The sequence below is a fragment of the Varanus komodoensis genome, unplaced genomic scaffold (genome assembly GCF_004798865.1).
Source record: "Varanus komodoensis strain SLA01 unplaced genomic scaffold, ASM479886v1 scaffold5, whole genome shotgun sequence".
Lineage (NCBI taxonomy): Eukaryota > Metazoa > Chordata > Lepidosauria > Squamata > Varanidae > Varanus > Varanus komodoensis.
This window is the reverse complement of record NW_025336087.1, coordinates 9,871,946-9,997,613: the sequence shown is the minus strand read 5'-3', so window position 1 is coordinate 9,997,613 and position 125,668 is coordinate 9,871,946. Positions and strand designations below refer to the sequence as shown.

At 40.8% G+C, this 125,668-nt stretch overlaps 1 protein-coding gene, 1 long non-coding RNA gene and 2 other non-coding genes across 7 annotated transcripts; all 4 read right to left on the bottom strand.

Annotated features, from left to right (window-relative positions):
* Nucleotides 1–4,100: 4,100 nt before the first annotated feature.
* On the bottom strand, nt 4,101–67,692 carry PIK3R1 (phosphoinositide-3-kinase regulatory subunit 1). Of its 4 annotated transcripts, none has more exons than XM_044445833.1 (16): nt 67,515–67,692; nt 59,452–60,186; nt 31,070–31,162; nt 29,525–29,599; nt 26,887–27,018; nt 25,697–25,898; nt 25,520–25,599; nt 15,144–15,246; nt 14,478–14,576; nt 14,201–14,381; nt 13,358–13,483; nt 11,908–12,050; nt 11,620–11,796; nt 11,448–11,516; nt 9,620–9,790; nt 4,101–8,425 (listed from the first exon to the last, which is right to left on the bottom strand). In XM_044445833.1, exons 2-16 carry the CDS (start codon nt 59,783–59,785, stop codon nt 8,236–8,238), a joined length of 2,175 nt encoding a protein of 724 aa, XP_044301768.1. In that variant the 5' UTR covers nt 59,786–60,186; nt 67,515–67,692; the 3' UTR covers nt 4,101–8,235. The 4 variants fall into 4 exon arrangements, with proteins under 4 accessions (XP_044301768.1, XP_044301767.1, XP_044301769.1 ...); XM_044445832.1 differs by lacking the exon at nt 67,515–67,692 and adding an exon at nt 66,860–67,060; XM_044445834.1 differs by lacking the exons at nt 25,520–25,599; nt 25,697–25,898; nt 26,887–27,018; ... (2 more) ...; nt 59,452–60,186; nt 67,515–67,692 and adding an exon at nt 18,718–18,852.
* LOC123031689 lies at nt 38,919–39,042 on the bottom strand. The gene has a single exon (XR_006416371.1). It is a non-coding gene; the product is annotated as a U6atac minor spliceosomal RNA (small nuclear RNA).
* On the bottom strand, nt 44,534–56,667 carry LOC123031203. Its single transcript, XR_006416239.1, has 3 exons — nt 56,642–56,667; nt 52,734–52,781; nt 44,534–45,167 (listed from the first exon to the last, which is right to left on the bottom strand). It is a non-coding gene; the product is annotated as an uncharacterized LOC123031203 (long non-coding RNA).
* Nucleotides 67,693–72,335: 4,643 nt separating the features above from the next.
* On the bottom strand, nt 72,336–72,438 carry LOC123031683. Its single transcript, XR_006416365.1, has one exon. It is a non-coding gene; the product is annotated as a U6 spliceosomal RNA (small nuclear RNA).
* Nucleotides 72,439–125,668: the final 53,230 nt, after the last annotated feature.

Below are 125,668 nucleotides of genomic sequence, written 5' to 3'. Positions count from 1 at the left end.
TGCTCACCCCCACCGCCTGGGAAGACCTGCCACGGAGGAGGAGGAGCCGCGGGCTTTAACCTGCCAGCCACACAGAGAGACGGACTGCTCACCCCCACCGCCCGGGAAGACCTGCCATGGAGGAGGAGGAGCCGCGAGCTTTAACCTGCCAGCCACACGGAGAGACGGACTGCTCACCCCCACCGCCCGGGAAGACCTGCCGCCGCTGCACCACCCGGAAGACCACCGCCGGCACGCTGCCGGCCCGGCTGCACCACACCTGGCTGGCACGCGCTCGGCGTGCCCTGCTCCGCCCCCCTCCTCCGGCGCAGGTGAGAGCTGTTAATCACAGGTCGGTGTGTGTTTTCAAATGGCAACCCGTCTTTTAATGAAGCCCACGGGGAAGTTATGGGGAATGTGCCTGTGATTATCAGGAAGCTTTCCATGGATCCCTCCTCTAAAAACTAGGTGCGTCTTATGGTCAGGTGCGTCTTACAGAGCGAAAAATACGGTACCTCCAGAGCACTGAGTTGGGGAAGGCTAGTTTAGAATGTCCCAGGTGTTCCTCCTTTAAGTCACAGATGGGCTCTACGTCTTGAAAAGATGGGCGGGGGGGGGTTGCATGTGACAACAAGCAATCATGGCTTTTTTCCTTTGTGGGCTTGTTGTCCACAGCAATGGCCTAGTCATGGCATCTCACCATGGCTTGTTTCAGGCAGGAAAAGCATGATAAGAAACAACGGCCTGTTGTGTGGTTTCTACTTACCATGATGGTCTGTCGAAATGACCAGGCATGAGAGCTCTTTTTTCTGTTCATGGTGAAAAAATCATAGAGTCCTGTGGAAGGAATGGCAACAAACAGGCCACTCCAAGCACTTGATCTCTGCTGTCCACAGCACCCTAGCAAGACACGTCATCCTTTGCTTTGTTCCTGTTGGCTAGGTGCTGGAGCTAACATCCTGTTTTCTACACAATGTAGAAAGCAGGTAAATGCATGGAGGGAGAAGGGGGGAAACCACAGCGAAAGTGATTGTTTTAGTGTAAGAGAGAAAGCACTTTGGAGGTTGGGTTGGCTAGGAAGCATTAAAGAGATGAAGATACAATCAGGAAGGGGGAGAAGGAAAACCCACAACCCAATCAGGAAGAGTCAGGTGAGATAGCTAGAGAGCAATGTAGTAAAGAAGGGGATGCTGCTTGTGGGGGATGCTGGGATATGTGGTGAGTGGGAGGATGAGGGAGGGGAGCAGGCAACAATGGAAGCTGCTGAGCTTTGTGATCACCAGTTTGGGAAAATTTGGTAAGTTCCCACCCTTGCTTGTCATGATGTGCAAACCTATCCAGAGAAAAGTTACTGATTCTAATGCAATATTACATGGGGTTTTAAAAATCGCTTTATTACCGGGTGCCTATTGAATTAACAAAAACACACAGGCTGCTTTTTGTAGTACAAAGTGTAGGAGAATTCCCAGTGCTGTCAGTGGGACAGCAAGGGAGCTTATGCTGCAAGGAGCAGAAAGGAAGGGTGAGGCTTAATCTGGGAAACGAGAGGGGGGAATAGGAACAGCGTTGCTGAGTCATCAAGGTTATAATCCAGGGGTGGCCAAACCGAGGCTCAGGAGCCGCATGCCGCTGTTGGGGTTTATTTGGCAGCTCACCACTTGCTGCAGTGGGTGCCCAGGGGCACCTGCTTGCCTTCTGCTGCCTCCACCACCCTTGGTGCCCGTCTGTGGCTCTCAAGCATCAAACGTTTACCGTATGTGGCTCTTCCGTTTAGCAAGTCTGGCCACCCCTGGCATATTCTCAGATTATCCTGCATGACAGAGCTGCAAGGAAGCAATGACAATTCCCCTATGACTTGTTCTGACCTCTTAAGAGCAGGAGAGACATATCTGTGAAATGGTCACAATACTGGGGGGGAGGAGGAGGTGGAATGAAATGTGAAGGAACAGTGGCTGCCTATCCTTTAAGCTAGGATGGGAAACTTCCCCCTCTCCACCCCACGCCCGGTTGCTCCTTAAGGCTTGCCTTGCTAATTTGTTACAGGCCTGCACTTGGAACATGCTTGTTTTCATTGCAGTATTTAACCTATTCCCTATTTGAAGTCATATCCAAGAAGAAATATTAATGAATGTGTTTTCAAAGGATTAGCAACAACTCATAAGAAACATTCAATAATCATTTAAAAATATATTAAATATTTTTATTGTTTTTTCTGTGCATTTATACTAATTTCTTATATAAATTTCAAGGTAAGGAAAATAAAAATTAAATGTGAACAGACTGCATTTTTTTCTCATTTTTATGCCAGCATTCTCTAGCTATAAAGCCTGCTTCTTCTGTTACTGTTTCTCTAATAACCCTTAGATTGTTTAAAATTATATTGCTTCTCTGGACTTAACATGAGCTATTACTGTTTTGGTAATCTTGGTGTCTATTCACCTGCATGTATAGCTATTTACATTTCAGTGTGACTTTTCACTGTTAAATGTTTTCCGGTGTAGGGCACTCCCTCTAAGCCACTTGGAGCACGGTTTGGGCACTGCAGAATGGCATACAGATGATGATGAAATGGGAACACCCACTACTTCCATCTCCACCCTTCATTATCAAAGCTTGGCTAAAGGTGCAGGTCTACCTGGAAGGAATGTACTTTTGTCCCTCTTGCAGAGATGTGTGAGGAGTCTGTTTTGGAGGTGGGAATCCATTGGAATCCCTGGACTTGGCTCCCTGGATTCTGGTCCACTCTGACAAGGCTGAGTTCGTGCGCTGTTGAGTGCGCCCAGTGCTTGTGCGGTGCTCACTAAGACTCTCGCCCCGTGTGCTGTGCAAGCAGCATCTGTCTTCCACACCGCATGCAGCAGCCTTTGTGCTGTTGCACATGGAGCAGGAGGTTGTTTGCACAGCGCTTGCTAGGAATGGAGGTCCATGCGAATGCTGCACAGCATTCCTCCTCCATGCTGTGTGCAGTAGCCTGTGCAAAATGGCAGCACTCAGTGGTGCGCTATTGTTAGGGGTGATGGGCAATGGGCCGCTCTTGCCAAGCAGCTCTATGGTCCTTGGTAGTTGTGAAAGAAACCATGGAACAGACGGTTGTTTATGTTTGTGGCTTCTCAAACCAAACACTGAAATACCATGACAGAGTTTGAATGACATGACAGACCAAAAAAAGGTAACAAAACCCCTGTTGCTTGTCATGTTGTGTGAGCACATACATTGTCTCATAAGCTGCTTTCAGAAGTCCTTTGATTTGCCATAGTGATTTGCCATTTGGTAAAGGGTTAGAGAAATGCAATCCTGCATTGCCTGTTAGTTCCCCACTGTGATTCTGGATCATGGTTTCACTGGATAAGAGTCTGCAATCAGTAATCTCATGTTTTCTTCAACAGCCACTTGGGTGACAGCAGATGTACAGCAATGCCACCTAGTACACAGGTAAGCAACATGAAGTCTTCAGAGGTTTTGGGCTACAAGTCCCATAAGCCCCCACCATGGCCAGTGGTAAGGAATCATGAGGGTTCCATCACATTTGGAGGGCACCATGTTGCCTAATCCAATACAGCAGGTGGTATTCTATCCATAGTATCAATAAAGGCGAGTATACCCATGCCATAAACTGGAAATACTGAAACTACCATGGTATTAAGCAAGCACAGCAACTCAAAGCGGCTGGTTAGGCTGAGAATTCGTGGAGAAGGAAGAGCTCCGGGGCTGATATGATCCATCCTGGGTGGTGTAAAGATAATGGGTGGGCTTTGAATTCAGCTGGTACGGACAAAACATCCTCGATTCTCTCATGTTGTGTCCCCTCTTTGCTGGTACAACTGTCAGAGTGGCAAGGAGGAAATGTGCAATGGTGGGTTTCCTCTCCATGTCCACATCTGCCTTTTCATGGTGGTGGTGGGATAGGAGAACAGCAGCATGAACTTATCCCACCCCCACTCCCCCCAGTGCCTAGGAACACAATCTCAGTGAGTTAATTCACGTTCATATCTGGGATTTATTTCGGGGGTGGAACTAAACCTTAGCACCATCTACTTTCTTTTGACTACCAGCTATACATCAGAAAAACAGACATGTAAGAGATTCAGTTAATGCTCTCACTGAGGAATCAAAGCATAAAGTGCAGTTTCAAAACAACCTTTATTCTGGTTGAAGACCCAGTACATTTTTAAAAGCAACTTAAAAACAGGACACAGCTCCATCAATTTCAGAAAGCCCACAACATTTTTTAAGGAGGCGCATTGGTTATTATTGCCTTTTAAAGGCAATGTACAGCTAATCCATTTAGTCTCTGCCTCCCTAAAAAAACATTAAAAACAAAGAAATTTCAATGTTGTAAAGACATTTAACAAAAGAGAGCTTAATTTTTTTTAGGGGAGGGGATCTAAGAATAAAAATAGCAGCATCTTGGGCAGCTAATGCAGTCTCATAGGGACACATGGCAATGTAACTTTTCCCATTTTTTGTATCTGGCCCATTTTACACAAATATTTTAAAACCAGGATATTGCATTTTGAACCATGTCCCATGGGAGGCATTGTGCTTAGAAGTGCCCGTTCTGAAAGCGAACCTGAACAAAAGCCACCTTAGGAATCGCTTTCCCAAACAAATACCATGCATAGCAAAAGCACTGTGTTAAATCTTACCAATGTTCTCCCCACTGAAAAACATTGGAATGATATCCCCCTCCCCCCAGCATCATAGCTCATTTTAAAGTACAAGACAAAGCCACTTTTCTATATAACAGCAGACACTGAAACATAAGATTTGGCTTCACACATTAAAACATTTTTTTTTTTTAAAAAGTGACCTTTCCAAGCTCCCTATGCCTTTCAAACAGGTTACTTGAATTTAAAGTCAGATGCACCTATGTCATTCACTCTTCACTAGTGAAGATCTAGTTTGGGAAAAAACACTTGTTTATTCCTTTCAAATACAGGTTAGAGATGTTAAAATGTGCTAACTTTAGTATAGCAACTGCATGGACAGCAGCCTTACTCCATATAAAAGAAAACCCAACTTATCTGAATTGAATTTGTCTCCATGTGAAGAGCACTCCATTAATACAAACTTCCAATAACCAGACTTCGATTATATGTGATTCTTATAAAGCATCACCTGTCAAATGGTTTAGAGAGCCCCCAGGGCAGCTAACGGCACATAAAATGACAATAAAATCCAAACACTAGATTACAATTAAGAACACTGCCCAGCCCAGCCTGTCCAGGATGTTTAGAGAAATGGGAATTTTGAAGAAAAGTTTCACCACATGCCTAGATTCACTGAAAACTGCAGTTAGAGCATGGCACATTCACTTTCTCTCTTTTAAACACACAGATATATATAGAAGTACACTAGAGACCACAAATCTAAGCCTCAAGTTAAGGAACCCATAACTTGTTTTGTCTGTAGTAGCTGTATTCATGAAATAAACATGGGAGCTCATATTCCAGAAGCCCTGTTAACTTTGTAGCTCAAGAGTTTTGGTTCTCTCTCTCTGCATCCAGAATCAGAGAGATCCATGCACAGAAGTAGCTTTTTTACATATGTGTACATCTCAACAGGAAACCAAACACAATCCAAAAGGGAGTTTCCAAGGCTCAACCATTGTATCCAACCCAGCAAATGTGGTTCCCAGAATAGGATTGGTAATGCTGCAAAGCACCAAGCAGAAAGGGTAAAACTGAAGTATTGATCAGTTGGAGTGAGAGGCCTCATCTTTCCCTCTCCAAAGGAACCTACATTCAGGTTCTTTTCCCTGCCAAACAGGTGAGCTGAACAGACAGTGCTCTGTCTGACTTGGCAGGTGTGGGAACTCAGTGATGCACATTCATCTCTCCCTGTCAAAGTGCATTTGGTCATATTACAACAGTAAATTATTTTCCATTTAGTGACCTGTCATGATTTGCCCTTCAGGAACAATAATCAGAACATGTGCATGTCTTTTCTTACTCTTGAGAAGTCTAGTGGGGAAGAATAAATGAATGGATTAGAACTAGAGTAAGTTTTTGAGTTGATCTTTGCTCCTTGAGATGAAATGAAATTTTCAGTCCACTTCCTCCTGGGTATTCCTGGAGTAGTACCATTGACTCTAGTCAGACTATTCCAGTACAAGAGGATTTCCTGCAGCTGCAAACCTGACTCCTATCAAAGCTTCACTTAAAGCTGGCAAAATCTACACTGGCATTCAAAGAGGGTTTGAACTCAGTCCTGAAGTATGCTGAAATAAACTGCATTCCTCAGGAAAGCAAAGTCAACACGTTATAAACAAACTCCTCATGCACCATCAGATATAAATGATACTGGTAAATAAAAACAGAGGGAACCAAACTAATTTATTCATAATGTTATCGAACAATAAAAAATATCTACAAGTAGTTGTTAAATGCCTCATTTTAAGAAGCACAGATTGCCTAAATCATAAGGAGCTCCACATCTCTATTTTCTTTTTGCTATTAATTGATGAAAAATGAAAAAAATATTCCAGAATTCCTTAATATCAATCTGCAAAAGATAAAATGCAAGCATGTTTTTATTGTGTTATTCAAGAAATCCAGAATTTGGTGCAATACTAACACTGAGGTTTTATGTTTTTTCATTACCTTTACTACAATGGTATTTAATATTTTTTGCCCTTTCAGATGACAACTTCTGTTTTTTACTTAATAGATATAAAAGTAACAAAATAGTAATTGTGGGAAATAAATGTCACAGAAACAGGACTTCTTAAAATTATCATTTCATTATTCAGAACAATATGAAATATAGAAGCCAAATGCACACGTACTTAAAGATGAAAAACCAAAAAAAAAAAAATCCAAAAATGGTCTCCCATGTGATATAGAAAGTACCTTGATTCAGTGTCTAGAACAATTCATTAAAAAATCACATGATTTAGGTTGAAGAGTTAAATTTAACTACTCTAGTAGTCATTTTTTCCATCTGTTCATTTACAGCTTTCAAAATAAGATGGAAACGTTTTCCAAATACAAACACAACTGGGACAGAAATCTAAAACTGAATCAAATGTAATGGGAAACCATAATTGGAAGGTATTTTTCAAACAATATTGTTGGACTCAGTGATACTTTGCAAAGTTCATATATTTTTATTGAATAAAGCAGCTTTGAAGCTTATCAGGCACTGCCCAACAAAAATTTAGTAAAAAAAAAGAAAAAGAAAAAAAAAAGAAATCTTGAATTTTAACCTTGAGCTAACAGCCCAATGCTCTATACAAAGGGGAAAAACCCTGTTAAAGTAGTTCATAGTTTTAATTTTCAAGCCAACTTTAACTGATGTCCTGTACATTTGTTTCTAAAATAAAAAGGGGTGGGGAGAGAATGAACAAAATGAAAATTACCACAAAAATATTAGTTAAGGGAACGTTTCGAGATGAGAAAAAGGAAAAAAAAAAAAAGAAAAAAGCTTATCCTCTAGTTACACTTGAGACAAATACACCCTATAGAAAATGAAGTATTGCATAGCAGTGTAAGGGTTCAGCTTTTGGTAAAACAAATAATGAACAGAATGAGCTTGGTATTGACAGTATCCATCTATGATAGTTAGTCATCCAGAACTATGTACATATTATACTGTATATCATAATAGTCCATTTATTCAGTCTTAAATATCTTCTTAAAACAGGATTTTAAATGTCTAAACAAAACACTTCCTGGCACTTCTATTTCCACGTCCATTACTCCGATGAACACACTGTCAAAGTCTTTTAAAGTGTCCCTTAAAAATGAAAGTGCCATTCTGCTACATATCATTCACCAGAAAACCAGCAATCCACAACGCTGGGCATCTGCATCCACTGCACACGGCTGCATCACCCAAGTCACGACTGAGAAATTCTGCTGCCATTTACACAGCTCCTGCTGCAACTTTGCGGTCTTCAGAGTCCCAACATTTGAGCTCTTAAAGCTTCAAAGGGATGGTCAGCAAGCACCATGGTTAAAGGCCTCTATGTCCCTGCAGGGAGACAGGTATAGCACTTCGCTCTTGGATTTTCTTTTTGCCTCTGCTTAGTTTTTTAATTAAAAAAGCACTTTAGACTAGAAATGTATGTTCACAGCTCTCTCCTGCGATCTCTCCCACTGCGGTTGTGAAGAAAGCTTCAGTCCCATCTGAAGACAGATGGCTTTGATGCCTTAGCCCAACTCAAGAGCCTTCCCTACCCATAGGCCTCAGGATTCTTGAATTTTCTTTGTGGGTGTTTCATTAAAAGAGACAAAACCCAGCGTATTAACATCTTCATCGCCTCTGCTGTGCATATACTGGATAGGCTAGTGTGACATTGAGAGAGTCATTGTGCTGCACTAGCGATGTGTGTTGATAATGTAGCACCAGTTCTTTCAGGGAGTTGTACAAATTATATGGCTCTGCAAATCCATACCCGGTAGGCGTTTTGTTGATAACACAGTGCTTCACTTCACCATCCACACTGGAAAGAGGGAGAAAAGAAACTCTTTTAATGTTTTTCCAAGGAAATTACATTTTTTCTTATTCAACTTGCTTTTTCAACAGGATGTTAAAAATCCTTTTATCCATTATTTCTGCATAGCCTAAAATTAGTTCCATTATTTTATTTGTGTTAAATTAATAATACTTGTTATTCCATATTTCCAACACAGGTAAATAAAGCTACATCTTTAAGTGTAAGAGAGTAACATCTTTCAGATTGTTCCTTACTGGTACTGGACTGTAATCCTATACACACTTACATGGAAGTCTCACTGAACTTAGTAGGTTACATCCAACTGGCATCCCTCCAGCAGGAGAGGACTTTGATCCAATGGAAATGCTTGCCAATGGACAGGGATTGGGCAGCAAGATACTACTGCTCCCCTTGTCCTTGCAGCCCCCAATACTTCAGAGAAGGAAGGGGGTGATACAAGAGGCTTTGGAAAGTGGAGCCACTGAAAATCACAATCCTCGCCCCTCCAGTTGTGCTGGCAGAAGCTTCTCCCCTGATCCAAGAGTCTTCTGTCAGCAGAGGAATACCAACTGGATATAGCCCATGGGTACTTACAGGACTGTATTGTTCAACTTACATAACATTTTGTACAACCGAGTCATCCACTTACAACTGAGTCATCCACTTAACAAGATAAAGAACACACACAATTTAATGTCTGCACCCAGGAATAAAGTTAGGCACTGTAGCACAAATCATCAGCCATGTTTGCAGAAAACTTCAGAAAGCATTTAAAAACAACTCAAGCCAACAAATTCTGAATAATAAGGAAACAGTATAAAGCACTGATGCGCACAGAGTCTTCCTTCAGCATGGTGAATAAACAGATCAATAACTAAGATCTGGTGATGGGACCAATAAATTGGTACCACTGCAAAATTTGGTAAGTACAAAGATAAATAAATTTTAACTAGATTTATACCTTGCTGCACCCTGAAGACTCAAGGTGCATGTGGGCAAATGTTTTTCAAGTCATCAAAATTACATTAAAATAACCACTTGAAAGACAATCCAAACAAACAAGGGTTTGGACATGAAGTCTAGATGATCACCAAAAGAGGGGGATTAAATCGCAGCAGATATGGGATGAGAAATAGGTGGGATTAAGTGCACGCTGTATTCAATGCTTCATAAATAGGGCAAAAACATTTGAATACATACACAACTGAGCAGGCATAGCAACCCTGTTTGCTACTTTCCCGAACAAGGAATGTTCCATCTCGTTTTCCACGTAGTAAATTTTCAGCTTGGCTTCTGTTGATATTTCCCACATTCCATGTTTGCTCATCATGATGAGGCAAATCCTCGTCATCTTCTACCATAGAGTATTGGCTAATTAAAAACAACACATAATAATCAATAAACCAGTAACTAATTGGTTTTTATTTATTTCTCTCAACCAATTTCAGGACTTAAAAGATAGCTCTTTGAGCTTTGTTAAGTAGAACCCCTTAGTGAGAACAAGATTCAAACTCTTTATCTTCTTACAAGCTGTCTTACAAGCACAAATGCAGACTTGTTTGACTCTAGAAAGCAAAGAACGGCTGCTTACAACTTTTTAATGCAACAAGTTAATGAGATTTTTGTCAAATTCATATTATGTTTTTTAAATGTAATATTCTTACATAGTTTCCATTCAGCTCTTCCAGTATTGCCACCACTCATGGCAATATTGGCAATATTGTAGATCATGGCAATATTGTAGATCATGAGACATCTACAATCATCAAATTGCTTTCCAAACCAGTTGGGCCAGACCACAAGCAATCTAGATTGTTCATGATAACCAGGAGTAAAGCAGCACAGGATGTTTTCCCCTAGGTATTATCGAATAAATAATTAATTATTGTGAATTTTGCTATTTGCCTTGTTTTTCTGGTTAACTGCGTCATACGTTTTGCAATACTCAGCAGTGATGTGGTACAACACTGGACAGAGTAGCAAAGGAAGCTGCCTCATCATGAATAATGCCATTGGCCCATCTAGCTCAGTGCTGTCAAGACTGACAGGCAGCAGTTCTCCTGGTTCCAGACAAGATCTTTTGCTAGCTCCACTTAGCTGTCATGTCTCGACTCTCCCTTTCCCTTAGGCTCCAAAACACCAGACGGTCTCTTGCAATGCAGATCTTTATTGGCACTTTGCAGCTATAAGACAAAGTAACTCCAAAAGCCCTCTAGGAAGATAAGTCTCTGCTCATGTGAAGAGTGCTGAAGCCAAACTGGGGACTTCTCCCCAAAATCCTTCCCTTTCAGTAACTGTGGGCTCCACCCTCAGCATGGCTTCTGCTGGTGAAGGGCCAGCCAGCAAGACTTAAGCAAGCCCTCTAACTTGGCAGCTCATCCCTCCCAATGCCTTATCATGGGGTCAGGGACCAGCCCAGGCTAAGGCTAAGGAATGACTCTCTCTCCTCTCCTACTTTGACCCCTCCTGTTCTTTCCAAAACATTCCTACCCTCCTGGTCAGCCTGTGAACCTGTGGGCAGTGACCCTGATGGCACTTCAAGGGCCTGCTGCCTCTTCCTGGGCTCCCAAAACTCCCATCTCTACTTCCTCAAGGTCTCTTCCTCCTCCCTCAGAATCCCAGCCATGAAGACCCTGCGATACCTGCCAAGAGTGGTGGATGGCATCACTACTTGCTACTTCAGAGATGCCACAGCTGGGCCCAGAGGCTTCTGTATGCAAAGCAGGTCCTCTGCCCTTGAGTTACTGTCCCTTTCCTTGAACACCCTTCAAACACTAGCACTCAAATATTGTTTTAAGGTTCTTTCATTCATACTTTAGTAAGCTTGTGATAAGTGAGAGAATTAGAAACCTCAGTTATTGATACATTTCTTTTTTCATCTTAAACCACTAGACTCCCATTGGCAGAAATGCCCAAGCTGGTTTTCCAGGTGAAACAAGGTATTACAATTCTTAACGTACAGCGTTAGATGCTTTATATTCCACCAGTGAAAATCTAAGTGAGGTAACAGAAATGCTCAAAGACTTACTCTTCTGTATTTTCATTGCCAAGCCATTCATTCAATTTCTTTTGCCGAACACCCTTCTGAGTCAGCCACCTGGAAAGCAGTTTTGAAGACAGGGTTAGTCATGGTAAAATTCATAAAAATTGGACTCTATAGAAGAAGTTCACTTAAAGTCTGGCAACGTATTAGTACATACATCAAGTACTGATCTCTAGTTTTTCTGAGCTGTATGAGGTCTGGTTTAATGCTGTTCATGCGTTTGTCAATTTCTCTGTATTCAGCAGCTTGCTTCTTTAAATCCTCTTCCAGTCTATGCCGACTGTCCACAATTTCACTGATTCGAGATTTGAGCTTTTCATAGTTGTGCATAATTCTGGAGAATATGATTTTGCATGTTAGAGTCTGTTCATTTTCTTAGGCATTGCTCAGCATTGAAATTTCTACGGAAAATGTTTGCATTTTAAAATATTAAACAACTACCAACCTTTGTATTTCTTTCTCATTTCCTTCTCTTTTGAACTTTTCAATATACTCTTTGCTGTATCTCTCCTGTGTTTGGCACTGTTCTTCAAATATTTTTATGGTTTCATTAAATGCTTCGATAGCAGTTCTTTTCATTTGAATTTCCTGAAGGGAAGAAAAATCTAAAGGTGATTGGCTATTCTCTTATTGAAGCACATATGTGGCAGATTTTTTTCTTCAAATATCAGTAAAGCAGCAGAAGTAGCTATCTGTACATCCTTCTAATGCATGGACTTTGGCCATAGAACAAAGAAAGCTGCCTTATATTGAATTAGGCCTCTCCTACATTTTTCTTAGTACAACCTCCAATGGCTTCCCAGGCTTTCAGAGAACAGTCTTTCCCAGTGGGGAATTGAACCTCAGACCTTGTGCATGCACAGCACGTACTGTACCCCTAAGCAGTACCTCCCCTTCAGCTGACTTGTACTTCTTGACCAGTAGCCCCAGCACCCTCCCCAGGGCAACCTGCTTTTGAAATGTGTTGGGATATTCAAAAGCAGTCTCTGTGGACATCAAATGTTCAAAGAGAAAAAATAAATGAGAAAACACTCTGAGGCATGTATTAGCCCTTGGGTATGCTTCAAGTAATAGTTCTAACATGTACTGTATTTATGCAAGTTTACAGGAAAGGGAATGAATTTTATGGATAGGTACAGCGTTACAATATTTACACTCAGCATTTGCTCTACTTTTAATTGTACACACAGTTTATTCCAGCGTTAAGATCATCTGAGTAACTGGTTAAATTTCCTACGGTTCTACCCTTCTCTACTGCTTTACTGCTGAAAATATCATAAAAAGACTCCCCACGTATCACACCAGAGGCTGGGCACAAAATCCCATCTCTAGGTAAACCCTTGAAACCCTCTACAAGTAAGAGAGTTCTCTTGTACCTATAAAGCAGTTCTATCAGCCTGGTATTTCCCTGCCAAATCACAGTTACATGTGGATAATGTTAATTTTCCTGCTGTCCTGTATAAAGAGTGTACCATCATTATGAAAGTTGCTAATTAATTATTGTGGTAAAGCACCTAGTTCTGATTGGAAAACAACCCCTGCCAAGCAAATGGGTATTTCGCACACCAAATGCCCATAAGAGCATTTAGCTGCTCCCATATCACTAAATTAGACCAATAGTTTAGAAGTGAAACTGACATTCAAATCTTTTCAGCTATTTAGACTGTGTAGATTTTTTTCCCAAACATGAACCAAAAGCTCGCTTTGCATTCAATTTTCTGAAAAATTGAGAAGTAGGGCAAAATCCTATGCAAGTATAGACAGAAAAAATTCATACAGATCCCAGCTTTCTCAAGACGGTCATGCTGAAGGTATTGATTGTGCCCTTAACCTTCAAATAAAGCTGCCACGAGCCTTATTTAAGGTCCTTATGGTTGCTACTGAACACTGTTTACCTGAGATGTTCTTGTGTAGTCTTCATAGAGTCTGTCATACTCTCTATTCTTCTCTTGGAACTGGATATTATATTCATGTAATTTCTTTCCAACAGCTTCAATGCTATCTTCTTTAACCATTTGATCCTGGGAAGATAAATAAATTAAATAATACCCAACGAAGACACAGCTTCTTACAGTATCAATGTTTTTCATAAAACAGTAATTAAAGGGTGCCATTTGTAAAAGAATGTGCATCCTTGTGTTAATCTTTCTATAGCAAGATTAAGGGATTCAGCATATGACTGGACACTTTGTTTATAATGTTGCCACCAAAGGCAGGCATATTCCATACATGTTTTTTTGTATGGAGTGAGCGTACCTATTCATCAAGGGCAACCATAGGTAACCAAGCTTCAAGAAAAAGCTTATGCTGAGATTTACTCACAGAATTCCTAGCACAGCTTCTCCAGGAGTTTGCACATTATATAAATAAAGAAATTCTAATGATCAGCAAGAAGGTTATTTGGATAATAATGCACATTCCAGGAGTGGAGCTGTATTATTTCTCTGGCAGCAAAGACAAATGCGGCATCCTGTGGCATCATAAGATGAATAGGCTTATTGTAGCATGAAGTTTTCCTCGTAGGCCAGAGCCTCCTGCTGCACCTGATACTGACCAGTTAATTTCTAGTGGAAATTATCCACAGCACTGAAATGCTTTTTGGGAAGCAACAGTATTTATAGAGGCCTTACATTCCTATACCTCATGAAGTAATTTAAGGCATATTTGCTAGAAAATGACCTTAAGAGTATATTCAAGCAGATGAACAAAAGGGTTGGGGGAGAAGAACAATTTTTTACCTGTTGGTACTTGGATACTGGGTAAAGCAATTTAACATCCAGTTTGGGATTATATTGCGCTAAAGACTCGTTCCGGTAGTGGTTTATTAGTTCAACCACAGAATTGAACGTTAATGGATCCGAAAAGCCATATTTCCCATCTCGGTGAAATATTTTGATTAATTTATTATTTCCTCCTTTCCTGTAGGTTAAATTTGGAAAAAAATCAATCATCATATTTATGCCAAAAACTTTTCTTAAATTGAGTCAATGAATAATCTGATACAAGTGTCTTTACCTTAGTGTAAGTGTATAGTCCCCATGCATTTTGGTGGAGGCATCTCGTACCAGGAATGTACCATCAGCAGTATCACGAAGTTTCTCATTGACTTCTTCCCTGTGATAAATCAAAAACAACATGCAATTTAGCTTCTTATTTTTTAAAATACTAACATTTTACTAGGAACATAGGTCCTGCTATTTACTTTTTTCATATGGTATAAGCATTTAGAAGCTCCCTATGAACTCTTACTTTATCCATTACTGTTAATCAAATGGAATAGTTCTTTTCTTCCTTGTTAAAAGAAGTTTATACCAAGGAAGGATTTGATGGTAGCCTACTTTCTTCTCTATACAAATAACACTGAAAAGTGCTAGAGAAGCATTGCACTTCTCGATCTTCCATCATCAAGTGTTTTAGATGTTAAAAGTATATATCGATACTACTGATATGTTTGCAAGTGCAGTATATTAAATATTAAATACATTAGAGAAATATTTAGAATATCTGTGGTTTATTTTACATTTGTAATTAGTGGACATACTTTTTAAAGCTTTAACAGTGTACAAACTAAGCCTTGCACTGCAACTGTTTCAAAAGGACCACCAATTACCTTTCTAAACAGACTATGTGGGAAGAAGCCCTATGCAATCACCAAGATAAAAGGCATCCTCTTGCTCTTACCTTGAGATATCTCCCCAGTACCATTCAGCATCTTGCAGAGACATGTTGTTATTCATACCGTTGCTTGTTACAGTATTGGGCTTTGGAGGCTTAGGAGGCAGTGCTGCAAATGAAAGGGGAAAAATCTTTAGCTTACCTGTATACAACAAACAGCATTAGTTCTGAAAAGGTTAATTACACTATTATCAATTTAAATTTATTTAGAGGCAACACATTATTACAGCTTGGATTATTTATTTTTTATTAACTGAGTTTTCATTTTTTCCCACTAACCTCCATATATAACTTGTCAACACAATTCCTAAACTAGCAGATCTGACACAAATACATATATAGATAAGCAAACCCTATTGTCTTCATTGTGGCTTTCCCTGGCATAAAATTGCAGCCTCAGTTACCTCAAAGTCTTCTCCACTAAGGAAGAACAGCTCTTCCCCCATTTCATCTAGAACAAACTGAAACGTAGGTTTCAGAAGATATAAACTGAAGTTTTTATCAACCCCATTTCCCATCCTGCATATTATATCATTTTATGTGATAAAATTATTGTGCACTCTTCTCCACTCCCTTCCCTCTGCATTTAATCATCCAAGAGGAATTATTTTTTGCTTTTGAGCTCCAGTAGTGCTGTAGCTAAGAACAAATCGGCAAATCCACAACACTGCTGTATATTTTAGGAAAAGAACTGGGTTTCTCTGATCCTTCTGCATTTTGTATAATAATCTGCCAAAAAGAGCACTTTAAGGAACCCATCTGTGACCCAGATAGTCACTGATGTTAATCTTAGCATTCTATATGATAAAGCTGTTCTAAATGGCAAAACTGATTTTAAAAAATCACATCCTTTTGCTCAATGTCAGAGCTGCATACGTATACCAGTAATGCCAGAGAAGATACTGCAGCATTCCTAGCTTATTAGCTAAAGGGGGAACAACACTGGAAACAGGGTTAAAAAAACAAAAAATAAACCAGCTTTTTAGTTCAATGGTAAGTTCAATCCTGCTTATGTTCAACAATGCATGTATTAAAGAGAGAAAGCAACAAGAATGATTTATTTTTGGTGGTTTAAGACAAGTTACTGATCTTCTAATCCTGTACTAAATGATTTCAAGTAATAATGGTCAGATTTAACAATTGTAACTTCCTAATTCAAAATGTCCAACTCCCACCCCCAAAGCATTTTGTGTTTGTTATGTTACTGAAAGCACGATTAGCTTTACTGTATTACAAGCCGACCTACAGGTGAGAGAAGAAACTAAAACAGACATCACATGACAATTATAGTTTCATTAAGCTGGCCAAAATAATTTTGTGCAAAACCCCTTCCTAATTCCTTTTCCATGCAATGAACACAATTCAACAGTACAATAAGTTAACCCTGAGCACCTGATTTAGCTCTCAGCATAGGTACTGTAACATCCAGAATAAGCCAGCCTTCAACAATAATGCTGCAGTATTACCTGGTGGGTCCATTTCTATGTAAAACATCAAGTCCGTGCCACAATTTATATCTGTCCTAGGATAGTCTATATCCAGTTCTTCCATGTTCCAGACAGTGCTGTGCATTTGTATGAGTTCAGCGAGAAAGCTCAGTTATAAGGAAACAGTCAGGATCTCTTTGTAATGGTGTCTTGGAATTCATTTTAAAACCTATAAGGGGCTGCACTGTAACCTATTACATCATAATCCCCAGCCAATCATGTCAAAAATAATGTCACTGGACCACTCCTGTTTCATCATTGTCATTATTCATTGTTAATCTTATAACAATTGTCATTTCAGAAAGAAAAGATACTTATGATCGGCACCTGATCTTATTTATGAAGACTGAACATGTTTTCAGTTTACACTGATTTTTGCCCACCCCCTTAATCTTTTCTGTCTGCTACTTGGTACATTCCACTGCTGGCAGGTTGACAAAAGGCTGATAGGCTGCAGCAGGAAGCATTTTCTTTCAATACTGTAGATTTCTTAGTCTTCAGAGAGCTGGATCACCTCTCTGTTACAGTATCCTACTATCAAGTAGCCCATTAAGGCACACTTTGAATCTATTGTGATGCTTTTTCAAGACAGATGTGGAGAAAAGCCTGCAAGTGTTCATTTTGCATAATGTTGTGCTCCAGATGTTTAAAAGAGCGACAATATCTTGTACTAATAAAATGTCCCCCAGATATGCCTCTTTTAGTATGGTTGACAAATACAATGATCTAATCATTGATGAAGTATGCTGAAATTATATTCTGCTTTCCTGTTTTAAGTTTCGATCTAGCTTATTAACCTAAATAGCAAATCCCCTCAAAAGTATGCACTGCAATGAGTGAAAGTCAAACAACTTCCTTTAGAATGAATACGAACCTCTCAACCATTAAATGCCTAGCAAATTCAGAGAAATATTTCACTACACCTGAGTCATGCATCTTCTTTTGACCTGCTTTCATCAGGGCATTTGCCATTTTGGTAATTTCTAAAAAGTAAGAATTCTTCAGCAGTTTTCTCTGTAATAAACTTGATATTCCCAAGAACCCTCCTACAGACTGTTTCTGAATAAAAGTGAACTAAAAAAACCTTCCTTTTTGTGGTCATTTCTTGCCCACCCTCTTAAGAAAAAAAAATCCTACTTATTATAGAACTTATCAAACAGATGTATTCTAAATATTTATTACAGTAAAAGAAAGCCAGACATGGAAAGTATTTAACTCATTAGTACTACTGCTGCCATTCAAATATAGGATGCATATTGCAAAAAGCCATAAATAAATGCTAATTTGCTTCTGCAAAAGCATAGCACATATGAAAAACCTCTTGCCCAATGTTATGCTTCCAGATAAGCCAATATATATAGACATGGTTACAGCACCAACAGTAGCCAGAAAAGGCATACATTTGTTGCCCTGCAACAGCCTCACTAAACTCATCCTGAAGTAGCCTCCCACTCCTATCCATTGAGGTGGGCATCCTTCTGAGATTCCTTCCATTTGCCTCTCGTAACAGGACACTCAGCCAGTCCCAGACACAAGTCCAAACATTGAACTTGAGGGTTTAGCCCACCTGCTATCCAAATAGCTTTGTTGCCAAGGTACATTGCTGAAATTAGGTTATGAAAGACTCAAAGCACACATAGCTAGTGTTGTCTGTAGTCTGATGATGCCGTTACTGTACTTTTTATTGACATTTTCTTCAAATAGCATTAAAAAGAAAAACAGAGGTAAGGAGGAAAGAGGGCTTGCTCACCAAGGTTCCCCTACAGAATAAATCCTAGACAGTCACACTTGCCTGATCAGGTTACTGCTTATACCCAAACTAGTCTAGCTTGCTGTGACACCATGTGGCAAACCAGAACAGGTGAGACACTGATGAACAGGTGATTTTCCACTGTTCTCACATACTGTGAGTAGGTATCACCTTTCACTCGATCACATTTTTAACTATGCACATTTCATTTGCTATTCAGTTTTACTGTAGCGTACAACAAATACAGATACATACAGACATGTATGCACATGCACTCCCCGACAAACTTGATTCCTTTAACTATATGTATATGAGAATAACATCAAATCAAGAAGTCACTTACTTTGTATACTGCGCATGGCACCCCGTCACCCTTTTAAGAACTTGTATGCAACAATATGAACATTCCAGATTGTAAGTGGTCTCTGCCCAGTTCCACAGAATTAAAAGTAAATAAATCAAAAACCAAGAACAGATTATCCTTAAATCCAAAAGTTCTCTTGAAACAATCAGGAAGAGGTATATTCAAAAGTGTAGCCTATTCTCCTGGGTCCATTAATCCAGAAGAAAAAGTTGCATTGTGCAGAATTCAAAACCTCCAAGTTCTTTTACCTTTGGAAAGAAACAACTTCAGTGCTCTAGGAAGACTATCTGCTCATTTCTATTTCATCACTGATTTTAGTACAGTTTTTTAAAAAGAAGTCCTCTGTAGCTTGCACGTCTCTCTGAGATAAAGATCTCAGTTTCATGATTAACTCGGGCAGGTTCAAATATTTGCTGAGCAAGGGATTTCAGGTGGGGGAGGGGGGCCGGAGTCAAAGTCAGAGTTGTCATCAGCTAACAAGTGGCCAAGGCAAGACTAACCGGTCTTGTTTCAGCCAAGGAAATGAGAAGACCATTGTAAGTGGCCTTAAAATAGACTCTCTAGCTGGCTGCTGCATGCAGTATTGAAGTAGATGCCTGTCAAGAAAAGCATTATGTGCAGCCAAATACAGGAAGTGGCTGAACTCGCGGGGGGGGGGGGGCACACACAGAACAGAATGAAAGCCGTCATTGTAAAGTTCTGTGCCTCTGAGAGCCTACAAGCGCAGAAGAGGCTTGTTAGCATTCACTGCACCACCTTCTACACACTTTCACGGGACCACAACGACAGGTGTTGTTTGAAGACCCATAAAATGAAGTCCCACACTGTCAAGTCAAACTGAAATCAACTTAAAGCCAAACCCCTCCCCAGATGCCCGTTAGTTTCAGCTTGATAGATTGCTACAGAGCTTTCCAATGACACACAGCACAATTTTGTGCATGCTTACTCAGAAGCAAGTCTCACTCTTTCTAATGGAGCTTACTCTTTAGTAAGTGTGTGAGGATTGCAGCCTTAAGTGCAAGCGTTATTTTGGTCAAATGTGGTCAAGCTGCACAGTGCAAGGTAAGGACTCCGGCATGAAGTGATTGCATCAAATGAATTATGCTGCATGTGATGTGCAAATGTGAAATAAAGAACAGTCTCTTAGTAATCCTTGTATTAAATTACTAGCCTGTCAAGAATTATATAAATGCAAAGAATAAAGCCACAGACTTTCAATCAAAGGCAAAAAGGTGTTGAGATAACCTCTCCCATTTATGTTCCATCAACATACTCAAGAAAAAAAGGACACTTCTAGGGACCCCCACTAGGGACCAGTCAAATAATGCAAAGTACTTTAGCACATACAAATGTGTCAGCTACTGGATCTTTAAAAATATTCTAGTATATGGAATGCCCAAATACGCTGGGCATTCCTGCTCTTACCTTTCAACTGGGACATTGTTGTATCTGGCAGGAGTGGCTACAGTTGTAGGAGGTACTGGGGAACTCAAGTGGCAAGAAGCATACTGGTTGGCTGCTTTCGCTTTCTAATGGCAGCCCAATCCCTTGCTGAGGTGACGCCATGCTACTGGCTTGAGGGTGAACGGGGACACAGGGAACAGGCAGAATTGAACCAATCTGTTCTCAGCATATTTAAAAGAGGAGCAGTTGGGAGAGTGACTCCTACAAATGTTTAAAGGAGCCTGCTTAGGGAGTTTGGGAAGTGGACGGCTACTCATGATCAAGATATTCCTGAAATTGGCAGTGTTTAATACAATCCCTCTGGTGCTGGATGCTTATGGACTGTACTCATCGGTTGGCATGAACCCTGCCTTCAGTCATTCTCCTGGGTGTTAGAGTCATGATGCTTGGGGCCCTGCCCTCTAGCCAAACTGCTTGTATACCCAAAGAGCCAATAAAAGCTGTGCAGTGCTTCTTCCCTAGAGCAGCAGGTTTGCTTTCCTCTCTCCTCCCTCCTCTTACTGCAGCCACAATGGAACTACTTTCCATACTTAGTGTTCTGCAAACTTAATTTGGTGTATTAGACAAAGGCACAAAGGCATCAGAAATTTTTGATACTGAACAAGCTTCCCACTCCTCTTTTGGTTAAAATACAATACCCTGAACCTCACCCTGTTTTCTTTTTGTACTGGCTTATAACCATACATCTTTGGTGACGTGATGCTTGTGTAGTAACTGGTGTTGCTTATCTTAAGCACATACTCACTGGATCACAATGTAAGCAAGTTGAAGAAAGAAAGAACTTAAAGAAAAGTCCAGAATTTAGGCAGAAATGGGGTGAGGGTGGGGGTTAGATATGTTACTTGCACACACATTTCATATTTTTTTGCCTTTTGCTACACATTGGCTTAAAATTAGATGGCCACACAAGAATCTAGTTTTCATTCATTAGGAAAAGTAACTGGAGACACATTTGTATCTTCCACTTGGATGTGATTTAAGTGTCATGATGAAAAACGGAATGAATTGCTAAGTTCTTAACATTTCAAGGAAGAGTCCACTGCTGCCATAGAATGCACAGGCACCTTCAGGAGTCAGTACATAGACTTACAGCTGCTCCAGGTACTTGTCCGGGCCCAATTTAGCCCTTTCCCTATAGGCAGCAATGCACACATATGACTCTGCACATGTATAAAGGACGATGCATTAATGGAATTCATTTATATGTGCATGGCTCTGCATGCAGGAAGCAACAATTGCAGAAAGGGGCTGGATTGTGACTTATGCCTGCAGCAAACTTTATTCTTTTATACAGTGTTATATGCAGCAAGATATTACCACCTCTTGTAGCATTTGCTTGGATAATTGGTAGATGGTGCTTGGGAGACTGAATCTACAAGGCCTCTGAAGCAGAGACTAAGTGAAGTACATTTAACTCAGTATCCAACTGCCACGACTGCCTATGTAGTTACACATACAATAAAAAACAAAGAAATATCTGGTGTCTATTTCAGAAATAAGAATTACTGACAAAATTTGGGAGATACTTTACTCACTAAAAATTACAGGAATCCTGGTTATTATTAGCTTAGAAGGAGAGCCCTCTGCTGGAAAAACAGCAGAATACAAACTGACTTAAAGCTAAGAATGAAGGGGAGGGGAGAAACAATGGTGCTTTCCATGTCAGATCACTCAGTCATTAATTTCCTCCTGGAGATTTATGACTGATGTTTATACTGAAATCTATACAGAACTCAATAAAGGTACTGCTTAAATGTATTATCAATTAACAGTATATGCCAAATGCTCTAATATAATACATGCTATGGTCCTATACAATCAGAAAAGCATCATTTTCCATTTACTGCTCAACTAAATTCATTTGACATGCAGCAAGTATCAGTTACATTCTACATAATTTAAAATAATATTTGTTTGGAAGTCTCTCAACACTGCTACAGAGTATGGTAGAACAATTCTATACATGTTCACTCTGAAATCAGCATGCCCGTGTTCAAATGGTGTTTGCTCTCAGGTAAGTATGCATACTGGAGAAGACCCTAATGCTGGGAACAATTGATGGCAAAAGAAGGGGACGGCAGAGAATGAGGTGGCAAGATGGAGTCACTGAAGCAGTTGGTGTGAGCTTAAGTGGACTCCAGGGGACGGTGGAAGGCAGGAAGGCCTGGAGGAATGTTGTCCATGGGGTTGTGATGGGTTGGATGTGACTTCGCGACTAGCAACAACAAAGTATGCATACCAGTGCAGCTAAAAAGTACTTTACTTCAACTTTTTCTATCAATCTGTTTTTTAATAGCCAAAGAGGTTTAAGAGTGGATAGAACATTTGTGCACAATTCATATGTTCTTGTCCCTGATCTGACTCAAGATACTCATTTCAGTGGTGAGCCAGTGTTGGATTGGGAATGAGAAAGTGGACTATCTAGCACTCTCTCCTCTTCAGAAGAGCTCTCTACAGTCACAGATTAAAGGAGACTGAGCATGTTGGCAGCACTACCTGCTATTTTTTTCTGGCAGGTCCAACTCCTGCCATTGCTCTACTGTGGGAAGGGCTGCAGATCAGAGGCGGGGCACATATTTTGCATGCAGAGGGTCCCATGTTCAAACCCCAGTATCTCCCAGTAGCTCGGGGAAGGACTCCTGTCTTAAACCTGAGAAAGCCAATGCCAATCACTGTAGGCAACAGCAAGCTAAACAGGCCAACCGTTTGGCTTGGCATAAAAGACCACTTCCTATGTTCCTTTGCTTTGATAACTCTGCACATATGGCAATCATATCTTTGGTATCTGTAGAAAAAAAGTATACAGGAAAGCTCTGCAACTTGTGTATTAAAAGTAAGCTACTGTGCATGTCACCTCAACACAATTAGGGTTCCAACCCTCATAAAGGACAATGTGATAGGCATAGAAAATAATGGGAAAGTCGCTAAACAAATGGAGCTCTGAATAAGAACTGTTAGCCAGTGTCCGCTTCATTTTAGTTCATGTATTTCTGATCTACTGTTAATCTGTGACATTTGATTACAACATTCAAATATTCCTAGCTTTTCACACTGAAGTTATCAACTGACTAAGCTGCATAAGGAATAAAACAGTTTTGCAGAAAAGTACATGCTTCAAATTATAAAAATAGATGGCACTATCTTAGAATAATTTCATGATGCTAATAAGCAAAGGAGGGGTCTCCCTTCTAAGATGCCAAGTGGGCAGTCTAATTAGCCCAGAACCTTCTTCTAGCAGATCAAATGTTTTTAATCTTTCTGCTTAATGCTGCAGTTCTACTTCACACATATTATCTAAGTAACCCCGTAACACCTCTGCAATGTCGACAGCTCCTCTCATCCCCAACCGTGAATTGACATGCAGTGTTCAAAATTCCATGGTTCTCTAGAAACCAATCATGAACCAAAGTTGAAACTGTACAACTTAACATCCTTCTGAAGAAAGTACTCTCCTTTCAGATTAACAAAAAGGCCGTAACATACTCAGTTGATATGTCTGTGTTTGTTGCCAAGAAAATTCAAACAAAAATAGAGGTAGTGAAATATGGCATCTTCTTTTTGAGGTAATACATTTTGAATTGAATACATTTGGATACTGGATGCTCTTTCCTACACTGTGTTGAATACATTTGGATACATTTGGTCTAATAATACATATTCCTTAAATCACCTCTGGTATTAAGCATCTAAGTAATGATAACAAGTGAAGGGATCCTATACTGAACTCTCTCCTTTCCATTAGGACTTCCTCCCACTAAGTTTTCTGTTGCCAACAAACATGATCAACCCTTATAGGAATGTTGGGTTTTATCCCTTACTAAATATTTTCTTTCTAAAGATTTTTGTATTTCTACAAGGCTTGGGGTTTCCTTGAGTCGGCTAACAATTTTACCTTGTTTGTAAGTGGTATAATTTTGGTTATACAGGGACTGGTGCTCAAAGAAAGATTGCTATGGGTATATACAATTATTAACTCCACCTGACTGTAGCTGACAAATTAACTGTTTAGTAAGTTCACTGCAAACATAAAATATGAATCCACAATAGGTAGTATTGTGATAAGCTGTATGTGTCCTCCAGGGGTTATTGTAGTCCTAATGTCACAAGGTATGAATGCCTTGTGCATTGTTGAGGGAATTCACTGTATTTCATAAGAGTGCTATTCTGTACGCTGACCATAAGTACCAAGTCATTAGCTATATATGAAACAGATTTAAGTACAAAAACATGTTCTCAGAACTGGGTCAATGAAGCTTGCCACAGATAGGTTGGTTCATTCCTGAAAGTGAAAAGCTCATCACTGCATGAAGAGCCTCTGAAGTTAGCTGTAAGCCTGGATGCACTACAGAGAAAACTTTGAAAATCACATGTAGGAAGACTTGGTCCAAAACACCATGGTGCACAGTAGTATGTTTAAGATAAATTATGAAAAGCTATTGCTAGGCAGAATGCAATAAAATTAAAAGGTTCACATGGTGGCCAGAGCAAGCCTGAGGAATGGAAGCCTATTAAATATGAGCATCTCAGTTCTGCCAACCATGCCTTCCAGATAGGTACCACAAGATCACAGTGGTAACTGCCGAGAGAGGAACACAACTTTAATTTTACCAAGAAATATGCTACCTGCTAAATAACCAAACTGGTTGGATGAATTGGAATGGTTCTGTCACCTCACTAATAAGTATGGATTCTGAAATATACGTAAGGAAATGAAAACCATATCTGAAAAAGTACAGTGGGACTTTTTCTTTTGGCAGGACAGCTAATAGAGGCTTTGCCCTTGACTTTATCTTAGCTTTGGATAAATCAACTCAAAAGCTTCTCTTATTCTTAGTTTAGTGCTTAATCATAAAATCAGACAAACAGGAAGATACGATCTTTGCATATCAGCCTAAACACTTCGCTACTTTGCACAATTCTAGATTCCCCAGAGCTATCTTGGGGCCAGTTTTTATTATCACCATAGCTTGCGGCAGTAGCATGTTAGACTCCCGAAAACCTTCTGATGCACTTACTGCCAACATTTTAAGGCTAAAAAGTTTCAACAAATCACTTGGTTTTTCATTTGTATATATTCTAACTGGCCAACAAGAGAAGGCAAACATATTTTGCTCCATCAAGCTTCCATTTCAAAAAGAATCACTAAAAGGGTAAGAATTGGCAAAATCTCATTCTGAAAAGGAAATGTGCATACTTTAACACAAAGTTTCTATATTGCTAACAAAAAACAGAAAATGCTACATTTATTGGCTCCAGAACAAAATTATATCAACAAAATTGTATCAAAAAAAGTTTCCAATATACAGATTTTTCTTACCTGGTGCAGGTTGTCTCTCATTACATTCGCTTGTAATTAACACTTCTAGGATTTTTATGTGGTGTTCGGTACTGTCGGTGCTGTAACAATAATTACCATATATTAGAACAATAAAGTGTATGCTGAACAAATTAAATATTTTGCACAGTCAACAGATACACATATGTACATCTTTACCTTGCTACTGGAGACCTGAACAGAAGAAGGCTGAAAATTTCAGCTAGGGATCTTGCATTCAAAAGGTTTTTGGCAGAGGTCTGACAAAGTCTGGAGAAATGTTTGAGTAGATACTGGAGTGTGAGCCAATACTGTTGAGGTATATTAGGTGATCTGATGAACCGTTTCAGCACTTGAGCATATTCCTCTGAGTTCTGGACTTCTGCAAAGAAATAAATGTCTCTCAATCAGCTTGGCTTCATTGAACAATTGTTTTAAAACCTACTCTGAAAAGGATAAATTTTCGAGGAAGACATTAATTCCTACTCTAAAACACAAGCTCTGTTTTCTTTGAAATAATAACAGCTTAATAAGTACGAATGAGAAAAAGAACCTGCAGTACTAGAGTCAAAGTGAAACAGAAGTATCTTTTGGTAAAAACCACAGATTGTTCAGTATGTGCTAGTAGAAGTCTGTCTTCTGTTTAGTATCATACATGATTGGGTAATTTTGAGATGTAGCAGATAAGCCTCAGAGCTGCTGTTCCAACTTTGAAGGTTATACCACCAATAATATCCTGTCCCTAGAATTTGCAAGTGAATATGAAGCCTTCCAGTGAAAAGTTTGAGTTCCACGACCTGAATTCACTGTTAAAAGAGATGAGACTTCTTTGTATGTTCTGACTGCACAGTAGCTCAGAACTGCCAACAGGCTTCAGAATCTTGTCTACTCTAATACATTTACCTTGTGAGGACTGATAAAAAGTTAACAATTAGCCCTTTCTACATACAGACAAATCCTTGATTTGTCAACCTGTGTTTGTACAAAAATTGTACACTCCAAGACACAGTGAGTTCTTAACACAAAGATCTGCTTTGTACATTATGTTTTTAAGCTGTACCAGTAAGGTATTTAAATAAAAATATAAGGTAAGCACATTGCATATAGGCATTTTCTATAACAATGTGCTAGGAAACCAGGTTAGCTGCAGATTATCCCCACTATGACTTTACTGTACTAAACAAATCTCAAAGGCCCCGGGGTCCGGTGTTTGTGCCATCTCCAAGTAATTTATGCAAGTCTTGTTTAAGGACCTTTTCCTATGTTAAGCCTCCTGCAACCTGACCATTCTGGAACCAGAAAAAAATCTTTGGCACTGTTAGGGATTCCACAATCCTAATCCTGTGCTGAAAAAACTTTTGGGTACATACCTTGTGCTATGGAAATCATTTCATTGTAAACAGATGCTGGAATGACTGGATTTGGCAAGTCAAGAAAGTACCTCTTCAAAGCATCTGATAAAATCTGCAGATCAATGGCATCAAAATCCACTGCAGAAATATCTGAGACAGAGACACACAGAGAGAACCCATCACACTTCGGACAATTCAGTTTTTTCTTCAGTACTTTTACTTCAGACAGACACACACAAAACTTAAAATTTCAGTTCAATTTTATCATGAATTATCTGTAGCAAGCAATACACCCAAATATGTATTTTTGCTTATTAGTTCATTTGTCTTTATTTTGGCTTTTGAACCAGGAGGATCCCTAAAGAGGCTTGCATAAAATGACATGCAACATTTAGGCTGTTTCTACCCACTCCACCATATGGCATAGTACAGTTTCTTTTTACTCTAGAATTATAGATCTTATACTATCCAAGGGCAGAGCGGAAGAGCTAGGTGTTTCTTTTAGGTGAGCTGTTGGACCTTCTGTTACTTGGCTGTGTGCTTCTCACTCATTCTCCTTAGGATTAAAGATTTTTTGTGTCTAGCCCCAAAATTAAATGGAACTTCACCTAAAATACAGTCCATACCAGCATACATCTAAAAGACTGACTATAGTGTAAAAATTGGCTTCTTAATATAAAAGCTTTAACAATTGTCTATGCTTCCACTTGTAATGGTAACTTAACACACAGATAGTTGAATTCAATTAAGCCGTCCCACTGTGGAAATGGTTTTTGTAACTGGCGCACACATGTGTGTTTATTCTTTGTCCCCACCCTGCATTCCCCTCCAGGTCTGCTCTGAAGGCTTGAACTCTTTGGAGATGGTGAGGCAGCCTGCAGGCCTGCAAGAGGAAGGAGGGGGAAGTCCCTTTTCATGAACACATGACACAGGATTTCCCTCACGAAGTAGAAAGTCATGTGGTGATACTTGTTGAAAGTTCAGACAATCCCCACACTGGCAAAATGGACATAAGGTGCAGCACAATAAGAACATATCAGTGTTACCTTGAATACATGCTTACGTCTATTTCACGTGGCAATATGTGTGGAATATTATAGGCCTTCTAAAGAATCCAAGGTATTTTTAACTGAGCTATGTTTTACATACTAATATTTTGTGTAAACAGTAGTGTAGTAAAGTACTACAACAAATGCTAAGGCCAGTATGAAAAAAAGAAGTATATTTTTGGCACTGAAAGCAGTAACTTTTAAGATTTCTAAAATATCAAGTACATAGTGCTATAAAGAAGGCACATTTATGCAGGTAATCTGTGGGTGCATGATACAAACATTAAACAGACATACATATATTTGTAGTCCTTATTTTATTTAACAAAAATCTTATGAATAGAAAGACAATCTCAAAATGCCTTTGTTTTCTAAATCTATTATTTTAAAAGTGCTATTATTTTGTGATATTATTTTAAAAAATATTTTAGTTTCAAGAGTTTAAGCATTGAAAGCCACCTGTGAAGAAATTTTAGTTGAATCAGCAAACTAGTTGAGTAGGAATATTCTTAACTCTCTTCAGCTCTACTGACTAAACCAGCTTAAAAATCAAACACTCAGACGTAAAATGTCATTTTTACATCATTTTTTTCTTAGCCAATCACACAGAAACATGAAGATAAAAAACGTCAATAAAAATGGAGGTCTGTCTTATTTTTCTGCAGTTTTCGTACTTTTCACTTATGTGATCCTCTCTCTCCCCTCCCAGCCTGAACCTACTCTGGATCTGGCCATTGTTTCACTAGTGGATATGGCAGCTGTTCCATTGGCACAGCAGCAGTGTATCTTTTGACCAGGCATAATATGAGTATAGGATTGCTCCGTCTGTCTCAAAGATTCTATTTAAAGGTAGCCTTGTTGTATCATTTTCAACATTCCTTTTGTTCAGCTGAAAAGAAATAACTACAAAGATATTTGAATGTACCACATTTTGGTTTCACTACGGAAATTAACCAACAAGATGCAGTTACAGACCTACTGATCAGGATCCAAAGAACCACTCAACTAATTCTTTATTCCCAAAGGGGTTTTGAACTTATTTTTCTGGAACAATTCCCCATGCAAAATAGAAAAACCATTTTTGAAAGGAGAAGACTTCAAAGTAAGTTTGTGAAAGGCCCAATGTCTGAGGTTTCAAGGAGATTTTTTGTTTAGTTCACATGGCTGTGCATGCCCAAACCCTTGGGCTGAGCCTAAAGGAGCTCTTTGGATATCAGCCTTTATGAACAAGTTGTCATTTGCAAATAGGTTTTGTTGTTCAACTTATTTTCAAAGTATGCAAAGGATCCAACACAAGTTATTTTTACATTCTCACAGTTATTTACCCAATCTAATGTCTTTAAAGTGCATACTGTCCAAAGTACTTCCCGGAATGCCTAATGCCTCCTAATACTATAACTGAGTTAGAATGCTAATAAATACGAATAAAACATGTACTAACCTCAATATTTACAGTTTCATTTTAATATTAATGTATCCTGTATATGGAATTCCAATAGAGTAGCAAGCATAATAGATACATCAAGCATACTTACTTGGAAGCAAATTACACTGAAATCTATCAGCTTACAACCCAATCTATTTGAAAGAAAAATAGCTGTACCTACCACACTCAGTAATTTGTCTTAATTCACCAGTGCTGCTTGTCCCTTGTGACCTATACAATGTTGAACATTCCAGACCTTAAAAACAGAACAGATTGGTTTTGTAGAGCCAAACTTTTTCTGTGGGTTTGCACATTTTAAGATCCTCAGCCAGATGCTACTGAGCTAGCATATACCTGTGTGAATGTATTTTCAATCACTCACATGCAACTGCATCCCCATACCAAGGTATGCGTATCATGTATATTTACAAATTTACTGGATGAGCAACACTAGACATCTAATTTATACTACTTAAAATATTGACACTGAGGCCAAACCAAACATGAACTACGAGATGTGTCATTAGATCTCCTGATTAGAAACCACCACTGCCACCTTAAAAGCAGTTTATGGGGAGACTGATAGACTGCAGCTTTACTGGGGATGGGGTGGAGTGAGGTTAACCCGTTCTTCATGCAATGTTTCATCCATTAAAATCCCTCTCCCAGCTGTCAATAAGCCCAATTATGGGGAGGGGTGTTGGACAAACACATAATGCTTCCTATAACACTGTTTTTCTGAACACCTCTTCAACTGGTAAGTTTTGCTAAAAAAAATGTCCTTGGTGTAAGAAACAACATTTATTTATTGCCAACCTTCATTGCCTTTTCTCTCAGAAATAACTGATTTAAAATTTCTGACTAGTTGCACACACATTTTATGCTGCCTCTTTTCTGTACAGCGCAGCAGGAGACTGAGAAAACGAAGTTTGTGTTGGAGGTTAATACCTTTAGGTAAGGCTCCATAACAGAATATGGTATATTGATATCAGTGCTATCAATACATTTTGAATCAGCTATTTTAGGTAGAGGTGCTACTTCCTATCCATTTGAAGTATTAGATGTGGCTGACATTTAACATTGGCTCTATTTAAAAGAGGCTAGCCAGGACAGCAAGAACAGCACGCAGGGATTACAACCCCCACCCCTTGCTCTAAATCCTTGTTTTCAATTCTTCACCAATGGCCAATCCAGTTTTAACCTCAAAACTAATGGCAAACTCATAAGAACAGCCCTTCAGATCAAGAAAAGAACTCCATTTTTTTTCCTCAAGAACTCCATTTTTTTCCTTCATCAGGCAGACAAGTTGCTTTGTTTGCCTGCTTGCTTTGTTTTATTCGGGTAGAGGTACAACTTTTCTTCTGAATAAAACACAGAGATTTAGCAAAAGCCCCCAAGAGGCTTGACATGAAACAGGACAAAATAATGGTTCCAAGGTATTAAAATTAAAAACAGCAAGACAGCTCTGCACCCAGCAGTTGAGGTGGCAAACTGTACAAGCTGAATTACTATGTTAATAAAACAAGCAGGTATAGGGAAAACTGAAAAAATCTTTTCAGTAAGGGAAATCTGGAAAAGATCTGTGTGAAAATTCAGAGTTTTTTTAAAGGAAACCTATGGAATCTGGATGCAATTTGGACATGTACTGTTGAAATGCAAAAGGTGGCATTTGAATCATTAGGTATTCAGCAAACTAATATTGTAGCCCCATTCGTTATCTACATACCTTTTCTTTCAATGGCTTCCACTAACTTGGCAAGGAGGGGAGGGGCATTTTCAGGTGGTGAAAACTGTTCTGAAAGATCTGGAAGTGCAAACACTAAAAACAAAAGAATATATAAAAATGCATTAAATAGAGCGGCTGAGCTACAGTTAGAGTTTATGAAAATCATGAGATGTAATGCAGCTGGTTAAATTTTAAACACTGAACAAATTCTCTTTATCAGCTGTCAAAGTCTATGCAAACAATTTGTTCATCAGTCTTTGCTCACATATTAGAACTCTATATAATCACTTTGTTTAAAACAAATTCAGGTTTGACTATCAAATATCAATGTTTATATTGCAACTAAATGATAAAAATTCAAGACAGATTTAGCATCGACTTGGTTGATATTTTTCTGCCATAATTACAGTTCCACTTAAAAACAAAACAAAAACACCATACTACTTCAGAAGCACACACATCAATTTCAGATATTTTTGTTCACCCTTAGATAATTTAAATCAATTGGCACTAGAATCAGAAGTTCTCAGTCAATTATGACGTTTCACTGCAAAGACTTCAAGTCATATTACAAAAATGTATGCTACTCTTGGAAAAATGTAAATAAAATAACAGCCACAAATCTGATCTGGCTTTTGTGCATGTATAATGGTCATGCATAAGTGTTACAACAGAGTGAAATAATCACCATGTCACAGGGATGCTTTATGGTTGGTGTGGCTCTATCAATTTCTTGTTTAAAAAAAGTGAGTGTTATCCTGTAAGCTTGGGACTTTCCTTGGCAATCTAATGCAGTTTATGAGAGCAAGTCTTGGCCCATGTGTGTCCACAGAAGCAATGGTTCCTCTTGGAGTAAAGATGGTATCATATTTTTACTCCTGACTGTCACGAGTACTGACCACCTCTACCAAATATGCAAAGGATCTTATGGAATAGAGTTGTCATACCGTGGTTCTCAAAAAGTGCACACCGGCATGGGACTGGCATGCAATTTCTGCTCAAAGGCTGATTTATATGAGGTCTAGAAGCTGAAGCATCTTTTGGGATTCTTGCCTTGCCTTTCCCAGGTATGATGATGCCTAGTCTAAGTCTAAGCCTAGATTCTGTACAAGCTTCTAAGAAAAACAAAAAACTCTTCCCCCTCTAGCTATCAGGGTTAATATCTAGCACCACCCAAAGAAGTTATACACATTTATTTGGAAAGCAGCGGGTACAATTATGAGAATGCATGTGCTTTCTTACAAACCTCATTAACATATCACATTTTTAAAACAACATTTATTCCAGCTTCCAGAAAAAACTCTTGAAAGTATTTTCTGACAAGAGAGCAATCTAATTCACAGAATACAACTCTGAAAGCATTGTATGTGGTAAGGATTTGAAGTTTCTCCAGAAAAAGAATGAACCAAAGTGGATGGGGTGATGAACTAAGATCCAGGAGGTTTGGGTTCTAGTTCCCTCTCAGCCAAAAAGATCACTTTGGTCACTGACTCTCCTAAGCCATCCCTCAGGGTTGTTGTAAGAATAAGATTGAGAGGAAGAATATTTATTTATTTTGCATTTATATACCGCCCCCTACTCTTAATGGAATATTGTTATATAAGGTGGAATATAAATATAACAACCTAGGATATCCTTCCCTATTCTAGAATACTGAAGCCAGAAGTAATAATATGAACACCAGAAAAGCTATGCTAGATCAGACCAAAAGTCCATCTAGCCTAGCACTCCATGCACACAGTGGCAAGCCAGCTGCCCACAGGGTCTCTCAAGCTGGATGGGTAGAAGGCCTACTCCTGCCAAGCTCCTCAGCAACTGGTGTAATAAGGAGGCAGCACGAAGTCAGCAAGGTTATCAGCCATTGGCAGCCTCCTTCTTCCTTCAATCTGTCCAACCCCCACCCCCCTTCAAAGCCTAGTGGGCAACACCACTTCCTGTGCCAGTGAATTCCATAGTTTAAGTACACATTAAGTGAAGAAGGACTTCCTTTTATCACACTAAATATACAATTTCACAACAAGGGATGATTTTATTTAAGTTTTTAAAAGTATTGCCTAACCTAGAAAAAAAACATTCATTTTGAAATAACCATGCCAGAAATATCTTGCCTTATTTGTATATACATTCACAATATATAAGTCAGTGTTAAATCAATGTATGTATGACCAACTGCCCCTTTCTTATGCATACCTGACTGTATACATGTAGTTTATCTACAAGGAACTGTGAAGCAGTTCAACTGTCTGTGAAGCAGTTCTGAGAAGGACAAAGATAGAACAAAAGATACAACTGAAAGTATTGATGCACTATCTTGTTTCTCCTACTCCCTCTAGTGTTTTCAATAAGTAAATCAAACTAAAGCATTTTCTGTATTCCTTTGTGCACAGCTTTGCTGCTTTATATCAGAAACAAGCCAGGGATGGTGAACTGTGACTAGCAATCTGCTATGTAGAATCCCATGTCTCCTTTGCAACTAAAGCCATTTCAATGGCATTTCCCTTCAGATATCTGTTCCTTTTCCAGAACTTCAAGATTGAGTTATCTGAATTATCACTGAAAATGAAAGTGTCCTAAAAAGATAATATCTGACCACACAATTAAAAATGAACAGACTCAAGGCAGTGGCCACCTCTGCCAACTGTGCCTAGGTGACTTCTCTGGCTTTCAGCCATGGGTTTTACATATACATGTACAGGTGGACCTAATTTTAACTGCTAAATATCTGGGCAAGCCCAGTTTGGGAAAAGCACAGCAGCAATGGACTAATATGATGTTTTATATAAAAAAGAATATTTCCACAAATATATACAACTGCACTGCAGTTCTGGAACGCTTATAAGAATTCAGCTATTTTAAAAGAGCAGCTTCTCTCTTCTTTCCAAATATTCTCTGGTTAAGAAAACAAGGCAAATTAGTTAGAAATAGTCCTACAATCAATTGGGTTTGCTATATAAAAATAACTCTGAAAGCTTCAGTGTATTGCTATCTTATGCACATTTACTCAGAAGTAAATCCAATTTTCAATGAGACTTCCTTCCAAGTAAAAGCACACAGCATTGCATCCTTAATCTGTTAGAAAAAATGGTTCAGATCATTTTGATTATCTAAATTATCCTTCCCTGGTTAATTATGAAAAAAAAATTAAATTTGTTAATAAAAGTTCTTACAAAATCTGCAAATTACAACCTTAGATCAAGCATTCTCTTCTCTCACAGAAAGTTGGGTGTACCTCTTCAGCAAAGATGCTAATTCCTATATTTCTATCCATCATCTAAAATCATAAGATGGATACTTTTTGTTCCAGAACTTTTTTACCTAGATGCAAAATTAACACATTAACTTAATTAATTTAACTCAAGTTGTATAATTAACTGAATTTAAAAAACAAAAACCTGAATGGCAACCCTGATTATTTCACTTTTTGAAATCATACTTCTATCTCACGGAATTTAACATTCAGATTAACTTTGTGATTTTTTATTTAAATGGAAAACTTAACAATTCTAGTTAAATTCTTTAACTGATGAAAATTAAAAGCACTTAAAATGCAATGTGAAAAAATGATGAATGAACAAACATCAAACTGACACAACCTCACAGAACGTCATTCTAAAATACTATTTTAACAGTAGGTGTCTTTTTTAAATAGAACTTTTCCAGCAGCTAGTTGTCCTGTCATGCTACATTCTTATATTAAATCCCCATACCATTATACTGCACTTGGTATTTTCAGCAATAAACTTTCCACCTTTGGCACAAAACTGAAAATTACAGTCATCTAAAGTAAAAAAAGGGCCTTAGGAAACATTTGTCTGCCAAACTAAACACTTTCTAATGTTCTTAGAACTAAATGCCATTTTACAAGTCTTATATAGAAAGAGGCCAGGTTTGTTCATTGTGCTTTTAATTTTTAAAACAATGATATGCTACAGCAACAGAGTGGAATAAAATTCAGTATTCCAGCTACCAAAGCCAAGATAAGCTCTGAATATGGATTAGATGTAACAGAATAGAACATGGAACACATCAGAAGGATTACAACCTGAAATGACCCCCCCCCCAGCATGCAATTTTTAACAAATGCACAGAAATAATGAAACATGATAAGCAACCAGTACCTGACTTTAAAATGATCTTCTGCTTTGAAGTGTGTTGTAAAACAGCATAGATGTTTGAAAACCCAAGTCCGTTTTTAAGAATCCGGGCAACTTTGCAGATGCCTTTGCTACAATCCAGTATCAGCCTTTCTCTTAAAGCAATCATTTTACTTTTCACATAAAACCAAATGTATTATTCAGGTTTTATTTTATATTCCACTCTCTCCAAAATTTACAAGCTACTGGAAGTATCTTAAAGATATTTCACTAGTCATTAAGCATTTCTGCCAGGTTAAAGTAGGCTTCTGATGACATGTCAGAAATCTTGGATTTTCCACTGGTTCTATTTTTACCTTGCTACTGTGATAACCAATCAGATGGAACACAAGTTGGGATTCCCTCCAATCCAAGTGCTCTTCCCTTTCACTAATACAGACAGGCCTGAACAGCATTTAGCAACAGCAACGTGTGGGAGCTGACAACATACCTTGCAACTAAGTACTGCCAACATAGCTACAAACTGCAAGATGAAACCGGCACACAGCTGCACCTTTTGGAGGAGTTCTCAGTAAAAAGAGATTTTCAGAGTTATTACCTGGCACAGGCCTATGGAAAGTTAAAGCTGGAAGATTAGCCCTGAAGTGTCTGAGCCAAACCTTTCATTACTGCTAGAGGAAGCATGAAAGTGGATAGAACAAAAATTATAACCTAACCTGCCCTTTAAAATGTAATATGATACACTATGAAAAAGGGACTAATTTACTAGACGATATATAGAAGGTGACTATGGTCTAATATTACGATTTAAATTCTAACTTTTCTCCTAGGTTTTAAGAGACCCTCTCTCGCATAACAAGTGTATTGAGACCTTGGTGTATGGGTAATAATTATCCCGTATCTGCTTTGCAGGAATAGCGTTCCATCACAGTTGCTTTCATACCAAAACGTAAAAATGCATCAAGTGCCGCTAGTTGTAACCTGTCTGTAGCCAGCAGGGCTTGCATTGCCAAAGTGTCTCACAGAGCAAGGTACTTTTCGATTGGAGAGGGCTTACAGTGTTTTACTCTTTCAGAGCGAAGGAGAGAGACCGTGTGCAAGAAACCAATGAAAGCTTGCTGGGACTCCAAGAGATCTCAGCGGATATGGCCAGAATTCCAATGGGGATTTCTCTGGGACTGCTTTCTCTGGGACAAAAGTATGTGGCTTGCATGACACAACTGTGGGTAACCAGTCATGGTGGGTGGTTGTGACATTTGGAACCAAGTGTGGCTTCTGCTGGTTCTTTTTTTTTAATGAACAGACCACCCCTGGGAACCCATGGCTTAGTCTTGTTTTATCTGAAATCAGCAGGGCCACTTTGTCATGGACTGTGGGCAACAGTTGCAGAACCACTCAGCAAAGAAGCAAAAAACCCCAAAGCTGCTTGCTTGTTGCAATTTCACCATTAACTATTCATTCAACAGTGCTGAAATAGCACTTTGGCAGGACCATCATCCATTCCCCAGCATTTTTTTCTTGGGACAATTGGGATCATATTTTTAAAATTATTGCATCAGTAGTTTACATGTGCTAGCATGTTCTTCCAGCTATCCAGTATGTGTATTCTTGCTTTGTTAATTTCCTTGTCTGTTTCAGCTTTCAAAGGGAGCAGTTCTGGTAAGTAGTAAGTAAATGGTATTTCCAGAAGAAACTGTTACTCAGGTTTCAAAATATTTTAACCAGTGATATACAAAGAAATATCCCTTAAAATACATCTCCAATACAACAAAGCAAGAAAATCTAATACAAATCAAAATACTGGCAAGGTGGAAAATGAACCTGACCTCAGGGACAGAACCAATCCTTTGTAAAATGCATCTCCCCAGTAGTGAGTTGCTAGCTCTAAGTCAGCAATTTGCAATAATGAGGCACTGGAATTCTTTATTAAATTTTAATTATTATAACAAGTGCTGCAAATTGCATGTCAACTCTCAAGTCAACATATAGCAAACCGTGCTGTCCTCTCTTAGAAAGAAGCAATATTGTCTGTGAGGTAGGGAGGAGTTTTGTACATGATGTTCTATCAGATTAAGCTTTAGTAACTTTATAAATTATGAGCTGTCAACCACTTTTTCATCTGCTATAGAATATACTTCTTGGAAATGGGAGCTATAAATAAAACAACAGATGTTTTTTATTGGCTCCAATTGGAACTTTTTTTTAAAAAAAAGCATGCCTGCCGTTAAAGTGGCTGTTATATTCTATTTCCCCTATGGGTTGCTGTTAAAGTAAATCTTATATAAAAAATGGACACTTTTTTCAAGCAACCTTCTTTTTTTTAAAGAACACGTTCATTATAAAGTTAATATTCTTAATGATACAATCTGAGTAATCTGGGTAGGTGAGGCGGTGGAGTAATAATTCAAAGAACCTTTGGGTTATGGGGCTGCATAGAAGTATTATGAAATAATAAATAAATAAATGGGATTGTAAGCTCTTCAGGACAGAAAACTCTTGTTTTTGTTTAAGTTGCTGTGTAGAACACCATGTATATGATTTTCAGAAAAGAATAGCCATGCTAGTTAGCTGCAGCAAGAGTTACACGGGATGGGACTTGACTTGCACATTTATTGGTAATTAGATGCCTGAAGTGTTAACCTCAAATTTGCATATTTAAATACCAATGCTGTAGCCTGGAAGAAAGATGAAAGCTACAGTTATAGGTGGGGACTGAAATGCAAAAAGTACAGACAGTGCTGATCACTGCAACAGATGCCATCCATAAAATGCTGTTGGGTGATAATGCAGAGATAATTGCACTGATGAGACAATTTGCATATGATAATTCAAACCAGAGGAAATAAATGTTAAATTGCTTGATGAAGTGCACTTCAGCAATTTCATACTGATCTCTCTTTGAAATTCTTTTGTTCTGCCATGGCCATCTTGGGGAGCAATCCTATTGCCTATTTTATCTCAGTACTTGGATTCTGAAGGCCAAGCCTCCCCAGAAGGACAAAAGAACTGTGTTGGAGACCTCTTCAGAAAAAGCAGGGGCAGCCACAGGAGGCAGCTGAGGCCAACCACTTCTGCTGATCCCTTTCAACATTTCAGCTCCTCCCCGCTTTACCTACACAGCCAAAAATGTCCATCTAGATGAAAGTGAGGGCACAGACCCCAGCAGAAATTGCTACTGCCACTCCTCAGTCAGGGCACAGGATGCAGGTAAGCCTTCAGGTTTGGAAGTCTATGTTCATCAAGGGTATGAGTGATAGGAACATGCCCTTCAGGTTACAAAGTGTCTTTGGAGTTTGAAATGCTCCCCTGCTGCTTTCTAAACATTTCCATTCCTCCCAAATTCATTTTTTTAAATTCTTCTAAGTATCTCACACAGGAACATAAGCAGGTGTATGAACCTATGATGTTGTGTGTGGCATTATGAGGTTCCATAATAGTGTTCCAGACAATTTTGTTTCCCCTTTCTCTGCACCCCAAAAATGTGTATATATCGGCCACTTCATGCAGGCAAAAATATGTTTTCTACTCAGACGCTCAGTTGTGCATGGGTACAACAGCACTCTAAAGAAGAATAGGACATTGTAAAAAATGTTAACATTATTCATTCTTGTTTGATTGGCAAATATATGAACACACAATATTAGCTATCATGGCAGGGTGCATGACCTATGGCTTGCAAAAGCCAAAATCAGCATATTGTCCTAGCACGGAAATCGTTGCCCGAAACATTGTGTACTACAAGGAGAATAATTTTTAAAAATCAGTAACTTCATATTGTACCAATGTGCACATAGTACTATATGTGGCCATGTAGTACTATCGCCTTTTTCTCTCCCCCTAACAAGGGGGATGCTCAAATTCTCTGATTTCTTACAAAAAGTCCTTCCACATTTAATTTTCACCGTAATCTTGAAATAGATTTATTTCCTTAATTTATATCCTTTCTTGCTTCCAAGAAGCTCTCATTCGCACTGTTATTTTCATTTTATCCTCACAACTGTATTGTAAGGTAGGTTAGGTTAAAACAGGGATGCAGAACTGCAGGCGTAGGAGTGAAATCCTGAGGGCTCCAGCCCATTTTCCGCTGTCTGCCCTATTTTTTCCAACCACCAATTGCTTGGTAGTTTCCCAGTTTTCGTGCAGTTTTTTCCCATTCTAAATTGCTGCAATTCCAGCAATTGCTCCTTTTGCTTTTTAATATCTAACACCAATTGAGCATAAAATGAGCTCTGCATCTGAAACTCTATGAAGACTAACCTGTTATTATTTTTTGTATATTGTCAGGAAAGAGCAAGTTCCAGGTAACATTGGTAAGTCTTTGTTATTAAGCGGAAAAATATTTTTTCTAAGAATGGATAGCACTAACAACAGGATTTTAGAAAACTCATTAGAGATTGTCAGTGCCAAAATTAAAGTTCAAAAAGTACTTAGTGGTATACTTTGATGGTATACCACTAAGGAAAAATTGTAAGCAGCAACACCTATGAGAAAAAAAGAAATACAGGAGTCTAGTTATCTCATGACTGTGCAGATTGCTTTGAGGCTACTCCACGCCTTGGGGCGTCAGAATTTTCCACCAGTGCCTCCTGAATGAATCACCTACTCAGCAGTAGGTCATTATGTTATGTGAAGTGCAATGCTTCAGAGATCTCCTTTAAGCTTCTACTTATTCCTTAATTATAATGAAGAATTTTGGTATTGACTTTAAGATTACTATCCCAACTTTTTGACCTTGCCTAGTCCTGTGGGAGAATCATATATAGTCCCTGACTATTCATTATTTTGAGCAGAAATGAAAAGCATTTTGACTTCTCTGGTGACTGTGCAAGCATAAAATATTTCTCCTCTACAAGAAAAGAGACTGAGAAGTAACATTTTGCCTTTTAAATCTGAGGAGTTGGTTTGGAAGTAGACTATTTGCTCCATCAGTATTCTCTGGAGAATATATAGATACAAATGGTTTGATTGAATAAAGTGGGAACTCATTAGTCATGTTGTGCAACAAATGTAAATTAGGGAGAAAATCCCACAATTACATTTCAATACTTTATTCAGAAAATCAAACTACTAGTATAAATACCTTCTCCACTTCCTTGCATAAGAAACCCATGACTCTTCATGTGGAAATCCTGAAATTTGACAGTGTAAATCCATAGCTCCTCTGGATGTAACAAAGGCAGCTTATTCATGTGCAAATTCACTCACAAATTGTAATGGATGGACATTGTATTATATCTGAACAATGCAGTGTCAAGTGTTAATGCTGTTAAGGAGAATAAAATAAATCTATGTAAATGCATCAGTGGGTTAATTAAAACATGAGTATCTGGAACATACTTTATAAGCAATTAACATCCAATTTCTCATAACAACCCACAGATTTGTAGGTTTTCTGTGGCATCCAAACTTGGGCTGGTTCATAGGTTAAGATACTCAATTAACACTATATTTGTTGGCCTAGAGTGGCCCACTCCATCCTTCTTACCCTCCCTTTTTCAATCAGTCTGCTAAAGGCCAAGTAATCTGGTTGCTGGCATGACTATGCAGATGACCTGGCTTTGGTCATCTTGAGGCCAAGTGTCTCCACCTAGTAGACCTAGTAAATAGTAAACTACCAGGGCTGAAACTTCTAGAATTCATCTCATAGTTAGCAATGCATGATCATGAGACAGCCAGCAGACAAAAAAAATAAAATAAAATAAAAAATAAAACAGAGTCTTCTGAAACCCCCACTTAGGCAAGTACCCAGAGGAGGGCTTTCTCTGCGGTGGTGCCCCGCCTATGGAATGTGCTCCCCAGAGAGGTTCGCCTGGTGCCGTTGCTATATGTTTCTTGGCGCCAGGTTAAGACCTTTTTATTTCAGCAATATTTCAATAAGTTTTAATATCATGACTTATATGTTTTATTGCAGCCAGTGTGGGTTTATAATTTTATCTATGTTATATTTTATTGTATTTTATCTATGTGAGCCATCCTGAGGCTTTCGCAACAGGATGGCATATAAATACTTTAAATAAATTCATCTGATTAACAGGAAGTGATTTTTAAAGTGTTGTTTCCCAGCTAAGTTTTGTGGCTCTCCCCTTCTAAAAGCCCAATGCATTGTTTTTGAGGATAACTGAAGGGAGTACCACTTCCAGGACCCAGAAGTATACTCTGTACATGATTTTTGTCTGTTAATCAGATAAATTATCATACTGAGTTTGTGTATGCATTTACAACAAGCTGTATGCAGAGCATGTACTGCCACTATTTTGAGTATGCAATCTCCACATGGTGGCAGTTGTGTCATGGAACCTGGAGAGCATGGCTAAACATTCCTTGCATGACCCTAAAACAGACCTATGGATCATTCCCTTCTGAAGGTGCCCCCTCCTCAGGAAACAAGAAGGGTGGAGACAAGAAGGGCCTTTTCAAGAGCGGCACCCTAACTTTGGAATGAGCTCTTCAGAGAAGTTCACCTGGCACCCTCTTTATATTCTTTTCAGTGCTGGGCAAATACCTTTTAATTTTTCTGGTATATTTATTCATTTAAAACATTTTTATGCCGCCCCCATCGCAACAAAGCCTCGGGGTGGCTCACAATAGAAACAAAATACATAAATAAATAACAATATAACAATAAAAAAATATTTAAAAACCTCCGGTGCATCTTGGCTAAGAATTTAAAATCCTATAAATGCAAATAATTTAACAATTAAAATAAGTTTTAAATAAGAAGGTCTTAGCCTGGCGCCGAAAAACAAATAACGACGGCGCCAGGTGGACCTCTCCGGGGAGCACATTCCATAGATGGGGCGCCACTGCAGAGAAAGCCCTCCTCCGGGTACTCACCCTCCTAATATCATTCACAGAGGGTTCCTGGAGAAGGGCATCTGTTGCTGATCTCAATTAACAATTTTAATTGTTAATCTGGTTTTAACGTTCTGTATAATATAGAATGTGGTATGCCTTTTATGTAATCCTTGATTTTGTTAAGATGTGTGTGCTTTTTATTGTTATTTATTGTTTATTAAGTGTCTGGTATTGTGTTTTAAAAATGTTTCATAGTTTTTTACATGCTGTTATTGTCTGTAACCTGGCCAGGGAGCCATGTGGATAATGGGGTGGGCTAAAAATCAAATGAAGAGGATGCAGGGATTTAGCCCCACATAAGCTATATTCGCTCTGTTTGCATGGCACCACATCAGTGGTGAGTGGGGATAGCAACTCAAAATGGTGGTAGCATGTGTCTTTCATGTACTGCAGCTTCGCCACTCAGTCATGTCATGCAAGCAGTCCATTTTTCTGAAGGAACTTCTCCTCCCATATGTACCTTCTTGTAGCCTTAGGTTACCTTCAAGAAGGTGAGTGTCCTCACTTGTGGCATTCTCTTGGAACCCCAGGAGGTTCACCTGGTGTCTGTGCTGTTATGTTTTATGGCTGTCGCATTTTTGATACTTATTTTCTCTACTTGCTGTTTCTACGGTTTGCTGTTAGTTTTATGGAATCAACTGGATAGACTAAAATCTAATGACTAATAATACTAATCCTATTAAGAACAAAATTTCCAGTCTTTTCAGAAGAGCTAAGTCAGGTATTTTTTTAAAAGGTGATCCAGAAATTTGTTTTATAAAGCATATTATTCCCAAGTTCTGAAAGACTTCGGACCAATACAATAAATTAGAACCACATTTAATCCAACTTTTCTCTAGTAACTATCTAGTTTCTTTACACAGTAACACTCCATATTTCAGTATTCCCCCTGTCCCCAATCCCATTAGGCTGTAATCTTACCAGCAGACAAGCTTTGGTTTTAGTAAGCTCTGCTGCCAACTAAAACAACAGTCTCCTGAGACAATTCAATTATGAAGCATATGCGTGTACTTGCACAAGCTTGCTCAACCCAATACAAATGGTTCCCCAATATTAACTGTTATGCAAATATACATTCACAACTATTAGGTATTAAAAATCCATTTACTGTGTTCCAGCCATCTCTCATTTGCCCTCTTCTTCTATGCTTCCTTAAATTTCATGATTTACCAAAGCAAGCAAGAAAAGTCAAGTTATACAAACTGTATTTTAGCTTTACCTGACCTGGTGCTCTCCAGATGTTTTAAACTACAGAATTCTTGGCTGTTGCCATGCTGACTGGGGCTGATATCCTGCCCTGCTAGTTGAAGTCCAAAGCTTCTGGAGGTACCACATTTGGGGAAGTCTGCTGTACACAGAGTAAGACCCAGGGAAAAGGACCACACATCCAGCCCAAGTCAGTCTTTTATTTTTTCTAAATATACTGTATGTTTTCAGCTGCTTGTATATTGCTTTAATAGAAAATACAGAAATGTTATTTTGAAAAAAAAAGTTGCAAAAGCTTCATCTGTTGTTTTTCTGGCAGTAGTTCCCAATGCTGAAGAGACATTCAACTTGAAAAGAAGCAGCATTGTACTTTCACAGTGGGAATACTGCAGTAAACACACCAAATAAAGATGTGACTGTGCACAGCGGCAACTGCAAATTTAAAATGCATACCAGTCCCAAGACTGCTTTATATGCTATACAGTGACAAATGTGAATGAGACTACAATTCATTTTGATTGTTTATTGTATATATGTGGCATAATTCTGTGGAAAGGTGCTGGAGCATGGGCTAGTTCTACAACTAACAGCTTCCAGTGGCATTGGTTCGGACTGAATATTACTCAACAGGTTTCAGGGCCAATTAAGGGACAAAACCAGCCTTTGTCACTCTAGTAGATGACCCACAGGGAACGAATGGGGGGAATGCAACCCTATTGGTTTTGAATGGACCTCTCAGTGGCTCTCAACACTGAGACCATAGTATCCTTCTAGAGCATTAACCTGAACTGGGTTTGAGAGACATAGTCTGAAAGTGGTTCCAGTCCTTCCTTGGGAGCTCCCAAAAGACAGTGCAGCAAAACTATTGTTCCTCCTCTGCTCATGATCATGGGTTTCCATCTGATCCCTCACCCATATGCAACCACCAGAGGAAGTCAGCAGGAGGTTTGAGCTCAGCCACTGAGAACTCCTCTGAGGCTGCATGTACTAACTCCAGGATGGTCATTTACTTTAGAGAGGACCCTTTTCTATTTGAAAGGCTACCTCAGTCAATTTCAGTTTAAAGATAAAGAACCATAAGAAAGAAGAGCAGAATTCTCATAGTTGCTCATCAACAGTTAGCATCTGGACCACAGAATATGGAGGCATACAAGTCACCTTGTCATTGTTTGGCATGTTGATTGTATTTCTGTTTAAACTGTTTAAACTACAGACCCTCCCTCCCTCCCTCCCTCCCTCTCTCTCTCTCTCTCTCACACACACACACACAGCATTGAAAGTATGAGTAAGTATGGATTATCACTGTTTCATGGGCTATTGCTGTAATGTGGGTTTTAGTGTGGTTTTGTGAACCACACTAACAAACTGTGGCTTGTTAACCATGAACAATTCATAAAGAGAATCCATGGTTTGCTGTTAGGTAGGATAGTTTTGGTTAACAAATCACAGTCTGTTAGTGTGGTTAGTTTCACACAACGGCTCACATAACTGCATACTTCACACCTGATTTATTTTGAATTCAATATTCATGTTGAACTACAGATTATCAAGTGAAAAGCAGTTATTAGGATAAGTAAAATACAGGAAGGAAAATGGGACATGTATATGAGTGAGTTAATATTGTAATGAATAGTATTGAATGGTTAACTGATAAAGCCAACTGTACTACATGTTACACAGTATTAACAGAAGAGACAAGTGGTATCTAATGGTGGAAGGAGTAAGTATTGATACTTGGATTTCTTTTCAAAGCCTACTAAAAATATATGGCTAATACAGTTGCAGACCACTAAGATACTCTGTTTTCAGACAAGGTTCCTAATAAACAGGTTAAAGAGCCAATCCCAGATCATCTTTATAGGTCCAGTCTTTTTTTTTTCCATTCAAGTCAGTGATGGATTTAGCTGATGGCTTTGGTAGGCAGAAGATAAGTTAGTTCCTTCCTATGCTACAAATAAATACTCAAAAACAGCAACATACAGTTTAAAACTTCTTTCGATTTCTATTATTGTTGTTAAAGTATTTTGATGGTTATCATTTAGGTGAGGGAGGTTGTTTCTCTCTCCATATTTTTTTTAAAAAAGGACAATATGTTTTGTTTAAACCTCTCGATACAGACATTCAATGACAAACCCTGCACAGAAGACAAATAAGAATACTTTTAATGTCTGTTCTATTTGGTTCCTTCTTTTACCTAAATATAATAAAAATGGTACATGTGTGTCTTGGAGGAAACATCTGGAGAGAAAAAACAAAAACAGTCTATAACAGTCTTCCCCTTTTCATGTTGGTAAGACAACTTGGAGTGATGTCTGTTGATGAAAATTCTGACGATTCAGAGTTATTTGCAGAATCATTTAAGATTTTTTAAATTGTGTAACCATGAACAAAACAGCCACTTAAATATATGCCTGGTTTCATTTGTCTGGGTAACTCAGGATCCAGGATTTTTAAAAATGGGCAAATTCAACATATTTAGCATTTTTTCACAGCAAGGAGTATGATGCAAAACATAGTGCAAGTGCACAGTCTTGATTCAGAATCAGGAAAAATATGATAATGTTTACATTTATAGTAAGCAAGTTTCAGTAAAGCTTAAAAACAGCAGTACAAATAGGGTAAGAATGTTCTGCCATCATGCTAGAAAATTTTTACACAAGATGGTTCTCTTTTAGAACTTCTAAAATGAAGTGAGACAGATAACTGAGTAAACAAAATTTGTGGACTGTAGCTTTTATGAACTATTTAAAATAGAGTTCCAATGTGTTCAAGCACACAAAAGCTGCCAGTCTGCCTCCCACCACGCACCTAATTTCTCAGGGGGCAAAAAGAGCACCATCTCCTTCAAACTGTAGTGGTTCCCTGCCTGCTCATGTAGAGGCTATTTTTAGACAGCAGGGGCAAACAGGCAAGCGAGCATCCTCAAGCCTCAGACCAGCTGTGAGGTGCTCAGAAGCTAAGTGGGGAGCATGTCTTTCTAGGCACTGTCAGGAAGCAGCAGCAGAGGCAGGGGCTGTCTGTGGCAACAATGAGAAAGCACATGCATGCAGACTACACAGCACCCCCACAGATGTCAGCAGTGCATATTTGAAGTCACTAGCCAGTCAGCAACTGCATGCATGCTTGGAAGTTGCAGAGCATAAGCAGTCTTGCTCCCTCAAACGGCCCTGCAGAGATGACCACAGTTCCCACTAGCAGACTGTCTTACTGGTCAACACTGACCTGTTGAAAAGTGTCCTGTGTTGTCAAATAAATCTTAAAAAAGAAAGATTGCAACATCTTCAGCAACACTGCACTAACTGAAAGGCACATTTCCCTGTGAACTCTGTAGAGTGAATATAGATAGGTGCCAGCTTATTACAAACAGGAATCTTAAAAAGCTCTGTGGCACATGGTGTGATCATCACCAACACACTTGCTGTATATCCCAATGTGAGATACTTGGTTATGAAAACCTGACAGTGCATGTTGGAGCTGCAAATTATTCAGATTAAAGTGGCCTGTGACTGTCAGAAAAAAAATCTGCCCTAAAGAAGCACCTGCAAAAAAAGAGAACTGGTGGCTATTACACATTTAAAAAAAGAAAGAAAATACAGCTTTTACTTTGTAAAAAGTATCACTATGCAGGATCACTGTACTTGAGGAGACCCCTTTTTGGATGCACAAAGGCCCTTCAAATAAAGGTTAGATTTTATTTTTTAAGTCAACAAGCAATTTACCATTGTGTTACTGAATATGCATTCCTCAACACTTTCTCCTACTAACAGACAAGGCTCTGCAGCCCCCAGAGAGGTCAAGTCTTAGAACAGGCTTATGCCAGGAAAAACCCTCAATAATGCTTTTCATTAAAAATGCTTATGTAGGCCAAATATTATTCTGGGTCTGGAACAGCTGACTAGATCTGAATTGGCAAGAATTCCATTGCAATGTACATTCAATCTACCAGCCACCATTTCTGAACTTCTTCTCAAAGGAAAAAAAATGAACCTATAAAGCAAGGAAAAAGAACAAGGAACATGTTCTACTCCTGTTGCTGCATCTTTCAGGAATGAATCCCATCATTCTGTGCATATCATTGAATAAAGCATTACTTTTTTTCATTTGCCCAAGCTCTACGACCAATCATTTCCTGAAGAGAAAATTTACTGTCAAAATATTTTTTTAAATGATAGCTATCTTTTTCCTGAACTAAGTAACTCAAACTTCTTAAGCAATGCTTGATAACGCTTGCTATATACCAGTAATGGAGAACCTTTGAGAGACCGAGTGCCCAAACTGCAACTCAGAATCCACTTATTTATCGCAAAGTGCCAACACTGCAATAAAACCTGAGTTTGCTGACCACCAGCACAAGGGAGCAATGTTCCACTGACCACCAGCTTTTCGCCAGCCCTGAAAAAGGAGTCTGAGTGTATTTCCTACCTTTTGCTAAAATCACAACGGGTTGTGCAGACTCGAACCGGTGACCTTTCCATCAACCGGTCCAGTAGCACAGCAGTTTAAACCACTGCACCACCTGCATCCTGCTAAAATTACAGTCCATGCAAATCCCTGGCAGCTCACTGACCGGCCATGCAAAAGCTTGGTGAGTTGCGGCTAATGAGTGCTGGAGTTGCCTGGTGCCCTTAATTTTTCCGAATATGCGCATGGCTGCTGGTGTGGTCCCATGCCAACAGAGGGCTCTGCCTGCCCCTTTGGGCACACATGCCATAGGTTTGCCATCACTGCTATATACCCTTTCACGTCTTCTCTTTTGCCTTCTCCCTTGTTTTCTCACTGCCACAGTCCAATAAAGAGGTGACGCCAACAAGCTTTACTACAGCACCAGAATCTCCTTTCATCAGCCGTTTCAACCAATCAGGACACTTGTCACGATGTATGTGAAACAGGGAATGCTTGTCTTTGTGAGCATCATTTTAAATTTGCTCAAGCTGAGTTCGATCTGCTGTTACATTGTATCATAATAAAATCTGGAAGGATCCTTTCATAGTTCTTTGGTTTAAATAAAAACATGGGCAAAATGTTTCAGCTTAAAGACTGATTAAGATACAAACCTGCTGAGTGGCTTTAAGCACTAGTCTCTCATCAGTAATAGAGTAATAACAATACTGGCCTGCCCTATAAGATTTTGCTAAGGATTGTGAAGATGGAAAGGTGTAGCTAAGTCCCACTGACTGCAGTAAATCTTATTCATAGGTAATAGCACACAGGACAGCAGTCTTTGTATTTCTACAATATTTCTTTCCTTCCCAGCACTTCCCAAAAATGATCCAAAATTAAATGCTTTCAGATATCATTATTTTCAATTGTGAACTTAAGACCTCCTTAGATCCTTTTCACTGAAAATAACTGGACTCAGAACTGCCTAACTACCAGGAATAAAGTACAATGTACTGTCATGAACATCTTGGTGTCGTAAACGTACATTTTACTAACAGTAATTTTAATGGCATTTAAGTTTGTAAGTGTACAGTGATAACAAAGAGTTATGAAAATGGAGTGAGAATAAAGGAGATGCACAACTATACTGAACACTCAGGAAATAAAGCATTGGAGAACATAAGAAAAGCATGTCGGATCAGATCAAAGTTCCATCTAGTCCAGCACTCAGTATTCATGGTGGCAAATCAACTGCCCACAGGGGTGCCCATGGGTGCAAGACCTCCTCCTGCCCAAGCTCCTAAGCAAATGATGCATGCAGGCATGCCACTTCTGGTAGGGAGGCAGCACATGGCCCGCAAGGCCAGTAGCCAATGATAGCCTCCTCCTTAATAAATCTGTCCAATCCCTTTTAAATCCATCCAGATGGGTGGCTATCACCACTTCCTCTGGCAGCAAGAAGTGGAGCACAAAAGTGAGTCTATATTCTCACTCTATGTGGCCATACTCTATGTGAAGAAAGCATAATAAAAAATAACCTGTCCAGTTGAAGCAGATCTCTTCCTACAGAACAGGTCCTCAAACTTTATGAATAGGGGGCCAGTTGAAAGGTGTCAGTGATGGGCGCGGGATGCCAAGGCGGTGTGGGCTGGGGTGGGGGGTGCGCACATGCGCACACAGAAAGGTAGGGGCATGCATGCGCAGAGATCATTTTCTCCCGAGTCCAAAACGATCTCCCTGCGAGCAAGCCGGCGCCTTGCTGGGAGATCCTTTTCTCCGAGCGAGTCCAAAACGATCTCCTTGCGAGCAAGCTGGCACCTCGCTGCACGCGTGACGAGCTATGGTGGGCCGGATGAATGGGCATGGCGGGCTAGATCCAGCCCGTGGGCCCTAGTCTGAGGACCCATGCTATAGAACAATCCACACATACACAGTATGTTAAAAAAAAGACTGACTTGCAACAGGTCATTTTCTAAAGCTCTGACAGATGATGTGTTAGGACAAGGTTTGTGGCTGTAAAAATGCTTTGTGTGAAAATGCAAGATTATTGCATAAGGATGGATATAGAAGGACTGAAACAGAATTTGTGTTCTATCCACAGAGGAATACTTACCAAATATTTTCTAGACCTAGATATTAAAATGCCTGTTTTCTAAAAACAAGCCATTACTATTTATTGTAATGATACAGCTGTCCCAAATGGAGTCAATAAAAACAAACTATAATTTCTGCAGGTCTGTTTCACTTTAAAAAAAAAAAAACCATTTTCCTAAGTATTGTTGCTTAAACAATTACTGGCTTGAAATCATTAACACAATGATGTCAATATCACAGATTTAGAGAATTCTGAGAACTGATGAGCTATGTGTTTTGCTTTTTCAGATGCTGGATCTTATCCTTCAGTCATTTTCTGAACACTCTGGAGTAACTTCAAAGAGATAAGTGGCTATCAGAAATAAAATAGGCACCAATATTATACAACATTCATAGAAATATGAAATATCAGTAGCATTGATAAGACTACAAAGATTTTTACAGACTTTTAAATTACACTAATTTGTGGTGGGATTTTTAAAGGAATTTAATGAATTTCTTAAAGAAGAAAAATTCCAGTATACTCATTATCAAACTATACATGGCATTAAATGCATAGCATAGACTGACCCTGTCCTCCTTTCTCTAGGGATACTAACCTAGATCATGACCACCATGTGCAAGGAAGACAGGCTGCTCAAGACAAGAGATATTTTGGGAGACAAACTCCTGCACAGGCAATCGTCTGGACAATTCTCAACAATGCCTGGCTCAGAATAAGGAGCCAATCAAAGCCAGGCATCTGGTGGTGCCAGTAGCTAGAGAAGGGCGCAAACAGCTGTGGAAGGCATAAGGAGTGGCAGGCAGATGGATGATGCAGTGGGGATGAAGTGAGGGACAAGCAATGACAGGGAGGGCAAAGAGAGGAAGAGGGGGGCCTTTAACACCTTATGCCTTATTACTCCCAGTTCCTCAAGTGACTGCATATTAAACTGCAGATTTATAGGTTAATACACAACACTGACAGAGGAGTCCCTTAATCCATTACTGGCCATACCACTGCCCCACATGCTGGCACTGCTAGATCACTGTTTGAGACAAGAACCCAAACAATGCTTTTCTGAATATCAGCTTCTCTTTGGCAAATGTACAATCCCTTGCATTACTATAGATCTGAGCTGTAGCATTCCTCTTGTAAGCAACCTGACTTTTTACACAAGGGAAGAGCAGTCTTTCATAGGAGGCCTTTACTTCTGGATACAGATCAGCACAAGTTCTCCCTGCACCAGCAACATTTGAATCGGATTATTAGTTTCCAAGTACTATCAGATTTCTACTCTTAAAGGTATCCTTTGAGATAGTTATAACAAAGGCCAGTTCTGACTTTGAATAATAGGAAACACATGGAAGATAATGGGTTGGGTGGCTTAGAAATGTTGACTGTAGAAGTGAATGCAATTTTGACTATGTTACTGTTTGCAACAAAAAGCAAATCTGGTGGTGCTGTTCACCTGCTTGCTATTCATCCTGAGACTTCAGATGAAGTTCAGTTAACAGCTAAGCAGCTTTTGTATTAACCGCAGCAGTAATTACTTTTGTATTCAGAAACTGAAGACAGACTCACATTTTGAGACAATAGTACCTTGGGATTTGCCACTGGAAATTCAGGTTTGGGGTTTACAGCTAAACTAGAAGTACCTTGGGAAAGGCACACTCCCAAACTCTACTGACAGTACTGAATACATGGGAGTCATTTGTGGGTGATGACCTGTAAGTTGAATGAGAATCTTAAACTACATTTAGCCGTGCATACTTTTCCAGAAACAAATCCCATTGAAATAAATAGGGCTTACTTTTGACTTGGTTCGTATAGAATTATGCTGAAAATGTGCTTTACAAACTTTTCAGCAATCCCTCACATATCACCTACTGAAAAACATTAGAAAGATTTGTGTAGCACATAAAATTAATATGGGTCACTTTTTGTTTTGTTCACTATAAGTAAATCAAACAACATGGCAATCAATGTGAATTAATGCAGGGCTTCAGAAAGCTTCCTGGAACCCATATCACTGGCTATATTCAAACAATAAAAAGTAGAGAAAGTTCACAGCCTTCTCAGTAGTGGTGCCTCGATTGTGGAATATGCTCCCCAGAGAGGTTCATCTGGTGCCCACTCTTTATTCTTTCTGGCACTAGACCATATAGATCTAGATTTAATTAAATTTTAATCAAGTACTGAAAATTGTTTTGATGTTTTTATTATTTGCAAACCTTCTAGATATTTTCTATGGAAATATAGATTGCACAGAATTTTTAAATAAATAAATTATCCTTCCATTTTTTAAAATAAAAGTCTGGATTATAGATGTACAGAAATGCTGCAAACCCAGTAGCTCCTTCAAGTTAACATCACAATAAATTCCTCAGAATACATAAGCTATAACTATTCTTAAATCACAGCATAACTGTCCCTTCATTCCATGCTATTAAATTAATCTAATTCCTCAGCATTCAGCTTTCAGACTGATTTCATGGTACTTCATCATGGACAGAAGACTTTAAGCAAGATACACATGCAAAGCGTTTAACGGCCAGCTGCACTACAGACATCTGTGTTCTTTCACAAGGAAGTGGGTATCTCCAAAGGCATTAATCAAAGATTTAAGAGGGCATACTGGTACAGAATTTTCATTTTTTTCACAAGGACTTAGTAGCTGCAAACAGCCAGAAAAAATGTATTCCCTTATAAACCCAAATGGAATTCTAGCTTTTGCAAAGTAATAACAACTATTACTGCCAATTGAACATATATTCTGACTTTGTTTAGAAGATTATTTGGGGAAAAATACATATGATATGCAACATGCAATATGAATACAAGTAAGGGGTCCTAAATTATACAAGCTAACCAGTTTCTTTTAGTTTCTACAGGAGTTACCATGAATTAACTGGGCAGGATCCACTGGATACTAAAGCATTCATATGTACCAGTTTAAATCATGTTCCTTTCTAATCAAACTTTCATTCCATTTTATTATTTTTCAACCCATCCAATTGAGGTCTCAGATATTTCCAGTACTATGAGCATTTACCAGCAGGTGGAGTCAAACAACAGCTAGAGGAGCTCACCAGCATCACTACTGTAATAGAGAAAATAGTAGTATTTCTCATTATGGTAGTTGGAAAAGGCAATAGATTCCTTTCAAAAGTGTGTGTCTGTGTGTGTGCGGAGAGAGAGAGAAAGAGGGAGAAAGAGAGAGCGCTAGTTATCAGAGTTCCTAATGCAATGTTAAATATTAAAGAAATACCAAAATAAACTGAAAATTTAGACCTGTTTAGTACATATTACTTTGGATAAATAATGAGAAACCACATGTTCTCTGTACAGTGCGTTTTAGGTATCCCCATCCTATCTCTCTTTACCCAGATTTTCACAATAAAAAAATGTAGTATATGTTTTATCTGATGCATCTAAGCAAGGAATGCAGTTCTGTGAAGCGCTAACCATACAGATAGTATTTCAAAGAAACTACTTAACACAGCAACAGAGTAAATTTCCATAACAGGCAAGGCATTTGAACATTGCTTCAATTATGTACTTAATTTCATCAATTAATTTCTTAGCTGCCTTTCAAGATCAACATTTTCACAAGGTAGCTTACAATGCAAAAATATTCAGTTAGGTGTAAGTTTAAAAACAACAAACCAGATGAAGCAGCAGCAAGTACAATACAACTGGTGTGAACTGCAGCAGCTGGTCTGCTAACTGGTGCACAGTACTGTGACCACGTCAGTTCTATATGGAAAAAGTGCACTGGTTATCATTTGTTTTCTGCATTTAGTTTAAGATGCTTGTCTTAACCTTTAAAGTAAGAGGGTACTCCCTCCAAGGTCTCAATATGGTTCCTCAACAGTGCTCTGGCCCTCCCACTACCTCTAAATTCCCCCTGCCTATAATCTTTAGTTCTTCTCCTCAGAGATCTTTATACAGATCAATGTTTCCCCTTCCATGCTAGCAGTAATGAAAAAGCAATCTATATCAGAATAATGCATGTGCAAACACATGTGTGCAGCTACTTCCTAAACTAGCACTGCATGTTTACCTTAGGGCCAAAAAGGTTATGCACACCTGCTTCAAGCAGCTTAGAACCTGGCTAGTTGAGGGATTAACTGTATTGTTATGAACCTATCTGGTTATTAAGAACTTCAGGAGAATCCCTTTTCAGGATACACCTGCTTACAGGAGTGCATTTGTTGAGTAGACATGAAAGGACTTCCAAACTGTGGGATGCGCCCCATTCAGAGCAAAGATTAGTCCCTGCTCTCAGCTTTCCAAAAAGAAGTTAAGAAAGATCTCTTTAATTTGGTCCTTTAAATAGCGGTAAACAAACTGGCACTTTCCAGATGCTTAAGGTAAACGCTCTCATAAATCCTGGACAATGCGGCCAATAGTTGAGGATGATGGGATTTGTCCAGTACATCCAGAGGGCATCAGGCTGCATTACAAGGTGGAAGATGAAGACACCAATGCATTTCTTTCAACAATACTGTATTTAAGAGCTTGTGGTTGTACCTCTTCAGTTTCCTCATGAGGAATAATGGCAGGAAAAGAAGGTTTCTGTGTATCTTTGCTGCCCTGTGGACTAGACACCTTCATATAAACATTATGAGGAATCCTTGTTCTCAAAAGACAGGTTCCAAGTTTTAAGATTTTCTCTAGTTTCACTAAACAGCACATTAAAAAAAATCAATGAACATGTTCTTTATATTTATTCATCAAGTTATACAGTAATATTAAAAAAGTATTCTATGGCCAATGTGTCACACCTTCACATTAACTTATCCTGTGAACTTTCTTCAGATATTAAGTTACAGGCAGTCCCTGAATTATGAATGTCAAAGTTACAAACAACCTGTATTTACAAACTGCTATAAAGCCTTTTAATTTAAAAAATGACTGCAGAAAATCATCATCACCATAGATAGAGAGGAAGCAAAAGGGCAGAGAGGGAGGCCTCCAAAGCATGCCTTCCTGGCAGCCTGTCTGAACAGGGAAATCTCTCTGGCATTTCCTTGCTGCAAAGAGGAGGCACTGGTAAGTTTGGGGGGTGGGGTGTCTAGAGATATTTGCAGTTTTCCTATTTTTACAAGGGTCCTGCACACCTAACCCTCCTGAATGTGGAGTGCCAACTATACGTGATCGCATACAAATTCAACTTACAAGATGAATTTCCATTTCCTCAGGAAGGCTAGTTGTTTGTAGCCCAGGGACTGCCTGTATTCACACAGTAATACAAGAGAAAATAATAGAGCTGAAGAGTAAACAAATTTGGTTAATCAAGAGCTTGGATGTTTCTATAGGTCTTAAAGAACAGCACACAATTCCCAGGTGCAAAGTTTCTTACAAATATGCTACAGAATGTGTTGCTGCTCCACTGTGGATGTTCTGTGCTTTACTTTCACTGACCACTCCTGTTATTATTTATACAGTTAGCCTTTTTCTCTTGAGGAATAAATCCCAGGGATGATTTGACCCTTTCGGCAGCAAGTTCCCAAATGCATTTTCCCTTCTGTACAAGGCAGAACATAAATGGGAAAAGGCCATGCACCATAGCTTTCATCTATGTTATCAAATGGAGCTAGGCTAAACCTTTTCAAATAATTATTTTAGAAATCCACACACAAAGTTGTTAGCTTATGGGAATACATTTAATGCCCACTGGATATCTTAGCAGTTATACTACGATATTTATGTGAAGAACAACAGAAGTGTCCTCTTTCTCAACCATTTGGCCTTACCAGCCCAGATATATGCATACAAGTTAATATCATACCAGTGAAAATAAGTACTGGAGGGGGCAACATATTCTTTTCTACCCCTGCAAAAAGCTGTTGAAATTGGAAGTGTACAAAGAACACTTGGTAAATACAAAATAGCAGTCACAATTTTCAGGAAATGTTTGTATTTTATTCAACAAGACCTTGTCCTGACTAATACATTATCAGAGCTCCTACTTCCTGCTGACTGCATCCCACATGGATCTGATAATGTCCAAGGTGGGCATCATCATGGATTGAGCAACTAATCTAGTTATTCCCAGCATAATCACCAGTGGAAGAAGTGATGTTGGAATTTGAAGCAATCACATGATTTCCCCAACTAAACCACTGCCAGGTTACTTACTTTGATCACACAGTCTATTTTTCTAGCTATGGCCAAAGCAGAAAGGATTCCAATAGTGCAGCATCATCACCAATCAGATAAAATAAAGCTATGTAAGCTGCCTTTGGTTTCTCACAAGAAAAAAAGGCAAGCTATAAAGTACTGGTCCTTAGTATCAAAATAATCTTAAAATGAGTACACACTCAGATATCATGAGAATCCCATTTGACCCAGGGCAGATAGCAATCAATGTTTTTAAAATAAAAAATGAATTTTTAAAATTTAGACCAGAATTTAATTTAAAAATTTAATTTAAATTGGATTTTTTAAATAAAATGCTTTCTGAGGAAATATCTAAAAATACATTTCTATTTAAAATATATTATAGTCCAAAAGTTATTCATAATGAAATAGGGATTAGTTTTTACTTATGTAGCATGAGGCTGTGCAACGTTTAAATTTTTTGGCAAGGGAATTCCATTAATCCATTCACAATGTCATGCTCTTCCAGATATTTCTGTAAAGTTATACAGCAATTTTTCTGTCTAGAAGATATTATCACAGATGCTTGGTTTTACAGATCTTGAAACCGTGAATTTGTGACTGCAGAGATCACATGCTTCTTCATAGCAAAAATGTTATAAAATAGACATACAGAGAAAAAAGACCTTAATCCCATTGTTCCTTTGCAAATCTAAGTACACAGAATCAACTCCTTACGTCTTAAGTGCTAAGTTTAAAAAAATTAATGAATAGAAGATTGTTGGAGTGGAATAGGTCTGCACAAGAAGCTAAGTGTGAGGAGGGAGGGGCAAGCAGCAAAAATGAAAGCAAAACCTTTTGAGCAGAATACTCCACAAGCCTTTGGGTCTTTCTGTGTATAGCCAAAGGTTCATCATATTATTATTTCCCTGGAGAAGAAAACTTATAATGGCAGCAGGTTGTAAAAGAGATCCAGCATGGAAATATTTTAATGAAGTTCTTTTACCTATGAGTAAGGCAGGTATGCATGCAAATTATGTAGAAACCCATAACTTAAATCACATCTGACTAGTGATTTAATTTGTGATTTAAATTAGATTTAAAATTCACCCTATACTTGACTATTTTTAATTTTCACTTACAGTCAGAAATATGGATATACACAAATAAATTTCTGTAATGTACTGAAACTCCATTTTTTAAAAAAAGAAAAAGTCTTGCAGCACTTTTAAAAACTAACATAGTCATTACAACATCATCTTTTGCAGTTTATAGCCAACCATCAAACAGGTGATGGTTTTCTATAATACACAGACATACTCTCTAAAGCTGAGTTAGAGCGTAAAGCAGCAAAGTCAAGAGGAAATATGATGCAAAGAGAAAAAAAATGTTATGGTTATGTTAAAGCTTAAATATATGTAAAATTTTTACAATGATCATGTGAAAATCAGTGCTAATCTCCTACCAGTATGTTAGTTTTTCAGGTGTCACCAGACTGTGGGTTTATCATGGCTACTACTCTGGAAATTATTACTCGCTTGGAATTTGCACAATTAGGTTGGGAGAACTAAAGCAAGTCTCAGGTTGATTTAATAAACACAAGTAAAAACCCAAGGGAGATGCATATAGCCACTGATAGTTATTTTTTGCCATTACTTTCAGAAACATCTTGTATCTATGAACACTGGCCTCCATGTCCTTTTTTCCAGGTTTGAGATGCTTCAAGTTTGATCCCACTCACATACATGATGTATGTATGTAATAAAATCCAACACTACTCAAGGACATGTTTGAATAAAAACTACATAGACAGTGCATATCCCTTGGGGTCCTCCCCAACTGTTCTCTTCTAAGTAATATTCAAGCAGGAAGAACTCACATTACAGATCTCATCCCAAAGGTACAAGTATTCACACACATGCTGCAGAAGTGTGGGAAGTTGCAGTGGGAAAGCAGCACCCACAGTGCAAGCAATGTGTGTGAGCATGGTTACAGTTCTGACTTATAATGAAATTCACAAAGGGCAGTGCCTTCAATGATGGACAAAAGGAACATTTGTTCTGTAAGAACACTTTAAAGTTATGTTTGCTCTTGTAACATGCTGTTATATGCAATCCCCCGCCAACATGTCCTTACTTTCCCTTCTACTGTGGGAGAGAGTTGCCTATTAATGCAGGTCTTTATGTGCAACTTACCGCCTCAGGGGGAGTCCATCTGGACATATTGCTCCCCAGGCAATATGTGTACAGATGTAAGCAATGTATATAGAGCTGTTTAACACAGTCATGTCTGGCAATTCATTTTCATTCTGTTCCACTACTTAACAAATGCCACTTTTCTATCATCCACTTTACTGTATCAGGTATTGAACATGTATCATTCATACTATAGAATCAGGGTGAGGAATAAGTGGAAGGTGAAGATAAACACTGTTACTGAGTAGTTGAAGTATAATTTGTTCAAGCAGAAGTGGTAAGGACTCATGTTAAGTGAAATTTCTTAAATAGCAACATTTGCTAGATTAACTACTTTTCTGGTAGTAAATGCATCAGGAAGCTTGATTGGAGACTGGAAATTGAGAATATCATGAATTCCTGCATGAGTATCAGACAGAGTTTTCTTACTTAAATGCGACATTGACCTCAGATATTAGTATACATCAGTAAAAAAATTTTTTTTGTACACATGTATTCAGTGAAAAACTACCTAAACATAACAAGCTGTAACCAGTATTGCCCATTCAGCAGCAGAATGGAAATCACCAGTGGAATAGATCCTCCTCTCCTCTGCAACTCCTTGTATGACCCCACCTGTTCTGCAGCCAATGGTGCAGACAAATAAGTACTATGTGGAAAAGGGAAACAGAAGCCCCTTTCTACTAATGGACGCAGGCTCCTGTGACATAAGATAGGGCTCAATATCATTCTTGGATATTGTTTTATTCTACTTTGGCACAGGAACTGGGGGAGGGAGGCAGGGGAGAAACAGATCGAGTCAGAAGGGATCTCCCTGGCTATCTAGTCTGACCCCCAGCTCCAGCTGGCTCCATTCATGGCATGCCTACCATGGTAAGAAGAAAGGTAATGACTTTACACAAGTGTGTTGACACTGACCTCAATGGGACAGTACTAGTATACATGCTATTATCTTTTGATTGATTCAATACACATTCACTCACATATTCTGGCTTCAAACATACCCTAATTAAATTTGCCTACCAACAGCAAATCAACTTTGAAGAAATTCTACATTTGAATGAATCTATGATTTTTTTAAATGCTGTGATTCCTTTTTAAATATCAAGATGTATAATCAGCATTTGCACATACACACAGCAATACTTGAGTATTTTTCTATTTAGCCACAAGTGGTAGTACCTATGATATACATGGTTACTACTACATTATAGGTGTTATTCAAATAGGCATCATTCATGTATATAGCTTGATTGCTATAACTGGAGAAGTTTATTTTTTCAGATATTCTCATGTCTAATTCTTTTCGAAACTTTAGATTAAGAGAAACTTGTTCATCTCCACTTGTCTAGCAGGAACCCCTGTGTGCTGTGAAGGATTATACTGATTTTCTCATGCATGGCAGAATTTTACAGAAGAAATCTTTTGATATTGAACCACAACTACTTGGTAAAAAGAGACAATACTAACCTGGCTGATCACTGTCTGTTCCTATTCTTGCAGGACTTGGTGCCATAGGAAGTGGTCGAACAGGACGAGGCTTTGGAGTTGGGGGAGAAATTTTTTTTCTTCCAATATATTCTACATAAGTTCCTGGAAAGTCCCCTCTTTCTCCAGTATTTTCATTATAACCATTCAACCAACCAATTTCCTCAGGTTTTGCTTCTTCTCCATCACTGAATCCAAGGGCGACTAAAGTACCTTTATTCACAGTTAAAATATCTCCCAAGTGCAAGTCAATGTCTTCTTCTCGTTCCTTTTTGTAATCATATAAAGCTCTGTACTGGTATCCTTCTGCACTCATTGTGGCAAATGTTTTAATTCAATTCTCTTAGTGAACAACAGCAACACAGTGCTACTCAGTTTTATTGTATATACAATAAAAGCAGTTCTAAACAGACTAAGTAATGTATCAGTTATGAGGACTGTAACCCAAATATGTAAAAAGCACCAGGGCCTGTGGTTATTCTGCTGATGTTGTATTTCTGTCTTGATATTTAATCAGTGAAAGTGCAAAAGAATGCACTTTTTATCAAGACGTAGACTTCCAGCTAGTTCCTTTTCAGATTTGTTTGGCACTTACAGGCACAGTTTTTCAAGATGGGTTGAATATTACTTCTTGCTGAACCTCCTTTTGATGTACTTGCCGAAAAACATTCCCTTGTCTTAAAACACTTGCGGTGAAGTTCTGCACACATACTTTACCTATGGGGGAAAAACATTCAGACACAAGATTAGTACAATTACTCCAATTCTAATTTAGGTCTCCAGTTATGGTAAAGCTTAGGTTTTAGAGGGTGGGCAAACAGTATCCTTCCAGAAGTTGCTGGATGACAAATCCCATCAAACCTCACCACTGGCCATACTGGCTCAGGCTAATGAGAGTTGAGTCCAAAAATATTTGGAGGGCTGCAGGTTGCCAAACCCTGTACTAGGGGAGCATTTCTCAAAAACAAGTGTGTTTTCACAAAGTTTGATTAAAGACTCAATAAAAATCTAATGTAAGCAAAAACTTTAGAGAGACAACCAGATAAATAAAAGATTCCCTTGCAGATGCAGAGGATGTTCCTGCACAGATGCTCCTTCTTCCTTACAATAGATAGGAGATGAGTGGACTGGTCTCAGTCTTCCAAGGATGCCCTGTATAGTGTTCTGCTCTGAAAATAAGGCCAAAGCATCTTTGTGGCCAAGAATGAGCTAAGTCATAACTGAGAAGCCATTCTAATTAATGAAAAAAAAATCTTAATGACCAAGCAACCTCTGTATCCATTTAGTTAATTACTGAACGAACTGGGTGGGACAGTAAACAGAGAAAAAAAGAACAGAGGTGAGGACTGATAAGCACCAGCAAAGCATTAGGAGAAAAAATATTTCTACTGACTAACTCTGACAAATTTCCATCTACAGCTGGAAAAAGTTGTCAAAACAAAAACATGCCAGGAAAAGTCAGGAAACCTGTGACAGAAATCTCTTTGCTCCAACGTCACCAGCCATGCATGCAAAGACTTCATGGATAGAGTTATACCACAAAGGCCCGTGGGATACATGCTGGGTGGAGCTGGAGGATTAAGGGGGAACAAGTCACAGAGTACACAACTGTCTGCTGGACGTACCCCCCCCCCAAAGCGTCCAAACACAAAAAAAACCCCAACCCCTACTATGACTTCAAGTTGGCACAGTGTGACATGCAAACCTGCCCTATCTCTCATAAATCTTTAACAAGAAATGTAAGTTGTAGCTTCATAACAGGCAGGACAACAGGACAGCAGCCAGAAGACAAAAGCAGAATAGTCCCTGAAGTAAGTTAGCTTACCCCTCATCACTTTCAATTAGTGCAAGAGGAGTGGTAACCATCCCTTCTGCTTTATCAACCCAAGTGCTTGTTGATCAGCCCTTGGGTTTCAATTAGACAAGTCCACTGTTTTGTGGAATTCCTGTTGACCTTTGGTATAGGTTTTCTTCAAAATATCTACCGCATGGGAGCTGATGTGGCATCAATATGTCACCTTTTTCAAAAAAATCTGTTTCTTTGAAATAGCTCATAGAAGAATGCATGAAGAATTTTAAATGTAAGATTCCAAGGTTTCAATGTCAAGAAAACTATTTGCATCTCTCATCATAGATTGATTATTCTAGGATCAAAACCCTCCAGCACTTAGAATTCTAGAATCTCGCGCATTCCTTCATGAAGAAAACCATGAAAATCATATATCAAGATTAGTAACCTTAATTTCTGCCCCATGTCACTAATAAATATATTCCAAAGACTCCCATACTTCACAGCCTCCACACATGCAAGCTTCCCTTTGTTTTTCAGCCCACCATTCTTTTACAGGTTTTTCAGGGTCAATCCTCTCCTTTTACACATTTGGAAAACCAAGCAAGCTAAGCCGGAGACTACAAAGACTAATGGGAGTCCCTCTGCAACTCACACATGCACACATGGCAGAAGCACGTCATGTGTGAATTACACATGAAAACAAGAAACTAGCGGTAATGAGAATATCCGCATAGTCCTCAGGTTTCTCCATATGTCAAAAACTTTTCCAATCAAGCTTTAAGAATCTATCATCAAGACACACTAAGGAAACATGAAAAATAACAAATAAATATGATCTCACCCAAATAACAATGATTATAGCTAAGACCCTGGCAGCTAAAATAGTGATGGCATCACTGACGAATCCCTCACAAATCTTCCTGCATTCAGAGTTCTGTTTTCCTATGTACAAAGAGTATCTTACCAAATATATCTATTGCCACCAAGTATTTGATCATCTAATAATTCTGTTTGGGTGATTAGTGGTGTCGCAGCGAATGAAAAAAATGAAGATATATTGACTGATAGAAATAGTTACTGAGCTCTGGGTTTGTTTTTTTAATGTTTCTGGATCTGCGTTCAATAGTCATGCACAAAAGGTAAAAATGAATATGATTCCCACCCCCATATTTTCTGATTAATTAAAATCCATGTAATAATGTGATCTTTGGTTCAAATGACCTCAAAAACATGGGATGCTGCACCATGTTCACTCTTCTATGAACTATGAGGTACTAAAATGCTACCTTATTATTACTTTTACAACACAAACACATGGCAAAAAAAATGAGAAGCATATGACATGACAGCTTACCTGCCAGTCATTCTCCACTAGCTTTCTTATTCTGCTAATCATCACTCATCAGCAATCTTTTCATGGAAATAACTGCATTTGTCTTGCTGACCATAAACTAACTCTAGAAGAGCATTCCCACCTGCACACATACTAGTGAGAAGAGACTTCGTATCAACTACCATGCAGCAACATAATTAAAAGTTGCAACTATTGCAATGAACAAACTGCCCTCTTATAAGTACAGCCCCTACAAGAGCAAACATTATCTCATATAGTTATCTGCAAAAGATTAAGATTCAGTATTAGGCTATAATATTTTTCTCCATGGCATGCCATTCACTGGGTCAAGAAGTTTTCATTTAGAGACATGAATAGAAAGAAAAAATGTACGGAGCGTAAGCTGTCTCTGTATATGTGACCTTATGTCTTAACAAAATCAACACCAAAATCTGATTAACTTTTTAGTTGCATATATAAAATATACTGGTATCTGTATTACATAACAATCATGAAATGGCCTTTGACTAAAAATCAAATCACTTTCTATAGATACAGCAATTCAGATTTTTGTGTTAGATTGCTACCACATCTAAAGACATTCACCATCCATATTATATTAGATTTAGGCTCTTAGTTTGGGGGCAGGGGGTCACAATTAAAAGGTCATGCACTTTAACATACACTACCAAAGAACTGAAAGTTTTGTCATTAACCTGGAAGGCTTATTGAAGCTTATTTTAGAATTCACACACCTATATGAAGGAAAAAAAACAGGAAATGGAAACAAAAGAGAAAAATACATCCTAAGTAGTAATTAAAATGTTCTACAGTCATTTCTATCTACAGTGTTTTCCTCCCTAATTTCTGCAACAAATAAGTAAATGCACTTAAACACATCTTGATTTAGGATTGTGAAACACTGCCAACTTTCAACTAAATATGCAGAAAATTAACACTTCTCTAAATGTCCCAAATACTTTGAAATATTTATTTTTTAAAGAAATAGCTCCAGTTCAATAGGTGCACAATTATACAAAGACAACTCACTTTGTACTTACTGCTATAAGAATTTTGGCAGAATGCCAAATAAGAGCTCTTCTCTAAACACTGTTGGATCTGCCTGAAGTTTCCCCAATTTGAGAGTCAGCACCCTCCCCATACCCATAGTCTATTAAAATGAAAAGGGAGGATTGTACTGTAACGTACAGAAATAACTCCCTCCAGGTTTAATGGTGCATCACATAGGGGAAAATGACCAAAGTACTATTATACTGCTTTGTTCAGCACTGAACTTCCTTACACCCAGATTAGAAATGACAGTGTATTCCTTTTACAAGCTATTTTGCTGAGTTCAATTCTGGTTTTTCAGCTTATTCCCCATGACACCAATCCGCTGGATCTTACTAATACAGCCACAATGTTCCCACAATAAACAATACAGAAATATTGCAGCATTGGCCACAGCCAAGAATATCAGCAAGTGATGGGTTACAGAGCAGTTTCTTGCCTGCAGTCAGTTTGGGAGCAGGGACAAATTTCCTATGACAAGTTTTTGACCAAGATATTTTAGTATGCCTTTTCTTCTTCTGGAGATACATTAAGTGCTATAAGCACTGCCTGCAAACATCTCATGAGCTTACACATTAGAAAATAAAATCATATGCCATTTATTCTTGGCACTACAAAAGTGTTACACAAACTAACAACACTGAATTCAAAACCAAAACATTGTCTCTAGCAACAGTTATATAAACTATCCTGAATTGATTATAGAAGTCTTCACACAACTTCTTGATGAATAAAACAAATTGCATGCAAATTGCACTATAATGTTTTAAATAAAATGGGATTAGATTTTCAAAGTAGAAAAGTAGGATAGCCATTATTTTTATGGCCCACATTTTATCTATTTACAGTTTACAAGTCTGGATCCGCATGAAGGGATCCACTTGCATCCCTAAAGAGTTTGGATAATTCTGAACAACACTTGTAAATACAGGGTGCTGCTTTACATAGTCAAAGCAATCTGTCTCTCTAACCATGTGCAGCGTTCTCTGACTGACTGTAGCTTTCTGGGAGTCAGGCAAGTCTTTCCTGTTGCCCAAGATCCTTTTAACTGAAGATACCAGAAACTGAGCTGAGACCTCATGCATGCAAAACAAGAGCATTACAAGTGAACTGTGGCCATCAGATACTATGTCTCCAAATTTTAGTACTCAAACGTTAACTCATGTCAATAGGACAACTTCAGAATAAAGAGGTTACAGTGACAATCCTGCATGCACTTATCTGGGAAGCAGCCTCAATGAACGACATAGGATTACATCCAAGAAGACAGGCCTAGGATTGCACAGGAAGGGTTATATCATTATCCTGCTCACACAAGAGCAATTTTACTAGTTTCTTTCTCAAATATGCAGCCACAATGATGACTTTATTTACACTTCCCACAACAGAAGTCCACTCATCCTATGGCCTAGTCATACAACTGTAGTCACAGTTTAATCTGTCGTGGTTTCCACAGACTTTCTGAATCTACTCTGCCTGGGTGATAACTGAAAGAGGAAGGATGGAAAAAATCAACAAAGAAAAGAAAGATAATACAAATAGAAGAAACAGATACAGAAACGTAGATACACAATCAACATTAAAAGAAATTAAAATAACTTTATACAGAGGATAGCAGCAGATAATCAGCATCATCTCTGTAATTCTGTCACCTAAAACCTAAGTCTAACACTTAAAACTCATTCAAATCATCATTCTTGCTTCCAGGTCAATATGTGTTTGACTGAGATGTAAATTTCAATTACTTCCATAGTAAAATAGGATATAATTACTCTGAACAATGTGAATATACTTATGACCTAGATTGTATTTTGGTGAGTGACTCAAATATACTTTAAAAATAAAAATCACAAGGCAGGTTTCTTGCACCATTCTAAACATATAGTCTTGGAAGAAAGAGTTTAAGCCCCTGAAGTACATGATTTGTCTATAGCCATTTCTCAGGAGCTAAACTGCTTCAAAGATGTTCACATACCAACCCCACTGAGCAAGGTAGTTTTTGTCAAAAGCAATCAGAAAAATCATAAAACATTATTCCACAGCTATCTGGACTAGCAGGAATTACTTTTAGATAGGGCTTCTAAGTTTTATTTCTGCAAACTTAGTTTGCATCGACTGTTATGATCTATTCTGCAAACAACCCTCATAGAATGTGCCACTGACAGGCAGTCAAAGGGTCACCTAACGGCCAACATCACTGGGGGGGGGGGGGGGCGGAATTGCTTGCCTTCCAAAGATTTCTGGCCCAGAAAATGTATCCCAATCCTGTGCCTCACAGTTGTCAGAACAATCTGCACAAAGAGCCACTCCAATATTTGGTGGCAAGCATTTGGCAACAGGAGACTTTCTCCTCTTGTTCATGAACTGAAATCTTTCAAGCATGCATTTGTTCCTTCACAACCAGACACCTTCCATTTCCAGGAAAGCCACAATGCACTTATTAAGAACTATTCTTCCAAAATGCAATCAATAAGCATCAAAAAACCAGCACAAAACAGTGCTCTCCACAGCACAAGCCTTAAGAGTTCACAGCCCTTCCTCACTGAAATTTAGTTCAGACTACATACACTTCATTAAAAAATCAATGCCAGAAATTCAACACATTGCACCTCAGTTGTACATGGTATCTTAATGAAGTCAGCATGTTTCCTTGGGTATTTAAGAGAAGGTGTTAAGTGTCTGCTTACATTTTCTTTCAAAGGCAGAAATAAAATAAGGTTTTTCAGAAACTGTACTTTGACAGTGTTGTACAAATTCAGGTATGAAGAATAAATTATAGGAATTTAGCAGGAAAAAGCTATCAAATGCATAATTAAAATTCTTATCAGGAAAACCATGTGAAGCAAGTTTCCAAATTAAGTTCAGTGGATTACTCACTTATCCAGAGCATGAGATTTTAGAGCCAATATTTAGCAAGGTTTATTTAGCATCCAGTAGTCTAGCACCTTGCCACATGCATGCCATTGCATACTGTCTAGACCAAGTAGTGCCATTCACTCTTTGATTCGCATTTTTTTAAATCGAAAACAAAATCCAATAGGTCAGCAACAGAACCTTCGACCAGATCGGCCCAGACACTGTGCGAAGTTCATAAAAAGCACAGTGGGTGGGCGGGCGGGGGACGGAAGGCAAACGTATTTTTATTTTGAAATGTAAAGCCAGCACACAGATTTCTTCAATTAAGAATCGCCTACCCGCACTGCAGAATTAACCCAGCCTACCGCCATGGCCCTTCAGTGAGCGACAGAGACAAAATAAAGCCTCTAATCTGGTCATTCCTGCACCCGTTCCCTGCGATCTTTCCCGTCCTCAGCAGGCACCTCCGAAAGCCCTGCGAGCCCGGGGTTAGGAGCTGCCACACACGCAACCATTATGACGCCTGCAGTCTGAACACGCCACTCAACGAACGCGGGGCTAATCGCTTCCGAGTAATCATGCGCAAGGCACGGGGCATCATGAACCGGGTCCCAGCGCTGCAGGGGCAGCAGCCTTGTTGAACTTCCTCCGTCCAGTAGGCTGGAGATGGTGTGGAGAGGAAGGAAGGAAGGAAGGAAGGAAGGAGGGGAAAGGGAGCTGCAGCTGCTTCTGCCCTTGGCGCTCCGGCCGGGCTTGCAGACGCCGCAGCCTTCAGCCTGTCGGGCAGGGAAAGAAGGGGCACGCAAAGAGAAGCTCTCCGCCTCGCACGCCGCCTTCCCGCCACCCGCAGAGGCTGCAGGAGGCCTCGCTCCGCCGAACAGGATGTCGCCCGGCCAAGCAGCGCTCTGGCCCGATTGGCGCCGCCTGACTTCCCTTCCCCCGTCCGCTAGGCCAGCGAGATAAAGCGGCGACGGGCGCCCCGCAGCCCCTCACCTTCGGCTGTCACACCCGCCTGGGCCTCGGCTGCGCGTCCCTGGAGCGAGGAAAGAAAAGGGTCCGCAGAGCGCGCGCCTCGCCGTTCCTTCGCCGCCGCGGAACCGTGCAGCGAGCTCCCTCCGCCTCCGCCAGAGAGCCCGAGCTCAGCGAATCCGCCGGCCCTCGCAACTCAGCTTTCGCCCCGCCTCCTCGCCTTCGCCCCGCCAACCCGCGGCGGGCCTTCGGGACCAAAGCGCCGCCTATCCGCCTGAGTGGGCTGTCTCGGTGGCTACGCTACCGCCGCTAGCGGTGGGGCCGTTTGGGGCAGCGGCCGCCGGCTCCCTCTCCGCGGTGGAGGCTCCTGCCCGCTTCTTTGCGGCTTCCCTCGCTGGGTGCGGGAAAAGGTGGCCCGCTGGCCAGAGCTAAGCCGGGGGCAAAATTTGGGACGCGGCGGGACGACTCACGCAGGCAGGCCGCGGGAAGCCGCGCCCGGGCTCGTCTTCCTTCAGACGCGGCTGCGGGGCTTCCTGCGGCGTGGGCCGTGGCTTTTCTTGCGCCTCGGTTCCTGCTGCAGCTCTGCCCGTAACTATTTAATCGGCTTGTTAAGGCTTCCGTTGGGGTTACCAACTGTGTTTTCTGAGAGGGCTCTTGCGCTTTAGGCCGATGACTTCAACACACGTACGCCCTAGTGGTGTGTGTTTGGCCGTGTAGCATAGGCTTTTCCATGTAGGCTCCGCAACTGTAGCTTTTCCTGCTCCATCCTCAAGTGAGAAAATTCTTCACCTGCTAAGTTCTAAGCTGCCATACAGCTATTATAAACATTGGAGCCTTTCTACGAATAAAACTAAAACTGAACGATCCTGGGTTTCATTAGTGTATTTTGTAGAATTTAATGGGCCGATGGCAGCATAAAACCACACAAAAGCAAACAGAATAGCTCTCTCTCTCTCTATATATATATATATATTAAAAATTGTAGTATTTGTAATAAGAGCCTCCCAAAATAAAAGGAATTCAAAAACCATTCAGATCAAGTATATCTACAGTGTTGTATTCATAGCAGCACGACCATACACTCGCACACATACAACCTGCCAAACCACAGAGCTGTGGTATGACAACAATCCTTAGCAGAGTTATCTGGAAGTTAGCTCCATTGAATTTAGGGCTGTTTAGTGGCTACATGAGTTCAACCTGAAATCTTCAGCCTTCTTTTAGCTTTTGTTATGAATGCAAAGGCCAGTGCAGATAAGTGTTGCCACTTTAAAATGCTAGTTTGTAGAAGGAACCTCAAAGAAAATGAAAGTGGTGTCTAGCATTTGCTTGACTGTTGTCCTCATTCTCAGATTTCATCTGTTAATTTGTCACATTGGTAAACTTGAAAGCCTCATTATCACCTCATCCACTTGTGCTTGCAAAGAAGGTCTATCAGTTATTGAGGGCATTACCCAAAATGGCTTTTATGGTCCTGGCTAGTCCCAGAAGACAAACTTGCTTGTTCAAGAAGCTGAATACAAGACAAAAGCTGGGTTTGAACACACACACACACACACGTGTGTATGTATGTATGTATTTGATCCCATATAACACAACAAAGTACCATTTTTTGTTGAAAACAAGCAAGTTACACTCCGTACATCCCCCACACAAAAAAGTCTCAGGCAAAACATATACCCCCACTCAAAGAACAGCCTGGCAAGATGCATAAGACCCTCCCCCAAACAGCCCTAGATCACAGCCCCTAACCCTAACTCCCTCCACAAAAGAAACCCAGGTATAAACACACAGCTAAACAACCCTAGAAATTTCATCAGGAGAAATTCTCACACACACACACAAGAAACAAGGCAACACGCACATACACAACACCTTGGACATCAGCCCACTCTCTGCTCCAAAGGAAAAGGTACTTGGACAACATCTCCAATAAAACAAATGAAATACATGCACCTCACAAAAATCAAAACACTACCCACACTCCAAAAACCCCTAGGCAGTACTCTCATTTTCACACATGTAGCCACACATTAACACCCCCTCACACACACATGAACCCAGGTTAAGCAGATTCCAAAAATAGGAAATCCCAGAGAAAATTCAGACAATCCCCTAAAATAAAATCCGAGGCAAAGCATATGCACATGCACAACACACACATTCTCTCTCTCTCTCTCTCTCTCTCTCTCTCTCTCTCTCTCTCTCTCTCTCATATGTGAGACCAAGAGGCATTCTGGGGGAAAGAGGAGAGGGTGGGGCAGCTGTAGGCCTGTGCTTTCCCTTTCTAGCATACCCAGCCACCACCCAAGGTGAACAAAAACAAATATTTACATATTTTTGAACAAGTAAAATTTGAGAGAGCAAGGTGCCTGAGCAGGCACCCAGGAAGGTATCTAGGGACACCCACAAACATTGTATTGCTGACTCAGTTTTAAAACATAGTGATATTTTAACACAGAAACACTTCTCTTGAATGAAGATTTTAAAACGAATATTATGTCTTAGGATAATTAAATGTCTCCTGAATAAAAGGGAAGTTTTCTTCATCATCATATTTGCATATCAAGTCAACTACATAGAATGTCTTGGGCTTCCCTAAATATATGAAACAACAGGACAATGATGTATTGGACTGCACAGTTGATTCCTGAAAATGGTCAATGCAGTTCTCCTGAAGAACTAACTTAAGGAACACGTGGAACAGTGGAGTCAAGAGTATTAGCATATTGCCAAGTTCAGAATGAGAGATGCATGCTTAGACTTGTCTGGAATATTCAACTGCACTATGATTAGCTTAGTTTAAGCTTGAAAAATGCTAAGAGAAGCAGAGTTTTAAAAAAGGTGGGGTGGCTGGAAGCTGTTCAAGGTAACCCAGTATTAGTTTATGTGAATAAGTCATAACATAAAACAGGGAGATTTGGGAAAAGCTACTGTATAAGTTTCATGGATGGAACTATGCAGAGACTGACTGGATTCCACCACATGACAAGCAACCATTGATTGGTATCACTGATAATTTGTTGTGTTGCCTCAACTTTACTGTGGTAATTTACCATTGTGACTTACCATGGGGGAGAACCATGATAAGTCACAATGGTCTGTATTAGGGTTTCTCCTAAAAAGGTTGCTTGTTGTAGACAACACAACCCTAGAACACATGAGCTGCTTGGCAGGAGCAGTTGTCACTGGTCTTGCCAGGCAGGTAACCAGAAATGTGCTTGACAGGTACCCCAATTTGGCACAGGTGACAGGTGTCCCTCCCACCTCGTGCCCCAGGGATCTACTGTAGGGAGTGTGGCAGGAGCAGGTGATCATGTGCATGCCATTGCCTTGCACTTGCAGCTGCCCCATCAAGTGAATCCCCAGCTTCTAGTTCTTGCCTGGGAATAAGCTGCTTGTGTAGGAACAGGGCACAGTCTTCCTGGGATGCTCCAAGAATGAAGCAACCCTACCAAGCCCATGGCCTGTCTTCTCAGCTTCTATCCTGAACAGCTTTCTCCCAGGTAAGAGCAAGGCTATGGGCTTGGCAGGGATATTCCAAGAATGGGGTAAACCATTCAAAACCATGCCCCCTTGATCCTTGCTCTTACCTGGGATCAAGCCACCCATGAGGGAGGGTTGGCAGGGACACCCAATCCTCAAGCATTGTTACAAAGCTCAGGCCCACCCTTCGGGTGTCCCCTCCAAGCTTTCTCCTAAGCAAAAGAGGAGGTGGGGGCCTGGGCTCAGGTGGATCCTTTGCACCTGCATGGGAAAAAGCTGTTCAGGCAGGTGTAGTCAATAGGGATGCCTCTTCTTAGCACATCCCTGTTGCCATCATGTGTGAATCTGCCTATTAACAAAGTTTTCAGTGCCGTAAATGTCTACAGCATTTGTAGATTTTACTGGACTACAATGTCATAGTCTTTGATTTAAAAAAATCCAGGTATCCATTCTTAATGCACTACAAAAGAGAATATCAATTTCCTAACCAAATCCATCCATCTGCCTTCCTATCTGTCTTGGATCCTGAAACTGCAATGTTACATTTTCTTCCAAAAAATTGTGATATCTCATTAAATGATATCTCGCTGCATCAATTTATCAGCCTAAAGCATGCTCAGAAATTCTAAGTACAACATTTCCAAACATTACCATTCCTTAAAAAAAAAATTTCTTAAAAGAAATGAAGTACAGAAAGGAATAAAAATATAAAAGAAAAAGAAGAATGCAAGCAATCTTATATGAATATAGTATATATATCCATAACCTGCAAATTCCTTAAAAAGTCAGAAATTTCTATCTTTCTGTCAGTTAGTACTTTGTTGAGGCTCACAAAAAAGATAATTATAGTTCTATAAACCAACAATTTTTCCAATCATTTCAAATCAACTATAAATCTTCAACACTATTTTTACAAGCTACCTTTTGTTCCATATTAATTAAACTGCATATAATAGAATTTCCATTTATCCTTAAATTCTTCAATTGGCCTACTGTTTACATAATTACTTAATTTTGCCATCACTGCATACTCAGCTAACTTAATGCTGTTTTCCATTTAGAAGCAACTGTAATTCTTGCTGCAGTTGTCATACATTGAAATAACTCTGAGATATTCTTTGAAGATGTCTCTGGCATTATATTAAAAAGCATTTTCTTGGAAGTCATAGGAAAGTTTTTTTTAAGGGGTGGGGTTTTTTTTGGTATTTCTGTATGTATCAACTTAAAAAAATTTAAATACAAAAGACAAAATCTTTTAATTTTGTCACAAGTCCACCACATATGGTAGAAAATCCTGTCTACTTTTTTTACATTTCCAAATTTTTCCATTATGATCCTTGTCCATTTTAATATATCTTTCAGAGTAATGTACTACTGGAAAAAAATCTTATACTTGCACAAGGCCATGCTCATCTTGCCTGTATCATTCCAATTTTAGTAAATGTGCTACCGAGGCGAGCACAAACATCACCATTCCTGAGCATCTTCCACAATGATAACTGGTATTTGAAACTTTATTTCAGAGCAAGTACATAATTACAAACATTATCTCTAATTGTGACATCTGTGTTCATATTTCAACCTTGTAAAACTATGACAACAGATATCCTACTTTTTCAAAACTATGAATAAAGCCTTTGTTGCCAAAAAATACCAATAAACATGAATCCCATTATATCATAAATAATTATTGACTGTTTATGTTTGACAATCATTGAGACCAAAGTCTACTGTTTAGATAATATCTGTGCCATAAGGAACACTTTTATAACCATCTACAAATCACCAGTTAAAGAAACTATAAAATAGACCTAACATAACTCCTTTTAGAAGCCACAGTGTACCTTATGCCATTCTTATGTCCTTTAGTATGAACAAATTAGATACCTAAAGCTTGCCATAGCTTCATCCTGGGGTGAAACCAATTAATATTGCTTGCTTTCACTAATCATGTAATAGATAAGGAATAAGCATGGGAGATTATTTCAGTTTTTCCAGAAAGGTTCCCCATATTTGTTCAACACCTAATTGCTATTTTGTTGTGCATCATGTGATCAGTGAATACACGCTATATGGTATAGCCACCCAAGAGCAGCTAAAGTATCGATAAAGCAATCCTACTGCAAGGGCAAAGTCAGCACAGGAATGTAAAGCTGAAGCAAAGAAATGTGGTGAAGATGCAACCTTGTTAGCAAACTGGGGTGAAAATTGTCCATACTAGTTGGAAAGATTGATTTTCCTCTAAGCCCCTTTTGAAAGCAACTATGGAGTGTTAAACATGTGTGTCTTGGAATGTACCCACATTTGTACATGCATCTAGAGAGCATTCAGTAACACTGCATTTCAGAAGACGAGAAACCAAGAGAAACTGGAATTGACATATTATCCATCCATATTGCCATTCTGTTGAGCTGGCCATTTGGAAATTTGAGGATCTTAGTAGTCTAAAAGACTATACCTGACTATTCAGAAATGACCTATTGAGTTTAGGGGGATATACTCCCAGGTAAGGAAGTCAAGGATTGCAGTCCTGAGTGCACACACAGAAAGGCAGCATGTAATATATGACAAAGGAGAAGCAGAAAATTGTAGCACTCAGATTTGGTTACCTTGGGATGGATATGTTAGGAATATCTAGTATGCTTAAATAAACAGTGCTGATAGCACCACATCATAAACTCAGAATAAAATAAAGGTTTTTCATTTGTTCTAACAATTTTAAATAGAAAAAAATGTATTTGAACATAAATAACCAGAGTGAGCATTTGGCAAGATACAACCTGTAGAGAGGAAACACATGTGTGTGGGTTGCAAATGTTTAAGGGAAAAACATTTGCTATGCAATATCAGGAAGGATTGATGAAAATGTTTCTATTTATCATAGCTGCCAGACCAGGCTACTGGAAGGATGGAGGCTATTTGATAAATACAGAAAGGACATCAGATTAACAAGCCTGCTGCATTATTTGGATATCAAACATTTTAAAGTTACTTCATTGTACAGCTTACCTTACCTTAAATGTTTGGTACAAGTAACACAACTGTTTTTACTTCTATATTGTGACTGTTGTAGAATAATCTTGAAGAAGGACCTCTGCCACTGACCTTAGTGGTCGGCAGGGTACATATGGGAGAAGTCATTCCATCAGATAAGCAGGCCCTAAGCCGTTTAGGGCTCTAAAAGGTTTGGCACCCTCAAGAAAAACAAGCAGACTAAAAATTGTAGAGAGTGAGGCTGCAATTGTTGCCAAGTAAACATGCATAGTAACAAGGATATTTTGGCATTTTGTTTATTTCTTACAGAATGTATGAAAATGCAAAGTATTTTTTCATACAAGTGTTTTAAGAAATGTAACTTTTACTACATTAAAAGTACTGTCATAAATAGACAATACTCTGAGATAAACAACCAGAAACATATCTATTTTCTTTTCATCATAAACTGGGAGAAAAATTATCCCCACAATTCAGTTGTTATTTTCATAGTATCAGTGATGCCCAGAGTAACCAATTGATTTAATGTTTTTTTAACACATACAACTCCCTACCAGTTGCTTTTTATCTGTCAAACCGCAAAAACTGTACTAAACTAATAAGGAAAAGCATGGAAGTTCCAAGATAAGACTGAAATTCTGCCCTTTACCTTTGATACTGGGTCTTATCACTGACACAGAAACTGTGTTCTATGGTTTTGCAAGTTCTCTAGCTTGGCATATAGGGACTTTGTTGATTTTCATGAGACATGAACGTACAATGGCTTGTATTGTATTGTCAATCGCAATTGTTAATTTCTTTTTTTTTAAAGTTGTTCTTAACAGCAAGAAAGGGAAAGGGTGAACAAGAACAGGAAAAATGCGATATGGAGTGTGTAGTATCATCGCTATAATGCCAGACCAGAACCAGTTAAATCCACTTTCAAATCCCAGTACTCACCCTACTACACAATCTTTAAGTCTAACCTATTTCATTGGACTGATTGAAGATAAAATGGTTTGGATATGACCCTGGGCTTTTTGGAGAAAGAACAGGATTAAAATGTAATCTATAACATAATCTGCAGAAGCAGCCAGGGTCTTTTACGTAATATACAATTTGCTCCTGACATATTGGTGTTAATGTCTGTGTGTGAATCAGCCTTCATATCAAACAAAAAAGACAGAATGTTTGTATTTTCACACATACAGAATGTTTGTATTTTCTCATGGAGACAGTTCACTTATTCAGTATGAGTAATCCATTTTGTACAAAATTGGGGGTTTAGGCAGGAGACTGGAGCTTGCCATACTATTGAAGAATCCCTTAATAGCCAGTGGCAAAGTTGCCAGACGTATCTTTGTCAGGCAAGCTACAGGTAAATGAAGCTCAGGAAGGCCAGGAGATGGATGGAGAAGAAGATGCAGCCTTATTTTCCTACTCCAGCCAGAGGCAGGGGCAAGCCAGCTGTGCATGAAAAACAGAGGAAGTGGGTGCTAGGGCAGACAGAAAAACAAGAAGCCAGGACAGAGCAAGTGCCATTTTGGGGGCGGCTTCTCTCTGGAGATCAGATAAAGGGAAATGGATCTGGCTGTCAATTGGAGTGGTGTGTTTCCATCTACATAGCACCTGCATATTTGTAAATGAACTCAAATGTTATGAAAGAGCAATAAGTCATCACTGTCCTTCCAACAGAAACCAGGATAAATGTAGTGCCCCTGGAACCTCTCACCCCTCTGAGAAGTGGAGCAAGCACAACACAATGGGAAGCATCCTGTACTGTGGCTATGTTTTCACTTAGCTGCCTTGCACTTGTGGAACAGATTGAGGAAGTAGCAGTTTCTGAAACAGCTGAAAATGAGGGGCAAATGAGTGGAGTGTGACTGCTCAGTTCCAGTTCTTCCAGGGACTACTCATTGATGCTGTAGCCACCCTTTCTGCTAGTGCAACAGAAACAATGGAAGCATAGCAGTAGTAGATGAATCTGGGAGCTCTTGCTGACCTGTCCTGTTCCAGAAACAAGTGCTCCCACTTGCTAGTTTCTGTTGTGCTAATGGTCTATTTTGCTAGTGTGATACTGAAGAAAAAGTGATGTACGTTTGTGTTGGAACTGCCCCTTAAAGACTCTTTACATGGCCAAATTTGAGAGCTACTAACTTAGAACTGGACCGTATGTCACTGTGGCAGAAAAACTGGGTTTTCAAACTCATGTTTCTCTTGTGACACCCCATTGTAGGGCCCAAGAAGTCCTTTGAATGCACTGATTCTCTGCGCCTCCTTTCTTTTAGCTTAGTCCTACACCAGCTGGGGAAGAAAAGCCATGAAGGAGAACTGGAGGTAAACACAGCAGAAGAAACTTCATTTGGAGGAGAACCAGGCAGTCCCTCACACTTGTCCACTCTCCCATAGAAATGCCCTCATCGCTCTGTTTCCATTACTGCAGCAGGCATGTGTTGGTCATCAAAGATTTGCTAAGGTTAAAGTAATATGCAGTTCTGCCCTTAAAGCAGGGATGGGAAACTTGTGGACTTTTTCTGTCTTCTTCACCCATTCAGGCCATAGAATTAGGATTATGAGGGTCTGTCTGGCCTTCAACATCCACATCCTCTGCAAAAATGTTTCAGGAATGGCTTCTGCCAAGAATGAAGCTGAAACTTAAGTTGGAAGAGAATGTAGTAACTTCTAGTTCTGAAGAATCCTGTTCAAATGATTTATATACACTTCCCGGTGAAGTGGTACCTTGGCTCACGAACTTAATCTGTTCCAGGACTCTGGTCGTGACCCAAATCGTTCGTGAGCCAAGTCAAATTTCCCCATAAGGGTCAATGTAAATAAGGTTAATCTGTTCTGTAACCATTTTTTTTAATCACAAAAATTTGAGACAAAGTGACAAAGAACAACAAAGTAACGAAGTACTGTACTGTACAGTAGAGAATACTAATCTAGGTATGGGGGGGAGGTTATGGTTTGGAGGGAGAGTCCAAATGATAATCGTGCAGTAGCAATCGTCCTTGTGCAGGAAAGACAGGTGCGATTTCGGCCATCTCCCCCTCTGAGCACGACCACGATCATGCCTGTCAAATTTTGCCAAAACTTTTGCTTGCAACCGATTTGGTTGTGAACTGAGGCATTCGTGAGCCAAGGTACCACTGTATATACCACATCAGAACATAGCCTCTTTTTCATAGATTCTGTGTATAATATGGGAAGCACATAATTGTTTTGATATTGCCATGTTGTTATCTTTTTGTTGTTATGCAACTGTTTTGAATTTTCTTTACAATGGATGGAAATGTATGAGAGGGCCCTAGTTGCCTCCCTATGTCGAGATTGTGTTGGATGGATTGCATTCTGCCTTATAACCAAAAATTGTGGGGTGGGAGTAGTAGGTCCTATAGCTTATACTCTGCAGATTGATGGCTCTGCAGATTGATCTAAAACATTACAGGAGAGGTTGGTCTGAGGATGTTCTGTGCTGATCTTGAGGTAGAAAGGGTAAGAAACAGCTTGTATAGGAGGTAAAATGTTAACAAGTGACCTTGAGCAATTTGACATGTATTAATTGCCTTCTTTCTCATAGACTTTGCTGAGGTTAAACTTTATGAAACATTTCCGTTTGTACAGCATTTCTCAGGAAACTGTTTGTTTTGTTAGGTTAGGGAGAAGGTCTACTATGCGCTTTGCCCAAGTAGTACTCTAACATGGTTGTAGTTTTTATTTAAATGTGGATTTCCCCCACCCAGTTTAGGCAATGGAGCTCATACAATATATCTGGTAGTCTATCAAGTTCAGTCCTTGGATGGCCAGGAAGGAGGAGGTAAAGAATGGAAATTGTGGCTGGTTACCAGGCAGCTAGGAGAGAATACATCAAAGGAGGGTGTTTATGTGGGTAGGCAGGAAAGAGTGAGGCAAAATAAATTTTGATTGAGATTCTCCTTTACATCTTGTGGGGGTTAAATTCATTTAGCATTAATATCACATCACTGCCACAGCATAAATAGCCACATTTTTCTCTCTCCCTGAAGGCATCCATTTGGGGTGCACTTAGGAAAAACTTCAATTTTGTTGTTAGTTGCAAAGTTGTGTCTGACCCATCAACACTCCTCCAGGCCTTCCTGTCCTCCACCATCCCCCAGAGTCCACTTAAGCTCACGCCGACTGCTTCAGTGACTCCATCTAGCCACCTCATCCTCTGTTGTCCCCTTCTTCTTTTGCTATCTATTGTTCCCAGCATTAGGCGCTTCTCCAATGAATCCTTCCTTCTCATTAGGTGGCCAAGGTATTTGAGTTTCATCTTCAGTATCTGGCCTTCTAAAGAGCAGTCAGGGTTGATCTCCTCTAGGACTGTCTGGTTTGATCACCTTGCAGTCCAAGGGACTTGCAGAAGTCTCCTCCAACACCACAATTCAAAGGCCTCAATTCTTCAGCACTCAGCCTTCCCAGCCATACATTGCAACTGGGAAAACCATAGCCTTGACTATATGCACTTTTGTTGGCAGGGTGATGTCTCTGTTTTTTAGTATGCTGTCTAGATTTGCCATAGCTTTCCTCCCAAGGAGCAAGCATCTTTTAATTTCTTGGCTGCAGTCCCCGTCTGTGGTGATCTTGGAGCCCAGGAGAATAAAATCTGTCACTAAGGGAAAACTGCAATGCTTGCCATATAAAAGGTCGGCCTGCTATCCTTCTTCACTGGGGCAGATTGTATTGGGGGGGGGGGGGGGGGAGAGCCCCTGTGGTTGACCGAAGTACACCCTTGGCTGGTGAAGCCTGGCAAGAATATTTGTGAGGGTAAATGAAAGAGGGGTTGTTTCTTGCATGACTGTGATTCTGTAAAGAATTACAACAATCCTTCCTCTTCAATTTTAGCATTCGCTCCCAGTCCTTGTAATTAGGAACATACCAGTGAGTATCTTTCAAAAAACCGTTGTTCAGCAGGCAGAAATCTGCAAAGCATTCATCCTCAGCAGTGGAGGCTACAGAGATGCTGTGGTTTGCTTGTGCTGCGTATGTTGAGAGGATGCCTGAATGGCCAGAAACCCCATGGAGGAATGCTGTCCTCACCCCTTGCCCCACAGACACTAGCCTTGAGGTGTCTGTGGCTTCAAAGGGAGAGGGAATGCTATTCTGCCCTTTCCATTCCCAGTGGAGAAGAAGAACCCAAATCTTAGTAACATTTAATTGCAGCTATAATCTCTGTATTTCTTCTACCTTTAATCCCACTTCAAAGGCTCTTTGATGACTGGTTCACATCACAAAAATCTCAAAGTCCGTTCATCAACTTGCCTTGCCTTGCCTTGCCTTGCCTTGCCTTGCCTTGCCTTGCCTTGCCTTGCCTTGCCTTGCCTTCTTGCTCAATCTGCTCTACAATGTACATAGCACAACTAATGGAATCCTCATTTCAGCCCATCAGTTTGTTGCCTTGGTTTTGTTTGTTTTGACAAAGCGAAACAAAGAGGGACCAAAATGCTTTGCCATAAAAATCACATTCATGCAGTTTCAGATTCTGTGAAATGGTCCAGCTGAATTTCCTGATCAAAGAGAATTATGGATGTGGAGTATGCATAGCATACTCTGTATGTATCCTATATATGCATACAAGAGCACACCACTGTATATAGTCTGTATACCATATATACACATACATATTTAATAACAAAACAATTCTTTCCACAAATTTCTTAATCCATAAAATCAGTTTTGTTATATTACCTGCAAAATATTTTGCTTGCAATACTAATCTTTAAATTAATTTGAATTTTAAAATGCATATTGTTCATATAAAGGACCCTTGACCCCACACCCGCATTTAACATATTATTCAAATACATAGAGTTGATTCCAGGTTTAGTTAATTGAACAAAGTTCCTGTTGAAATCAGTGACAGTTGCACCATGGCAAACTTGTTCCTTGTTATTTCAATAGGAAACAAATCCAACAGTTGGCCAATATGCATCCAACACATAATAACTTATATACATATCTATCTTTCAATAAATCTGTTTTTAAAAAATCAATCAACTTTTCAGTAAGTTAATTTTGCTGTGAAACCTGCCAGGGAGGCAGTTAGATTGTTGGAGAACAACAGTATAAAGGAGTTCTTACTCTTTATGATCTGGAATTAGGAGTGAGCAGTGAACTGGCCAATGACACCAAACTATTTAGTGTCCAAGAGGGATTGTGAGGAATCCCAGAAGAATCTCTCCAAACTGTGAGAATAGCCAACAAAATGGCAAATGAGATTCACTGTAAGCAAGTTTAAGATAATGCAAGTTGGGACAAAGATTTCCAATTTCAAGTACAAGCAGATGTCATCTGAGCTAGCAGCCACTAACCAAAAAGAGATCTTGGGTTATAGTGGACAGCTCAATGAACATTTTGACCCAGCATATAGCTGCTGTGAAAAAGGCAAATTTCATGTTTGGTATAATTCAGAAAGGAATTGGAAATTAATCTGCCACTTTGATATACTCCTCTTATATAAATCTGTGGTGCTACTGTACTTAGAATACTATGCACAGTTCTGGTCACCTCAGAACGTTATTGGAACAAGTGTAGAAATGGGCAACTCAGATAATCAAGGGGCTGGAGGAACGCTCCTTTGAATAAAGGTTACAATATCTGGGATTGTTTAGCTTAGAAAATAAATTAATAGAGACAAAGCTATTAATTTCTCCTAATCCACTGACCGAGAGAGGAAAAAAAACTGGGGAAAGACTGTTCTCAGACATCAGCACGCATCCTCCCCCAGAATAGAAGCTCCTTTGGAGTGTTCCATTGATGCCTTTTGGCACTTCTGCCTCTCTATCTTTTTGGCCAGAGCATAGCTTAAATGTCAACTGTACAGCTGAAATTCCCTAAAATCCTACAGCCCCTCTGCCAACAGGTCTTTTGCACAGGTTGGGGTGCTACTAATCCTTCTCTCTCTCTCTCCCTCTCCCCCCCCCCCGCCCCAGACCAATTCCTTCTGCTTTCCAATGACTGTATTTAATAATTTAAAGATAACTTCCTAGGAAGTAAAACAACTTTAATGCCCAACATTTCTTACACACTGTATCAAGATAATATTGGGGCATCTGGGTGCTGAACCTACGCTGATTCCACTAAGTGGAAACCCTTAATATCACATGTAATGAACCTTGAAATAAAAACGAAACAGATAGATACCTGTGCAGGTCATGGAGAGGATCTTGACAGTGGGGACAAAGCCCAGAATGGAAGTGGATCATTTGCATAAGGCATCAAACTAGAGTAAGTAAATAGTAAATAAAGTCAGGTCTCGTGGGAGAGCAAGGACCAACCTTGACCTGGATTTATGTAACACTAGTCTCTTAAAGCAAGGAAACTGGCCAAGTCAGTGTTTGTGTGCATGTGTTTGGGTTGGTTGACAACCCCATTAACTGCTACAAGAGTTGTTGCGTAGATACTCTAAAGAATGCAGCCATTCAAATGTGGGTTCACTGAGGGCTTATCATCCCATGTGGGCCCTTGACCACACCTTTTTATCCGCCCAGCATTATAATATTTAAATATTTTAACTAAGTTTTAATGGTCATGCTCAGTCACATTTTATTATGCTTGTTGTATTTGTTGTGTTTATTTATTGTTATGTTTATGTTGTAAGCCATCCTGAGACGTTTGTTAAGGATGGTGTAAAATATTGTTGTTGATGATGATGATAATAGTATACCTTGATGCCTCATTCCTCAGAAGGGGCTGATTTTAGATAAGCTAATTTCTGAAAGGCGAGCCAATCAAGGTAAGACTTGTACAATTGACGCTGAACACACATCTGTTATTTATTAATTTTCTAAGTATTTTCACCCTGCTGCCTTAAAAGAACAAATATGAATATGAAAAATAGCACTCAGTTAAAAAGCAAGGAAGCATTTTGCGTTCAATTCGAGTGCAGTTCCCAAGTTTTCATGAGAAGCATTCCCATTTGTGATAATTGACATTCTCTTTTGGCACTGATGTGCTAAAATGTATTTCATCTTAAGTGAGGCGCATATTTTAGAAATTATCTAAAACACTTGCTTTTGTATGATGGAGTATGAGGACAGTTAATAAGATATGTTGCTCTGATTCCAGAGTACAAGAGTGTGAAGACCAATGACTAATTTGTTATTATTGATAAAGAACAGAATGTTACTCTTCTATGAGAACATCTTGGCTATATGTATGTTTTATCTCAGAAAGACTCAGATGTACTGGGGTGGCCAGCAAATCAGTATTGTGTAAGGCCCTCCTAGACAAAAATAACCAAGGAAGGGACTAGTTGTCACTTCAGATTTGTGTCTTCTTCCCACAAAATGATGTTCTAAAGCAGAAATAGGCTGCTTAAGAGAAATAGCCTTTAACTTTGCCTTTTTTCATGGCAGGAATGCTGGAGCCAGCTAATTCATCTCCCTCCCTATGCTCCTGTAGGTACAGTTAATAACAGGTAGGATGAAAATATTTTACTTGCTGCTACTATTTTATTTATTTATTATTTATTTATTAAAAATTTGTAGGCCATCCATTACTGTCATCTCTGGACGGCTTACAATATTATTTCAATCTTCAATAAAATAAGATAAGTTAACTATTCCACACTGAGCATTATTTAAAATAAATTAAATAAGTCTTACACAATTAAAATTACTATATGTTAAAATATTGGCCAAATAAAAAGGTCTTGACCTGGCACCAAAAAGCATATAATGATGGCACCAGGTGGACCTCTCTAGGGAGTGCATTCCATAGTCGGGGCGCCACCGCAGAGAAGGCCCTCCTCTGAGTACTCTGTCTCCTGACCTCTTTCAAAGAGGGTTCCCGGAGTAGGGTCTTTGCTGCCGATCTTAGGGGGCGGGAGGGCATGTAGGGAAAAATGTGTTCCTTTACGTATCCTAATTGCATATTGTAGGTGGGAACTGTATGCAAAGTGATGTTTGCAGTTCAGCTCTGATAGCTTTTGTAAAATGCACTAACAAACTTACAAACTCATACGTAAGTTTGCATTTTTATAGTAAGACAGCTATCAACTTGGTTCATCAAACATATACCTTGAAATATAAATCCACAGACTAGACAGATCCCATAACGGATGGCAATATTATTTTCATAAGCATTAAGCATGGCATTGTGAACTTCTCAGCCAGTAGTATACAGTGAGACATTGTACTAATCTGTCTTTGCCTCCATAATGGATCTTCTGTGGTAATTAAAAAGATGGATGAGGCAGTGGAAAACACAAGAGGGTTACCAGTAGAAGATAATAGCATCTGCTCCACTTGTAAAATTCTGTGAAAAAAGTGGAACAAGTGTGCTATAAAAGTCTTGTTTAGTAACACACTGGTTCTGTTCATGTTGTATGTGAGCATTTTTGTCTTTTTCTTTAAAAAAACTGCACCAAATATATTGGAAATGTATGCATTTCAACAACAAACTGTACTTCAGTTTGTGCTTAGTTTTCAGAAGCTGGATACGGAAAGTTTGCATTAACAAATGAGTGGAATGAATTTCTTGCCCAGGGATGGAGAAAGGGTCCAGTGCAACTGGAAACCAGGCAGGTTATGTGTGTCTGACTATGAAGTCTATGGTTGCGAATCCTTTGAGACACATAATGTGTGTGGGTCACTTCAGTAAAAGAAAAGAAAGAAGAATGCAGTGGAAGAGAACACAATGGCCTGAACAAGCCCCTAACAACTGACAATAAGAGCGTGCAAGAAGAGGAGGATTAGGGGCAAGGAATACGTGCTGTAAGTTGTGCTACACAGAGAAGTTTCATTAGGAAGGGGAGGCAGGGCAGTTTCCTCCTTTTCTCACTTTCCCATTGATGACTCTCCCTCCCACCCCTTCTGTATTGACATAAAAAGCAGTTGACAACCCTGGACCAGAAAGGAGAGAGTGGGAGGTGATGGTGGGGGGGTGGGGGGTGACAGAGAATGTGTCCTGCCCCTTTCCACTCCTGCAAATCACCCTTGCCCTCAAGAAGCCTCAACAGCACTGTAAGGGTCAGTGGTGCAGGCCGAGTGCGCCTTGGGGCCAAATGCCCCCACTGCATTCCTGGCGACTGGGGCAATGGCCACGCAGAGAGCAGCACACGAGCAGATCCAAGGCTGGCCAGCCTGCCTCATCAGCACTGGGACCAGCACAGGCATGCCGGGGCTCACAAAAACTGAGACTACTTGCCACAGTGGCTTTTCCCCCCTTTCTTGTTTTAAAAGACATTTCATGGCTGTGGTTGGCTGCCCACCAGGCAGATCCGTAACACTTTATTATTTTTACTGTAAAACGTATTATCCTTTTCTACAACCAAACAATGCTTGCTCTTACTCCAACCTGAATGTGTTTACCATTAGGGCAGCAGAAACAAACTCCATGCTATTCTTGTAGTCATAATAGTGCAGTTATTTAAAGGAGTTTAAAATACAACATTACCCATGTCTGGAGTCTTTCTTCCTTTTTTAAACAGTCCCCTACATCTCCTATCAGAAATGCAGGGGTGCATTGTGTTGAGGGCAGGAAAAGACAAATGCTAGCTTTCTGCTCCACAAGTAATATACGCCTATCTAAAGGACCTCCCCATAATTCCACTAAGTTCTAACATTCCCAAGCTGCTCCACTGATGAGGGTCCAGATCCAGGTGGGCTGAATCTCTGAACAAAAGCATTCTTCTGCAAGATTGCTTTTGAGGCCCCTCTTGGATGGGCATTTCCTTATCCTACCACAATTCTCTCTCAAAGTAGGACCAAACAGTAGATAAAGCCCAGGAATTCTTGCACCTATATTGATAGTGTCAGAGTACCCACTTCTGTTTCCCTTTCTCAGGAAAGTAGTTACAAATGCCGGTTTGGGGCGGTTTTGCCCTGATTGTGATCAGTTTCACAAAAGTTGTTGAGCTTTTAGGTCCTTAGTTCTCTTTTTGTTCTTACGTCATGTTTTGGCTAAACAAGAGAGGTGCATGAGAAAGAAAGAAAAAAAGACAAGACCAGGCAGATGAACAATATTAATTCCCATATTAAATACGAACAAAACAAAGGAGGTAAAATGACACCCATTATCAGGTGAACTCTAGCTGACAAGAGTGAAACTATTCGAGTCTTTTCTTTGGGCAGAAATGAAGCTGGAAATTAATCCATGTTTCCATACAAATAAAAACAACAATGCCTAATTACCAGTTATTCATTTTATGATCTACATGCAACCTTTGCTAATTAAGCACTGTTCAGCTAGGTTCAGATATTTGTAAAAAACTGAGTGTGTAATGAGATAGTTTACTATTTGAATCACGGGACAAGTGAATAGTCATGAGTACTGTATGTGGTTAGTTGCAATGTCCTTTTAGTTCATTCTAAAATCCATATTAGTGTAATAATTTTGTTTATGATCAACATAGCCACCTTAGTGTCTCCTTGTTTATATGTTGTCTCAGCCTGGCAGATTTTAGCAGGGTTTTACAGTTCCACAAAGAAAAAGCCACCATACAATAGAAAGGTGGGGAATTTACCAAATCCTGCAGCAGATTCCAACTAAACCAAGACTAGATCACCCTTTTGGCCAGAGGAAAGAATAATTCAAGATGCAATACTATTCAAGTATTGCATACTTGATAATTCGATAATTCTAGAAGCAGTAAATGTAAGATGCAAGTATGTTTAGAAAAAGAGAAAAGGCACTGCAGAGAAGGCAGGCAGAGTATGTTTTTGAGGTGCTTTTGAGGAGATACTGTGACTATACAGGAAATTTCGGATGAATCCACATTCAAAAGCTGCAGGTGTTAAAGGAGGAGGTCACTGGGTTTGTTGTTAGGCCCACAGGTAAGGACGTTGGGAGGAAATTCCTCTTCAAAAATTCTGATGTGAATTGTCCTTGTCCATGCCTACCAAATATATGAGCAGACTGGGACATAATGAGTGTGCATATTTTTCACTTCTCCAAATTTTGCAATGCATTCTTTGGTTCAACACCCCTCACAAAAGTGTATAAATTTGGATAGATGTGCATATTGAGATAAAAATGCCTATTCTGTAAAAATACATTCAGAAATATGTATCTACATATTTATTCATTTACATACTTGTGTATGGTTGCATATCTGTCTGTTTTAAAAATCACACAATGTTATGGAAACGGAGTAGAGCAGACTTACAACTGAACATGTGTAAACTGGAACATCCTAGAAACAGGCTGATCTCACTTTTCTGTGTACAAGTTCTTAGACTGATCTATTGCAGCAAAATTTACATCAAAGTAATAAAGCAGACAGCCGGCAGGTATATGGCAACTCTGAATTAAAACTTGATTAGAATTGATAAAATTTGCTATTCCTTGTTTATCTACACCTGCAAGGCAACCCGTTGCTAATTTTCCCATCCCATCTAATCCTCATTACTATTTATTATGTTTTATCAGTTTGGCACAGATATTCAAATACACCTTTCTTTGAAGGTGTACAGCTTTGAAACAGAGGCAAGTTCAATGCTATAGACTTCCATAAACTAACTTTCTTTCTTTCTTTCCTTCCACCTTTCAAATGTAGCACTGCAATAATTCCCTCTAGTCAAGAAGACTAATTGTTCAATCCCATACTCAGCATGGGAAAGGTTGGAGTTCCAGTTCCAATCTTGGAAACACATTCCAGGGTCAGAGCTGGAATGCTGATGTTGGAGGCTGTGTCAGGATATGATGCATCCTGGCAGCGCCTCATCCTGTCCTCCTCACAAGCAAGTGCAATACATTTTGCAGGCTGAGATCAGCTGCCTAAATGCCTTGCACTTAGAGGAGGGACATGCAGGCTCTCCCACTAGGATGCCCATAATCCTTTTAGAGGGCTCTATACATCCCCACTGGCTTATGTCCTACGAAACGTACACTTAAAAAAAGGGTTGATTCTTGGCTTCATGCTGTTTCTGCTTTCTAATCACTAGGTGTGGACTTGAAAAGAATGAGGAAATTACTTTGTTACTATAAAGACCTTGCCAGTTTTTCCATGTCTCCAGAGTATGTGCTGGCTGGCTGAGGGCCCATTTACATCATCATCACCACCACCACCATCTTTCTTTCTTTCTTTCATTTCTACCACCCATAGTTGAAACCCTCTGGGCTGTTTACAAGAAAGTGTGTGTGTGTGTGTAATCCAATAGATAAAATATGAGCATTAAAATTAATTTAAAAGACCATAAAAGAACATTGAAAGACAATAAAAAGACCTGGGCAAGAGTTAAAGAAAGGCACCTGGCTAATTGTGTCAGGCCCCTGAAGGACTGGGGAGCTCTTTCAAGGCCTCTGCAAAGAGAGCTATCTGCAAAGAGGAGCAAAAAGATGGCAAATTTGTCACCCGGTGGGCTGCAGCAGGGAGGTTGTTCCAAAGATGGGGGGCCACTATCGAAAAGCCCCCCCCCCCTGCAGCTGCCAACCCCCAAGCCTCTCAAAGGGTTGGCATCTGGAGGAAGGCCCCAGAGTCTGAAAGTAGTGTAGTGGGTAGTTTGGAGTTGGAAGAGGGGCTCTGACAGGTATTGTGGTCCCAAGTTGGTTAGGGCTTTATAGGTTAAGACCAGCACCTTGACTTGGGACCAGAAGCAAATAAGCAGCCGATGCAGGTGGGTCAGAACTAGTCTTACGGTTCAGGCCTGCAGTTCCCAGTTATTAATCTGACTGCCACATTCTGCACCAGCAGCTGCTTCCGAACCATCTTCAAGGGAAGCCCCACGAAGAGTGCATTTCAGTAATCTAATTTGGAGATTACCAGAGCAGAGATTGTTGAAGTCAGGTTATCCCTGTCCAGGTAGGGACACAGCAGTGGATGGCACTCCGAGCCATCGACGCCACCTGAGCCTCAAGTGACAAAGATGGATTAAGAAGCACCTCCAAGCTCCTTTTCAGTTTTTTATTTTTATTCCCACTCTTCTGAACTTTTCTTTCTAGATTTGAGAAGCAATAAAAGGACAAACATCCTAAGAATTCCACAGTTGGGCCCAGGCTTCAACTGGAAGCCAGTGTAGGTGGAAAAGGACCGGTGTTCATACCTGGAATACTGATTGTGAACACACAAGTCATCCACTGTATGGCAATCTCTCTATTCCTTGTGATATGAACTATAGACGAAGACCTCTTAGCAGTTTCATTTTCCTAGCAGGGTTGACGCAAGGCATTTTTCTGCCTGAGAGAAAGGGCAAGATGCTCCCTCCATTCCATTACAGAAATCAGTGGGAATTGCAGTTGAATCTTACTATAGCACCAGCAATGGGATAAAATCCCCCACCACACCAGGCGGCAGCAGACTGGCTGGTGATGCCTGCAAGCCAGTCCATGTGGCCCCTGCAGCTTTGTCCTCCAGGATGGAATAACAACAGCTCAGGGGAAATGGCTGACGGGCAGCTGCTGCCGCCCTCAACATCAGCCGCTAAAGTGTTTGCCTCACTCTGCCGAATGGTAGAGGGGGCCTGCCTGCCTTTGCAGTGAGAATGAAGCAGCCTTGTTTCCCAAAATTGGGAAGGCGCCTGGGGACATCCTGACAGGCTCTGCAGCACAGGGAAGGAGGAACTGCATGAAATTGATAGCAAGGGACACTGCCTTTTGTTCTAAGTCTAGCAGGAGGAACTGATGTGTCACTTGCCCAGGAACTTTGGACACCCATGGAGAATAGCCACGGAAAAAGGGAAAGCAACCTTTCTTTTGCTTGTTTATTAATATTCTGCACCCATATTTCATTGCTAAATTGTCTTCAACATGGGTGTTTTGTTTTGGTCTCCCTAAGTATCCTTCTTAGGTCCCCAGCTCAGAAGAATGAGTAAATTATGAATTGCATTGGGGCAAGTTAGCTCATCATTAATTCAGTTGTGCTGGTATTCCCTTCTAAAGCCCTGTGTGGCCACAGTATGTGAAGAGTGCCTCTTCCTCTATATATCCCTACCTGACCCCTGAGATCAGTATCCGTGCCTGGCTCTACATGCCCTTGGATGGTGAGGTACGGTGGGTGGCCACTCAGGAGTGACCCTTTTCAGTCGGAGCCCCTTAATGTTGGAGCATCTTCCCCACAGAGGTCTGCTGAGCACATTTGTTATGCTCTAAGGGTTACCCCAAGGCATTTTTTTTCTATCGGGCTTTTAAATCCTCTGTATATCCCTACTGCTATGTTGTGCTTTAAAATAGTTTTATTTCTGTGATATCTGTGAGCACACCATGCAGTGCCTGTTATTTTTGCCTCCATGGTTCTTGATGGCTTGCTGGACAGCGGCAGCTTCAGGAGGGGGCACAGTGGTGGCACTAATGGGCAGCCCTGGACAGGGGTGGGCAAGTGGTCCCTCATGATGTACCAGCTGAGCGATGGGGCCTGCATTAGGCACTGAACCAGCATAAAAAGTCCCGAGAAGGAGCCAACGCAAATAGTGGCAAGGGCAGTATTTCAGTTGTGCATATGGAGGGGTGTTTGATCCCGATGTGAATATCTAAGCCAGAAGATCCTCTGAATACTGTCGGCATGCCCAAATAGTATTTGATTTGTTCTCTAGTGTGGAGCATTTCCATTCTTGCACTGTTTACATGAGAGAAGAAGAACAGCCCTGTTGGCTCAGAGCAATGATCCCCAGTCTAGCATTCTCTTCACGCAGTAGCCAGCCAGATGCCAGTGGGTAACCCACAAGCAGACAGCAGTGCCACAGCAACTGGTGGACATCCCTATACTGCCTCTGGCACTGGAGGAAGCTTGTAGACATCAGCACCTGCAGCTATTGGTAGACTTCTTCTCTATGAATCTGTCCAACCCCCTTGTATTTCATCCAAACTGGTGGCCATCTTGACATCTTATGGACATGAATTTAACCATGTGCTGTGTAAAAGCAAAACTTTTTTAATCTGTCCCACATCTCTCACCAATCAGCTTCATGGGATGACCCTATGCTCTAATCTTATGAGAGGGGAAAGATGCTCCTTTCCACTTTTTGCACACCATCCATAATTCCATCACATCTCTCCTTGTCTTTTTTCCCAAGCTAGACAATCCCTGCATTGTAACCTTTCCTCATAGGGAAACTGCTCCAGCCCATTGATCCCTGTCATGATCGAGTCCCTTTGGTTCCTTGGTCATGCTTCCTTAGGGACATCTGACATTCGGTTTGCCTGCTCAGATCCTTGTTCAAGGATCAGGCCCTGCACATTCCTACAGCAATCTGGCTCCAGCGTGACTTAGAGGGTCTCCTGTACTCCCAACTTGCCAGATCCTCTTGGTTGTGCTTCTCCTGCCTTTGCCTGACATCCTCATCTGCCGACTTGCTGCCATCTCCAATTTATTTCTTCACTCAGTCCTGTGCATAGTGGAAACCTTGTTGACAAATTGAATTCAGCCTACTCTGAAAACAGAACAGATAAACCCAACAAACTTATTTGCTTTAGGCTTATATAGATGAGTGGGCAAGTAGCATCATACCATAGCAGAGATGCCATTAGCCAATGGGGGCAAAAGTGTAATGCTCTCTCCACTGAAAACTCTTTCCTTGGAAAGCATATTTTGGAAAACATTGCAAAGAGGTTGACTAAATATAATATAATATAATATAGAGCCCTTCCTGCATTTCTGCCTTGGGGAAGACAAGAGGATGATACCTTTTTTAGGTGTGCACAAGTAAACATGAACATGGCTTGACAGCTTCATTCTTCCACAGTGACAGCTGAACTTCCTAATTTATGTCTCATAGTGAGGAGTAATAGACAGATGCTCTCTTTTGCGTTCCAAGCATCACTTAGAATAAATTGATATATATTTTTTCCCAGCACAAGTTAATTGCAAAATTAAGCAGCGACCAATATACAACTGTTTTGTGAATCTGCATACAAATGATTGGTCAAATTAAGGAAAAAGTGGACCTCGAGATGAGGATGGACTAAGCCAATTATTAGAATAGATGGCCACTCTGCCTGTAGGATCAGTCTAAATATACAAGTACAAGAAGAGCTGTGTGGATCAGACCAAAGGCCTACCTAGTCCAGCATGGTGTTCCAACAGTGGTCAACCAGATGTCTGTAGGAAGCCTTCCGACAGGAAGCAAGCAAATGCTTGCTCATGTTCTCTAGAAACTCCTATTGAGAAGCAAACATCCTCTGATACTGGATGAAGTATAAAGACAGTATGGCTAGAAGCCATTGCTAGGCTTAGCCACATATTTTTCAAATCTTTCCCCATGTTGGTGGCCATTACTCCATCTTTTCTTATCTTTCCTTATCTGCCCAGAATCTCCTACCACTCAGCTTCATTGGGTGGTCCTGGGTTCTAGTTTTATCAATGATCAACTTTCTTATTCACTTCATCCACAGCATGCATAATTGTGCTTTCATGTCCCACACTATTCACCTTTTTTCTCAGACCAAGTGTGTGATGGAGCTTACAGGAGCTGAGCAGGGTTGCTAAGGGCAAGACATTCATTCATTGTGTTGCCATAATGGAACACAACAACAACCAGAGCAACCACCTCTCTCCTCTTGTAACCCTTCTTTGTAGAGGAATCCTCTGGTCCTTTGATAATTTTAGTGACCTTTTCTGTGGCTTTTTGGGTGCTGCAATTATTCTTGGATGCAGTGACCACCACCACAGCAGAGTATAGAGCTGGAGCCCTGTGGTCCAGGAGGTCCCCCAAATGTCCTTCTGGGTGACTGTAATGGCTTGGTGTTTGCGGCACTCTGCAAAGGGAAAGTGGAGCTGGCAGGCTGGGGCTGCACCCTTGCATCAGTCTCCAGCGACATATTTGGCTGAATGTGAGGGAGGCACAGGCAGGGATCTGAACCAATGAGATGTTGCCTTTAGGTGCACATGGCTGTGGGGGCAATAAGAAGGCTGCTCCTTCTGCTAGCACAGTGGTATTGCTTCTTCTCTTCTCCCCTTTCCCCTGCAGCTTTCTGCACCACTCACAGACCTGGGAGCACATCAAGGACTGTGGAAGATGGGTGGGGCAATCACCTCCTGATTTTGATGGCAGAAACAGTTTCATCTGCAGAATTACAGCACAGGATTTCATCCACCTAATTTAATTTAATTTGGTTTCGTTTGTTTATTTCCACATTGTCTGCAAGATCCAGAATGCCTGTCTCTTGCATTTGCCTCAGTTCCTCAGTCACTTTTTCTAAGAATACATATTTAGGTATTGGTGTTGGAGACACACAAAAAGTCCCTCAGCTTCTTTTAAATCTCATTGACCTCCTGCAGCTCTTCTTTAACACCTTGCTCATCCAATGAACCAACCTCCTCTCAACCCAGTTTTCTGGTTCTGATATATTTAAAGTTCTTTTTTAAATGCCAATATATTTCCCAAGAACTTTGTTCCCTCGATGCCTTATTTGCATTTCTTTTGTGCAGTGTCTCTCTTTGTTCTCCGCATCTGGGTAAGACTCCCATTTTCTGAAGGAAGCCTTCTTTTTGTCTAACAGTATCCTTGACATGTATGCAGATGGCCTCTTCAGCCTGAAAGTACCTTTCCTAGCCTGTGATATCTGAGCTACTCTTGTTGTAGTTTTGGGAAAGATTTCACTATCCAGACTCTCAACCTTTTACCAGTCTCCTCATTTTAGAGAAATTTCCTTTTATAAAGTAAATTGTGGACCATGTTGGTTTGTTTGGTTTCATTTTGGGGAGTGGGCAGCTGGGGGGAGACAAGGCAGCTGTTTGTTTCTTCTTCCATGAAAGAAGTCTCACCATGAAGCAGAGTTTTATGAGTGCCAACACCAATGACAAATAGCCATTTTCATTATTATGGCTATTTTGCAGTTGTATTTATATAAATAAGTGATGCTGGATGTGAAGCTGGCCATTCAGATAGGCTAAAGGGGTGGGGGAGGCTTTATAACTCTGGCTGCATTATTTGAGATGGACTTGCCTCTGACTTCATTTTTATAAATAGTTTTGAACAATAGGATTGGAAAACCACCGCACATAAATCAAATGGTTTCTCCCAGTCTTAGTTGCCAGAGACTAGCACCACAAGTTTTAGTCATCTTGTAAGGAAGCCCCTGAATAATGGTATTTCATCCAGGAGGCCACAGCAATGGTGCTAATATAAATGTCTCCCCAGGTTAGAAAAGTCTGACTTTTATCCTTGACTTCACTGGGAGTTGGATCTGAAGCTCCATCTCGGCAAAATTAAAGAATCTTTCATAATTGTCAGCCTATTTGTAAGAAGGCATCTTTCAAAATGATTCCCCTCAGAATGTGGGCCAATTGGTCAGCTGCAAACTTGGCACAGCCATGAAGCATGTTTGCTGGGCCGGTTACAGGAACACGATGTACTTTTTCGCCTCTAAGTGCTGAGGAGAATGAAATCAGGGCTCGGCCCAAGACATTGCTGGATCAATGTGGAAAAAAGGCACTAAGTGCAAGCACAAATAAACGGAGAAGCTCAGCTTAAAATGTTGAGGTTGGGAATAGGGCAGGAAAGAAACCCTACGGAAAACACAGACATGAAAAGTAAAGAGTAAATAAAATGTTTTATTTCTTTTTAGAACCCAGTTGTTTGGGCTTCTATCTAAATTGGATCAAACAAGCATAATTCTCTGGCAAAGGTTTATGGAATCTGATCTTTCACTCTCTCCAGAAGGGATATGATGTATAATTCCTGGATGGGAAAAACTTTACAACAGTAAAATCAATTTTAAAAGGCAAAAATATCCCATGAAACCAAACTATTGAAAGCCTGCTCCAAACGCTTGAGATATGATTCTTTTTAAAGGGCAAAGCCAGCATGCTTGTGTTTGAAAGAAATACCATGATATACCCAATTTCCAGGAAGCACAGCAATACCACCACTTGACTTGTCTCTCATAAGCACCTTAGTTCAAAAGGTTACATTCTGAGAAGGTTACCAGACTGGAAAGGATCTCTATCAAAATGTACTAGAATGTGTCCCACCAAAACACACATTGAAATAGAGAAGCAAATGTTCGCCTCCTTTTTGCCTCATGATCTTGTGAATGCCCAGCCTTCCTCCCATTCCTAATTTAATCAAAGCAACATTGCATGATCTGTCAATGGATCTAGCAATTTGTGCAGCTGACATGTGCATACGGATGACAGTGTTTGTTTGTGAGTTTGTTTCTTGTAATATCTGAAGTACATGCAGGAGACAAACACAAGCTTTGCATGTACAGAGAGGAGACTCCTCATGGCAGGCTCAAGACACATCACTGCCTGATGGAGATTCCCAAAGGAGTCCCTCCTGTCACCAGTGCTGAATCAAGGTTTTAGCAGGCCCGCTTCTTCAGTGGGTGTACCTTCGCCAGCTCCTCCTCCTCTTTCCCATCATGGCTACCACTTACTTGCTCAAAAATGCAGAGAATCGGCAAGCAAGAAGAGCATGGCATCTGCTATTCTTCCTTCTCACCCCCCCCCATTGTCTGGGGTGGAGCAAGAAGAAAAGGAACAAGCAGGTTGCAATGGGGAAGAGGAGGACCAAGTCCAGTGTGCTGCCATCTGTGGGTTCCTGGTGGAGCATGGATCTTGACCAAGGGCTGACAAGGGCTGTGTTTGATGCTGGTCCTCTTCACCATGTTTTGCTGAGGCAACATTTTTTAAAGTCTTTCAGGACCAAGTCTTGCCTTCTTGATTCTTTTAGGGATTCATTTGATTTGTACCCTACCTTTCTACCAGGAAAAGTGGCACTTGGCACCTTCCTCTCACCTCTCCCATGAGGCACAGCAATAGGAGCATGGGTCTTTTGAACTTCTGTGGAAAGCCGTACAATTCCATGCAGGTCTGTGCTAGGGTGAAATGGGCCTAACAGGAGAGTTGTGGAAAATGATATATTCCACAAAAGATGTATATTGACAAGCCAGACGGTGACCTGAAGCAAATACTCTAGAATTATAGCACAAAGCTTAACTTTACACGTGGGAGTTATATCTATAGAACATAATGGATGGGCTGCAGCAAGTAAATACTGCATTGAAAAACGTATGGTTATAACCGTGCATAGCCGTGTCTCCTGCCACCCAAGAAGTAGAAACCTCAACATAAATGCGCTTTCATAAGCTGCCTCTATTTTAACTAATTTGATAAATTCATCTTTAAACTAGGATATCATAAAATGGAATGGTGGTGCTTTGAGACATATATATTCTGCGCCTAAAGTGTCTTTTTAAAGCATGCTTTAAAATATACATTGTATTCATGTTTAAAAGAGAACACCACATAAATGGCTGGGCTGCAGCTCTCAGCTGCTCCTTGTAAACCTGCATTTATAGCTTTCAGACAAGAATACAACAGTGAAAGTTCTCATTCTCAGCTGCTTGCTTCTTGTTGGCTTGCTGTGACCTTTCTCACCTAATCCCACAGAGGGTGAGCTGGGATAGGTTTTTTAAAAAGTAAGATCATTCTATCATTTTAAATGTAAACATTTATTTTAACTAATCCAAAGTCTATTCAAAAAGAGATAGACCTGTAAATTAACCCAAGGAAACAGAAGTTCTTACTCAAATGCAAATCGATGAATTGCACATTCAATACAGAAGAGTTGTAATTAATAATAATAATGCAATATTTTTGTATTTTCTTCCTGGTCTAGTCTGCATTGCCAATAGTTGCCAACTAGGAAATAAACTCAGTATATTTTTATGTATTCATTACATTTGTATTCTGCTTGTCCACTTGACCTAGTGCTCTAGGAGTTAAAATGGAAGATAAAATACAAAGTATGATTAAAATATAAAATCAAAACTATTTCTTTAAAAATGCACCCACAAAATAATAGCTTCATTAAGTGAACCCTACTTCAGCAAACATAGTCAAAGTACTACCTACCAACAAGAATTGGGGCATAGGCCCCTAGGACAAAAAACTAAAATACAAATTAGCATATGCTAATTTACATATGCACTAAAGTCTCTCTGTGTTTTTTAAAGACCCTGTTTCCCTATATGTAAAAAGGTATATATGGACAGGAAGGAGGTGATCATCTGATTTTAGAAAGAAGTCCTCAGGAAGAAACGCTGGGATTTATGGCAGGACACAGATGCAGGGCTCCAAAGTAAGGCACTGGGCCTCCAGCCTCCAGCCCCAATGCCACCTCTGAAAATACGAGTCAGTTTAACAGCTGACATGTCAGACTGAATGTCTTTATCAGGTGAGAAGGAGAAGAAAGATGGCACTCGCCTGGGCTCTTTGGCATTACATTCAAGGGTCTCGAAGCAGTCGGTCTCTTGCTTCTCAGTACATCTGCCAGAGACTGTGGCAGGACAAAGAGAAAGGTGAAACCAAAAGAACTGAAAACACAGGCAGCCTCGTATGGGAAAATGCTTTCCTTCAAATAGTCCAGTTCCAAGTTGTAAGAAGCCAGCACTTTCAAGTATGCCCAGAAATGGACATAATAAATTTCAAACTACAGGTTGGAAACTAGGAGTAAACTGTACTCGTCTGAAAAGATGACAGCTTTGCTGGAATTAAACTTCTATCCACACTTAACATGTTAATATAGCAATAAATGTGAAAACAATCTATAGAGCTGCATTATAGGTCATCTATACTTTTCCAGTGTTTATTTTTTCTTACTGAAATTATCAGTTTTTGTTTTGTTTTATTTTTTTGCTTAAATCTAATGAGTATCTAGAAACACCCTGTTTCAGAGCAGAGTTAACCCTCTTTCATCTCAAAGACCAAATGCCATTTGGGTCTTCATTGAGTGATGGAGAGGGCTGAATTAAAAGGGGCTACAGGCAAATGAGGTGAGGCCAAAATACCAAAATATCATCCCATTTTATTTCAAAGCTATTACCACCAATCTTTAAGCCTCAAGAAAAGCATTTCTGCCCTTCAGGATGGGGGGAAATTACCCTGAAACAATCAAACAATCTGTGGGGAAGGAAAGTGGGTGAAGGCAGAGAAGGGGGCATTGCCATCTGAGGAATCTTGTTCAGGGACACTGAGCTGCATTCCTGCTTGAGAAGGGATTCATTTCTAGATACACCTCCCTTTGTGGTCAACACTGGGCTCAGTTCTCAGCCATTTGACTCTGTAAAACACTTACACTGCATTATAAATGTAATGCTGCTGAAGTTCTGTGCAAACATTCTGTCATATATCTGAAGATTGCAGCTATCGGTCTTTACTTTGATATTTTCATATGCAATGTATTTTATATGGAATTCAGGTCTTCCCATGTAAACTGACGCCAGCTATAGACAGCTCTCAGAGTTTATTTTATTCTTCATCACTATTATGGTTTACAGGGTTTTGGGGTGTGGTGGTAGACCTCCATATTTCATTATGGCTTCTTTCCAACAACACTCATGCAGCTAACTTGAATTAATGGGTTCATGAAGAAAAGTGGCTATACCATGCTTGGCGGAGACAGTATAGTGGCACACAAATGCAGAAATAATTGAGCTTTACTTTTTGCTCTGGAAATGTCTGTAGAATTTATCTTCCATTCTTTCTGACCTGGCCTTGTGGACCTTTTGTGGTGGGCAGCAGACCACAGTTAAAAAATTACTACGCTAGACTGTGTTGCAGAGATGTCCTCCTTAGGAGCATGTGCTGCCCAAAATGTGTTAATGGAGCATAACTGCAAAGTCATTTACTACAGTCATCCTATTAACACTCTGTCACATAAGGTTACAGAAGGAGTTATGTTTCATCCTCATTTAATCCAAGGAAAAGCAGTTCTTGGAAAAGTCCTTCTGGGATGACTAACATTTGATGAAGAAATTCCCTTTGCCTAATTGGTGCTTATATTTATATTTTAATATGCTGCATCAGTAATGAGAAGGTAATGTGTCCAAACACATTGCGTTTTGTGCTCATAATCTTAAAGGTCAATGTCTGGAATGTTTCATTTTTGAACCAAATTGCATCATTTATATCTATGCAAAGAATTATATAGCTATAGTGAGTATAAAGACGATCTTCTTAAGGCCCTGACTGATGGTGAGATGGGGCCTGTTACAAGTGAAGATGGGCAAATCTGCCAATTTTACATTCTTTCCATTTCTCATGTTTCCAGTCCTCAGTTCTCTTCATCCTGAAGTTTGAGAATTTTCCCCATCTTAAAATTGGTTTTGGAAAATTTCCTAAATTTCCTGAATTTTGAGGGAAACGTTCATATTAAAATTTGTAGATTATTTGTGCACATTTCTCCAAATACTCCTAATTTATTTACACAGCTTTGCTTAATATACTCCTTTGCAAGCATTTTGTGTAATACAATGAATTTAAAATACTATTTTAATGAAGAGGCATTTTTACTGTATTTTTGTAAACATGTTCTGTACATTAGTCCATTGCAAAATTCAGAGAAATGCAAATTTTGAATGTTGAGTTTTGCCTGTGCATTGGTTCAAAATTATGAACAAGTTTCTCTCCCATCCCTGTATGTAAGCAAATGTTACGGTCACATAGAAAACTATTGCCCTAGATAATAGTGTGCTGAAACAAATGCCACTGGGCTATGGGGTATTAACTCACCATTGAAAGTGAGGGTACGAAGCACTGCTAGCATTTGTATATGGCTTAATGATGCTGGCATGTAGCCAAATCTGCTTGGATATGTGGCGTCATCATGAAGTCTATTCAGAATGAAAACAATCCTTGGTTTATAATAATACAATTCTACACCACATTTATGCACTGTATTTACACCTGCAAGTACGTTGCACCAATCATGGAATCCACCTTTGCTGAAAAAGAGATGAAAGGATCCCTGGTTGGCCCTGTGTCGCATCTTGTGTTCCGATCGTACATAGAATGGACACCTGGTTCTTTGTGCCACTATTTGTAGCTTGCTCCGAGTTCCCCTTGCAGCACAAGGCAATCAGTATACAAACTACAGGTATTTAATTCAGAAGTAATCAAGTAGATTTTCTTATGAGAGAAATTTCAGAGACATTTTCTTGGAATATTCTTTTTCAAACAGTGGGAGAATTTGCTTCCCATCCTTGATAAGAGTTGGTGAAGTGGTCCTCCAATTTTGCAACTCACAGGGTGGAGATTTGGGGAGGCCAATTTTGCTTGCCAGAGTCTAGGTGGGCATCGGAAAGGTTAGACTCCCAGCTCCAGCTTCAGAAATGTGTTCTGAGGTTGCAGCTGGGGCACTGACGGTGGAGTGCCCTCCCTCCTTCTTTGAAGCCCATGTGGAAAGAACCATGACAGCTGTTGCTCTGAGACTATAAGGCTGAACTTGATGTCAATGTTGACTGGGCATTTTGGGGGTAGGGAGGGGCAGAATGAAACTCCATCGGGACACAAAGTTTCCTGGCAGAATCTCAGCCTGTCCCATTGCAAGCAGGTGCAAAAGGTTTAGACGGCCAAAATCAGCAGTGAATGACTGTTGCAGGGCAGAAGAAATGGGTGATTTTTTGCCCCCATGTTCCTCCTGCTCTCGGAGCCCATAATCCCCTGAATTCAGAGGCTTACAGGTAGCCAAGTTGGATCACACTTCCCATTATTAAATTTGGGGTTGGAGCAACACTGAATTCCACCATACAGCCCTATATTAGCCTGCACAGCAATTTCAATTCCTCAATGAGCATGAAAGGCAAAATCAGTATCACTTTACAATAAATATTTCTATAAAATGTTCTCTCATTTGCTCTCATAGTAAGACTATCTACTGTTTTCCTCTTTCTCTCATAACCCTGGAATCAAGGACATCCAGTGCAATGGATTGCAGGAGATGCTGATGGCACTAAATCAGGCTGCAATCCGATGCAAGTTTAAACAGCATATGGTTCTCAGTATGCGCCAGCCAACTTGCATAGGATTGCACCTTTAGCTGGTTTAAAAGAGGTTTTCAAAAATTCTTGGAGGATCAGGCTGCAATCCTATGGTTCCTAGAAGGGCATCCCAGGAGCTACAGGATCTGGAGAATTTCCAAGGATGGAGTGAGAAATCCACCTTGAGAGAGGGAGACCTTGGATGCCTGCCCCAGGTTTCCCTGAAACCTCCAAAGTCCTTCTTGCATTGCTGAAGCAGAAGGTGCATTCCCTGGACACATTGGGAGACTCTGTGGACTTAGCCAACTCTCAGCTCCCCGTGCTCCAGGCACCGACCCAGAAGGACCCCTTTTCAGGGTGTGACATTCAGGGGAAAGAGGGCTCTAGAGATCTCGGGAGCACCCACAGGCTGGGCAGTCAGGTGAAGCGAGGTCAGGAGGAAGAGGAGGCTTTTCTGCCTCAAGGAGCCTTTTGCCATTTACCGGCTATACTTCTTTCTTCTTTGTGTGTGTTTCTGCTCAGCTCCTCTTTCTTGAGCATGGCAGAACATCAAAACTAGCATTCCAAAGGAGGACCTGCCAGTGTCCAGCCTATTTATATCAACAACTATTTAAGCTGAGTGAAAATGCTTCTTCCGCCAAATTTGCTGCCCTGTGCACAAGGACTGAATTGAGGGGAGCATTGCGGCAAATGTTCATCGGGCCAGTTCTTTGAAAGAGTCTGGAGGGAGTTTACCAGTTAGCAGAGGTAGCTGCTTATTCCTACCGCTTGCCCCATGGGTTGTTCTCTGTCTCAGCTTTCTACCAACCGCATGCAGATTTTCCTCTCCCTAATCTTATAAGGTTTGCCTCCAAATTCTTAATCAACTGACTTATTTATTAACAGGCTAATTCTACTTCCAGGATCCTCGATAGCCTTGTTCTTGGAAGACTAAGCACAACATTTATTTGTTCCATAGCATTCATCCAACAAAGTCAACTTCTAGGAACCTTGGGATCTCACTGGCCTTGAAACATGGACAGATGTTTGATATACTGCTTGCTGAGCATCAAGTTCATAAATGGAATAGCAGAAATGTTAGCCATCTCTGTACCAAAATTCTTTGAAAAACAGATGCATCCAAATGGTTTGGGATTTTCCTCCAAGTTATGAAGAAATCACATTCATCTGAACTTAATTTAGCAATGAATAGTATCAGAGCACATAATATAAACCTTTTTTTCAGACAGCGGTTCTAATACTGGCCAATATCTTTATAGCATGCATGTGGAAAATCTGCTCTTTCCAGAAGCTCCTTTGAACACTGGGGGGTGGACAAGTTATCTGGATCACAGATGGTGGCAGAAGATCTAGCAATTTAAGAAAAGGTTAAAATTAAAATTCTTTTCAAGAAATTAATGAGCAGCAACATGATATATTATGAAAAGGAATTTTGAAGGACGAAAATAGAAAAGAGAAGAAGCCAAGTCAGGAAGAGAGAGAGAGAGAGAAAGGAAAATGTACTCAAGGCACATTTGGCACTATGTTTTTGACTCACACGAACAGTGGTATGTGCATGCACATGTGTGCTTGTGTGCGCACACACATGCGCACACACACACTCATCCTGTTCTTACTCCTGAATGTAGTTATTTATTTTAGAAATGAGGCTAGGGATTAGACACAAACCTGTTCACTACAGAATCCAGAGGGAAGGGGAAAGAGCAGAAACCCAAGCTGAAAACTTGTATATTCATGTCAGAGTGACATCTATTTTGGGCACAGGGCCATTTCCTTCTGAATAGAGATCTGCTGGGTTGAACCCCTGAAGCAGGACCTGTTGAATGTTTACTCAGACATATATCCTACTCTCTGCAGTAGTGCTTAATCTCTAGTCAGCATGTTTAGGAGTGCAGCCTTCCAGTCATTTCCCATTAAATCCAACCAATGACTTTTATTCACATGCCACCCTAAGACTCTCCCCTCCAGGATATTCGCCTTCTCCTTTAACTACTTGTGGCTAATTACCTGAGAAGCATCAGATGCAGAAGACTGGCATGTCAGAATTGCTAATATATAAACATTAAATCTATATAGGAATATTATTCTGTGTAGTAGTAATTTTCTTGACTTCACTACAAGTCATAACAAATCTAGCGGGAACATTCAAAGTTAAACAACAAACTTAGCTTCTTCTTTCCTGGCCTGTACCATGAATATGGAAATACACAAGGTAATGTACCTTTCATTGAAATTAAGTTAAATGAAATTCGTCTTGAGCGTAAGCTGAGCCAAATAGTGTTAATGTATCTTACTGGTTAGTCACCTGAAACTGAAGGGATCTAGAGTTGGTTGAACAGCCTAATTTGAACTCTGGGGAGTCGCAGCTGCCTTAAAAGAATGCTTATTTTTCTCTGCTTTTGCTCGGCTTGTAGGCTGTAATTAAGGTAAATATCAGTGCCAACACACCTTGACGTCTTCAATGCTCTCTCATCCAGAGGAAATGAAAGCCAGCAGTCCCTGGAACTGAGCTAAGTGGGGAGCATGAAAAACACGAGTTTAGAGCCTGAGGAAAGGTGGCTGATAATAAAGCAAATATGAACTATCAAAAAAGCAACTCATAGGATAATTTTGGTATGCTGGTTATATGGTGAAGCTACCATGAATGTATTTTTATTGCTCTTTTGGGGGCATTTGGACTTTCAGGAAATAGCTCGGGTTCATCCTCATTTTCATCTCAGTTTGATTAAACATTTCCTGCCTCTCCTGTTGGGATTCAAGTATCTGTCCACAAACACGGTGATAGTTGCTTTCTGTACTCCTATATTAGTGCAGTAAAGGGGAAGCTATAAGAAGAATGTAGAACAGGCCCAGAATCAGCACATGGGATCCTTGGACCATTACCAGAGGCTCGGCATCCTGGGAGAGCTTGCTTCTGATGCATGCCCTGATCCTCCATTTAAAGAAACATGTGAAGGCACCATTTGATTTCCTACAATTCCCTAGATCAGGGGTCTCAAACTCGCAGCCCGCGGGCCAATTGCCGGGACGGCGGGGCACGGGGGAGGGGCCCTGAGGCCTTCAAAGCGCCGGCGGCACCCAGGCCGGCCTCCGGATGAGCGGCCCACCACCACCACGGGGGTGGAATCCTTGATGCGGCCCAGCCTCACCCAGACTCTACTTCCAGCGGCCCCCAGGTAAGTTGAGTTTGAGACCCCTGCCCTAGATGGATGTCACACTGGGGACATTACAGAAAATAAAAATGGTGCCACTACCTATCACCACTAGGTAAGTTAGAAGAAGGCACTCTGAAGAAGGCCTTTTCAAGCCTAGAACTAACCCTGTTGAGGAAACCTGGAGAAGTTAATCAACAAGAAACACATTCTTCTTTTTAAGGTTATAACCCAATTCATATTTGCCAGTACATCAGGAAGCATTCCTATTCTTCTTCAAGGTATATCCCACAGAAATTAAGATTCAGCCTACCTACAACCCAGCTTGGAGAACTTCAGGTTTGCTTCAGGTGGACAAGGATGGTATTTGCTGGTAATATATATTTTCATTTTTGTTCATAAAACACACAGACATGTCTCATTTGTAGCCCTGAGTATAAGCATATGTCCACCAAAATGTTCACAAATGGTGAGACATGCGTTTGCATTTGATTCATCACCGACTTCAAGTTCAGTTTGATCAGAATTCCTAATTTGCACACATTTTTGAATTTGTCCAAATTTCCTCAGTAGATGGAATTGGTTCCATTTTAGTCTATGGAAGAAATTTGCAAAACGTGTTGGAAAGATGTAGACATCTGCTGTTCAGCCACTGCTTAATTTGCACAAATCTGAGTGGGAACCAAGTGCAATATGAGAGATGACATGATGCTTGCAGAATCCTGGCAATTTTGAACATCCCTCATTTGTCCACCCCCAATAATGAAATAAAATTGCCTTGAATTGGGGCATATTTTCACTGGTTTAAGGTGCCATCCTACACAACTTTAGTCAGAAAAAGACTGAGTTGTAGACCTTAGTGTAATTTGATAATACAGTATAAACCCTTTTCTGACAAGCTTATTATTAACCTCGGGTCTTGACTATCCCTGGACTGAATTGATAAGGCCTATTTCTCTGCTGTTTGTCACCTCAGAGAATGGCTGCCTCTGTTGCCACTATTTCAGCAGTAGCAGCTGAATATCTATAGAAAAGCACACAGTTTTTCAGAGCAGACAGATCATCCTTTCAGCAGCAGATTTAATTCAAGAGGTACAGCTTTAAATACTGCTAGGAAGAAATGGTAATGTTTGAAGGAAACTCTTTCAAAATATAAACTCACTGCACCGTTCCAAGTCAACTTATTTGAAAACCTGGAATACTGGGATTTTTTAAAAAATGGATTCTTTCCTTAAAACAAATAGACTTGCACCCCCCACCCCAACCCTGAGAGACTTTAAAAAGCACTCCACACCTTTTTTGAGGGAGGTGGAGGACAGGGAATCATGGATTAACAGTACAAACTGTGCATGTCAAATCAAAGCAAGTCCCTTTGACCTCACTGGAATCGGCTCCCAAGTGTGCATGCTAAAGGCTCAGCAAAATGATTCAGAGAAATAAATTGTAGGAGGGGCCATTCCATTAAACCATGTCTCCTTGACTTACTAGGTTAATTACCCAAAGTTTCGGTGAGCCCCTTGTCATCAATGTAAAGGCAAGTAAGTCTTGCCTTAAATGCTGTACTCTAAATGCTGTCTTTGTAAAACTACAGATGAGGGAAAGGAGTTATTTTAATTAGACACATATAGCCTTTTCTTCAGTGTTGCTAAGGGTACCCCGGCTGGGATTCTCTGGCAGTTTCCCAATGATGACCAAAATACACCTGTGTTCTGGTGTGCAAAATGCCCAAATTACACAACAGGGGAAGGTTTTCTTTTAAAGATTTATTTTCAAGAAGAACCGGTTGCCAACAAATCACTCCAGTATGGTGTGCCCAAGCAGTCCTCAGTTTGCCCTTTTACACATTGTTCCGGAAAGGCCTACACGTAGCACAGTTGGCGCTTTCAAAGAGGCTACAGTGGTTTAGTTTCAAAGTAGAAAAAAGATGTTCTAAAGGTGGGAGGGAATGTCCCTCAGAGATGGAGGGAAGGTGAGAGGTTATTCCAAAGATGGGGAGGAACGTGTCAATAGCTCTTGTGTTCTAGCTGCTATCAGTCATGCGACAACTGGCCTTTGTTGAGATGCCACCTGAATAGTTCAGCTACAGTTCAGGGGAAAAATATGCTGTTCTCTAAAAGTAGAGCTTCCTCTAGCCAGCAGTGTCTAGCCTTTGACAATGATTTACCTGCATAATTTCATAGCTATTGATTTGTTCATCACCAATGGGGCACTGACCAGACTCAAACTCTCACACACAGACAAACTTACCCAGCATCAATAGCTCTTTCCTTTGTTCCTAGACCAGGCCCAAGTGACCTTCTGGCACTCCAGGGATACCCTAGGAACAAGGCTTTTGTGGAGGAACACCCGCATCTATTGCTAGAGCATTTTTACTGTTCCCTCATTTTTGGGCAGCAAAAGATGCTGGAGTATGGGGGCTGCCAGGCATCCCATGGGCTAAAGAAAAGCATCTGTGGCCCATGAGCCAAGGTGCCCCCATTCTAGGTTTTCAGTGTAGGTTTTCAATGCGTTTGGGCCCGTTTTTTGTAACAAATAGCTCCAAGTTGAGCACTGAAGTGTTTCAGAGTGCTTTTGCTGTTCCCTCAGTCAGAATTGTCTGCTCGTGTGTGTGTCCCATCCTTCTGTCAGGCACCTTCTTTTTGTGTAGTCTACTTCTAATCCCCACCTTCAGTCCGCCACACATCTGCCACCAGATCAGTTCCCTGCTTGTGGGGCACATACATAAATATGCCACAAATGGTCAGGTGTTCCATTCAGGCTCCATGAGGTCTGAACAGAAGCTATAAATACTTTCTTAAGTAGTAATATAACTTATTATAACTCACAGGAATATGGGCACACTTTACTGAAGAATGAAAATAATCTACCATTTGAATTCCAAAGTGAAGTGGACTTAAGTGAACTACACTCTAGAACAAAACAAGCCTACTGTGACCTTTTCAGTTAACTGTAATACATTTTAAAGAGAAATATACTCATCAACTACCAACCAGGAGCTGTTGGTTGTGATCTGTCAATTACTATTCAGCAGAGGTGGATCTGTGTCCATCGGGTAAGCACAGTTGCTGGATGCCAGGAAAATAGCTACCTTTTTTGAGTGTCGTATTTTGGGGACTGAAACGACTTGTACAGGATTTTTAATAGAGCATTCTATTTTTATGTAAGCCCTATTCTGGGAACTAATCTTCCAGATGCTGATGACAGCACTAGTTCCAAGAGCATCTAGCTACATATCAGAAGGAAGGAAGGAAGGAAGGAAGGAAGGAAGGAAGGAAGGAAGGAAGGATGGCAGGCAGGCAGGCAGGCAGGCAGGCAGGCAGGCAGGCAGGCAGGCAGGCAGGCTTGTGGTTTTGTTTATACAGTGAGAATCAGAGCAAATTAGAAACTCTGCAGACACGTTTACAAGCTTGCCCGTTACCATGACACATTGAGCGCTGGTAAAACATACTGGAAGATGGCGCTTCTTTCTGATTTGGAAGTTATCATATAAATGCAAGAGCTGGAAATAGGTCACTCGCTGAAAGCATGCTTTGCATCAAAGGTGAAACCACTTGCCAAAAGAATGGGAAGCAAAAGCAGGGCATCAGCACAGGACGTTGCTCTCTTAAGGAACAACCGCATGCCTATGCAGACAGAAAAGAGGGAGATGTAGGCCTTTTTTCTGCTTAGGATTGCATCCTTATTACAAAATGATACCTACAGCAGTTTTTAACTGGCTTAATAGCCATTCCCTTGGCTAAGAGAATGCTAGAAATTCTTTGTGCGCAGGATGAGGGCCTCACAATCTCTTCATACAGTCTTCCCCAATCTCATGCCTTCCAGGTACTTCGAGTGTCTACATTGACCTTAGCAGAAGGGATAATGGTCAAGCAGATGAGGAGTTGGGGTCCAAATCATTTGGCACACCTCAGCTTCGGGAAGGCTTTATTTTAGTTATTGGTTTTATTTATTTATTAAAAGTTTTTCTATCCTGTCCCCTACAGAACATCTTGGGAAGGCTTACAATAAATAAGTAGGATCCTGCTTACAAGTCCCAAAATAGCTTGCTGACGCCCACGACACTTACAACTGTTGATCGCATACCTGTGCCTGCATTGTATCAAAGCCACATGAGGTGCTGTAGAAGGAACTGCTTCTTCAGCCAGGTGTCTTCCAGCTGTTTTGGACATTCTCTCCCATAGGCCCTAGCCACCATGGCTAAGGGCCAGGAATTGTAGTCCAAAACATCTGGAGGGCACCAGATTGGAGAAGGGTGCATTAGTGTAAATGTGTGAAAAGAATGAATAGAAGATGCATTCCCCACTTCCACCCCACTTGGCCCATGCACTGGAGAAGTTGCTTTTCATGGGTTCATTCACAAACATTATGCATATAGTCTCTTGCAATATAGGAGTGACAAGTAGAAATCAGCATGTGCCTTTAAATCATGACAAGGAAGATCCCACAGTACTTGCCAATTCAACCCGAAATGCACCAGTTGTTCAGGTGGCGGTGCACTGACCCATTTTGCACTTGGGTCATGCCAACATTCCCAGCTCATGATAACCCACTCAAAAAAAGGTATACGCATTTAACCATGGGGTTGCCTTGGATAAAATGAAATGACATCCTGAAGTAGGTCAACTGAGTCAGACCTGATTTATTCTGCAGTCAGTCATATACTGTGCAACTACAGCACATCGTATTGCGTGTGTGTGTCAATTGTCCATTAGGAAATACTGAGTTTGTTGTTCAACTCTGAGAGGAAACATCTAAAATTGTAAGGCTTGTTCTAGGGCTGACATCTGTCCACTAATCCAAGATTCCTGAGGCATTAGGACTAAAATACTCATTAGTTCCTTCTACCTGAATTGACTTAGGTGAACAGAAGACAATAGAGAAACAAAATGTGCATGACGTTACAAACAAGAGAGAGCAGAAATGGAGCCATTTTGATATGTGAAGTAGGGGAAGCAAAAAGCATGACTAATTTGTATTTCCTTTTTTTAAAAATAAGTTTCATTTGAAATTATAATCCTAAAAAAAACAACCCCCCCTGCAAACAACATCCATCAAAAAACATTGAGCCCGCTGGGTCAGCTCCCACACCCTTCTTTTTCCATTTATGATAACTTTAAAAACATATTTAAATCTATGCGAAGTCCCGTTTCTCTAGCCAATAATAAAAAAAATCCCAAGTTTGATAGAAGTCAGTATCTTCTTTCTCCTTCAATGATAAAGTCAATCTATCAATTTCTGCACAGTCCAGGATCTTTTTTAGAATCAGTTCATCGGTGGGTAGTTCTTCACTTTTCCAGTGTTGAGTGAATGCAATCCTCACCGCAGTGATTACATGCAAAATCAAATACATTTCTTGTTTGCTAGTGTCCTCTGGTATAATACCTAGTAAAAAAAACTTCAGGTTTAAAAACTAATTTGCACTTCCTATTCCCCATATATATTGTTCTATCTACTCTCTAAGACAGCCATTCAAGCTTCTGATAAAAGGGCAAACTTTTGTATCTTTCCATGAGATGGAGTGGTGGAAATACGGCATTTTCCTTTAATGCAGACTTGCCAACAGATCTCCTCCAGATGTGTTGGTTTACAATGCTCATCATGTTCCAGAAAGGATGGCCACTGATAGCTGGAGAAAATGGAAGCTGTAATCCAACAGATCTGAAGGGCACCAGATTGGAGAAGACTGCTTTATTTCAAGATTCAGTGGAGGGAAGCATAGCATTTGCAGTTTTGTCTGGGATGCAACTTCCTACACTGCTGCTATGGAACACCCCAGGTGTCAGTATGATTTATGTGGGATTCCCACTTTGGACTGATACTGTGGTACTGATGGATTAACTCTCCTGGCTGAGTGTGTGTGAGAGAGCGGGGGTGGGGGGGGGGGGGGACAGCGGTAGTAGAAGGAACAGCCCTGTCATTCTAAATGGTACCTTGGTTATTCTGTTGGGCTATCAAATGTTCACCTTCTCCAGCCTCATCAAGAATAGTGACAGTAGAAGGCTTATTTCTACATTTGAGACACCCAGTGCTTAATCTGGTCTGTCTGAGTTTTGTGGATTTTCAGGCACTCTCCCCTCCATAGTCTGCTCATCGATGGTTTCTGATTCCCAACCATCCCCTTTGGAAAATGTGCCCCGAATGGCCACAATTTACACAATTTTTCCTGTCAAGTGGTATATTTTGCATATTTTCTTAATTTGCCATAAAATCAATGAGAAAAGCACAAAGAAAATATGCTACACAGTGGAAGCTATAGAGAGCAGAGATTTATAAAATATTGTGCTGTTTAACATTACAAATAAGTGCCATATACTTTAGCGTATTTTACAACAACTTTCATAATCTTGTGCATAATTCCAGAATGTTTAAAAGAAATGGTGCAAAAGTTTATCAAATCTGCATGTCTTAGTAAAATTGATCTGCTGCAAACTCCATGGATTGGAGTCACAGAAACCTTATGCCATTTTCATGTGCTGTTCTTTGTCATCCTTCATCTATCCTGCCACAAGCTGTTCAAGGGTTAAAATGGGGTGCAATCTCCTTTACTCAAAAGGACCAATAATTCTACTGAACTAGGAAATCAAGATCTTACATGTTACTATCAATTGAAAATCTGATATGAAACTCTTTGCCAGTGTATTACTTAATATATGAGCACTAAATGTTTTTGAATTAAGCTACTTTTCTACTTGAACTAAAAAATATTTCCATCAGGAAGCAACTTTGTTCTCTGCATAGCTTTAACAGTCTTATTAAAAGCTTGATGTAATTGAAAAATGTTACATCTCCAAGAGACATTTCTTAATGCAAAACCACCAGGCTAGTTCTGTTTTTATCTTTTATCAAGATAATAACCATCTGTAATGTATATAACTAACCATTTTAATTTGACTTACGTACCATTCTTTCAGTTGATTCCTCAAGCAACTGAGCTGGTGATGATCCTAAACTAAAGATATGTATAAATCGTTTCTCAAAATTCTCCATCCTATTAGTGGGCAGAAAACCTGGGAACAGGCTACCATATCACCAAATTCCAACAAATTTCACAATTTTTCCTAAATTAACAGCTTGTTCTCCAAAAGGCCCCAAGCCAAGCCTCACTCTGGGAAATTATGTTTTTATTTTAGGGGAGGGGAGGCAGGGGCAGAATAGTAGCCACTATTAAAATAAAAATAAACATCCATGAAATGCTCAGGGACTCAGTTGATGCCACCAGTGGAAATGGAACAGAATCAAGCAGGGCTGAACTGGTAAAATACATCAATATTTCACTCCAAAATGTCCTGCAGTGATTACTGTTCCAGCAAACTCTGGCGCAGTCAGCCCTGGCAGCCTCTGTTGCCTGAATAGGTGGGTGGGAATCAGAAGAACCCTTGGGGGGTGGGGGTGGCTTCATTAACGAGTGCCAGCTGCAGTTTCAAATGTGTCCAGGGACCTCTCCTATGCAGTGCAGCCAGGTGTAACTGGTGCTAAGCCTGTTCTCAGGTGCAGCCCTACAGGAAGCTGATGATTCTGCACTTGAAGGGTTCATTAAAGTCCTGAGGGACATGTTTGGAGATGTAAACCAGGTTCATAGAGTGGAACTAGTGATCCAGGCTGTAAAACAGGATCACTGATCTATGGTGGAATATGCTGCTTAGTTCTACTGTTTGGTTGTGGACATGCTTTGGAACAAGGCAGTACAGCAGTTCCATTTAAAGTTGGCTTGTATGTTAGTGTCGAGGAAAAGCTGCCATCTTGTTTGCTCAGTGCCTCAACACCAACAATCATCTAACTGAAGGTAGCACAGATTGGTGAGATGGAACCATCCCAGAAGACCTGCTACGGGTGGGTCACCAAGGCACTGCCCCTGGATTCCAAGTCCATGGAAACTGATGACTCCCAGATTCATCAACAGCATTGATGTACATTGGGTCTCTGTTACTACTGTGGCCAAGAGGGACCAAATGTTTCCAAATGTCCTGCTATAACCCAGCACCAGGCTGCCGTGGTCACATGAGGGAACCTACCAAGGTCTACCATGCCCAGCCCCCACTTCCTAGTTCAGTCCAGTTTTCCTCCCACACAGGGAGCTCCTTTAGGCGGAGGTCATGATAGACTCTGTTATCTCCTTTAACTAAATGAACTTGGACTTCATCAAAGAGAATCACATTCCCTTCCAAGCCAAGCTTGTTGTGGTAGAATGGCTCAATGGTTCACCTCTACTAGCTCCCTTATACAAGATACCTGTCCTCTGGTTATACTGACTGGTCCAGGGCATCAGTAGCTGCTATGATAAGACCCAAACAGCACCCTACATTATTCTATGATCCTGAGGAATTCTATGGCCTATTAGACATGCTGTTTAGTCACGATTCCATGGACTACATTCCTCCAGGCTCTCCTGTCCTCCACCATCCCTCAGAGTCCACCCAAGCCCTGTCCCCCAGTGACTGCACCTCAACCTCTGCTGTCCCCTTCTCCTTTGCCATCAATTGTTCCAGCATCAGGGTCTTCCCCAGTGAGTCCTTCATTTTCATTAGGTGGCCAAAGTATTTGAACTTCAGCTTAAGTATCTGGCCTTCTAAAGAACAAAATTGATTGATTTGATCTCTTTGCAGTCCAAGGGACTTTCAGGAGTCTATTAGACATGACCTTACCATTATCTGGAGAAAGCAGACAGCGCTAAGATGTCTGTTTCCAAACACCTGTGTTGTTCTAGGCAAATACAGAAACTCAGAGCTCCCTGCACCAGGAGGTACCCCAACCCTCAATATTGCCACTGCAGAGCCAGGAATCTATCACTCTCCCAGCCCAATATTAAGATATGGATGATGTGCTTGAGGAGAAAGAAAAGAGCTGAGATGTTGCCACTGCATCACTCCTATGACTGCTCCATTGACCTGCCACCTGGTGCTGAGATTCCATTTGGGAAGGTTTATGCCTTAGCAGCTCCTGAGCTTGAGGCTCTGCAAGAATATTTGAAGGACAATCTGGCCAGGGAGGGTTCATATATTTCTCTACTTTCCCAGTCATAGTCACAATCTTTTTTTTTGTCCAAAAGAAAGATGGGGGGTTGCATCCCTATTTAGATTACAGAAAGCTGAACCAAGTTACATTCAACAATTCATATTAAATTTGTTTCATTCCAGAATTCTTCAATAGTCTATAAGGGGTCCAGTTTTTACCAAATTGGACCTGCAGGGGATTTACAACTGTAAGAATTAGGAAAGGAAATGAATGGAACATGGTCTTCCTCACCCATCATGGAAGTTTTGAATACCTGATTATGTCACTGGGCCTCTGATACATTCCAACATTTTGTCAATCATATCTTCCAGGACATGTTGGACTGCTTTGTTGTGGATGGCATCCTGATCCCCACCCCCACCCCCAGTGCCTCAGAGGACATCAGATGTATGCAAAACTTTCAGTTTTCACCTTATCCTTCCTGACAGTTCCTTGCCCCTGACTCTGCTCTGCCTTGCCAGTACCCAACCTCAGTGTGTTTCTGCTCTTCCTTCATCACTGACCCTACTTAGCTTACAGGTACCTGCTCCGAGACTGCATTTGGAGTTGCCTTTGCCTCTGGCCCTCAAACATCTTGCAAAGACACCACCCCTCTTCAGCATCCTGGTCTCAGTGCTGGGCCTGCGGGCAGGTTATGGTGCAGTGCTGACAGCATAACTCTGCTGGTGTAACTGCAACACATGCACTTTTCACTTGTCCCTTCTCCTGCTTGCACCTCCCTGTCCTCCCAGCCAGCCTCTGAACCTCTCTAGAGGTTGCTGGGAATGGAGCTGAGCCTGGACAGGCCAGAGAAAACATTCCAGCATGGCCTCTCCTCTCCTCTACCCACCCCTCAACCCCCCTGCTTCAGACTTGGCCAAGGTCTTCTGGGGCTGATTGTGTGTCCTCAGAAAGCAGCTCCACGGTTCTTCCCACAGTTGCTGCTGGCTGGAGTGGGGAGGAATTGGATTGTGGAGACTCCTTTTGGAGGGCATAGCAGCATCTATGGCCCTGCAGGTGCACCTTTGCAGAATCCTGTGTTCCCAGGGATGCTCTCCTAGGATCTCAGAATTGCTCACTTGGATCATTTTGAGGAGTCCTTCTCATTCCAATGTCTTAAAAGCTGGATGTTAAATCATTCTGTGAGTTTCACCAGTAGGTCAGTTGCTAGCTGTTTTCTTTCCTCATTTATTGCATTCCTATCCCATCTTGTTCCATCATGGACCTCAGAGTGCTATTCCCTGGTGATTTCCCATTCAGACACTGACTAGAGCAAGGCTGGACAAACTGCAGCCCTCCCGATGTGATGGGACTACAGCTCCCATCAGCCCCAGCCAGCAGTGTTGATGAAGAGGGCCACCCACTTCCCAACCCTGAACTACAGCCAGAACTTTTTAGGATCAGCCTGCTGGCTCCATCCTTCCCACTGGCAGAGCATGCCCTTCGGCATGGTTCTTTTCTCCAATGAAACACCTTCCAAAGCACAGCTTAAAGGGAGGCTGCCTCATCCCCCCCCCCCCCCCGGCTGCTGATCCCACTGCAGCACCTGCCTCTCATCCCCTTTATTTCTGCTCTGGGCTGGGATTGTTGGAAGCTAATAAGTCCCAGCTGACTCTAAGCTCTGTCAATTAACCTTTGTCTCCCATGTGCAGTATCTGTGTACTTCCTCCATCGGTCAACACTGCCAGAAAGCCTTTCCTAACACCGCTAAAACATGTGACGCTCGCACAAACATCACAGTCAAGTGATACCATCAAACTGCTTGAGCCAGGCTGGGCAGCCTTGCAGGATCTGAGGCCAGGATCTGCCTGAGTTTTAACGCACATTCATGCCCCCAGAAGTGCCTCATTTTAAAGGGAAAATCAGGCTTTGGTTCTTTGCCAGCTGCATACCATCAACATCCAGTGCTGATTGTATGGCTGGGTGGCAGCCGGGCCTGCTAGAAAGGAGGAGAGGGCCTCGTTTGGCCCACAGGAGCTCCAGTGCTGATTCACATGAAACTATTACCTACTTGTGGCTATTTTACCTCCATGTTTCACGTCAAGAACTTTTTACACAGTATCTATTTTGTTATAAAGATGATAAATTCCCCTAATTATGTAGCAATACAATTTTATGTTTTGCACTTCTTTGAGTGTGTTCTCTGAACAAAGTATACGCTAGAGAATATGCATGCTAGAAGGTACATATTAGGGGCAAATGCTTGGAAAAAATGAGAATACAAGGGGAACAGGGAAGTATGAAAAAGTGCCGGAGAATGTATATAAACTGCATTAGCTGAGTGATGCAGAATTCAGATGGAATGTGCTGAAAGGATGTGAACATAAGAGAGAGAGAAACAGAAAGGAACCTTGGAAGTGGCCTTATATTGAATCAGTGATTGGTCATCTAGTCCAGTGTTCTTGACGCTGAGAGGTGGTGCCCTCCAGGGTAGGGATGTGTGGGGAATCTGTTCTGTGAGTGGGAATCCATCAGATTCCCTGGACTTCATTCCCTGGACTCTGGTTCATTTTGATGAGCACTTGAATGCAAGTTCCCGGCAAGTGTGCTCAGCATTTGCAGAGTGTTCTCATGCCATTGAGTCCCATGTGCCTTGGTTTGTATTGCTGCAGATGAGACAGAGAAAGGTTGTTTGCATGGGGCTCTCTGGGAATGGAGCCCTGCATGAGTGCAACACAAGCAGTGGTCTCTCTTCCGTGCCATTTGCAGCAGGTTTTCTTTGAGCTGCTGCACCTGATTTGGAAGAAGGTTGCTGGTTGCACCTTCTTTTGCAAGAGTTCGCAGACTCTTCTTGGCTCAGCTTGCTATCCAAGATAGGGCTGAACATAAAAGGACATCTGTGGATACTAGAGGGACAGGTTCTATTTTGTGGATACATCCCAGCTCCAGGGTTCCAGGCAGCAATTTTTCCTGCCCTGCTGGGAGATGCCAAAGATTGAATTTGGAATCTCCTCCATGCAAAACACGTGTTCTGCCAGGGTGCCATGGACCCTCTCATAAAGGGAGGTTCCCTGTGTTCCCACTTGCTTGGAAACACAGCAGAGAGGCCTAGTCTCATCTTGGCTTGCTGTGGAGTTTCTAGAATCCATTGACTGGCCATGGTTGGCAATGGAATGCCGGTATAAAGGACCTTGGGTCTGATCCATCAGGACTCTTCTTCTATTTATAACCATTTCCCATCTTTTCTACATATAGTACATTGGCATGCACTTGGTAGACATAATGAATTATGAAATAACTGCCTATTTTGGTCTCTGTTCTAGACAGTGGTCAAAGTGACAGGGAAATGGATTGATTCCTATTGAAATGCAGCTGCGATGATTGTTTGAGGCAGACTGGAGATTGCCTCTGTTTAAAAATAGGCTGCTAGCCTATATGTAGCACAGATTTCTTAGTGCAGAATCATTCCAAAGACATGAGCAATTGGAGTGCATGTTTACATGGGATTAGTAGCTGGCTTCTTGCAAAATTGGTTTGGTTTGGGCAACAGAAGTTGAGCAAATTATGTTTTGTATTCAGAGATAGACCTCCTTCCTGTTAGAACTAACAGCACCATGAGAAGTCCTGCAATGCTGCCCTATCTAGTTTCTAACTTCTCAGCCTATTTCACTGAGACCATAGGAAAGGCAAGATAGTAGGAAAAACTTGATATGCGTGGTAGTTTGCTACCTTTTTGTAATTTAATTTCTGTTGCTGCTCCTAAATACTGAATCATGGACAAAGAAACCTGTTAGGACAGGTTAGCAGCATGCCTATTTGGGTTATGAACTTGCCAAAGCTGCACACGACTTTCAGGGGGAGACTGCAGGCATCATCCTACGTACATTTAGATTTGAAGGCCTTTTGTTTGTCTAAATAAGCAGAAACCTGCACCCTCAGGCACATTATCTGAATTTTCTTTATCTCCTTGACAGTCCAGTGGGCAGGAGAGACATTTAGAAATATGTCAGGCCAAAACAAACAGAGGAAAGTTTCCAAGCCTGTCTGTGTACCAGCAGAACCTGCCGCCAGCAGAATGGGGAACTGGAGGCTCTGGAAGCAACCTGAAGTGGCCTAAAGCATGGCTTCTGGAATGGGACAGGTCAGTGGAGCTTGCAGAAAAAGGGCGCTCTGCTGACATGTCCCAGCCTGATGCAAGCATCTCTATTTGCTTCTGAAGCTGCTTTTTCAGCCGCTGGCTTTCTAACTGTTGTGTGGATGGTGAGTTCTGCTGGTGTGCAAAGGAGTGTGGGAGTGCAGAGACAGTAGACACTGCCTAGTCAACCCCCTTAAAATAGGGTAACAGTGCTGCGATCTAATTGTGACCTGTATAAACACCCTCCACCACCCTCAAGCACCAACTCACGTCAACACATATAATCTGTGCACCGGCTTGTCAGGGTCACTGGGATAAGAGGCCGCGATCCTGACAGTTCCTGCCTCCTATTTCCCTTATCACCAGTTCCCATATTACCACTATCCTGCAGGTGCTTGGGACTCTTCACATGAGCAAAGCCCTGTGTGAGGCAGCCCTTCTGGGCAGCCCCATACTTCGAAGTAACATGTTTAGGCCTGCACTGCCATGTTTTAGACAGGAAAGAGAAAACTGTTCAGAGTCGCCCCAGTCAGATCGTCCTCACATGCACAGAGAAATTATGGGCAAAGCCGCCATGGGCTCCTGCTGCCAAGGTCATGCACGCCTTCCAGGAGCAGCATCAAGCCGGTTGGGCAATCGCCAGGGACACGCAGCCCCACAAGGGCCGACTGACAGGAGCGGCTTGGAAGTACTCCTGCTCTTCACCTTCAAGCTGCTAGTATGCCTCTTCACTTTCCTCTCTCTATGGTCCAGAAAAGCGGGTGCTGAGAAGGTGGAGGTGCACTAGCAGCTGGTTGCAAAAAGGCACACCCATGGAAACAGGGGGGCCCCTGAGGGCTCCCCAAACCTGGAGTGTCCCAGTTTCTTCTGCCCCCTGCAATCTGTGCCTCATGACACAAAGTCCAAATTATGCGGGTTTCTAAACTGAGCCTTCACAAGTCTCCAGTCGTTATGCTCAGACATTAAGCTCATCTGTGTAATTTTGGGGACAGGGCTAAATGTGAGTCTAACTCTCGTATTTTCCTGTTGATGTGAGGAGGGCATAAGGGAATTCCATTATGCATTTTTCACTAATTTAATGCTAACAAAAATAGTTTGATTGCTAGCAAGTACTTGAAGACAGATTTGTCCTTTTTAATTAACTCTCCCCAAGAGACTCTGTAACATTTTCAATCACATTTAATATTTCAATTCTATACCACCTAATAGTCAAAACTCCCTGGGTGGTTTACAGCAGTTCATAAAAACAAGATCATAATACAATAAACCACAGTAATGTATTTCCAGTGTTCAGGACTAAAAAAATAATGGCTGAAACAGCCAACCTGGGTCCCCCACCATGCCATTAAATATCTGCAGCTGCGCTGGTGCCCAGTAGGCCTCAATGGGGAGACCAGTCCAGAATGGGGGGTCAGCACTTGGAAAGCTCTTCCCCTTGTTTTGTCCTCTGAGCCTTCATTGGAGGGGAGCCTCAAATGTTGATCTGGGCAGACTGGGTGGGTAGAGGCACTCTGTCAGCTATTGTGATCCTAAATGTGTCAGGCTCCGTATACTGAATCCTAATACCTTGAATCTGGCAGCCTTGTGTGACCAGAGCCACTTTATGCAGTTCATTTCTTTTTTTGTTTCGGTTATATTAACTTTTACTCTATTATTTAGTTTAACAATTTATATGTTGCTCTTCAAAAACTCTCTCAGGATGATTTACCAAACACAGTAAAACTATAATAAAATAATACAGTACAGATAAAATCAATTTGCATTTGGTTTGTCCTGAACTCTTTTTAAGTTTGCATGAAAATTTGCATGTGATTCTTCCAATACATGCATTCTTGTATGCAAGATTGCCTGATAGACACATTTTTGCAAATATTTTTTCTAGTATAATGCATTTCTAGATGTCATTTCACCCAATATTTGCATTTTTGTGAATTTTAAAAAAAATTATAGAAGTGTGAACCAAACAACTTTCCCCTCCATCTCTAGCTCCACCATGGGCTTGATCTGAGGCTGGTAGTTGACCACCAAACAGCCATTTGGAAGATGTGTAGTTGCATAACCAGCCTTGCTGTGTGCCCTGACAACTCTCGGGGTTCGTTGTGCACAATCTATAACGTGTGCTCGAAAGTAAAAGCTCCATTATGTGTGTTCTTGGGGTAGCGCACTCTGCACCTAGAATAAAGAAAAATATAAATACAAAATTCCATTTAGAGGAACTAAAATTCTACCCAAGAACTACTATTTATTAGATTTACATCCTGCCTTTTTTCTTACAATGAACTCAAAGTGCCTCACATAATTCTCCTCCTCCTCCTCTCAATCTTATCACAACAACAATCCTGTGAGGTAGGCTGGGCTGAGAGTCTGTGACTGGCCCAAAGTCACCCAGTTGGCTCCATGGCTCAGCAGGGACTAGAACCAGATCATCTGAGTCCCAGGCCCGTGCTCTTAACCACTACACCACCCCGGCTACCACATTGCATAATGCAACATATAAAGTTGGTATTTTTAGTACTCATATTTTTATTTTCATATTGTATGAGTCATGGAAAGTTGCACAAGGCATTGATTGCACACTTCCTTGCCCTGGAAATCTTATTGCTTATTCTTCTCTTGCCTTTGGAGATATGTTTGGGCAAATTTCCCAACCCTATTTTTCTTGCCACAAGGACATGCTTTAAACATGCAGAACCACATGAGATGCCATCTCAGGATGCCAAATTCTCTACCCACCATTCACACAAAATTCACAGAACACACATTCTTTAGTTCACCCTTCCTCAGACTGATGTCCTCCAGATGTGTAATACTACAACTCTCATCATCCTCCATGCTAGCAGAGGATGCTGGTACTAGGTAATCCAGCACATCTGGAAAGGGCCACTCTGGAGAAGGCTCCTTCAGTGGCTGATCAGACAAGGCATTATAACTGATTGAACAAGTACTGTAAATTTGAGAAATTCACGCAATATTTCAATTTGGAAAACCCCTGTCCTGCAGAATCCTGCCCACACAGATTTTGATTTAGAAGAGAAAATACAAATCTTATTTGCTTTCTAGGATCTTCTGTAACTTGTTTATTCAGCAATAAGCCTCATCGAAATTCAGTGGGACTTGTATCCGGGTAAGTCTGCTTTGGATTGTAGCATTCCTTTCCAAAAAAAGAAAAGCCTTTGTCATTGCACAGAGATTAAATCAGACTGGCATATGGATAAATGTTTCCGTTCTCCCTGCTGCTTTTGGCTACTGAGGAATTGTATAGGATGGTGCAAGTATAGGCTCTACTTCTTCTTAATGGCTCTCATGGCATGAGTGTAGGGTTCCTCATCATTTTAATGCCCCGCACAATAAATGTCGGGGTTATAAATGTTGATATGCTTCCCAGCTGAATGGAAGCCTTCAGTGGAGACAGACTGGCTGGAGCTGAAAGCTGTTAGCTTTGATTTACCTCCTTCTATTATTCAACCCTATGGAGGATTTTGAGCAGCAGTCACGGAGCATGTTGATTGGCCGCAGTTCATCGACTGAGTGTTCTTTCGCGCCTGTCAATACGCTGCAACCTTATAATGATATTAGTGGAGATGAAGTAATAGTGGCTTGGCAAGAGGCAGACAGTGGAACAAGGTGTTTGCAAATAAATCCATTGGCAGAGGAGTTTCCCTCCTCAGCCATTCAGCACACGTGATTCCCCCTGCCCCCACCGCCAGTCCGTAGCACTGTTGCCCATAGGGAACTAGTTGTGAAATGTCCTCCATGACATTTCTCTTCTGTGGAATTTAGGCTTCACTTCATTTAATGCTTGGCTCATGCAGCGCAGGTCCAGGCATGGCGCTGCTTCAGGGGATGGCTTCCCCACATTAGGATTCCAAATGTTTCAGTCACCCGGAAGCCCGGCCTCTTCAAAGAATATATGTGTTGCAAGTGATGGAAGGCAAAAACCAATGGATCTGAAGGGGGAAAGGTAGGGGAGAACAACATTTTCACATTCATATCAGAGAATCCTACCATAAGGAAGCTGAGCACCGAAGAATTGAGGCCTTTGAATTGTGGTGCTGGAGGAGACTCCCGCAAGGCGATCAAACCAGTCAGTCCTAGAGGAGAGCAACCCTGACTGCTCTTTAGAAGGCCAGATACTGAAGATGAAACTCAAATACTTTGGCCACCTAATGAGAAGAAAGGACTCACCGGAGAAGAGCCTGACGCTGGGAACAATTGAAGGCAAAAGAAGAAGGGGATGAGGTGGCTAGATGGAGTCACTGAAGCAGTCGGTGTGAGCTTAAGCGGACTCCGGGGGATGGTGGAGGACACGAAGGCCTGGAGGAGTGTTGTCCATGGGGTCATAGAAACATGGAAACATAGAAACAGCGTGAGTCAGAAGAGGCCTCCCGAGCCATCTAGTCTGACCCCCGGCTCCAGCTGGCTCTGCTCACGACATGCCCACCATGTACACATCCAGCCTATCGTTGAACACCCTCACCGATGGGGCCCCAACGACCTCTTGTGGAAGCCCATTCCACACCCTCGGGGTCCTAACTGTCAGGAAGAGCTTCCTGGCATCCAAATGGAACCTTGGCTCCCTGAGCTTTGCTCTGTTGGAGCGTGTCCTGCCTTCCTCTGCAGGGGAGAACAGGTCTCTACCCATCTCCATGTGACATCCCCTCACATACCTGTATGTCGCCAACAGATCCCCTCTGAGTCTCCTCTTCTCCAGGCTGAAGAGACCCAGTTCCCTCAGTCTCGCCTCATACCCCATCCTCTGCAAACCGGCCACCAACCTTGTGGCCCTACGCTGCACTGACTCTAACCTGGCTATATCCTTTCTGTAATGAGGGGCCCAAACCTGAGCACAATACTCCAGTTGCGGGCGCACCAGAGTTGTATAGAGTGGTAGTAATACCTGACTTGATCTAGAAGCCACACTTCTGGCTATGCAACCAAGGGTGGCATTTGCCCTCTTGACCACCGCATCACACTGCTGACTCATGTTTAGCCTGCAGTCAACCTGTACCCCGAGGTCCCTTTCACAAGTGCTGCTCTCCAGCCACTTGTCACCTAACCTGTACTTATGACACCTATTCCTATGCCCCAAGTGCAAGACCTTGCACTTATCCACATTGAATGTCATCCTCTTGTCTCCTGCCCACTTCCATAGTCTGCCCAGATCCTTTTGGATCTGGAGTACCTGCTCCTCAGTTGTGGCCACTGCTCCAGTTTTAGTAACGTCTGCGAATTTGATCAGCAGACTGTTCACCCCTTCTTCCGTCATTAATGAAAAGATTAAACAGGATCGGCCCTAGGACAGAGCCCTGGGGGACCCCGCTTGTCACTGGCCGCCATCCCGATGATTACCCGCTAATGGTTACCTTCTGCTTTCGGTCAGTCAACCATGCCCTAATCCACCGGACAGTGCTTTGGTGTATCCCAGAACTCCTCAGTTTCTCAACCAGGATATCATGGGGCACTTTGTCAAAGGCCTTGCTGAAATCCAGGTAAACCACATCCACTGCATCCCCTCCATCTAGCCATGGGTCAGACATGACTTCGTGACTAACAACAACAAATCAGAGAATCCTAGAAGATTCTGTGGCATGAAGCCTTAACTGACAGTGGGCACAAGGTGAGGATTGGTGTGGTACAATAGAGAGAGTGTTGACCAAGAACGGGGAGACACCAACTCACAGCCCTACTCAGCCATTCAGATGACTGGACAGAGTTGGACCAGTCACTCCCTTGCAGCCTTTCTTAGCCCACAGGGCTGATTTAAGAACAAAAGGAAAGTCAGATAACTGGGCTACCTTGAGCGCCTTGGAGGAAAGGTGGGGCAAATTGCAATGGTCAAGAGGTGTAATATGGCTCTTGCTCGCAGGCTCTTTATAGGCTGCACGAACCACATAAACCTGGTGACCCTCAAGATGTTTTGGTCCACAGTAGCCATCATTGCTTACCCTTGGGTGTGCTAGCAAGGGTTGATAGGAGTTGCAGGCCAGAACATCTGGAGGACCAGAAGGTCCCAACCCAGGTCATAAATGAGAGTCCCTTTGGGAATGTGTGTGCTTCTCAACTTCTCTCATCCTGGAGCAAGTTGTGTTGAGGTTGTGCCTCCTTGCAGCTGCACGCTCTGTTTTAGCCCTTGCATGTAAAGGTAGCACAAAAATGGGCCAGAATGAAGCATCCTATTCAGACGGCAGTGCAGAACCACAGGCCTGGGGGGAAGGGGCAAATCAGGACAGTCTGCATTCTTGATCTGACCCTCTTGGGATCCCCAGAAGGCTATGTCCCCTTTCTCTGGCCCCATCCCCTGGTGGTTTTATGAATTCATGCATGCGCACACACGTACACACACACACACACACACACACACACACGGTTGAAATTCCTCTCCTACAACTTCATTATTGGCAGGGAGTCCTTTAAACTAAAATATGCTAGTTCTACTGGCATTTCTGTCAATTCCTGCTTTCCTCTTTTGGTGCTGGCCTTTTGCTTCCAGCCCTGCCCATTATTAGAATGCGGTCCCTGCAAGTGTCTCTGAGATGGCATTTGGCCCTGAGGCTGAAAGAGGTCACTGCACCCCGTGCCAAGCCACTGGGACTGCGGAGCAAACCCACCATCAGTGCAGGGCTCCAGCGCTTTCCAGCTGCCCTTTCCTGCCCTTTCTTTCTTTCTTTCTTTCTTTCTTTCTTTCTTTCTTTCTTTCTTTCTTTCAGACATTTGTATGCCATCCTTTGCAGCAGCCTCAGGACAGCTTACACAAATAAAATTCCAATATACATAATGATATAATATTATAAAAAACATAAAAACATTCCACAATATATCCTCTCTTAATAAAAATAATAAAAAATAAAAATGCAACTTTATACAAATTAGCAATATTATTAAAATAGTATTAGTTGTTAAAATGAAGGTTAAATAAAACGGTCTTTTCCTGGGCCCAAAAAGAGTAGTTCCTCCTACATGCTGCCTCAATTACTCCTAATCTAACTCTTGGCCAAGGAGAAATCCATATCAGTGGGCAGGTGAGGGCCCTTCCCTGTCAGAACACATCAGTTCCTTGCCCTGATGGGTTTGCAGATCAAATCAATGTGCCGTGGACAAGATGTCTTGTTAGACCCACTTTCTCTAAAGTCACCCCCTAATTAAGGACTCTAAGTGGATGAGGTGCAGATTGTACCAGCTGCTCCTGGCATACGTCCCAGGACAAAGAGTGTTTGAGAGCTGGCAAGGATGCAAGTGTCAGGGCTGAGTGTCAGGATGCCGCTGGCCTTGGGTGTTTTCTTAGAGCCACTTAAGCTAAGATAGGGGTAGTGAGCTCAGAGCGCTGGATTTGATTTCAGAGAAGCTCTTGGAGGCCACATTCCAGTTTTGGACTCGGTAGAGGCAGATGGGACAGGACCAAAAGCAAAAGGGATGGGGAAAGACGACCAACATGCTGGCATATTTTAGCTTAAAGCTCTTAGTGTTGTTATTAAACCTTAGCAGAGGCATTTCATTTCGGTTTTCCAGAAAGGCGGGGGAGGGGGGAGCATATCATTGCCTGGAAACCATCAAAAGATTGGCACTGGGGGATGAGTGAAGAACGGGTGGTTGTCTGGAGAATGCTGGAGGGCCAGGCTGAAGACCCAGATTTGCCCCACCCCCATGCTGGGCCTAAGCTCCTGCACCCTGCACTCAGGATATCTGCCAGCTGGGCCTTGCGCCTGAATTCACCTGAATGTCAGCTTGTCCCCTGAATGGTCTGCAGCCCTGAAGATGTCCAGTGGTCAGATCTGAACACAAACATCTTTAGAAGCCCTGGAACTGACCAGACTACACTATTATAGGTAACACTTATGCTTAATGTAACCTATTTAAGAAGAAAGTACAAGGAAGTTGTGACCAGGAAGGCACTATTTGTTGTAATAGAATTGATTCATGAGAGAGAGGGCATCATTTAATTTCAGTGAAGTATTCAGAAGATGGCAAGTTTCCTTCTAGAATTCAAGAGCAGCGTCTTCTTAGAGAACTAGAGGGACTACTATGGCCTGGGCATTCTTGGAGGGCTCACAGGCTACCTGGATTCCCTGCTCTGTGGCTGGAGAAAGCACTCCTGACCTGGAGCTGGGAATCAGAGCTCTACCCTCCCTCCCTGGCCCCTTCCAGCTGGCTTGGGAACTGCCACACTGGCTGCTCACTGAGCTCAGGAAAATGATCTCAGAAAGGGGCTGAAGGGGCATTGTGGCCAGTGTGAAGGGGGGACGGTGGAGCAGCTTGGAGTCAAGGTATCTTGCAGCCATTCCAGCCTCCTTCCCTCCCACTTTGAGATGCCCCAGACAGATGGGCAAAAAGCCTGTCTAAAGGGAATGCAGAGCAGGAAGAGTGGTCTCCAACATTTCCTGGCTCTGCATTGGATGCCCTGAAACCTCCATGTTCTGAGGCTTATGGGCACTTGCATAGGATTGTGCCTTAAGGCGGCAGTCCTACAGTTCCTGAATGTGGAGTAAGACCCATTGAACTCAGGGAGGATAGGATTCCACTGTAAATGTCCATCCATCTGCTCTGGTGGACAGGCTGTTCCTGGCACCTGCTCTCTTCCACCACCTCCTTCCCCATCCCCTTTCTTTCCCACCCCCAGGCACCCATGGCCATACTTTCTGCTCCCCCCGACCCCCACTCCCTCTTCTCACACTTCCCCCCTCCTCCTTCACCAGCCTCCTCCATGCCTTCCTTAAAATGAGGCGTTCTGGGCCAGCGGGCCCTGGAGATTGCCTGCACCGCAGTAGTAAAGGTGGCCCTCACAGCCATCATCTCCAGAAGATGTCACTGCAAGGAAGGACCTTTTGAAGCAGGGCATTTGGGTCCAGCCACCTCTCTGGAGAGCAGCACTGGCTGCTTGGTGCGACTGGAGTGGTTTTTCTGATCAGTCCAACACTCTGAAAGACGTCTCTGAGTAAGAGATCAGGTAGGCCTGCAGGCCGACTTGGTGGCACAAGTGGGGCAGCGAGTGCAGAGCAAGCACAGAGTGCAACTGGCAGGGAGTCGTTCTGGTACTTCCAGAATTTGGTGCACAAGAAAACCGTCCTGTTTCCCCCAACCCCAAAGAAACATCCTCAGATGAGGGTTTTGTACTGCAGGTTGTTTCCAAGGACTCAATGGCTAATTCCATGGGAAGAATCACTTCAGTCATGCCCTCCCCCCACTCATGTTTTTCCTCCAGTCTTAACACATGGCCAAAACGCCACTGAATTCTTTTTGGCCTTCTCACCATAACTATGTTTAGGACTGTAGCCGGACAGTCAGTAAATATTTCCTAGTTCTTCGAAGAAGAGAGGTCTTCATATTTCCTTAACATCTGTGAACAACATGTGCCATCTGAATGCTGGATAACTTGATTAATGTGCTGCTAATATAATCTATTATCCTTTCGGCTGCATGTGATTTAAAGGTTGTTACTATAGGCACTTCCTAAATAGATAATAACAGTGAATATTTTTATGGATTGTAACAGGACTGGTGTGTAACAGTTTAGAACAAAAAACAGTCATCCTTGCTAATGGCCAAACTTTCCACTGCAGCATCTGCAGCAGGAGACTCATTAGGGACAAATGTTGAAGAAGCTTTTATAAAACTGAGTGACCACATAACTCATAGTCATAAGGTACAGTAATTCTGTCATTCATTCAGAGGAGATAGATTTAAATTGCAATTTGACTCACCAAGGGATTAGCAGGAAAAACAGTTTATATCCATGAGTTAAATGAAAATCCTCATTTTGAATTCATGTATTTCTTGAAAGAGCAAACTGGTTGCTGTTAACAATTGGCTTGTAATTAAATAGAGCTGCTTTTTTTTAAACAACC

Bases quoted from the DNA above. Each gene is read 5' to 3' on its own strand.
- PIK3R1 (XM_044445833.1), bottom strand. From the start codon at position 59,785: ATGAGTGCAGAAGGATACCAGTACAGAGCTTTATATGATTACAAAAAG. The intron at 14,577-15,143 runs GTAAGAGCAAGA...GATTTATCACAG, and splicing joins TACTGGGGAGATATCTCAAG to GGAAGAAGTCAATGAGAAAC. The intron at 9,791-11,447 runs GTAAGTCTTTGA...GTTTTTAATTAG, and splicing joins GGCAATGAAAATACAGAAGA to CCAATACTCTATGGTAGAAG.